Below are 121,896 nucleotides of genomic sequence, written 5' to 3'. Positions count from 1 at the left end.
AGCCTGGAACACGGAGAGAGGGGGTCAGCGAGGCACCTCCTTGCCTAGCACTGCTTTTCTCCTGGGCCCCAAGTTTGAAAAAACACGCTGCCTGAGGCGACCAATCCAGTGCAGGCATCTTCCCACCGTCTCGGGCCCCGCCTCCTGCCGCCCCTCCCCCTCCAGGCCGCACGTGCCTGGGGGGCCGGGAGGCGTTGCCTGGATACCTAACAGTTGAGCGGAAAGATTCTCAACTGCCTACTTTGCCACTTGGCTCTGAGCGAGACGGTGGTGCTAACCTAGAGCGCTTGCCTGTGTTGGGCTCAGGACGCGGGGAAAAGCCAAGGGGGAGGTGTGGTGTGCCTGAAGCCCATTGGCTGGAAGATGAAGAAGCTTTTTGGCTTCGGCAGTAAGACGACTGTGCTGTCCGCCGGCTCCTCCGGGGAGGGCAGTAGTGGAGTCAACCAGCTGCCCGGGTACCATGTCCGAGACAAGGATCTCGGGAAGATACACAGGGCAGCCTGTGAGGGCGATGTGGCCAGAGTGCAGCAGATCCTGCTGCTCAGGAGAAATGGCCCCAATGATAAAGACAAGAGGAACAGGTAACCAGGTGGCCAGGAGGGGGACGAGGGTGGGGGCAGACCTGGGAGGAGCCCTCCTGTCAGTTTTTCCTCAGAGGCTCCACGGACATCTACAGGGCGTCTAGTGCCCAGTAGGTTTATAGGCACCAAAAGCAGAAGCTTTAGCTGGTTTCAAAACTGCCCATAATTCCCCTTAAAGATCACTTCACTGACGGTTTTAAAGTGATTTTACTGAATGAATACCTGCAGTTATAGGAACAGAGTTCAACATAAACGGTATTTCATTTTTATTTTTTATTCTTGTCTTTTGTTTTTTATTCTTATTTTTTTTTTTAGAGCTTCACCTGCAGTATATGAAGGTTCCGAGGGTAGGGGTTGAATCAGAGCTATAGCAGCTGGCCTACACCACAGCCACAGCAATGGTGGATCCAGCCCTATCTGTGACTTAGGGCAATGCTGGATCCTTAACCCACTGAGTGAGGCCAGGGATCAAACCCGCATCCTCATGGATACTAGTTGGGTTTGTTAAACCCTGAGCCATGACAGGAACTCCAACAGTATTTTGGTTTTAATGTGCACAATTTTATATTTGTAGTTTTATTTTTATTTTATTTTGGTTTCATCCATGGCATGTGGCATTTCTTGGGGCCAGGGATTGAATCCCAGTGGCAGCTGGACCAGGGATGCCTGAATGCTGCAGGCATGGCCTGAGGACACATAAAGAAGAAGTCCCCTCAAATAGAGGAGTTTCCCTGGTGGCCTAGAGGGCTAAGGATCTGGCATTGTCACTGCTGTGGCTCAGATCGGTGTTGTGGCATGCGTTCACTCCCTGGCCCTGGAACTTCTGCATCGTAGAGGAGCAGAGAAATAAAAATATTTCAATATGGAAAGTGAGGACAGTATCAGAAGAAGACACAAATGCCTATTCATACCTTTTTTTATGCTGACAAAGACCTTCCTAAGAATGACTCCAAATGCAAGAATTTTAGAGGTTGATTTAATAACATAAAAAATTTAAAACCCGCTCTATCAGAAAATAAGATTAACAAAAGAAAACACAAAGGCCTTTACAAAATTTACAACAGAGTTGTATCAGACAGATAATGTATACATACACACACACACACACACACACACACACACACACTATCATCATCATTTATAGAGACGTCATTGAAATCAACAAGGGAAAAAAAACCTCTAATTTGCAATTTGGGCAAAGTGGCTTTTTGTACATCTGTAAGTGACCCTTGGAGGTAGGAAAAAAAATATATAGTGTTGCTGGTAAGAAAAGGAATTTAAAAGAGGAATGAAATACCATTTTCTTTTATGTGAAGATAAAGAACTGTGGTACTTGTACTTACCGGTGCTTCAAGTTTAAGTCACTTTTTGACTTTTCTTTTTCTTTTTCTTTTTTTCTTTTTGAGTGTGCCAGCAGCATGAGGAAGTTTCCAGGCCAGAAATCAAAACCTTGCTACAGCAGCCATCCAAGCCACTGCAGGGACAACACCAGATCCTTGACCTGTTGCTCCACAAGAGAACTCCACTTTTGACTTTTCAAAGAAGCACTTTGGTGATAAGTACCCCATCATAAAATGTATAGTCCCCTTACACATCAATTCTATTTATACACATTAGACATAAATCCTTAGAGATAAATAACATGGAGTGTGCTTTTCTCAACACTGTGTAGAACAGCAATGTATTAGGAGGAACTCGAAAAAAGGACTCTAAGTAAAATGCAGTGCATCTGGTGTGGAGCAACATGTGACCTTGGAAGGTGGCTCAGATAATAGCTGTATGTTGACCTGCAAAGGTGTACTTTGGTAAATCATTGAGAAAATCAATTGGATTACGTATAAACACAAGAAAACTGTGGTCTTATCTAAATCAAAAATATGTACCAGAATGGAACAAAATTTACTTCTGAGCATTTGTATTACACATGAAATTTTCATTTCCTTTTTAAAAATTAGGTGATTTCTTCAATCACCCTGTAAAAAAATTCTAGTAACTTCTTGTGATGAATGAAATAATTCTGGGAAAGAGCAATGATATGAATCTTGCATATAGAAACATAATTCCTCCCTTGCCATTTTTTCATTTGTTTGTTTTTTTCTGAACTTTTTGGGGGATTGCTATCTTCTGACCAGACTTAGTCTCTTCAGAAGTAAAGGCAGGAGTTCCCTTGTAGTGCCTGCTGCAGCTTAAGGATCAGGTTCAATCCCTGCCTGGGAACTTCCACCCGCCATGGGTATGGCCAACAAAAAAGGAAAGGGAATCTTTTTGTAGATTTTACTTGGTATATATTTAATTATATACATGTATTTTCAATCACCTTTGGCTTATTTACATATGATATGTAAGTGATTATAGATTAGTCATTTTACTTTGCATTTTTTGGAAAAGAAAAAGTAGTATAAATGATGCATATCACTATTGCAAGCGTTTATAAGGTACTGGTCATGTGCTTATAAAACAAAAAGTAAACAATAAGCATGTGTAAATGGTTATTAATATGGCAAAAGTATTGCCTTACTTTTCTAGATGTTTTGCTTAGAAATACTGAACACTCCAACTATATTTATTTATTCTTTTAGTCTGTTTGTTAATCCAGTATGACTTGAATACCTATTTTGTGGCAGACATATTCTACTCAGGGCCCTTCATCTATCTCCTAGAACCCTGTCATCCTTAAAGAATTCATATTGCCTCCTATGAGCAAGGAGAGAAATTTAAAGTTAAAGCATTGACTTAATCTCAGTTGAAGCTTATCTGCCCTTCTTACACACAAAAGCTTTTCTGACGGAAGGAAGTTGTAAAAGATAACCTCTACCTGTCCTTTTGAAAGCTGATAATACTAATAATGATCTTTGGAAATGATGGATTTCATAAATCTATAATTCCAAATGATGAATAAAATGAGCCATGCCTATTCACTGGAATCCTGAATTTTCTGGAGCTTAAAGTTCCCTGAAAAGCAGAATAAGAAGTACTTTTTTAAAAAAGTTCTTGGCTTATTTAGTTATTTAATTCTCCTTCCCCATAATGCTTTTGTTTATCATCATCATCATCATAATTATTATTATCATTATCATTATTGTCTTTTTAGGGCCACACCTGTGGCATACGGAGGTTCCCAAACTAGGGGTCAAACTGGAGCTGTAGCTGCTTGCCTACAGCATAGCCACAGCAATGTGGGATCTGAACTGCATCTGCAACCTACACCACAGCTCACAGCAACGCTGGATCCTTAACCAAGGCAGGAATCGAACCTGGGTCCTCATGGATGCTAGTCATATTCGTTTCCGCTAAGCCACAGTGGGAACTTCCTGTTTTATTACTTTTTAAATTGAAGAATATTTGATGTACAGTGTTGCCCATAATGCTTTTAGGAAGTAAAATGTATTTCAGTGCCAGCCATGGGACTAGAATGGCAGTAGATCTGTTGTATAGACCATTATTTCACTTAATCCATAAGGCACCATGGACTGTATGATGCCCTACTCTTTTATGTACCAGTAAGAAATTTTAGGAGTTCTCTTGTGACAGAGCAGGTTAAGAATCTGGCGTAGTCACTGCAGTGGCTTGGCTCGCAGCTGTGGCAGGTGTTTGATCACTGGCCCTGGAAATTCCACCTGCTACAGGTGCAGCCAAAAACAAAACAAGACAAAACAAAAAAGCCTAAAGAAATTAAGAAATGTTGCCAACTCACAGATCTAGAGAACAAGCTGGTGGGTACCACAGGGTAAGGGAAGGGGAGGGGCCAATATGGGGTAAGAGGACTAACAGGTACAAACTATTAGGTTTAAAATAAGTAATAAGGATATGTTGTACAACAGGAATATGGCCAATATTTTATAATAAATATTAATGGAGTATAGACTTTATAATCTGCGCATCTGTATATTGTATCAGTATACACATATAACATCTGTTTTTATTGACGATTTCAATTTCAATTTAAAACACAGAAACTGGAGTTCCTGTCATGGCGCAGTGGTTAATGAATCTGATTAGGAACGATGAGGTTATGGGTTCGATCCCTGACCTAAACTCAGTGGGTTGAGGATCTGGCATTGCTGTGAGCTGTGGTGTAGGTTGCAAAAGGGGCTCGGATCCCACGTTGCTGTGGCTGTGGCATAAGCGGGCAGCCACAGCTCCCATTCAACCCCTAGCCTAGGAACCTCTATATGCCACAAGTGTGACCCTAAAAAAAGACAAAAAAGATCAAACAACAACAACAAAACTAACAAACAGGCAGAAACTTCAGACAAAAGATATCAAGATAATTAACAGAATAGAAAAATTGAGAAATGATAAAAAAAATTAGTGCTGCCGATTATAGTTCTAAGACATTGTGAATTATCAATTGCATTCCAAAGTCAGAGATGCTTTACTCAGATTCTGTTGATGGGGAAATGGAGGCACAGAAAGGCTGAGTGACAGCTGAGAAGTGACAGAGTTCAAGTAGAATTCAACCCCAAGTGGAGCTGAATCTCTAGGTGATGTTTTTTTCTTTGGAGATGCTATTCTTTCATTGATGTGCTTGCTGAGTGATAAGAGCTAAGAAGTATTGCTCTTTCTTTAGAAGCAAAGTAAGTACTTCTCTTAAAGGGAAAGGAACAGCATATTTCTGAATGTTTACTTCATTGTATGTTTTGAAATAGGACAGTGCAATGTCCTAAAAAGCCCACTCATTTTGATAGGACTGCTCTGCATCTGGCCTGTGCCGGTGGCCGTCCAGCAGTGGTGACTCTACTGGCAAAGTGGAAATGCCAGCTTAACATCTGTGACAGTGAGAACAGGACAGCACTGATAAAGGTATGTAGTGGCCCACCATGTTACCAGGAAATGCATTTGATTCATGACTTAGAGTGAAAATGTGTTTATCTCATTTCAGTCTAAGGCTTTGGTGAAACTTGTGGAATGTTTCCTTTGAATTCTCAGAACTTACCACCTGTTTCTTGGCATAATTACTGACAGGCTGTCCAATGTCAGCAAGAAGAATGTACCAGTATTCTGCTGGAACATGGTGCCGACCCAAATCTTGTGGATGTCAAGGGCTACACGGCCCTCCACTATGCTGCCTTTGGTCCGAATATCTCCATCGCAGCAAAGCTGCTTTCGTACAATGCTAACATAGAAGCAAGAGACAAGGTATGGCTCAACTAACTTCCTTTTTAAATACAAGCGGTTGTGGGTTTTGACGTACATGTATTTTATTTATAATACTATGTATACTGAGTACTATGCATCAGGCCCTGTTACCTGGGAAAACACATCAGAGGCTAGAAAAGGTGGTGCCCACAGAAAGGGCAGAGCTTGGTCTCCCAGCCACTCTTGACCCCAGAAGGAAAAACTTCCCCTTAGGAGGGAAGGCTCAGCCTCCACCCATTCACTGGGTCAGCACTGAACATTTAGGAGACGGATGAAGAAATCTGCATTTCAGGCTGCTCTTAAAGAATCAGTCTGGTCCCCCTAGAGCCCTTAGGATTGTTTGGTCTGCAGTCAGAGGCCAGCCCTTCTAGGTGGGGCCTGGGTTCCCTGTGTGCTGTCCTCCCCTGAGTTCTTCACGTACCCAGGTCACCGACTTTGCCTCCTGAAGCATTTAGGAGTTAACAGTTCCTCTTGGACAGTTTCTTCTGATAGAAATTTGAAGATTGTAATGCCTGACTGTATTAATTTATAGTCTAGTTCATATTTTACAATAATCTCTCAAGAATGGGACGTTAAAACTTATACCTTGCTGTTTGTTTTTTTGTTTGTTTGCTTGCTTGCTTGTTTGCGGGCATATGGAAGTTCCTGGGCCAGGGATGGAATCTGAGCTGCAGCTGTGACCTAGGTCATAGCTGCGGCAAAGCTGGCTCCCTAACTCACTCCACTAGGCTGGGGGTCAAACCCTCCCAGTCTCAGAGAAATCACCAGATCCTTAACCCTCTGGGCCACAGCAGGAGCTCCATCAACTGCTTTGAAGAACTCTCTTTCTTTACCTATACATGTAAAGAATCAATTCCAATTGGAATATCTAGCAACCTTAGGAGGTTAATCATGGCAGTCGTTGGATAGGTTAGGCATACTGCAGACAGCATTAGATCATTCTCCTCAGCATTGTTCCTTAAAAATGCAATTGTCTTAAGGGCTATATTATTATCTTGGAGTATTGTTTAGAGTCCTGATAGAGCAAGAAAATAACTACACTTATGGTCTACCTGAAAAATACTGTGAGAGAAGCAAAACGCTCAGAACCAGTAACTATTGGAAGTGAGTTTTGGAGACTGAGACTTTGCAGTTAACCTTTCAAGGAGGTAGAGGAGGAGCGTTTTAAAGAGAAGGAGCACCGAGAAGGAAGGGGGTCCTTTTTATGGACTTTCTGTAGTATCCACTTAAGTTCAGAGACTCTTTTCTATGTTTTAAATTCCATTTATAAAAGTGTCCTTTTGTACACTATAAATTGTTTTTGCTGTTTTACAGGATGACCTGACTCCGCTTTTACTTGCTGTCAGTGAAAACCAACAGCAAATGGTGGAATTTTTATTACAGAAAGAAGCCAACATACATGCAGTTGACAAGATGAAAAGGTATAGTAGTTCATTCTGAAGGAAGAAAGTGTGGTGCTGTTCTAGAGTGGTAACGGAAAGATGAAATCAATAGGTATAACTTATCCTCAACACGTCATCAGTTAGGGAAACAAAGCAATTATTCTGACTGGGTAGCATGAAAATCACTAGATCGCAGGATATTTGTTTTCCTGTATCATATCTACTACGGTCACTTTTGACCTGATTTTTTGGGGTCATATGATCTTACAAGAGCTGAGGGATTTCATATTAGTCTTATAAAGTTTGGACTCTAAGTTTTAATTTACACAGTATTAAATTTCTGATTGCATTTTTAATACTATTTTAACCTCTACTTTGTATATATTTTTCCTTAAAAGATGCATATGAAACATAAAGGAGTTGGTTTTGACTTTTTCAACTTTTTTGGCCACACCTGCGGCATGCAGAAGTTCTGATCCAGGCATCAGATCCTCACCACAGCTATAACCAGAGCCATAGCAGTGACAGTGCCCGATTCTTAAGCTGCCAAGACGCAAGGGAACTCCTGAATTTGTCATTGGAATGAATCTTTGCTTTACGTTGCTTTCTTTGAAGAATAGTGGTGATATTACGTTATACTATCTGCCCGTTAATCCCTACTACCAGATATTATGGACTCATCACTTTTATCCTTTTTTAGTTCTAGTATAATTTGGTGTTTTTATTTTTTTATTTTTAATTGATAAGGTTAAAGGAGGAATGATAGCTTTGATTGAAAAGCATTTCCTTTAAGGAAAACAAGTCATAGGTGGGTGATTCAGGGGGAAGAGATGGGCTTTAGATTCAGACTGGGTTTAAGTCCTAACCTTCCTACTTGTTAGGTGTATGACCTTGGGAGCTGTACTTCCTGTCAAGGAACATGTTTCCTGATAAGCAAAGAGAGGATAGTAATATATCCTTCAGGCACGGATGTTGATAAGAAAAATTCTATGTCCTGTTTTTAATTTAGTGCCCAACACATTCTTAGCAGCATCATTAACAGTGACCACGATTGCTTTCATTGGCATTATTATTATCGTTACTATTGTTATTATTACTCTTACTCTTACTATGGTTTTAAGCCTGCAAATAGCTTTTCCTTAGCCTGACCTCTAGCTGACTTTGAAGCAAAATGTTTGAGTAAGGAAGAAATGGGAAATTCTTCCTTTAAATACTCACTCACTTCAGATAAGTGACCTCAGCATAATTTATTGTCCATCAGTGACTTTAAAGTAGCCACTTCTCTCACATGCTATTCCAGCAGGGCAGAAGACTTCTTTTTTGGCCCTTCATTCTAGCTTTGGATGTAATTTACAAAGGTGAACCCTTGGGCATGTAAATGGTCAATTCTACATGGATGGGCAAGATATTAACTTGATAAAACATATCAAAAGAGCTGCTTAGGAGTTCCCGTCGTGGCACAATGGTTAACGAATCCGACTAGGAACCATGAGGTTGCGGGTTCGGTCCCTGCCCTTGCTCAGTGGGTTAACGATCCAGCGTTGCCGTGAGCTGTGGTGTAGGTTGCAGACGTGGCTCGGATCCCGCATTGCTGTGGCTCTGGCGTAGGCCGGTGGCTATAGCTCCGATTCAACCCCTAGCCCGGGAACCTCCATATGCCGAGGGAGCGGCCCAAGAAATAGCAACAACAACAACAACAACAACAACAACAACAACAACAACAACAATAAAGACAAAAGACAAAAAAAAAAAAAAAAGCTGCTTAATTCAGTTAACTAGAGTTCTGAAGCTTGAAGCTCTCTCTCTGTATTTTAGAACAGCCCTCATACTTGCTGTAAATTTTGCATCATCAAGTGTAGTCAGGCTGCTTCTTGAGCAAGGCGTTGATATCTCTCCTCAAGATCGCTATGGACGGAATGCAGAAGACTATGCTGTTATCAAGGGTCATCAAATGTAAGTGTTTGCATTAAAGTACCATTTATATCCCTGAACTGAGGTGACAAATCACTTACCAGTTCCCTGTTATGTGACAGGTGAGAATTCATAGTTTGATGCAGGTGGCTTGGGAATGCCTTGGAGATACTCCACGTCATCAGCTGGACACCAGGCCAAAGGCCAGCCTAGTTTGATGTGGCCTGGGCACAGGATTCTTGATTCCAGCGCTCTTAAGGCCTTGATCTTTAGGATGCTGACATTGTCTATTTCATTCCAAGTGTAACCCCTATGCGTGGAGCACAAAGAGTGTCCCATCTCTGATTTTTTGAACTGGCTTTTTGGGTCTGAAGTGTTTAGTTTAAGCAGAAAATCCTATTTTTTGTTGTTGTTCCCTCAGGACTTCCTTCTCTACTCTCCCACTTGACTTTTCCAAGAACCTAAGTGAGGTCAAAGAGACAGTCCTCCTCCACAGTCATTAGGAGGGAAAAAGTGATGTTCCGATCATTCCATTGTTTCCACTGATTCCATTACTGCAGCATTGCTACGAAAACTGGCCTTCACAGGGTCTCCTTGGCAGCTGAATCTCTGGAGTCTAGGTGTTGTTCTGTAAAGACCTGACTTAAAATCATTTTAAAGGAAAAGAAAAAAGAAACCAGTCCTGCAGTCAGGTCATGATGGATCTCTTCTCCCAGGATGCCCTTGTTGATCCAGGTTCCTCTAGCTTCATGGTGCCCCACCCTTAGGCTGAAAAGCGACACCGTTTTCAGTTCTCCCACAGAGGCTTGTGGCTCAGTCTCTGTTCCACAGCATCGGCACCCAGTCTGGCAGCTGGGCCTCCTAGCTTTAACCAAGCACACCCTGCACCCCACTGCCCAAGCCTTATGTGGAGTGCACATCGTAGCCCAGATCTTCACAAGAAGTTATCCGTGGAGGCTTTTGGTTGTCTTTTCTCCCAGCAGATGTTAGTGGGGACCATTTTAGGCTGTCAGATTCCAGTGATGCTGCAGGGAGAGATCAGACTTTCCTTTCTCCTGTGGTACCAGACCTGAACCTTAAGGCTGCATTCTATCCTGTGGAGCAGTCTTCTTAGGTTGTGGAAGGTCCCATGTCATCCTTCCCAGACTAGTAGGTGCCAGCTGGCCTGAGAGTCCATAGGTAAGCTCGGCCCCTCCAGTCATGTTTCCCACTGTCCTCAAAATCTTCCAGATGCTTTCCATAGGTGTCAGCCTTCAGCATACTTTCATATTCTCATTCCTAAGGACGCCATTCACCAGAAATCCCTGAGTCTCTAGTAGGTTAGTTGGCATTAGCAGAGGGAAGCCCTGGCCATGACTCATCAGTGCCCAGCCTACAAGTAGGGTTATGTCTTCTATGTAAATTGGAGATGACCATGGAGCTGAAGCATCATTCTAGTGCAGACCTGCTGGTTCAGAGTTTGAGTAGATAGAGAAGGAAACCGTAGTGGTCCAAGCCAGGTCCTGACTTCTGTTAGGTTTCTGCTCTTGGTGCGATTAGCTGCAATAATGGGGGACCACGATGTTCTCTAATTTAATGAGGCCATATATTTATAGATAAATTCACTTACAAATGATCTCATAGCTGAGATTCCCTAAATGGCAAACCACAAAGAGAGAACAGCTAATCACCATAATTAGAAACATTTTTTTCCCCTGAAACCTGCAATGTTGGACTATTATACCTATGAAAAAACACACATTGGGTTTTCTTTGGGGTTCCAATATACCTCTAGTGATAAAGTTCAAGAAGGAATGATTCTATTCTTTCGGTCTCTCTATGACGTTTTTGGGGATCTATTATCTCCTCAAATCCTCCCAATGCCCTTGTGAATCGAGGCAGTGAGACTCCAGTGTCATAGAAGAAGACGTTGAGCTGAAGAGATGCAACTTTTCCAGGAAAAAATAACAGTTACAGAGCTAGGATTTCTCAGCTGCAGATACTTTCCATGTATCAAGCTTTCCCTAGTTAATTTATTGCACTTTCCTGCCCTCAATTCAATGACTACTTCACCGTGCTTTATTTTACTCTGTAATTAGATGCTAAGTAAAATACTTGTAAAACATACAAATTTGAAGTATATGGGACAGCTGAAGTTTTCACATTAGCTCTGATATTGTCAGACATCGAAGAATTTAATACATATGGTAACTGCTTTTTACATGAATATTACATAGTAATATTATTTACCATATTCTTTTATACATAGAATGCACAACCTGATTTTGAAATATAAAGGAGAAAAGGGACTTAAAACACCTTCTCGAGACAGTATACTAGGTAAGACAGCTGATAGTGAATTACTTTTAGTGATCTTACCATAGAGAAATTAAGAGTGAGGATATTTTGATAATGAAAGAGCAGTGAAAAGAACCTTGTGTAAATTGCTTCCGTTTTGTTTTTTTTTTTTTTTAGTTAATTAAATTTTTAAACTTTAGCATTCAGAATTCTTTAAAAAATCAATTTATGTAATGTAATATCAGAGACAGTGTTGAAAAGAAACGAATGCATTGAATGCATTTAGCTATGGACCTTAAATCCTGTAAATAAGAAAAAATTTTTTTTCTTTGATGGTTCCTTTAAGGCCAACCCTGAAGCATATGGAAGTTCCCAGGCTAGGGGTCTAATGAGAGCTGGAGCTTCTGGCCCACACCACAGCCACAACAATACCGGATCTGAGCAGCATCTGTGACCTATGCTGCAGCTTGGGGCAACCTCTGATCCATAACCCGCTGAGCGAGTCTAGGGAGGGAACTCCCATCCTCACAGAGACAACCCTGGGTGCTTAGCCTGCTGAGTCACAGGGGAAACTCTTTTTTTTTTTTTTTTTTTTTTTTTTTAATGGCTATATCTGGCCCAGGGATTGAAACAAAGCTGGAGCTGCTGAAATGCCAGACTCTTTAACCCAGTGTGCCAGGCCTCGAGTTGAGTCTGCACCTCTGCAGTGACGCGAGCTGCTGCTAGATCAAAAAGAATTCTACGTTAGTGTGTTGCATTTGCTGTATAATCACATCATAACAAGTCGGTCTTGTTATAAAAATGGCCCTTTACTTTTTACAACACACGGATTGCGTTTCATAGATGAGTACTAGTCATCGCATGGTGATTCGTCTCCGCACAAAAGTTACCTTCTTGGACTTCCCGTGCGGCTCACAGCAAAAAAAAAGTTACCTTCTTTAAAGCTGGGAACTTAGCAGTTGATTCCTGGTGCTATAAACAAATGACAAAAAGACAAGAACTGCAGAACTGAGCTGGTGCTCAGCATACCAATGAGAGATTATTTTTGAAAGCTACCTGCCAATAGTACAGAAGTCGGAAAAGCAATGCCTGGCCAAGAAGCGCTGGTTTTCTTCATGGGAAAATTCATACTCTAGAATGTGTTATTCATCATCAGGATTCTCTCTCTTTTTAAAAAATTCTGGTTAAAATATGGTTGTTGTTTGAGTCACATTATGTTCTGACATCACTGTTTCATCAACCCCTTTATAACTTTATTCAAATAGATCGCACAGCAGAGGGACCTCCAAGGCAGACATCAGGAGAAACGGAGTCAAAGCAAGGTATTCGGTGAAAGGACCTGACTGTAATTCGGTATAACACATTCATCCAAATCATACCAATTTCATGTAAATAATGGAATTGTTTCAGCGGTTCTCCAAACCGCACCAGGGTCAGTCATTCACTACAACTCCCAGGTTTCAGACATAGCGAAAGGAAGGAGGGAGGAAAGAAACACATGAAGTGGGTGATTGTGGAAGTAACGAGGAAATTGGGGAGAATGCCTTGCAAGGGGCTTCAGTGTATTTGCACTGAAACCCAATCAGATCATTGCTGCTTATCCCAGGTGATCAATTCCACACACTCTCTCTGATGAGAAATGAATTGTACGTTCAACTGAAGTGCCATCCCTAATGGGTACTTCCTAAATTCGAGAGCAAATTGAAGATGATGATAAACACTTGCAGTATAATGGGGTCCATGCTGCCGCGGTATTGCATGAAAGAGAGGCTGTTGCATTTTCCCATCAGCTCTCACTTTATCCCCTTGGGATCATGATCCGTTCCTCTGATTGGAAACGACTTTTCTCCTTATCAGCCAGCATGTTCACATTGCTGTGTGTGCACTTTGCTAGTGCAAAATCATTGGAAACATAACATTCCTTCCTTTTGAAATCTTAACTGCATGTTTTGTTAAACCTACATGCCTCTTGCTTATTCCAGGTCTATAATGAATGCACACTTCTCTCGGGTTCCTGTCCTAACTCCCCGCACCCAAGAGAGAACACCAAAACCTAACACACTCATTGCCAGAGCCAAGCAGCCGAACTCCACTTGGTACTGACTCTGCATAAATGAATACCTAGCTTTCGTATTTACAGCTAATTGATACACGTTCGTTTTGCCTTTTAGCTTCTCCTGAAAAACATCCTCACTCGAAGGTAACGCTTTTAGACTTTTAGCTTGAAATAAGAACTACAGATTTTATCGTGTGTATGTTATGTTTTAATCAACTCTAATCCAAACCCATTCAGCCTCCAGTTGGAGTGACCAATGTTCGTAAAATAAAAGTTGGAACAAAGGATTTGCCAACGTCCAGATCAGGTAAATTTTGCGATACAAATGTAACTCTGAAAAGTAGGACACTAAAATAGTTGAAATGTTCACAGTCTTCTTACTCATGATTCTGTTACTGTTTTTTTTTTTTTTTTTTTTTTTTGAATTTAATGGGAGGATTTGAGGTAAATAAGGTAGATGTTACTGTTGGTGTCTAAGCTTTGAAAGGTATTTCCAAGCATAAGAAACATAGATTTCGTTGTCCTTTTATTTATGAAGTGTTTGGTTCCTGTTATTAAATAGAGACAAACAGCAGCATGCCATTATGTGGAATGCTGGTCGAAGTGGATTCTCTCTCTCTCTCTCTCTCTTTTTTTTTTTTTAAATGTTTTTATTGTAGTTGACTTACAGTGTTCTGTCAAGTACAGCAAAAGGACCCAGCCATGCACACATAGGCATTCTCCTTCACATACCATCGTCTGTCATGTTCTGTGACACATGATTGCATGTAGTTCCCTGTGCTGTCCAGGCGGACCCCATGGCCTATCCATTCTAAAGGCAGTTATGTGCATGTACGAACCCAAACTCCCAGTCCCTCCCACTCCCTCACCCTCAACACGGGAAGATGTGTAACAGGAAAACTGCAAAATAAATAGGAATAACTTCAAGCCATTCCTGTAGATAATTCCCCTTCTCAGTTGCTACCATTCGTAAAATATTAAGCAGAGCCTTGTTCTCCAAGGACCCAGGATTTATGCATTTATTCATTAACAGTGATTGATTCTGTGCATGGCCCTGATCATTTCAGTCTTTTGTTTTTGGTTTTTTTTTCTTTGGTTTTTTTGGGTTTTTTTGTTTGTTGTTGCATTTTTTTGTTTCTTTTGTTTTGTTTTGTTTTATTTTTGAGGGCCGTACCCAGGGCATATGGAGGTTCCCAGGCTAGGGGTCTAATGAGAGCTGGAGCTTCTGGCCCACACCACAGCCACAACAATACCGGATCTGAGCAGCATCTGTGACCTATGCTGCAGCTTGGGGCAACCTCTGATCCATAACCCGCTGAGCGAGTCTAGGGAGGGAACTCCCATCCTCACAGAGACAACCCTGGGTGCTTAGCCTGCTGAGTCACAGGGGAAACTCTTTTTTTTTTTTTTTTTTTTTTTTTTTTAATGGCTATATCTGGCCCAGGGATTGAAACAAAGCTGGAGCTGCTGAAATGCCAGACTCTTTAACCCAGTGTGCCAGGCCTCGAGTTGAGTCTGCACCTCTGCAGTGACGCGAGCTGCTGCTAGATCAAAAAGAATTCTACGTTAGTGTGTTGCATTTGCTGTATAATCACATCATAACAAGTCGGTCTTGTTATAAAAATGGCCCTTTACTTTTTACAACACACGGATTGCGTTTCATAGATGAGTACTAGTCATCGCATGGTGATTCGTCTCCGCACAAAAGTTACCTTCTTGGACTTCCCGTGCGGCTCACAGCAAAAAAAAAGTTACCTACTTTAAAGCTGGGAACTTAGCAGTTGATTCCTGGTGCTATAAACAAATGACAAAAAGACAAGAACTGCAGAACTGAGCTGGTGCTCAGCATACCAATGAGAGATTATTTTTGAAAGCTACCTGCCAATAGTACAGAAGTCGGAAAAGCAATGCCTGGCCAAGAAGCGCTGGTTTTCTTCATGGGAAAATTCATACTCTAGAATGTGTTATTCATCATCAGGATTCTCTCTCTTTTTAAAAAATTCTGGTTAAAATATGGTTGTTGTTTGAGTCACATTATGTTCTGACATCACTGTTTCATCAACCCCTTTATAACTTTATTCAAATAGATCGCACAGCAGAGGGACCTCCAAGGCAGACATCAGGAGAAACGGAGTCAAAGCAAGGTATTCGGTGAAAGGACCTGACTGTAATTCGGTATAACACATTCATCCAAATCATACCAATTTCATGTAAATAATGGAATTGTTTCAGCGGTTCTCCAAACCGCACCAGGGTCAGTCATTCACTACAACTCCCAGGTTTCAGACATAGCGAAAGGAAGGAGGGAGGAAAGAAACACATGAAGTGGGTGATTGTGGAAGTAACGAGGAAATTGGGGAGAACGCCTTGCAAGGGGCTTCAGTGTATTTGCACTGAAACCCAATCAGATCATTGCTGCTCCATAGAATCCTGGAAGCAGGAGGGGTGCTAGCCCTGGGGTCAACCACAGCCACCCCTCATCCCTATCAGGCATCAAAGGTACAGGTGGTATTGGCATTTGTTATGCATGTGAGGTTAAGTTGAATATGGAGGCATTGGTCGTTGTTGTTGTTTTTAAGGTAGCCGATATTTTGTTAAGATCCTTTTCAACACTGACATGAGATACCAAACCCAACAGATTGTGGAAACAGAAGAAATGAATCGGATTCATTCCCTAAATGATAAATTGGTATTATATCAGTAAATACTACGCTGATTTTAAAATACAAAACATCATTGGTATCTAATACGGCTGTTGCATTTGAATTTATTGTGTCCTTTTTGATAATCATATTTCAATATTGAATATTGTCTCTACATTGTTCCTCAGATGTGCCCCAGAGACCTCCTTGGGCGAGTGGATTAGGCAACTCTAAGATGGCTAAACAAGAGGATCCAAGAAATAGAGGCATAGAAGAGGCCCACACGGGTATGGAAAATTGAATATTTCTATGCAGTATTACTCTGCAAGTATATATCCCAGATGGTCAATTCCACACACTCTCTCTGATGAGAAATGAATTGTACATTCAACTGAAGTGCCATCCCTAATGGGTACTTCCTAAATTCGAGAGCAAATTGAAGATGATGGTAAACGCTTGCAGTACAATGGGGTCCATGCTGCCGCGGTATTGCATGAAAGAGAGGCTGTTGCATTTTCCCATCAGCTCTCACTTTATCCCCTTGGGATCATGATCCGTTCCTCTGATTGGAAACGACTTTTCTCCTTATCAGCCAGCATGTTCACATTGCTGTGTGTGCACTTTGCTAGTGCAAAATCATTGGAAACATAACATTCCTTCCTTTTGAAATCTTAACTGCATGTTTTGTTAAACCTACATGCCTCTTGCTTATTCCGGGTCTATAATGAATGCACACTTCTCTCGGGTTCCTGTCCTAACTCCCCGCACCCAAGAGAGAACACCAAAACCTAACACACTCATTGCCAGAGCCAAGCAGCCGAACTCCACTTGGTACTGACTCTGCATAAATGAATACCTAGCTTTCGTATTTACAGCTAATTGATACACGTTCGTTTTGCCTTTTAGCTTCTCCTGAAAAACATCCTCACTCGAAGGTAACGCTTTTAGACTTTTAGCTTGAAATAAGAACTACAGATTTTATCGTGTGTATGTTATGTTTTAATCAACTCTAATCCAAACCCATTCAGCCTCCAGTTGGAGTGACCAATGTTCGTAAAATAAAAGTTGGAACAAAGGATTTGCCAACGTCCAGATCAGGTAAATTTTGCGATACAAATGTAACTCTGAAAAGTAGGACACTAAAATAGTTGAAATGTTCACAGTCTTCTTACTCATGATTCTGTTACTGTTTTTTTTTTTTTTTTTTTTTTTGAATTTAATGGGAGGATTTGAGGTAAATAAGGTAGATGTTACTGTTGGTGTCTAAGCTTTGAAAGGTATTTCCAAGCATAAGAAACATAGATTTCGTTGTCCTTTTATTTATGAAGTGTTTGGTTCCTGTTATTAAATAGAGACAAACAGCAGCATGCCATTATGTGGAATGCTGGTCGAAGTGGATTCTCTCTCTCTCTCTTTTTTTTTTTTTAAATGTTTTTATTGTAGTTGACTTACAGTGTTCTGTCAAGTACAGCAAAAGGACCCAGCCATGCACACATAGGCATTCTCCTTCACATACCATCGTCTGTCATGTTCTGTGACACATGATTGCATGTAGTTCCCTGTGCTGTCCAGGCGGACCCCATGGCCTATCCATTCTAAAGGCAGTTATGTGCATGTACGAACCCAAACTCCCAGTCCCTCCCACTCCCTCACCCTCAACACGGGAAGATGTGTAACAGGAAAACTGCAAAATAAATAGGAATAACTTCAAGCCATTCCTGTAGATAATTCCCCTTCTCAGTTGCTACCATTCGTAAAATATTAAGCAGAGCCTTGTTCTCCAAGGACCCAGGATTTTTGCATTTATTCATTAACAGTGATTGATTCTGTGCATGGCCCTGATCATTTCAGTCTTTTGTTTTTGGTTTTTTTTTCTTTGGTTTTTTTGGGTTTTTTTGTTTGTTGTTGCATTTTTTTGTTTCTTTTGTTTTGTTTTGTTTTATTTTTGAGGGCCGTACCCAGGGCATATGGAGGTTCCCAGGCTAGGGGTCTAATGAGAGCTGGAGCTTCTGGCCCACACCACAGCCACAACAATACCGGATCTGAGCAGCATCTGTGACCTATGCTGCAGCTTGGGGCAACCTCTGATCCATAACCCGCTGAGCGAGTCTAGGGAGGGAACTCCCATCCTCACAGAGACAACCCTGGGTGCTTAGCCTGCTGAGTCACAGGGGAAACTCTTTTTTTTTTTTTTTTTTTTTTTTTTTAATGGCTATATCTGGCCCAGGGATTGAAACAAAGCTGGAGCTGCTGAAATGCCAGACTCTTTAACCCAGTGTGCCAGGCCTCGAGTTGAGTCTGCACCTCTGCAGTGACGCGAGCTGCTGCTAGATCAAAAAGAATTCTACGTTAGTGTGTTGCATTTGCTGTATAATCACATCATAACAAGTCGGTCTTGTTATAAAAATGGCCCTTTACTTTTTACAACACACGGATTGCGTTTCATAGATGAGTACTAGTCATCGCATGGTGATTCGTCTCTGCACAAAAGTTACCTTCTTGGACTTCCCGTGCGGCTCACAGCAAAAAAAAAGTTACCTTCTTTAAAGCTGGGAACTTAGCAGTTGATTCCTGGTGCTATAAACAAATGACAAAAAGACAAGAACTGCAGAACTGAGCTGGTGCTCAGCATACCAATGAGAGATTATTTTTGAAAGCTACCTGCCAATAGTACAGAAGTCGGAAAAGCAATGCCTGGCCAAGAAGCGCTGGTTTTCTTCATGGGAAAATTCATACTCTAGAATGTGTTATTCATCATCAGGATTCTCTCTCTTTTTAAAAAATTCTGGTTAAAATATGGTTGTTGTTTGAGTCACATTATGTTCTGACATCACTGTTTCATCAACCCCTTTATAACTTTATTCAAATAGATTGCACAGCAGAGGGACCTCCAAGGCAGACATCAGGAGAAACGGAGTCAAAGCAAGGTATTCGGTGAAAGGACCTGACTGTAATTCGGTATAACACATTCATCCAAATCATACCAATTTCATGTAAATAATGGAATTGTTTCAGCGGTTCTCCAAACCGCACCAGGGTCAGTCATTCACTACAACTCCCAGGTTTCAGACATAGCGAAAGGAAGGAGGGAGGAAAGAAACACATGAAGTGGGTGATTGTGGAAGTAACGAGGAAATTGGGGAGAACGCCTTGCAAGGGGCTTCAGTGTATTTGCACTGAAACCCAATCAGATCATTGCTGCTCCATAGAATCCTGGAAGCAGGAGGGGTGCTAGCCCTGGGGTCAACCACAGCCACCCCTCATCCCTATCAGGCATCAAAGGTACAGGTGGTATTGGCATTTGTTATGCATGTGAGGTTAAGTTGAATATGGAGGCATTGGTCGTTGTTGTTGTTTTTAAGGTAGCCGATATTTTGTTAAGATCCTTTTCAACACTGACATGAGATACCAAACCCAACAGATTGTGGAAACAGAAGAAATGAATCGGATTCATTCCCTAAATGATAAATTGGTATTATATCAGTAAATACTACGCTGATTTTAAAATACAAAACATCATTGATATCTAATACGGCTGTTGCATTTGAATTTATTGTGTCCTTTTTGATAATCATATTTCAATATTGAATATTGTCTCTACATTATTCCTCAGATGTGCCCCAGAGACCTCCTTGGGCGAGTGGATTAGGCAACTCTAAGATGGCTAAACAAGAGGATCCAAGAAATAGAGGCATAGAAGAGGCCCACACGGGTATGGAAAATTGAATATTTCTATGCAGTATTACTCTGCAAGTATATATCCCAGATGGTCAATTCCACACACTCTCTCTGATGAGAAATGAATTGTACATTCAACTGAAGTGCCATCCCTAATGGGTACTTCCTAAATTCGAGAGCAAATTGAAGATGATGGTAAACGCTTGCAGTACAATGGGGTCCATGCTGCCGCGGTATTGCATGAAAGAGAGGCTGTTGCATTTTCCCATCAGCTCTCACTTTATCCCCTTGGGATCATGATCCGTTCCTCTGATTGGAAACGACTTTTCTCCTTATCAGCCAGCATGTTCACATTGCTGTGTGTGCACTTTGCTAGTGCAAAATCATTGGAAACATAACATTCCTTCCTTTTGAAATCTTAACTGCATGTTTTGTTAAACCTACATGCCTCTTGCTTATTCCGGGTCTATAATGAATGCACACTTCTCTCGGGTTCCTGTCCCTGTCCTAACTCCCCGCACCCAAGAGAGAACACCAAAACCTAACACACTCATTGCCAGAGCCAAGCAGCCGAACTCCACTTGGTACTGACTCTGCATAAATGAATACCTAGCTTTCGTATTTACAGCTAATTGATACACGTTCGTTTTGCCTTTTAGCTTCTCCTGAAAAACATCCTCACTCGAAGGTAACGCTTTTAGACTTTTAGCTTGAAATAAGAACTACAGATTTTATCGTGTGTATGTTATGTTTTAATCAACTCTAATCCAAACCCATTCAGCCTCCAGTTGGAGTGACCAATGTTCGTAAAATAAAAGTTGGAACAAAGGATTTGCCAACGTCCAGATCAGGTAAATTTTGCGATACAAATGTAACTCTGAAAAGTAGGACACTAAAATAGTTGAAATGTTCACAGTCTTCTTACTCATGATTCTGTTACTGTTTTTTTTTTTTGAATTTAATGGGAGGATTTGAGGTAAATAAGGTAGATGTTACTGTTGGTGTCTAAGCTTTGAAAGGTATTTCCAAGCATAAGAAACATAGATTTCGTTGTCCTTTTATTTATGAAGTGTTTGGTTCCTGTTATTAAATAGAGACAAACAGCAGCATGCCATTATGTGGAATGCTGGTCGAAGTGGATTCTCTCTCTCTCTCTCTCTCTTTTTTTTTTTTTTAATGTTTTTATTGTAGTTGACTTACAGTGTTCTGTCAAGTACAGCAAAAGGACCCAGCCATGCACACATAGGCATTCTCCTTCACATACCATCGTCTGTCATGTTCTGTGACACATGATTGCATGTAGTTCCCTGTGCTGTCCAGGCGGACCCCATGGCCTATCCATTCTAAAGGCAGTCATGTGCATGTACGAACCCAAACTCCCAGTCCCTCCCACTCCCTCACCCTCAACACGGGAAGATGTGTAACAGGAAAACTGCAAAATAAATAGGAATAACTTCAAGCCATTCCTGTAGATAATTCCCCTTCTCAGTTGCTACCATTCGTAAAATATTAAGCAGAGCCTTGTTCTCCAAGGACCCAGGATTTATGCATTTATTCATTAACAGTGATTGATTCTGTGCATGGCCCTGATCATTTCAGTCTTTTGTTTTTGGTTTTTTTTTCTTTGGTTTTTTTGGGTTTTTTTGTTTGTTGTTGCATTTTTTTGTTTCTTTTGTTTTGTTTTGTTTTATTTTTGAGGGCCGTACCCAGGGCATATGGAGGTTCCCAGGCTAGGGGTCTAATGAGAGCTGGAGCTTCTGGCCCACACCACAGCCACAACAATACCGGATCTGAGCAGCATCTGTGACCTATGCTGCAGCTTGGGGCAACCTCTGATCCATAACCCGCTGAGCGAGTCTAGGGAGGGAACTCCCATCCTCACAGAGACAACCCTGGGTGCTTAGCCTGCTGAGTCACAGGGGAAACTCTTTTTTTTTTTTTTTTTTTTTTTTTTTTTTTTTTTTTTAATGGCTATATCTGGCCCAGGGATTGAAACAAAGCTGGAGCTGCTGAAATGCCAGACTCTTTAACCCAGTGTGCCAGGCCTCGAGTTGAGTCTGCACCTCTGCAGTGACGCGAGCTGCTGCTAGATCAAAAAGAATTCTACGTTAGTGTGTTGCATTTGCTGTATAATCACATCATAACAAGTCGGTCTTGTTATAAAAATGGCCCTTTACTTTTTACAACACACGGATTGCGTTTCATAGATGAGTACTAGTCATCGCATGGTGATTCGTCTCCGCACAAAAGTTACCTTCTTGGACTTCCCGTGCGGCTCACAGCAAAAAAAAAGTTACCTTCTTTAAAGCTGGGAACTTAGCAGTTGATTCCTGGTGCTATAAACAAATGACAAAAAGACAAGAACTGCAGAACTGAGCTGGTGCTCAGCATACCAATGAGAGATTATTTTTGAAAGCTACCTGCCAATAGTACAGAAGTCGGAAAAGCAATGCCTGGCCAAGAAGCGCTGGTTTTCTTCATGGGAAAATTCATACTCTAGAATGTGTTATTCATCATCAGGATTCTCTCTCTTTTTAAAAAATTCTGGTTAAAATATGGTTGTTGTTTGAGTCACATTATGTTCTGACATCACTGTTTCATCAACCCCTTTATAACTTTATTCAAATAGATCGCACAGCAGAGGGACCTCCAAGGCAGACATCAGGAGAAACGGAGTCAAAGCAAGGTATTCGGTGAAAGGACCTGACTGTAATTCGGTATAACACATTCATCCAAATCATACCAATTTCATGTAAATAATGGAATTGTTTCAGCGGTTCTCCAAACCGCACCAGGGTCAGTCATTCACTACAACTCCCAGGTTTCAGACATAGCGAAAGGAAGGAGGGAGGAAAGAAACACATGAAGTGGGTGATTGTGGAAGTAACGAGGAAATTGGGGAGAACGCCTTGCAAGGGGCTTCAGTGTATTTGCACTGAAACCCAATCAGATCATTGCTGCTCCATAGAATCCTGGAAGCAGGAGGGGTGCTAGCCCTGGGGTCAACCACAGCCACCCCTCATCCCTATCAGGCATCAAAGGTACAGGTGGTATTGGCATTTGTTATGCATGTGAGGTTAAGTTGAATATGGAGGCATTGGTCGTTGTTGTTGTTTTTAAGGTAGCCGATATTTTGTTAAGATCCTTTTCAACACTGACATGAGATACCAAACCCAACAGATTGTGGAAACAGAAGAAATGAATCGGATTCATTCCCTAAATGATAAATTGGTATTATATCAGTAAATACTACGCTGATTTTAAAATACAAAACATCATTGATATCTAATACGGCTGTTGCATTTGAATTTATTGTGTCCTTTTTGATAATCATATTTCAATATTGAATATTGTCTCTACATTATTCCTCAGATGTGCCCCAGAGACCTCCTTGGGCGAGTGGATTAGGCAACTCTAAGATGGCTAAACAAGAGGATCCAAGAAATAGAGGCATAGAAGAGGCCCACACGGGTATGGAAAATTGAATATTTCTATGCAGTATTACTCTGCAAGTATATATCCCAGATGGTCAATTCCACACACTCTCTCTGATGAGAAATGAATTGTACATTCAACTGAAGTGCCATCCCTAATGGGTACTTCCTAAATTCGAGAGCAAATTGAAGATGATGGTAAACGCTTGCAGTACAATGGGGTCCATGCTGCCGCGGTATTGCATGAAAGAGAGGCTGTTGCATTTTCCCATCAGCTCTCACTTTATCCCCTTGGGATCATGATCCGTTCCTCTGATTGGAAACGACTTTTCTCCTTATCAGCCAGCATGTTCACATTGCTGTGTGTGCACTTTGCTAGTGCAAAATCATTGGAAACATAACATTCCTTCCTTTTGAAATCTTAACTGCATGTTTTGTTAAACCTACATGCCTCTTGCTTATTCCGGGTCTATAATGAATGCACACTTCTCTCGGGTTCCTGTCCCTGTCCTAACTCCCCGCACCCAAGAGAGAACACCAAAACCTAACACACTCATTGCCAGAGCCAAGCAGCCGAACTCCACTTGGTACTGACTCTGCATAAATGAATACCTAGCTTTCGTATTTACAGCTAATTGATACACGTTCGTTTTGCCTTTTAGCTTCTCCTGAAAAACATCCTCACTCGAAGGTAACGCTTTTAGACTTTTAGCTTGAAATAAGAACTACAGATTTTATCGTGTGTATGTTATGTTTTAATCAACTCTAATCCAAACCCATTCAGCCTCCAGTTGGAGTGACCAATGTTCGTAAAATAAAAGTTGGAACAAAGGATTTGCCAACGTCCAGATCAGGTAAATTTTGCGATACAAATGTAACTCTGAAAAGTAGGACACTAAAATAGTTGAAATGTTCACAGTCTTCTTACTCATGATTCTGTTACTGTTTTTTTTTTTTGAATTTAATGGGAGGATTTGAGGTAAATAAGGTAGATGTTACTGTTGGTGTCTAAGCTTTGAAAGGTATTTCCAAGCATAAGAAACATAGATTTCGTTGTCCTTTTATTTATGAAGTGTTTGGTTCCTGTTATTAAATAGAGACAAACAGCAGCATGCCATTATGTGGAATGCTGGTCGAAGTGGATTCTCTCTCTCTCTCTCTCTCTTTTTTTTTTTTTTAATGTTTTTATTGTAGTTGACTTACAGTGTTCTGTCAAGTACAGCAAAAGGACCCAGCCATGCACACATAGGCATTCTCCTTCACATACCATCGTCTGTCATGTTCTGTGACACATGATTGCATGTAGTTCCCTGTGCTGTCCAGGCGGACCCCATGGCCTATCCATTCTAAAGGCAGTCATGTGCATGTACGAACCCAAACTCCCAGTCCCTCCCACTCCCTCACCCTCAACACGGGAAGATGTGTAACAGGAAAACTGCAAAATAAATAGGAATAACTTCAAGCCATTCCTGTAGATAATTCCCCTTCTCAGTTGCTACCATTCGTAAAATATTAAGCAGAGCCTTGTTCTCCAAGGACCCAGGATTTTTGCATTTATTCATTAACAGTGATTGATTCTGTGCATGGCCCTGATCATTTCAGTCTTTTGTTTTTGGTTTTTTTTTCTTTGGTTTTTTTGGGTTTTTTTGTTTGTTGTTGCATTTTTTTGTTTCTTTTGTTTTGTTTTGTTTTATTTTTGAGGGCCGTACCCAGGGCATATGGAGGTTCCCAGGCTAGGGGTCTAATGAGAGCTGGAGCTTCTGGCCCACACCACAGCCACAACAATACCGGATCTGAGCAGCATCTGTGACCTATGCTGCAGCTTGGGGCAACCTCTGATCCATAACCCGCTGAGCGAGTCTAGGGAGGGAACTCCCATCCTCACAGAGACAACCCTGGGTGCTTAGCCTGCTGAGTCACAGGGGAAACTCTTTTTTTTTTTTTTTTTTTTTTTTTTTTTTTTTTTTTTTTAATGGCTATATCTGGCCCAGGGATTGAAACAAAGCTGGAGCTGCTGAAATGCCAGACTCTTTAACCCAGTGTGCCAGGCCTCGAGTTGAGTCTGCACCTCTGCAGTGACGCGAGCTGCTGCTAGATCAAAAAGAATTCTACGTTAGTGTGTTGCATTTGCTGTATAATCACATCATAACAAGTCGGTCTTGTTATAAAAATGGCCCTTTACTTTTTACAACACACGGATTGCGTTTCATAGATGAGTACTAGTCATCGCATGGTGATTCGTCTCCGCACAAAAGTTACCTTCTTGGACTTCCCGTGCGGCTCACAGCAAAAAAAAAGTTACCTTCTTTAAAGCTGGGAACTTAGCAGTTGATTCCTGGTGCTATAAACAAATGACAAAAAGACAAGAACTGCAGAACTGAGCTGGTGCTCAGCATACCAATGAGAGATTATTTTTGAAAGCTACCTGCCAATAGTACAGAAGTCGGAAAAGCAATGCCTGGCCAAGAAGCGCTGGTTTTCTTCATGGGAAAATTCATACTCTAGAATGTGTTATTCATCATCAGGATTCTCTCTCTTTTTAAAAAATTCTGGTTAAAATATGGTTGTTGTTTGAGTCACATTATGTTCTGACATCACTGTTTCATCAACCCCTTTATAACTTTATTCAAATAGATCGCACAGCAGAGGGACCTCCAAGGCAGACATCAGGAGAAACGGAGTCAAAGCAAGGTATTCGGTGAAAGGACCTGACTGTAATTCGGTATAACACATTCATCCAAATCATACCAATTTCATGTAAATAATGGAATTGTTTCAGCGGTTCTCCAAACCGCACCAGGGTCAGTCATTCACTACAACTCCCAGGTTTCAGACATAGCGAAAGGAAGGAGGGAGGAAAGAAACACATGAAGTGGGTGATTGTGGAAGTAACGAGGAAATTGGGGAGAACGCCTTGCAAGGGGCTTCAGTGTATTTGCACTGAAACCCAATCAGATCATTGCTGCTCCATAGAATCCTGGAAGCAGGAGGGGTGCTAGCCCTGGGGTCAACCACAGCCACCCCTCATCCCTATCAGGCATCAAAGGTACAGGTGGTATTGGCATTTGTTATGCATGTGAGGTTAAGTTGAATATGGAGGCATTGGTCGTTGTTGTTGTTTTTAAGGTAGCCGATATTTTGTTAAGATCCTTTTCAACACTGACATGAGATACCAAACCCAACAGATTGTGGAAACAGAAGAAATGAATCGGATTCATTCCCTAAATGATAAATTGGTATTATATCAGTAAATACTACGCTGATTTTAAAATACAAAACATCATTGATATCTAATACGGCTGTTGCATTTGAATTTATTGTGTCCTTTTTGATAATCATATTTCAATATTGAATATTGTCTCTACATTATTCCTCAGATGTGCCCCAGAGACCTCCTTGGGCGAGTGGATTAGGCAACTCTAAGATGGCTAAACAAGAGGATCCAAGAAATAGAGGCATAGAAGAGGCCCACACGGGTATGGAAAATTGAATATTTCTATGCAGTATTACTCTGCAAGTATATATCCCAGATGGTCAATTCCACACACTCTCTCTGATGAGAAATGAATTGTACATTCAACTGAAGTGCCATCCCTAATGGGTACTTCCTAAATTCGAGAGCAAATTGAAGATGATGGTAAACGCTTGCAGTACAATGGGGTCCATGCTGCCGCGGTATTGCATGAAAGAGAGGCTGTTGCATTTTCCCATCAGCTCTCACTTTATCCCCTTGGGATCATGATCCGTTCCTCTGATTGGAAACGACTTTTCTCCTTATCAGCCAGCATGTTCACATTGCTGTGTGTGCACTTTGCTAGTGCAAAATCATTGGAAACATAACATTCCTTCCTTTTGAAATCTTAACTGCATGTTTTGTTAAACCTACATGCCTCTTGCTTATTCCGGGTCTATAATGAATGCACACTTCTCTCGGGTTCCTGTCCCTGTCCTAACTCCCCGCACCCAAGAGAGAACACCAAAACCTAACACACTCATTGCCAGAGCCAAGCAGCCGAACTCCACTTGGTACTGACTCTGCATAAATGAATACCTAGCTTTCGTATTTACAGCTAATTGATACACGTTCGTTTTGCCTTTTAGCTTCTCCTGAAAAACATCCTCACTCGAAGGTAACGCTTTTAGACTTTTAGCTTGAAATAAGAACTACAGATTTTATCGTGTGTATGTTATGTTTTAATCAACTCTAATCCAAACCCATTCAGCCTCCAGTTGGAGTGACCAATGTTCGTAAAATAAAAGTTGGAACAAAGGATTTGCCAACGTCCAGATCAGGTAAATTTTGCGATACAAATGTAACTCTGAAAAGTAGGACACTAAAATAGTTGAAATGTTCACAGTCTTCTTACTCATGATTCTGTTACTGTTTTTTTTTTTTGAATTTAATGGGAGGATTTGAGGTAAATAAGGTAGATGTTACTGTTGGTGTCTAAGCTTTGAAAGGTATTTCCAAGCATAAGAAACATAGATTTCGTTGTCCTTTTATTTATGAAGTGTTTGGTTCCTGTTATTAAATAGAGACAAACAGCAGCATGCCATTATGTGGAATGCTGGTCGAAGTGGATTCTCTCTCTCTCTCTCTCTCTTTTTTTTTTTTTTAATGTTTTTATTGTAGTTGACTTACAGTGTTCTGTCAAGTACAGCAAAAGGACCCAGCCATGCACACATAGGCATTCTCCTTCACATACCATCGTCTGTCATGTTCTGTGACACATGATTGCATGTAGTTCCCTGTGCTGTCCAGGCGGACCCCATGGCCTATCCATTCTAAAGGCAGTCATGTGCATGTACGAACCCAAACTCCCAGTCCCTCCCACTCCCTCACCCTCAACACGGGAAGATGTGTAACAGGAAAACTGCAAAATAAATAGGAATAACTTCAAGCCATTCCTGTAGATAATTCCCCTTCTCAGTTGCTACCATTCGTAAAATATTAAGCAGAGCCTTGTTCTCCAAGGACCCAGGATTTATGCATTTATTCATTAACAGTGATTGATTCTGTGCATGGCCCTGATCATTTCAGTCTTTTGTTTTTGGTTTTTTTTTCTTTGGTTTTTTTGGGTTTTTTTGTTTGTTGTTGCATTTTTTTGTTTCTTTTGTTTTGTTTTGTTTTATTTTTGAGGGCCGTACCCAGGGCATATGGAGGTTCCCAGGCTAGGGGTCTAATGAGAGCTGGAGCTTCTGGCCCACACCACAGCCACAACAATACCGGATCTGAGCAGCATCTGTGACCTATGCTGCAGCTTGGGGCAACCTCTGATCCATAACCCGCTGAGCGAGTCTAGGGAGGGAACTCCCATCCTCACAGAGACAACCCTGGGTGCTTAGCCTGCTGAGTCACAGGGGAAACTCTTTTTTTTTTTTTTTTTTTTTTTTAATGGCTATATCTGGCCCAGGGATTGAAACAAAGCTGGAGCTGCTGAAATGCCAGACTCTTTAACCCAGTGTGCCAGGCCTCGAGTTGAGTCTGCACCTCTGCAGTGACGCGAGCTGCTGCTAGATCAAAAAGAATTCTACGTTAGTGTGTTGCATTTGCTGTATAATCACATCATAACAAGTCGGTCTTGTTATAAAAATGGCCCTTTACTTTTTACAACACACGGATTGCGTTTCATAGATGAGTACTAGTCATCGCATGGTGATTCGTCTCCGCACAAAAGTTACCTTCTTGGACTTCCCGTGCGGCTCACAGCAAAAAAAAAGTTACCTTCTTTAAAGCTGGGAACTTAGCAGTTGATTCCTGGTGCTATAAACAAATGACAAAAAGACAAGAACTGCAGAACTGAGCTGGTGCTCAGCATACCAATGAGAGATTATTTTTGAAAGCTACCTGCCAATAGTACAGAAGTCGGAAAAGCAATGCCTGGCCAAGAAGCGCTGGTTTTCTTCATGGGAAAATTCATACTCTAGAATGTGTTATTCATCATCAGGATTCTCTCTCTTTTTAAAAAATTCTGGTTAAAATATGGTTGTTGTTTGAGTCACATTATGTTCTGACATCACTGTTTCATCAACCCCTTTATAACTTTATTCAAATAGATCGCACAGCAGAGGGACCTCCAAGGCAGACATCAGGAGAAACGGAGTCAAAGCAAGGTATTCGGTGAAAGGACCTGACTGTAATTCGGTATAACACATTCATCCAAATCATACCAATTTCATGTAAATAATGGAATTGTTTCAGCGGTTCTCCAAACCGCACCAGGGTCAGTCATTCACTACAACTCCCAGGTTTCAGACATAGCGAAAGGAAGGAGGGAGGAAAGAAACACATGAAGTGGGTGATTGTGGAAGTAACGAGGAAATTGGGGAGAACGCCTTGCAAGGGGCTTCAGTGTATTTGCACTGAAACCCAATCAGATCATTGCTGCTCCATAGAATCCTGGAAGCAGGAGGGGTGCTAGCCCTGGGGTCAACCACAGCCACCCCTCATCCCTATCAGGCATCAAAGGTACAGGTGGTATTGGCATTTGTTATGCATGTGAGGTTAAGTTGAATATGGAGGCATTGGTCGTTGTTGTTGTTTTTAAGGTAGCCGATATTTTGTTAAGATCCTTTTCAACACTGACATGAGATACCAAACCCAACAGATTGTGGAAACAGAAGAAATGAATCGGATTCATTCCCTAAATGATAAATTGGTATTATATCAGTAAATACTACGCTGATTTTAAAATACAAAACATCATTGATATCTAATACGGCTGTTGCATTTGAATTTATTGTGTCCTTTTTGATAATCATATTTCAATATTGAATATTGTCTCTACATTATTCCTCAGATGTGCCCCAGAGACCTCCTTGGGCGAGTGGATTAGGCAACTCTAAGATGGCTAAACAAGAGGATCCAAGAAATAGAGGCATAGAAGAGGCCCACACGGGTATGGAAAATTGAATATTTCTATGCAGTATTACTCTGCAAGTATATATCCCAGATGGTCAATTCCACACACTCTCTCTGATGAGAAATGAATTGTACATTCAACTGAAGTGCCATCCCTAATGGGTACTTCCTAAATTCGAGAGCAAATTGAAGATGATGGTAAACGCTTGCAGTACAATGGGGTCCATGCTGCCGCGGTATTGCATGAAAGAGAGGCTGTTGCATTTTCCCATCAGCTCTCACTTTATCCCCTTGGGATCATGATCCGTTCCTCTGATTGGAAACGACTTTTCTCCTTATCAGCCAGCATGTTCACATTGCTGTGTGTGCACTTTGCTAGTGCAAAATCATTGGAAACATAACATTCCTTCCTTTTGAAATCTTAACTGCATGTTTTGTTAAACCTACATGCCTCTTGCTTATTCCGGGTCTATAATGAATGCACACTTCTCTCGGGTTCCTGTCCCTGTCCTAACTCCCCGCACCCAAGAGAGAACACCAAAACCTAACACACTCATTGCCAGAGCCAAGCAGCCGAACTCCACTTGGTACTGACTCTGCATAAATGAATACCTAGCTTTCGTATTTACAGCTAATTGATACACGTTCGTTTTGCCTTTTAGCTTCTCCTGAAAAACATCCTCACTCGAAGGTAACGCTTTTAGACTTTTAGCTTGAAATAAGAACTACAGATTTTATCGTGTGTATGTTATGTTTTAATCAACTCTAATCCAAACCCATTCAGCCTCCAGTTGGAGTGACCAATGTTCGTAAAATAAAAGTTGGAACAAAGGATTTGCCAACGTCCAGATCAGGTAAATTTTGCGATACAAATGTAACTCTGAAAAGTAGGACACTAAAATAGTTGAAATGTTCACAGTCTTCTTACTCATGATTCTGTTACTGTTTTTTTTTTTTGAATTTAATGGGAGGATTTGAGGTAAATAAGGTAGATGTTACTGTTGGTGTCTAAGCTTTGAAAGGTATTTCCAAGCATAAGAAACATAGATTTCGTTGTCCTTTTATTTATGAAGTGTTTGGTTCCTGTTATTAAATAGAGACAAACAGCAGCATGCCATTATGTGGAATGCTGGTCGAAGTGGATTCTCTCTCTCTCTCTCTCTCTTTTTTTTTTTTTAATGTTTTTATTGTAGTTGACTTACAGTGTTCTGTCAAGTACAGCAAAAGGACCCAGCCATGCACACATAGGCATTCTCCTTCACATACCATCGTCTGTCATGTTCTGTGACACATGATTGCATGTAGTTCCCTGTGCTGTCCAGGCGGACCCCATGGCCTATCCATTCTAAAGGCAGTCATGTGCATGTACGAACCCAAACTCCCAGTCCCTCCCACTCCCTCACCCTCAACACGGGAAGATGTGTAACAGGAAAACTGCAAAATAAATAGGAATAACTTCAAGCCATTCCTGTAGATAATTCCCCTTCTCAGTTGCTACCATTCGTAAAATATTAAGCAGAGCCTTGTTCTCCAAGGACCCAGGATTTATGCATTTATTCATTAACAGTGATTGATTCTGTGCATGGCCCTGATCATTTCAGTCTTTTGTTTTTGGTTTTTTTTTCTTTGGTTTTTTTGGGTTTTTTTGTTTGTTGTTGCATTTTTTTGTTTCTTTTGTTTTGTTTTGTTTTATTTTTGAGGGCCGTACCCAGGGCATATGGAGGTTCCCAGGCTAGGGGTCTAATGAGAGCTGGAGCTTCTGGCCCACACCACAGCCACAACAATACCGGATCTGAGCAGCATCTGTGACCTATGCTGCAGCTTGGGGCAACCTCTGATCCATAACCCGCTGAGCGAGTCTAGGGAGGGAACTCCCATCCTCACAGAGACAACCCTGGGTGCTTAGCCTGCTGAGTCACAGGGGAAACTCTTTTTTTTTTTTTTTTTTTTTTTAATGGCTATATCTGGCCCAGGGATTGAAACAAAGCTGGAGCTGCTGAAATGCCAGACTCTTTAACCCAGTGTGCCAGGCCTCGAGTTGAGTCTGCACCTCTGCAGTGACGCGAGCTGCTGCTAGATCAAAAAGAATTCTACGTTAGTGTGTTGCATTTGCTGTATAATCACATCATAACAAGTCGGTCTTGTTATAAAAATGGCCCTTTACTTTTTACAACACACGGATTGCGTTTCATAGATGAGTACTAGTCATCGCATGGTGATTCGTCTCCGCACAAAAGTTACCTTCTTGGACTTCCCGTGCGGCTCACAGCAAAAAAAAAGTTACCTTCTTTAAAGCTGGGAACTTAGCAGTTGATTCCTGGTGCTATAAACAAATGACAAAAAGACAAGAACTGCAGAACTGAGCTGGTGCTCAGCATACCAATGAGAGATTATTTTTGAAAGCTACCTGCCAATAGTACAGAAGTCGGAAAAGCAATGCCTGGCCAAGAAGCGCTGGTTTTCTTCATGGGAAAATTCATACTCTAGAATGTGTTATTCATCATCAGGATTCTCTCTCTTTTTAAAAAATTCTGGTTAAAATATGGTTGTTGTTTGAGTCACATTATGTTCTGACATCACTGTTTCATCAACCCCTTTATAACTTTATTCAAATAGATCGCACAGCAGAGGGACCTCCAAGGCAGACATCAGGAGAAACGGAGTCAAAGCAAGGTATTCGGTGAAAGGACCTGACTGTAATTCGGTATAACACATTCATCCAAATCATACCAATTTCATGTAAATAATGGAATTGTTTCAGCGGTTCTCCAAACCGCACCAGGGTCAGTCATTCACTACAACTCCCAGGTTTCAGACATAGCGAAAGGAAGGAGGGAGGAAAGAAACACATGAAGTGGGTGATTGTGGAAGTAACGAGGAAATTGGGGAGAACGCCTTGCAAGGGGCTTCAGTGTATTTGCACTGAAACCCAATCAGATCATTGCTGCTCCATAGAATCCTGGAAGCAGGAGGGGTGCTAGCCCTGGGGTCAACCACAGCCACCCCTCATCCCTATCAGGCATCAAAGGTACAGGTGGTATTGGCATTTGTTATGCATGTGAGGTTAAGTTGAATATGGAGGCATTGGTCGTTGTTGTTGTTTTTAAGGTAGCCGATATTTTGTTAAGATCCTTTTCAACACTGACATGAGATACCAAACCCAACAGATTGTGGAAACAGAAGAAATGAATCGGATTCATTCCCTAAATGATAAATTGGTATTATATCAGTAAATACTACGCTGATTTTAAAATACAAAACATCATTGATATCTAATACGGCTGTTGCATTTGAATTTATTGTGTCCTTTTTGATAATCATATTTCAATATTGAATATTGTCTCTACATTATTCCTCAGATGTGCCTCATAGACCTCCTTGGGCGAGTGGATCAGGCAACTCTAAGATGGCTAAACAAGAGGATCCAAGAAATAGAGGCATAGAAGAGGCCCACACGGGTATGGAAAATTGAATATTTCTATGCAGTATTACTCTGCAAGTATATATCCCAGATGGTCAATTCCACACACTCTCTCTGATGAGAAATGAATTGTACATTCAACTGAAGTGCCATCCCTAATGGGTGCCTCCTAAATCAGAGAGCAAATTGAAGATGATGGTAAACGCTTGCAGTATAATGGGGTCCATGCTGCCGCGGTATTGCATGAAAGAGAGGCTGTTGCATTTTCCCATCAGCTCTCACTTTATCCCCTTGGGATCATGATCCGTTCTTCTGATTGGAAACGACTTTTCTCCTTATCAGCCAGCATGTTCACATTGCTGTGTGTGCACTTTGCTAGTGCAAAATCATTGGAAACATAACATTCCTTCCTTTTGAAATCTTAACTGCATGTTTTGTTAAACCTACATGCCTCTTTCTTATTCGGGGTCTATAATGAATGCACACTTATCTCGGGCTCCTGTCCTAACTCCCCCCACCCAAGAGAGAACACCAAAACCTAACACACTCATTGCCAGAGCCAAGCAGCCGAACTCCACCTGGTACTAACTCTGCATAAATGAATACCTAGCTTTCGTGTTTATAGCTAATTGATACACGTTCGTTTTGCCTTTTAGCGTCTCCAGAAAAACATCCTCACTCGAAGGTAACGCTTTTAGACTTTTAGCTTGAAGTAAGAACTACAGATTTTATCATGTGTATGTTATGTTTTAATCAACTCTAATCCAAACCCATTCAGCCTCCAGTTGGAGTGAAAAATGTTTTTCGTAAAAAAGCAGTTGGAACAAAGGATTTGCAAGCGTCCAAATCAGGTAAATTTCGCAATACAAATGTAACTCTGAAAAGTAGGACACTAAAATAGTTGAAATGCTCACAGTCTTCTTACTCATGATTCTGCTACTGTTTTTTTTTTTTGAATTTAATGGGAGGATTTGAGGTAAATAAGGTAGATGTTACTGTTGGTGTCTAAGCTTTGAAAGGTATTTCCAAGCATAAGAAACATAGATTTCGTTGTCTATTTATGCAGTTTTTGGTTCCTGTTTTTAAAATAGAGACAAACAGCAGCATGCCATTATGTGGAATGCTGGTTGAAGTGGATTCTCTCTCTCTCTTTTTTTTTTTTTAACGTTTTTATTGTAGTTGACTTACAGTGTTCTGTCAAGTACAGCAAAATGACCCAGCCATACACACGCTCTCCCCCGATCATTTTGGATGCGAAGTATTTCTGGAAACATGTCAGTTTGAGCCTGAACCCGCCTTTTTGCTTATTAAAGCCTTCAGACTCATATCCCTCCATTTATTTGTGTGCCCTTCAAATGCATCCTTCCCATGACACTTAGAGTGATCTGTCTCAGGTGCATGTAGGACCGTGAACCACTCTAGAAAGCAAATGAATGTTCAGACATCTTAGAATGACGTAAAAGGTATTCATATCCGGACTTTTGCCTGACTCTCTATCTCCAGCCTTTTCTGGCTGTCCTTTGCTCCTGTCATCTGAACAGCTGTTGAGACCCTCCTCACCTCTTCCTGTAGTGTAGACAAATGTTCACCTGACTGCATTCTTCTCTTCCTGCCTCAGAATAGCCTTGCCTGCCCTCTCCATTTCCTGCCCTCTGTTCCTTTGAATCTGACTGACCTCACTGTGGACTGACTTCAGGCATTATTGCTAGAAAGCCATCTCTGACACCTTTTATCTATATTCTTCTTCTTTTTATGCCCACTATTGAGCAGGGACTCAATAGACAGTTATTGAGTAAAAGAAATAGAGACTGTTTATACAAAGGTGATGTTTAAAAGCAGGTCCTGGATTTCCCACTACAGCACAGTGGGTTAACAATCTGACTGCAGCTGCTCAGGTTTTGGGCAGTGTGTGTTCAGCCGTTGGCTGTCAGTCAGTTAATGGATCTGGGCTTGCGGGATAGGTAGAGCTGCGCAATGGCTCAAATTTGATCCCTGGCTCAGAAACTTCCAAATACTGTGGGTGCAGCCAAAAAACCAAACCAAACAAAAACAACCACCACCAAAAAGAACTTGTCCTCCACAGTCTGAAAGATAAGAGACATGTAAAAAATGATTTCCAGTTCAGGTGGAGAAATTGACTACAAAAAATCGATAAAACGCTAAGGTAGCTCCAGGGGAAGAGATACCTATTTATCTGGGGAAAGATAGCCATAATCAAGGAGGCCTTCTCAAAGCAACCTGAGTCTGAAAACATGAAAAGAAATTTGTCAGAGCAATAGAGGAACACATTTCAGCATAAGAAACTGAGAAAAGCGTAGACATAACAATTTTTGGAAACCAAGAATAATTTTGCTGTTGACATTTCATGTGCTATTAAAAAGGTGCACTTATCTTTGCTGTACAGCAGAAATTGACAGCAATTTAAATCAACTGTACTAGAAAAAAATAATCTTTAAACCATGATTTCAGTTGAAACATAAAACAGTGCAATTATGATGCAAACAGAGGATGTTGTGACTTTGTCTGCTTGTCCTGGTTTTTTGTTTGGTTGATTGGTTTTTGCTTCTTAGGGCCAACCTGCAGCACAAGGATGTCCCCATGCTAGGGGTCAAATCAGAACTACTACAGCCGCCTATGCCACAGCCACAGCTATGTGGGTTCTGAGCCATGTCTGCGACCTACAGCATAGCTCACAGCAACGCCTGATCCCCAACCCACTGAGCGAAGACAGGAATCGAACCCGCATCTTCAGGGATACTAGGTGGATGCGTTTCCGCTGAAACTAGTATTGAATCGTGTCCTGTATTTTTGCTTTTCATTTTGTTCCTCGATATTTGGTGGATGAATTTGTGAATGAATGTTTGGGGTGTTTGTCTAGTACTGCATGGATATGTTACTGTGCTGTTCAAGTGTGAGACAAAGGATTTCTATGAAAGTATAATGAGTTATTATATGCTCTCAGCCAAAGGGCAGTGATAATTCCCACTCACTGTGTTTTTCTGTTGACTTGGCTTCTCGCCTGTGCCTTCACCCAAGGTCAGTTGATCACTGGCCTCCGAGAATGCTGACGTAACCTCAGGACTTGCTGCCCTGCATTTCCCCCTCCTGGAACCTTGGTGTTCACGGTAACCACCATTATTAGGTACTTTTTTTTAGAAAATTAGGTCTTGTCATGTTGGCCCCTCGCTTACAGTCCAGCTGCTGCTTCTCTTTGCTGTGTGGTTAAAGGCCACAGTCAATCCTCTGGCTTCCTCTTGTACCCATTTTAGACCCTTCTTTCCAGGGGAACTTTAGAATCAGCTTGTCTCTTTCTTTAAGAAAAATCTGCTAGTCTTCTGCAAATGAGTTCTGGATCATGTTGCATGTACCGATTTCTTTGGGGGAGAACTGACTTCTTAACAATAGTGAGTTTTCAAGCCTTGGAGAAAGACCATTTCTCCATTCCTGCAGATCTTCCTTGAATTTCTCCGTAATATTTTGGAGTTTTCAGTGTATCGATGTCTCCGTCTTTTATGTGGTTACCTGTATTTCTTCTTTTTCAGGGCAGTTGTAACTAGTATATTTTAAATGTTAATTTCTGAGGGTTTATTCTGATGATAGAAATATGGTTGGATTTGGTATATTGATTCTGTGTCTTCCAACCTTACCAAGCTCATTTAGTAGGTCTTGTGGATTTCTGGTAGATTCTCTCAGATTTTCGGTGTGACCAAAGGTTGGGAAGTTTCTTCATTCCTAAACTACTCTCTTACTGAAGACAGTTCATCTTCAAGACTTGCAGCCAGCCAGCATCTTCTCTGTCCAGCTAACCAGCCCATGAAGTTGTGCTGAGAGTGTAGTAGCACAGACAGCACAGACATTTATGGAAGTGTCTGTGTTTTGGGAGAACTTCACCAAAGCAAGCAGCCTGACCCACAAGGTGGAGTTTGCTAACTCCTATTAGGAAACCATGCTGCCTGCTGATTCGCAGCCAGTTTCACTTCTTCATTGCCCCTCCGATGCCTTCTGTTGCTTGACTTTGACCATGGCACTGGCTGGAACCTCTGGTATTGTGCTGAAGAGGAGCAGAAGAAGCTGTTCCTGTCTTAGTCCCTGTATTCTGGGAGGAGCATTCCGTCTCTCCTCATTAGATACAGTGTTGGCTGTGGGTTTAATCATAGGTCTCCATCATCTCGAAGAAGTTCCCTTGTATTCCTGGTGTGCTGGCAGGTTTTCTCAGGACGATGTGGAGTTTTGTCAAGTGCATCTTTTTATCTACCGACAGGATCGTATGGTGTTTCTTTTTAGTTTGTTAATATGGGGATTGACCTAAGTTGATTTTGAAAGAGCGAAACAGCCCTGCGTTCTGCATTCTTGGGATAGACCCCATTTGGACAGATTATCCCTTGAAGGTATTTTTGGCTTTAATTGGCTGATGTCCTATTTAGAATTTTTACCCCCGTTTTCATGACATAGCTTTCTTGGAATACCGTTTACTGGTTCTGGTTTGAGGATAATGCTAATTTCACAGAATGAGTGGAGCACTGTGAGGCATCTTCCTTGTTTGAGGAGAATTTATGTGGAGTTGGTATTATTTCTCCCAAAAGCATTTGGTAGATTTCACCAGCGTAGCCATCTGGGCCTAGAATTTTCCTTTGTGGGAAGGTCTTTCCCTGGGGCTCTCGTTCCTTTTTCAGATAGAGGGCTATTTGGCTTACTTGTTCTTTCTGCATTGCGCTTTGGTAATTTTTCTCTTTCAAGGAACTTACCCATCTCATCTGAGTTGTCCAATTTGTTGCCCTAAGGTTTATGATATTACTCTGTCATCCTGTTCATATGGGTAGACACTGTAGCAAGATCACATTACTCCTTTTGGAAAGTGGTAATTTGTCCTTTCTCTCGTTGTTTCCTTACCGGCCTGGCTAGAGGTCTATCCCTCGTAGGGATCCCCTGGAAACATTTGTTTTCACTGAGTTTTCCACATTGTGTTATTTGTCCTCTTTCTCATTGAGTTTTGCCTTTGATGTTTCTTTTTTCCTTTCTTGTGATTTCTTGGAGTTTAATGTGCTCTTTTGCTGGTTTCTTATGGAGCAAGCCAAGGTCACTGATTTGAGACCTTTCTTCTTTTCTGAACCAGACATCCAATGCTATAAATTTCCCTGGATGTAAGCAGCATCCCATCGATCGTGGGATAACGTGTTTTCACTTTCAGTTCCACTCAAAATGCGTTCTAATTCCTCTTCTCATTGCTCCTTTGACTCAAGGGTTATTTAGATTCCAAATATTTGAGTGTTTTCCAGAGGTATTGTCATTCTTCATTTCCAGTTTCATTGCTTTGTCATCAGGGAACACACTCGGTATGACTTAGATCTTTTTGGCTTGCTCCTTTTATTAAGCTGTATTTTATGACCCAGAATATAGTCTCTTCTGGTAAGTGTTCTCTGGCTACTCGAGAAGAATATTGGTGTTCAGGTCTATCATATCCCTGCTGCTTTGCAGCCTGTCAACTTTATTGAGGGAGGGCTAGTGCCATCTCAGAATATAATTGCGTATTTGTTTCTCTGTGCAGTTCTCTCAATTTTTGCTTCATGAGTTTTATGAAAATTCAGTTATTTATTTTTTTAATTCATTTGTTTTTGGCCCTGCTGGTGGCATATGGGAGTTCCCAGGCCAGGGATCAAACCCACACATCCACAGCAACCAAAGTCACTACAGTGAGAACAGGGGATCCTTAACCCACTGCACCACTGGGGAACTCCCTCTTCTCATGTTCTGACCTGTGCTGTCTGCTTTGGTTCCACCAGACTCTCAGTGTCATCACGTCAACTCAGGGAGCCTGGTGGCCTCCAGGTCAGCTCCTTCTGCCTGTGTTGGGGCCTGGACATTCTCTCAAGGCAGTGAGCTGGGGTGTTGCTTCAGGCTAACCTCGTGTGTTTTCAGGGAACATTGTCCTTCCTTGCCTGAAGCCCCTGGTCTGGAAAAGCATTTGTTATGTATTCTGTTTGTGTTCCTTTTGCTTGTTTCAGGTAGGAAGGGAATCTTGCACATGTTCCTCTGTCTTGGTGAGGAGCAGATGGCAGGAGGACGTGGGCACAGGCTGTGCACTGTCTACAGTGTTCTTCTTCCTTCTTTGCTCCGTGCTTCCGGCTCAGCCTTCATTTCTCAGTGTGGTCATCTCCTCCTTGGGGAATCTTCCCTGGACCCAGTCTACATCCAGTTACGTTATTGATCATGGACCTCTCTTGTCTTAGAGTACCTCTCTGAGTTTTTCTTTGTTTGTCTCTCTCTTCTACTAGACTTGAAGCTGAACAAGAGCCAGGGGTCTTGTGTGTTTTATCTGCAGAGCTTATTCGCATGCTTCCACATTATAGATATCCAATATGTATTGTCTCATGTTATGGATGAGTGACTGTACAAAGCACCCCACCCTTTATCCACAAGAATTGCTCATGTGTTTTGTTTCTGTTTTTCTTTTCTCCCAAATGCAGGTTCTCTTAGCTTAGGTGCAGTTCTTTCATACAGAAGATCACTAGAACTTGAAAAGAGCCAATGTGAACTCCTTAAAGCAAAAGTTAAAAACATGGAAAGTACGATCAGTGGCCTACAAAAGGAGCTATCAGAAACAAAAGAAGTGAAGTCCCAGTTAGAGCATCAAATGGCAGAGTGGCAAGGAGAGCTCTGCAGCTTGAGGTACTGAGCATCTTGGTTTTACTATTTAAAGACATTTGAACTGTTTTCATGATGCAGTTATAGAAGAGATGTTTTATAAGTGCTATCTTACCTTCTAGGATTTTAGAGGGGAAAATCGTCATTAGTATTGTGGACCGTGAGTTCCTAAAGATAAATTAGCAAGTTCTTAACAGTGAAAACCTCTAATAATTTAATGTATATCATTCCATATAGTCATTTTCATGACCGTACCTACCTCCACTTTATGAAAACCTTGTTGCTTGTTTATCAGATTGAATTTTGGTTGCTTTTCATTTTTCTGTATTGTATTTAATGATACAAGCAACACCTTTTCTATGAATTTATGTCATTTTTAATTATTTAATTTGAAAAAATTCTTTTTTTCTTTTGTCTTTTGACCTTTTATGGCCACACCCGTGGCATATGGAGGGTCCCAGGCTAGGGGTCTACTGGGATCTGTTGCTGCCGGCCTGCTCCAGAGCCAGAACCATGCCAGATCCCAGCTGCATCTGCGACCTACACCAGAGCTCATGGCAATGCCGGATCCTTAACCCACTGAGCGAGGCCAGTGATCAAACCCACAAGCACATGATTCCCAGTGGGATTCATTTCCACTGCACCATGACAGGATCTCCGGAAAAAATTCTTTAATCTCGTATTATTTGGATAAAGTAAAAGAACTTTTAAAAAAATTCTTGAATCCATAGTTCTGTTGTCATTTTTTTGTTTGTTTTTTCTTTTTCTGGTTGCACTCTTGGCATATGGATGTTCTGGAGCCAGACATCAAACTGGCAATGACATGGAGACAAGCCAGGTCCTTAACCCCTCTGCCACAGTGGGAACTCCTCGATCCATATTTCTGAATTGTTCTCAGAGAAGATTATATTACGTTAGGTTTCCACCCATAGGCATATGAAATGACCATTCTTCTCAAGACAGAAGCTTTTAAAATACTTTGCAGTTTTCTTCTTAACATCTGTGTGGATGTGGATAGATGAAAAGTAAAATGGAAAGTGAGTATTAGTCGACATATTTCTCACACAAAGATGAAATTACTTCTGTGGTCTATGCTGAAAGCACATATTTTTCTTTATTGTTTAATTAATATGGATCGTGTCTTGTTCGGAAGAGGGTTTAAAATGATTCAGTAAATAGATTATTTTTAACATGGTAAGTTGAAAGTGTCTCAAAAGAAAAAAATCATAAAAAGCACAGGGCAGGGAGTTCCTGCTGTGGCACAGCAGGATCACGATCTGGCATTGTTTCTGTGGCAGTGAGATTTTGATCCCTGGCCTGGTCTGGTGAGGTAAAGACCTGGCATTGCCCCAGCTGTGATGTATGGTATGGGGCTAGGAACTTCCACATGCTACAAGTGTGGGCCCAAAAGAAAAACAAACAATACGGCCATAGATATTAGACTCCTTAGCTTAGTTTGATTGTAGTAATCCCCAGATAGATGTTCTCTATAAGATGTCTACAGATGATATCGTGCACTATAGATGTGGGGACTTGTAGATGCAAAAGACATCTACAGATGTTATCTTGCGCTATAAATCATTTGGGGGTACACGGAATAGTTCAGGAAGCTGCACGGTCATTTCTAGTGAACTTATAAACTTGTTTCTAAACAACAGCTTCTTTTAGTTAGTAACTGCATTCTCTCTTCTAATGGAGAGTCATTATGACTGAGTGGGAACAAAGGGTAGTTTTCACCTCTAATTTTCCTGAATAATGTTAAATTTCAACTTCTGGCACTATTCACTGGTTACTACTGATTAAAACTTACTAAGTAGCAAAGTGTTTTTCTTTGATTGCTTTTTTGTTTCTTCTTAGTGTCTACCCATGGCATAAGGAGGTTCCCAAGGCTGGGGGTCAAAATAGATTGGTAGCCCCTGGCCGTCACCACAGCCACAGCAATGCCAGATCCGAGCTGCATGTTTGACCTACTCCAGAGCTCATGGCAATGTGGGATCCTTAACCCACCAAGCAAGGCCAGCTACCGAACCTGCATCCTCATGGATACTAGTCAGATTCATTTCTGCAGAGCCATGACAGAAACTCACTCATTGCTATCTTTTAAGTATTACTATCTCTGTGAAGAAACCAAAGTGACAAATTAACACTAGAAGACCCACCTGCTGTGTATGTAGCACATGGAACTGTATCCACTCACTTGTGATAGAACGTTTTGAAAGAGAATAGGAGAAAAAGAATGTATATACATGTATGTCTGGGTCACTTTGCTGTAAGGAGAAATAGAACATTCTCAATTAACTATAATAAAAAATTTAAAAATTAAAACCATGAGACCTAGAAGTGAAAAATAATTGGAGAACAGAGACAGACATATCATTAGGATATTACACTGTGTGAAGAGCCAGATCATTGAATGAACTTTTTCTCTAACAAGACACATTTTAAGGTAAGCATATTTATCCACAGATTATCCTTAAAACAAGAAGAAGAGCAAAGAAAAAAGGCAGATATGTTATCTGAAGAAATTAGAGAGCAGTTAAGAAGAGAAGAAGAGCAATGTAGTAAAGAAACTGAATTGAAACAGCAACTTGAACTCACTGTCGAAGGACTACAAGGGGAATTGAAGGCTGTGAGAGACAGGCTGAACCAGGTAAATTAATCCTTGGTGAAATGTTCATTCTGACACCATTTCACCAGTATTATTTCTCATATCCCTTTGATTTAATATGTATCATGTAGGTCTGAAACAAATAAAATGTCATCTCCTCCTAAATATGAACCCTGCCATTTACAGCTAAATTATTCACTTGCACTTCTTGGCTTCTAAGAGCCCTGTATATATTTTATGAATGGAGGAATGCTAGGTAAATTGAGCTTCCTCATGAAAGTAATGATTGGCATTTTGGGTCCATTCAACAAAGTAATATTCTAAGCTGGTACAACCACTATGGAGAACAGTATGTAGGGACCTTAGAAAACTGTACATAGAACAATCATATGACCCAGCAATCCCACTCATGGGCATAGATCTACTTTTTCCTTTGCTTTTCTTTTTTTTTCTTTCTTGGCCGCCCAGCAGCACATGGAATTCCCAGGCAACTCCAAGCCGCATTTGCCGGAGACCAAACCAGACCAGACCAAAGCCATGCAGTGATGCCGCTGATCCCATTGAGTCACAGTGGGAACTCCACCAAATCATGTTCTTACTTCAAATCCAGGGCTTCATTTTGGCTTTTTGTTTGTTTGTTTAGCTCTGTTTGGCCCAGAGCATGCAGAAGTTTCTGGGTCAGGGATTGAACCCACACAGCAGCAGTGACCCGAGCCACAACAGTGACAACCCTGGATCTTTAACTGGCTCAGCCACCAGGGAATTCCAATTTTGAGTTTTTTATGTGAAAATACAGGCTAAATTAAAATACGGTGCCTTTAGTCTATGATGGAGTGAACGGTGTGTAAAGGAATTTTCTTTCACAACAACTTACCTGCCTGTATTTTTGCTCTGATTAATTCAGCTATCATTTAATTTAAAATTTGAATGGTTCATGTGGGATAACTATCTTTGTGCTTAAAGAAGGCCACTTCCTTTCAACATTTTCTTCCTTCAGTTTCTGCCCTTAAGCTTTTGACTCCTTTTAAAAGGTATGAGACCAAAAACCTAAAGAAATGTGTCGCCAGGTTGTAGAAGCCAAAATGTGTGCGTATGTACTTCTGTATGTATATTTTAAAAACCAGCACTGTGTATCCCAGAAGCTGTACAGCATTTTTAGAGCTTATATAAGTATATTTGTGGGGGCAGGTGGCATTTCTGGCCCTTTGGGTAAAGTAACATTTTTTGGTAACTTTTATGGCTGCACCCAAGGCACATGGAAGTTTCTGGGCCAGGGATTGAGTGCACTGCAACTGCGGCAGCACCAAATCCTTGAACTCACCGCCCCTGTCTGGGGATCAAACCCGTACCTCCATGGTGACTTGAGCTGCTACTTGAGTCTGATTCGTAACCCACTGAGACATAGCGGGAACTCCTAAAGTAACCCTTTTAGTTCCGATCCCCATTGTCTGCAGCAGTCATGTCGTGACATTCACAATGGCCTCATCCAAGGAGAGGCCTTTAATGTTTTCCATAGGAATTGATGAACTCTCCATAATTGCAAAGCTACTAGTAGTCATAATAGATATTCTTGGTTTCGCCAGTGATTTTACTTCCTCGATAGATTAACCGGGACATCATCCCTTCCACCGATGGCAGGGAGGAAGCGGAGGGCCAGTTCAGAGACCCTGTGTTGGATGTCATCCTTCTCCTTGTGAGAAACTTACCACTTTGCTCCATGTGGTATCCTGTTTCAGTGCAAGGAACTTTTGAGAATAGTGATAGATATGCCACAGTATATGCTTAGTTACAATGTATTTATGGAGAAGTATCTTATTTTTAGTAAAAGAGTTCAATCGAATGTCCCACCTATTTCCCACTGATTAATATTCTAACATTAATAAGAGGAAATAAAAGTTATTGCAGCAGCAAATACTCTCATGATTTTCTAAGAAGAGCTCTATGCATTTGACCTGATTTACCATTAGTGTATTCACCAAGAGTGAAACCTCAAGCTTATTTTGGGTTTCTATGTATCATACTCCAGAAGTACTTGTGGTTTCGTGTAAGCCGATTCATAGTAGAAACAGAAGACCTTGCTTATGTTTTTAATCTCTTCATCCTAGAAATGTCCTAGAGAGGGAATCGATGTTTGTAGAAGTGCTTAGTACAGTGGCTAGCTTTGTCAGTTATCAGTAGGTGTAATTCTTGTAACTGACTGTAAAACATGTTAGGAAGTTTAAATATTTATGAACTATTATTCTCTGGAGAGAAGAAAACATTTTAGGAAATTCGGTCTGTTCAATGCATGTACAGAGAAAAGGCTCTTCCTGTGGGGTGGCTGGACACATTAGACAGCAGAAGCCATGCGTAAGTGGAGTTAGATTCATTCCTTTTTTATTAGATGCCTTCTGGGCTTCTTGTAATTCGGAGAAAAGTCCTTTCTAATCCTGAGCATTTTAAAAATTCTCTTGTGGTTTGGTTTCCTTTTTCCTTTTCATGGATTCCTTATCTTCCATTCAGTTTTTGAACTTCAAGGGATTCCTGCTTGTGGAAAGTCTGAGAGATGTATCCAAGCTTTATTTCTGTCCAGTTGGGTTTCCACTCACTGCAGTCTTCTCATTGTATAAACACATAGACTAGTGTTTCATTTCAGAGGAAAGCATGGGTCAGTTTATTGCGTACAGGCTAAAAATCTCCTTTGCTTTTACTTAGGTTTCTGATAGTCACGAAAAAGCAACAAATCTGTTACATGAAAATCTCATGATACAGGATGAGATTGCCACGTTAAAACGAGAAATAGACACAATAAAAAATGAGAACCTGGAAAAGGAAAGGAAATATTTAGAGGACATTGAAATTGTAAAACAAAAGAATGATGAACTTCAAAAGGCAATAAAACTTAGTGAGGAAAAATTGACACAGACATACAGTGGACAGCTTCATGATCTGACAGCTGAGAATACAAGGCTGAAGTCTAAACTGAAGAAGGAAGAACAAAAGACAGAAAGCCTGGAAACAGATGTTGCGTTATATTGTTCCAAGCTGACTACTGCCATGAGTGATCATGAGCAAAGTCAGACAGCAAAAAGAGACCTGGAACTCACCTTTCAGAGAGCAAGAGGTGAGTGGCTATGCTTACAGGACAAAATGAATTTGGAGATGTCTAACCTGAAAGATCACAACAAGCTACTTTTGCAGCAATTGTCTGAAACCCAGCGTAAATTCAGTAGCCTAGACATTGAGATGCATCACACGAGAGATGCTCTCAGAGAAAACTCTTTGCTGTTAGAGCAGGTAGAGAGAGAACTGAGCCAAGCACAGTGTCAGAAGAAGGAAAGTGAAGACCTGTGTCGACGTGAACAAGGCAAAGTGAAGGAATACATGGGCAAGCAGGAGCGCTTGGAGGAGAGATTAGCCCAACTAGAGAGTGTAAACCTGTTGCTGCAAGAACAGCTGGATGATGCAAAAAACAAAATCGAGAGCAAAGAGAAGATGGTAATGGGTAGCCAAGAACGGTTTCAGGATATCCTGAAGACCTTTCAAGACCAAAGGGAAAAGGAAAGTCTGATGCTGGAGGAAAGCCTTAAGAAGTTAACCAATGAGCTTCATCTTCTCAAGGAGAAGCTGTCTCGGGCTAAAAATGTGAAAACACAGAGAGCAGTAAGTATCCAGAAAGAGAAGGGATTCTCAGACTTGCTGAAGGGAAGTTCAGAGTAACATTTACGGTGACCACAACGGAATCTAGTTGAATGTCAAAACTGATATCTATATGTCTGTATATCTATATGTATATGTATATGCTATCAGTCAGCCTGAAAGCCTCCTTTGTAATCAGCAAACAAAAATTAGACCTGAGAGGTGCTTGGCTTTGGGTCAAGACATTGTGTCACCTATGCAGTTGTAAGAGATGATGTTATAAATTGTTCGTAGATATAGATGTTTGTTAACGATGTACTGTTACGGTGCCAAGACGATAATTTCTGTCTCTGTGTCACCACATTGTGAGAGCATGATGGAGAAGATAAGTGAAATGCTCATACCTCAGATGAGTACTTTGATATTAAGATTCGGTTGTGTGGATGACCTTGCCAGCCCATCAAGATTTCCCAGAGGGACTCATGTATGAGTGCTGTGTCTCATAGTTCTTTTCCTTCAGTAGCTTTTCAGACCTTTCTCATTGGTACAGTGTTATTTTTATTCATGTCCATTTGATGTAAGTTTGGAAATATTTCAATCTCAAATCATGTATTCTTATGGCGTCTCAACTCTTTAAAGGCATCTCCTTTTCATCAAACCATAATCTGGCACCCATGGGGTGAGTTTTGGCAGACCTGCATTTGACTTAATCTTCCCACTGCTACTTATAATTTACTTTGGCCATTTTTACGAGTGACTGGTTCCTCATTCTCATTTCACGCCTGAGCTGCTCTTATTTGATATGAGTTTGTCCAACCCAGATTGAACTGTAGCTCTCTGATTGATTAGTTTGGCATTGGAGTCCCATTTTCAGCCTAATGCGAGGTGGCAGGATTCATGAGGAGCCTTCGTGGAGTGGGTGGGGGGGAGGGCAGCAGGGGCTGCGGTCAGGGAGGCAGGTGGAGGCCAGGTTATCAAGGGCCCTGGAGGCCATGGGCATGGCCTCATTTTTATTCTGAGTGAGGAATCCGCTGGAAGGACTTGAGCATGGGATTGAATGTGTGAGGAACTCTGGGTTTGGTTTCATTTTTAATTATAGTGAGGTAGAGTTGATTTACAGTGGGAAATCGGAAGATAATTGGAGCCTCTAAGAAAAAGGAAGGAAGATGTTACACAGAGTGGAATTTACCGTTACTCATTCGACCTATACACCTATTTTTTCCTATTTCTTTCTTTCTTTTTTGGGAGGTCGGGGTGGTGGGCTGTGCCTAGGGCATGTGGAAGTTCCAGGGCCAGGAATGGAACCCACACCACAGCCCCAAACCATTGCCGTGACAACACTGGATGCTTAACCTGCTGGGCAGCAAGAGGATGCCCTTATTCTATTTCTTTTTCACATCCATTTCTTTATGAGATTTCAGGAGGTGGTAAGCTCTGCCAATTCATTGGCGAGGGTGGAGGAGTGGGTGGCAAGGCTGAATCTGTCCTCTAAGTAACTTAATGTTGATAAGGCAAGAGGGTAACACCTTCTGAATCTTTCACCAAATTCCATGAGCTGGAAGGTGCACATGCAAAGGGAAGAAGGTGAGTTGATGTCTGTGGGGATAGTTTTTGAATTACCTATGTTGGAGTTATCTTTTATTAATATAAATAATAATAGGGTGATTTATAAAATCAGTGGTAGTGTATCTTATTAGGCAGTTATGGGACAACATCAACAAGAACTGGCTGGGAGTTCCCGTCATGGCACAGCACAAGCGAATCTGACTAGGAACTGTGAGGTTGCAGGTTCGATCCCTGGCCTTGCTTAGTAGATTAAGGATCCCACGTTCCTGTGGCTGTGTTGTAGGCTGGCAGCTGTAGCTGTAATTGGACCCCTAGCCTGGGAACGTCCATATGCCATGAGTGCAACCCTAAAACAAACAAACAAAAAAAAGAATTTAAAAAATGATTACTGGCTGATACCCTAAAAAAGCTGTCCAGGTCAGAGGCTTCACTGGAAGTCAAGTCACATTATTGTGCTAATTTAGAAGATGAGGCATAAGATTTAAAAAAGAAATTACAAATCACAAGTCAAGTATGTTTGAGATTGTTAAATGTGAGTGTCCACGGTTAATGTATAACACAAAGTGTTTCAGGAGACTAATTTTCAAGGATAGCTTTCTTTTTTTATTTTCGTTACCATTATTTCATTACCATTTTATTGTTTTATAATGTGCTTATTTCTTAAACTCTGACTTTTATTCTGATGTTTTGTATTATATAATTTTTCTTAGGCTATTTCCCCTTGGGAAAGTAGAGAATGATGCATCATTCCTCACAGAACTTGAGAGTCTGTTTTTTTCTATTAAACAGTAAGTTTTGGTGATGTCTCTATCACCATGATGAGGCAAGCCAGATAAAAGTCAGAGGATACTGTTTAATGGAATGTTCCAGAAAACTGTCATTTCTCATCTTCACTTTTGTGAAAGAGTATAGAATGTGTGTATATTTCTTTCTTGGATTTCACGTTATCTCGTGCAGTGAGGTCATTCTACAAACCGGTTGAAGTTAGGCGTTGCTTTTATTTTCTTTTCAAATTAACTATTGTAAATGCATGGAGATATTTAGATCTTGTCTAGTTTGCGTAGCCAAAATAAGGAATTAAGAAATTATCTAGGTGCTACCATTGGATTAAAAAAAACCCGTATTGAGATTTGTATGCTTCATAGGTCATATAATCCACTCCTTTAAGATGTGTAGTTCAGTATCTACTAGTTTATTCAGAGTTGTGCAACTTTCACCACAATCAATTTTGGCCCATCACCCCAAAAAGAAACTCTGTATCTCTTTGGGGTCGCTCACAGCCCCCATCTCCCTCAGCCCCAGGCAACCACCAGGCTAATTCCTGTCTCCATAGCTGTGCCTGTTCTGGGGGTTTCATACAAATGGACTCACATGGACTTTTGGACCTTGTGGTTAGCTTTTTTCATTTGACATAAAGTTCTCAAGGTTCCTCCATGGTAGAGCCCATTATCAGCACTTCCATGTCTGTTCATTGTGGAACAGTACAGTGTTACATGGTCAAAACATTGACCCACTCATCAGCTGATGGGCCTTTGGGTTGTTTCCACATTGGGGCTATAAATAATGCTGCTGTGAACATTCCTTTTCAAGTCACTGTGTTGACTCGTTTTATTCCCTGCTGTTGGATTTTCTCCTGTGAGTTAACTGGCTAATGTCACCTTTTCTTTGCCTTTCCTCATGCTGTCCTTTCTGTCTTTTCCCTTTCTTTTCCTGTCACCTAGTCCTCCATTTATTCAGACAGGGCTTCCAGTCTCTCCTTCCTTTCGCACGAAGCTTTCTCTGACTGTTCCTCCTGTCATTGACCCTATTCTCATTGTCCCCTGTCATTGGTCTGTGCAGAACAGTTTATCCCATCATTTTTACTCTGTTTAATTTTTTTTCATAAGAGACAATCTTGTCTAAGTATAAATTTGTCTAACAGGGACTATGAAACTATATGCATGGCACCAGTCCTTGCATAAACTGAAAATATTTTAGCTTAAGTGTTATTACTAGGATAAGTTTAAGCACTTTTATCATAGGCATAATTTCATTGTGGAGATATTAGTATGAAAAAGCCTTTATTAAATGGTATTTTAATCAATTAAATACAAAATGGAAAGTACTTGAACTCATAGAGAAGAATTGTTCAATTAAATGTTCATTTTTGCCCTCACTATGAAAAAAAATCTAATTTTCTTTAGTATGCAGCTGAAAGTGGAATTTACAGATTGATAGCATTTCACTAACTGTAAAGTTCTGAGAATAGCTTTTCTTTTCCTTTTTTGTGTTTTGCTTTTTTTAGGGCTGTACCCATAGTGTATGGAAGTTCCCAGGCTACGGGTCGAATCAGAACTGCAGCTACTGGCCTAAACCACAAGCAGAGCAACTCAGTATCAGAGTCACGTCTTGGACCTGCCTCACAGCTCAAGGTCAATGGTGGATCCCTAACCCATGGAGTGAAGCCAGGGATCAAACCCACGTGCGCATGGATGCCAGTCGGATTTGTTTCCATGGCACCACAATGGGAACTTCCAAGAATAGCTTTTCTGATATCCATTCTCCATAAGCTGAATTTTCTCATCTGAGTCCTTGGTAGAATAGGTTGACATAAACAGTCCCTGGGAATAAACCAATTCAGAACTTTGACCTAATAGCCATGCCAGTGGATTGATTCCTCTAACGGTCATGGAAGTCTTGTATCACTCAATCCAGGAGGTGCTCTCTGCATTGTAGTCTGTGACCACTGCCCACTGAGTGGTGCAGAGAGGAAGTAAGTTCCAAATGACTATATAAGTGGAAAAAAGTACTAGTTGGTTGGTGGAATTAATGGAAGGTTTTGAAGTACTGGGCATATATTCTGGGCCTCAAGCTCCCCACCGACAGCCACTTTCACTAAAATGAAGACTGATTTGAGGGTGACTTGTATATGAGACCATGTCCGTAGGCATGCTAGGTGCCTAAATATTAAATTGTTGAGAACATACAGTATAGCAAGAGTAATAATGCTGATGGCAAACCCTTAGCACTTGCTAGGTGCCACCCAGTCTTCTAAGTACATTATGTGTATTCCCCATTGTAATCTTCCCAATATCCCAGTGAGGTAGATGCTATTATTATCTCCATTTTACAGACAGAGAAACTGAGACAGAAAATTTAAGTAATTTGCTCCAGGACATGGGGCTAATAATGGATGGGATTGGAACTGAGAGTCATGCATGTTGGCTCCTGAGTAGATACTGTCTCTCTAACTAGTCCATGAGATCTCTGGTTGTCACCAAAAGCAGTGTTAGCTGTCATCATCACTAGAAGTGCCACAGTGACTCGCTGGTGTGGATATTTAATGTTGTAGTTGAGTGTAGCTTAGAAGACAATAATGTACATGCGGAGTTCCCACTGTGGCACATTGGAAGCGAACCCAACCAGGAACCATGAGGTTGCAGATTCAATCCCTGGCCTCACTCGGTGGGTTAAGGATGCGGCGTTGTTGCCGTGAGCTGCGGTATTGGTCGCAGACCTGGCTTGGATCCTGCATTGCTGTGGCTGTGTCTTAGGCAGCAGCTATAGCTCTAATGAGACCCCTAGGCTGGGAACCACCACATGCCACAAGTGTGGCCCTAAACAATAAGAAAATACATACACACATACATATGTGTGTGTACATATATGTGTGTGTATATATTCACATATACATACATATGTACATATATGTGATATAGTACATGTGTGTATGCACATATACATGTGTGTATGTACACATGTATTATACATTTACCCATGTGTGTATGTGTACACATGTGTATCTATACATGTACTGTGTGAATGTGTATACATGTATGTACACATATGTGTTGTGTGGATATGTGTGTGCATGTGTGTGTGTGTGTGTTTATACATAAATGTTTCCTGTAAGGAAATTCTCTTTCCCCAATCTGCCAACGTATAAATGTGTATATTTACTTGATAAAATGGAATTTAATGCATTAATAATATTACGTTTAATACTAGGGGAGAAGTTGATAACTTGTAAAGGACCAGATAGCCAATATTTCAAGTTTGTGGGCTATAAGGTCTCTGTTACAACAACTCCTGTCTATTCTAGTGGCACAAAAAGTAGCCATAAACAATATGCAGATGAACAAGACAAGAAAACAGATATATCTGTACTAGATTATCAGTAGGTAAAAACATTGTTTTCCTTTGTTTTAGCTGCAAGAAGCACAAGATCGATATATGGAGGCCGTGAAATGTACTGAGAAGATGCAGGATCAAATGCAAAAGTAAGATTTAAAGCAGCACAGAGAATAAGTAGGGATTAAGTATGAAGCACATAAGCAGTACAGTGTAAGAATTATATCAGGAAAGATGACAAATAAGACATCATTGGGGAGCCGGGTAAAAATTTCAGTTTTGGGGTGTTGTGAAATGTTTTTTCCCCATTATTTCTAAATTTCTCTCATTATCCGCAAAACCCTACTAGAAAAACAACAAAATGGCCAAAACATCTACCTTTCAAAAATTTCAGAATTTATGTAATGGAACCTGTGGATGTTCGTGTACAATTGGTGTGGTTGTCTTAACAATCTATGTGTGAGAATAATTATTTTGAAATACACATTTTAGGCTTGAAAAGGAAAATGCCGAGTTAAAAGGTACAAACAAAATGCAAGCGGGCACAATTGAAGAGCTTCAGAAAAACCTGCTGAGTCTAAGTTCGGTAAGTCAGTTTTTTTCTGTCGTACTGAAAAGGAATTTTAATTGTGTTACCAATATTATATGAGAATATTTTAGAAAAGAGGAAAAGTCTCATTGATAAAAAGCAGTTACGGCATTTATAGTGATACTCTTTGCTACGAATAGCATACTTCCTCTTTATAGAAGACATTAACTGAATTCATAAAATGAGTGATTTTTGTAGGAAGATTTTAATTAGAAAGACTGTGGAAGCACTCCCATTGTGGCTCAGTGGCTTATGAACCCTACTAGTATCCATGAGGATGTGGCCTCGCTCATCGTGGATTAAGGGTCCAGTGTTGCCAAGGCTCTGGTATAGGTCTCAGCAGCAGCTCTGATTCAACCCCTAGCCTGGGAACTTCTGTATGCCACAGGAGTGGCTTTAAAAAAAAAAAAAAAAAAAAAGACAAGAGAGAAAGAAAGAGAAGAATAGAAAAGTTGGGGACTGAACATCCAGGGTTAGTGTCATTTAGAAACGAAGTAGGCTTAGAGGAGGGCCTCTTCAGGTCACATTGTGTAAGTTCAGTTGAGTTCTCTGGAGGAAGAGTGTCATAAATACCAAGGGAATAGATCAGCACTATGTGATAAATAAGGAAAAGGTTATAGTATATTTCTCAGTACCCACCAATTGGGAGCTTAGAATCTGAGATGAAAACTCTTAATCTTCTTTTTAGCGCCATCACATGTTCCATTAAGTATATCTTTGAAGCCTTACATTCTCCTTAGACTTCTGGTTACCAGTTCTTTCTCCAGGTGGAAAGTAGCTGTGTTAAGAACACTTCTCTCTCGATCTCTCTCGCGCTCTAGTAATAATTTACGGCATTCAGGGAGTTATAGATGATCATGTTTGAATACCTGAGTGAATTCTTTTATAAAGTCAAAGTCCTTACTACAGTAGTATTTTTTCTTAAAAAAAAAAACCAATCTTTTATTATTATTTTTTTCCTTTTAGGGCCATGCCTACAGCATAGGGACATTACCAGGCTAGGGGTCGAATCGGAGCTGCATCTGCAGGCTTACGCCAGAGCCACCGCAGTGCCAGATCTGACCTGCATCTGTGATCTAGAGCACGGCTTGTGGTCACGTGGGCTCCTTAACCCACCGAGCAGGGCCAGGGGTAGAACAACCCGCATCCTCATGGATACCATGCCCGGTTCTGAACCCACTGAGCCACAGGAGGCATTCGCACAGGAGTATTTGTAAACACATAGTTGTAGAGAAATATAACTCAGCATTATTAGGAACATACTATGAACACCAACCTTTGTCTTGTATTTAATATATTTTGATTTTTTATAAAGTTTGCTAGACCATAATACATTTATATATTATATATATCTTTTAATGTATAAAGAAAACCTATAAAGCAGAGGCTTTTGATTCTAGTATATCCCTAATAATAGTATTGATACATGACTGATCTAGTATATCTAAATGCTGAAATATATTGTATAGATTGAGAGAGAGTCAAGACGAGAGATGTAACAGAGAGAGTGGAGTTAAGTGAGAACAGGGAACTCTCTGTTTGAAAATATGGAAGTTATTTCAAATTCACATTAGGAAAAGAAAGCTAAGTCCTGGACAAGGTGCTCCGACGCTTCTGAATGCCATGTCGCTGATGTTGAAGAAGAACTGAAAGAAACTTTCATCTTCACCTTTTTTTGGTTATGCATGTTAGTTTTGATTTGATGTTGTTTCTTGACAAAGAAATCCTCACTTTGAAATGAATAAAATGATGTCTTATATTTAGTCTAGCAAAACCTGTATTCATCGATAATCACGTTCAGCTCAGTTTTATGCCATACTGTGTTTATTCAGACGGAGACACTTGGGCCCTTCTGTTTCTTATCGTTTCTAAGTTACTGTTTGGTGCATACTTAACAGGCCTAACTAATTCTATCTGACTGTTTGGTATCGTCTTCGTAGGTGTTTTTAATCTTTTGAGAAGAAAGGGAGAGGACATAAATAAGCATTTCACCCAGGCTTTCCACTAAGAGTATAATGTCTAATTATGTAAATTAGGTTCTTCATCTCTATTCATTACATGAGAACATTTGAACCTGCAACACTCTTAAAGAAAAAAGGTGTAGAAGTTATTTGTGGGGGAGAGTTCTGATTTCTCTCTTCCTAATAGGATCTGCACATTATGGACACATATGAACACATCGAACAAATGAAGCCACCATTTATGATTTTTTCCTAAAATCACCTCCTTGTTGCAAACTCACTAGAAGGAAAAATGACTAGCAAAAAATACAGAATCATCTCTGGAAGAGCATTTGTTCCTTTTAAAGTATCTCTAGCAATAGGTACATTTCACATGATTCTTGAGAAATTTTACAAATGTCAGTATCTCTAGCCATTAAACTAACAGGTAAGGTTTTTGTATATGCATGTGAAACTAACATGCAAATTCTTCCATATCAAAAATTCAGAAATCCTTGCGACTTGATTTTTCAGTCCCTTTGTTCGCTCCTCATGTCAGTACTAGGTCCTCTTTGATACTCTTAATTGTATTTTAAAATCTTTCAAATCTCCAACTTGGACAATCATAGTTTTATTAATTTTTGTACTAGATCATTTTAGCAACCATTAACTACCATTGTATAAAACACTAGATAGGCAACTGGAGTTATTAGAGTGCTATTCACAGGAGAATTAAAAACAGAGTGTGATTTTATTTTATTTTATTTTACCTTAATTTATTTTATTGTTTTGTCTTTCTAGGGCTGCACCCATGGCATATGAAGGTTCTCAGGCTAGGGGTCGAATCAGAGCTGAAGCTGCTGTCCTACACAACAGCCACTGCAACGTGGGATCCCAGCTGCCTCTGGGACCTACAGCACAGCTCATGGCAATGCCAGAATCCTTAACCCACTGAGCAAGGCCAGGGATCAAACCTGCATCCTCATGAATGGTGGTCACATCCATTTTTGCTAAGCCATGACAGGAACTCCAAAACTATAGAGTGTGACATTTTAAACAGGGTTTTTAATTTTTTTCTTACATTATATGACTACTTAAAAACACTGCATAATTCAACAATCATGTAAGCACTTGCAAGTGAAAACTTTTTTAGGATTCATTTTTTAAAAAGACATTCTGGTAGCATCTAGAATTGGTATTTTACAGTTAAATGATTTTGTTAAACATGTATTGCTGTAATATCCCAAAATTATCTGTAATATATGTGTATTGCTGTAATATCCCAAAATGCTGTAATATCCCAGCATTGTCTCTGCTGTAGCATGAGTTTGATGTCTGGCCCAGGAATCTTCATAGGCCTTGGGTGCTGCTGTACAAGAAACTAAAAAAAGATCACAGTGGCAGTAAGTGGCTTACTAAATGATGAAGGTATTTTCTGTTTGTTTGAGTATTTTTTTGGCATGTGGAAGTTCCTGGGCCAGGTACCAAACCTGTGGCACAGCAGCAACCCGAGCTGCCACATTAACAAAGCTGATTTTGAACCTGCTGAACCACAAGGGAACTCTGAGGATACCTTTTTAAAACCTGAAGGACCATAAGATGATAGCAGTTAAGGAAGTGACAGCTAGAACAGGCGTGTGGATTTCTGACTTGGGGTGCGTTAAGTTTCAGTAGACTGTGATCAGTTACCTCCTACAGGTATATTAGTGCTCTGGCACTTGAGGCCCTCTCGAGATTTTATTTTATTTTTTTATTTTTTTTTTTTTTTGCCTTTTTGTCTTTTGTTGTTGTTGTTGTTGTTGCTATTTCTTGGGCCGCTCCCACGGCATATGGAGGTTCCCAGGCTAGGGGTCTAATCGGAGCTGTAGCCACCGGCCTACGCCAGAGCCACGGCAACGCAGGATCCGAGCCGCATCTGCAACCTACACCACAGCTCACGGCAACGCCGGATTGTTAACCCACTGAGCAAGGGCAGGGACCGAACCTGCAACCTCGTGGTTCCTAGTCGGATTCGTTAACCACTGCGCCACGACGGGAACTCCCCCTCTCGAGATTTTAAATATTTTGACCTTAAATAAATTCCTATTGTTGAATACCAACTATGGGCCTGGCACTTGGACACAGAATGTACCAGCTGAGGGGTTAGGCTGTCGTGGTAGAAGCAGAAAAACAAATCTTTCCGATATCACTGTAAGACCTTCATGGGAATAACCTGACATGGAGACGGTTAGGTTAGACAACACTGGGGGAGTTTGGCAGAGGATGGGCGTGAGGGTGGAATGGAGGTTGTTAGAAGAGAGCTGAGGGTGACAAGAGCTGCCAAGGGATGGAGCCAGTCATGTGAAGGTTTGGAGAAGGGACCATCTGGACAGAGAGAAGACTGGGTCCCTTCTGTTCATCATTTCACTCTCATATCCTGGAATGACCAGGATCATTTTTTCCAGCCACACCGGGGGACAACTGCCAGGGTCCCAAGCCCTAGGCACAGGCCCAGGGCGAGCACCAGGTACCCCAGTCTGTTCCCTTCCTTATGATCATTTTGATTATTATTTTTGCACGTAGAAAAGAAAATGTGCATAATAAGGGCCTGGCACATTTGGGGGCTTAATAAATACATGTTCTCATTCCTCTCTTATGAACGCTTGCTCTCCTTTTTTGAGAAATTACATAATTATATTGAAATTTCCTTGCTATTAATCTTGAAGGTTTTTCTTACTATTTTGTTATTACCTTTTCTGTTCAACTGTTTCTCCCATCAATAAATATTTTATCAAATAATTGATCCTTTTAAGCCCTGGTATAGGTAAATGAAGCAGTTTGTACAATATTCTATTTATACTCAACAGGGTTTATATGCCAAGGTTTCTTTTCATGCCAAGTATGTTATTTTAATACTAAAATATTTGTCTTTAGAAATAGTTTAAATTTATAGCAGGTATACTTCTTTAAGAACTTGTTGAAATATGTGTATATATATATATATAATTATGCAGTTAAAATATCCTCTTCTTTCGGTCGAGAATGCAAAGTCAAGTTATGTGTTTTGAAGTTAATCCTTGGATGAAATGTGTTATGTAATTCAGTATTTTGTGGGTGAAAAAACTGACTCAGGATTTCCATGCTCTGTTTACAGAGTCAATCGCCAAAAGAGGGGATGAAAGAATAGAATTGTTCTGGCGAGCATGTGTGAAGTTTTCAATTTAAATATTTGAATTTTCAATCCATGTTCTGTCATTTTTAAGTCTACATGTTTCTAAAGTAGGACATTAAAAATAAAGTAGGGAAATCCAGGTATTTTCTTAGAGAGGGATGAGAAAAACTTTATGCAACTCAGTTATTAAACTAAATTTTAACAGTGTCCTTCTGAGAGTCTTTCACAGAAGTACGTTGATCATTTTTCTGGAGCTTCAGGTCAAAGAGGTAAAAGTAGAGTAAATGGAGAAGTAGAAGGTAAGAATGTTATTTTTTTAAAAAGTCAATGTACATATATGATGATAAAACAGGAATTCTGACATATTCCTTTTTTTTTCCAAACATTATTCTGTGTTGGTCATTTATGACTTCCTTGCTTTAGTAATTAATTAATTTTTATTTATTTGGATTTTTTAATTTCCCCAGTACCTTATTTTTTTTCTACTGTACATCATGGTGACCTAGTTACACATATATGTGTACATGCTTTTTTCTCACATTATCATGCCCCATCATGGGTGACTAGACGTAGTTCCCAGTGCTACACAGCAGCATCTCATTGCTAATCCATTCCAAGGCAATAGTCGGTATCTATTAACCCCAAGCTCCCAATCCATCCCACTCCCTCCCCCTCCCACTTGGCAAATACACACACACATACAAGTCTATTCTCCAAGTCCATGATTTTCTTTTCTATGGAAAAGTTCATTCGTGCCATATGTTAGATTCCAAATATAAGTGATATCATATGGTATTTGTCTTTCTTTTTCTGAGTAACTTCACTCAGTTTGAGAGTCTCTAGTTCCATCCATGTTGCTGCAAATGGCATTATTTTGGTCTTTCTTATGGCTGAGTAGTATTCCATTGTATATATACACCATATCCAACCCCCCCAAAAATGCTAAAATGTATTTATTTGTTTTTTGACTGCACCTGCAACATGAGGAAGTTCCTGGGCCAGGGATTGGACCTGAGACGCTGCAGTGACAAAGCCAAATCCTCAACCTCTAGGCCACCAGGGAACTCCCGGATATATTCTCCTAGCCAGTGGAAAGCACCTGTTGAATGCATAGTGAGGAAACAGATGAGAAAGGAAGGAACTTGTGGGGCATGTCAAGTGTCAGCAACAGTTTAAACTGAGAGTCCCCTTTAAGTAGCTAAATGATTCATTAGTTCCATTCAAGATCATTTACAACCTTAGGAAAGTCAGGAGACAGGGAAGCGGAGAAGAAGAATGAAGGATGAGAGAGGCAGAGACTACAGGGTGTGAATGAAGGAAAAGGAAGCAGGGTGCTATGGTGGAAGGTGGCAAAGTACAGTGGTTCCTTAGAAAAAGGAGGGGAGGAGGGTCTGAACTGTGAGATGGATATCCAGCAGCAGAACTTGTCGGCGAAGTACAGCCTAATAATCGCAGTCTTACTGTTCTCATTGTGAGGAAGGCATTCAGGACGGAGTTCCCTGGTTGAGCAGCACTGTGTGTTCCCCTCCGTGAGTGGTCATGGGCATATGTGGTCAACTGCAATTGAATATACATGCATGTCATAGAAAGGTTGCTGTTTTAGGGGATGGTGTCATATGGGCCAGAAGGGGAGGACTGGAAAGAAGAAGAGAGCAGGGCACGGTATGGGGGGGATCAAGGAAGCTGTAGGCTGATAGAGTCCATTAGAAATTTACAGGACCTTGAAGCTAGATGTCAGAAGGATTAATTAAGTTGAAGTAATGGAGAAGCAGATTCAATAAAGACCAGACTTTCTCAGATTTAATGAGTGACCAGAGATCTTGTGGCTCTCTGGTGCATCTTCTGAGCCACAGGTGTGGGATTCTGCATTTCTCGCAAGCCCTCAAGGGATGCCCAGGTCGCTGGTCTTCAGGCCAGTGTGCAGACTTGTGTTAGAGAAATCTGAGGGACAAGTCATTGGCTAGTTCAAGATATAACATGATTAAGGAAAAGCATTCTTTCCGGTTCTTTTTTGGTCTCCTTCTTGCTTTTTCTGGCCTCACCCAAAGCATTTGGATGTTGCCGGGCCAGGGATGGAACCCACACCACAGCAGCGACCTGAGCCACTGCAGTAGCAGTATCCAGTCGGGAACCTGCCAGGCTGCAGAGCACTCCTGTTTTTCTTTCTGACCATGTTTATAGCTAGAAGGCAGGAAAGAGGTGAAGGAGGGATTATCCATGTGAGATGCTACAGCCAAGCAGGAGGGAAAAAGGAAGTGGTGGGGATGATCCTTCAAAACACGTAAAAGGGGCAGAATTGAGACCACAGATCTAGAGATTGCCTTTGAAGAGGGGAGGACATGGTGAAAGGAAGGAGGAAAGAAAGAAAGACGTTAAGTGGATGATTGTGGTGTTAGTGAGGAAATTGGAGAGAATGCCTTACAAGTGGCTTCAGTGTATTTGTATTTGGCTCTTGTTTTTATTAAGAGGGCTAATTTTTTGTTAAGATCCTTTTGAACATTGGCATGAGATACCAAACCCAACAGATTGTGGAAACAGAAGAAATGAATAGATTCACTCCCTGAATGATAAATTGGTATTATCAGTAAATGCTACACTGATTTTTAAATACAAAATATCACTGATATCTAATATGGCTGTTGCATTTGAATTTATTTTGTCCTTTTTGACAACAGTATTTCAATATTGAATATTTTCTATACATTATTCCTCAGATGTGCCTCATAGACCTCCTTGGGCGAGTGGATCAGGCAACTCTAAGAGGGCTAAACGAGAGGATCCAAGAAATAGAGGCATAGAAGAGGCCCACACGGGTATGGAAAATTGAATATTTCTATGCAGTATTACTCTGCAAGTATATATCCCAGATGGTCAATTCCACACACTCTCTCTGATGAGAAATGAATTGTACATTCAACTGAAGTGCCATCCCAAATGTGTGCCTCCTAAATCAGAGAGCAAATTGAAGATGATGATAAACGCTTGCAATATAATGGGGGTCCATGCTGCCACGGTATTGCACGAAAGAGAGGCTGTTGCGTTTTCCCATCAGCTCTCACTTTATCCCCTTGGGATCATGATCTATTCCTCTGATTAGAAACGACTTTTCTCTTTATCAGCCAGCATGTTCACATTGCTGTGTGTGCACTTTGCTAGTGCAAAATCATTGGAAACATAGCATTCCTTCCTTTTGAAATCTTAACTGCATGTTTTGTTAAACCTACATGCCTCTTGCTTATTCCAGGTCTATAATGAATGCACACTTCTCTCGGGTTCCTGTCCCTGTCCTAACTCCCCGCACCCAAGAGAGAACACCAAAACCTAACACACTCATTGTCAGAGCCAAGCAGCCGAACTCTACTTGGTACTGACTCTGCATAAATGAATACCTAGCTTTCGTGTTTATAGCTAATTGATACACGTTCGTTTTGCCTTTTAGCTTCTCCGGAAAAACATCCTCACTCGAAGGTAACGCTTTTAGACTTTTAGCTTGAAGTAAGAACTACAGATTTTATCGTGTGTATGTTATTTTTAATCAACTCTATTCCAAACCCATTCAGCCTCCAATTGGAGTCAACAGTGCTGTTCGTAAAAAAACAGTTGGAACAAAGAATTTGCAAGCGTCCAGATCAGGTAAATTTCGCAATACAAATGTAACTCTGAAAAGTAGGACACTAAAATAGTTGAAATGCTCACAGTCTTCTTACTCATGATTCTGCTACTATTTTTTTTTTAATTTAATGGGAGGATTTGAGGTAAATAAGGTAGATGTTACTGTTGGTATCTAAGCTTTGAAAGGTATTTCCAAGCATAAGAAACATAGATTTCGTTGTCTATTTATGCAGTTTTTGGTTCCTGTTTTTAAAATAGAGACAAACAGCAGCATGCCATTATGTGGAATGCTAGTTGAAATGGATTCTCTCTCTCTCTCTTTTTTTTTTAATGTTTTTATTGTAGTTGACTTACAGTGTTCTGTCAAGTACAGCAAAAGGACCCAGCCATGCACACATAGGCATTCTCCTTCACATACCATCGTCTGTCATGTTCTGTGACACATGATTGCATGTAGTTCCCTGTGCTGTCCAGGCGGACCCCATGGCCTATCCATTCTAAAGGCAGTTATGTGCATGTACGAACCCAAACTCCCAGTCCCTCCCACTCACTCACCCTCAACATGGGAAGATGTGAAACAGGAAAACTGCAAAATAAATAGGAATAACTTCAAGCCACTCCTGTAGATAATTCCCCTTCTCAGTTGCTACCATTCGTAAAATATTAAGCAGAGCCTTGTTCTCCAAGGACCCAGGATTTATGCCTTTGTTCATTAATAATGATTGCTCCTATGCAGGGCCCCGATCATATTAGATCCTAAGTATTTCTGGAAACATCTCCTCAGTTGAAGCCTGGACCGGCTTTTTTGCTTATTAAAGCCTTCAGACTCATGTCCCTCCATTTATTTGTATGCCTTTCAAATGCATCCCTCCCACCACACTTAGAGTGATCTGTCTCAAGGGCATGTAGGACCGTGAACCACTCTAGAAAGCAAATGAATGTCCAGGCATCTTACAATGACGTAAAAAGTATTCATAATCGGACTTTTGCCTGACTCTCTATCTCCAGCCTTTTCTGGCTGTCCTTTGCTCCAGTCATCTGAACAGCTGTTGAGACCCTCCTCACCTCTTCCTGTAGTGTAGACAAATGTTTACCTGACTGCATTCTTCTCTTCCTGCCTCAGAACAGCCTTGCCTGCCCTCTCTCTTTCCTGCCCTCTGTTCCTTTGAATCTGACTGACTTCACTGCTGACTCACTTCAGGCATTAACTCTAGAAAGCCATCCCTGACACCTTTTATCTATATTCTTCTTCTTCTTTTTATGCCCACACTCATGAAATGTGAAAGTTCTGGGGCTGCAGATCAAACGTGCACCACAGCAGTGACTGTGTTGTGTCCTTAACCACTAGGCCACCAGGAAACTCCTTTAAATGCTTCTGAAACATCAGTGCCTAGTACTGAGCAGGAACTCAGTAGACAATTATTGAGTAAAAGAAATAAAGACTGTTTATACAAAGATTATTTAAAAAAACTTGTCCTGGAGTTCCCACTATGGTCCAATGGGTTAACCATCCAACTGCAGCGGTTTGGATGTCTTTGGAGCTGTGTGTTCAATCCTTGGCCCTCAGTGGGTTAAAGGATCTGGGCTTGCTGGATAGGCAGGTCTCAGCTGTGGCTCAGATTTGATCCCTGGCCCAGGAATTTCCACACGCTGTGGGAATAGCCAAAAAACGAAACAAAGCAAAAACAACAATGACAACCAAGAAGAGCTTGCCCTCTGCAGTCTAGAAGAAAAGATAATAGATATCTAAAGAAATGATTTGCACTTGAGGAGGAAAAATTGACTGCAGAAATCAATAAAATACTATGGCAGCTCCAGGGGAAGAGATACTTATTTATCTGGGAGAAAATAGCCATAATCAAGGAGGCCTTCCCAAAGCAGGCTGAGTCTGAAAAACATGAAATTTGTCAGAGCAGTAGAGGAATGCATTTCAGAATAAGGAACTGATAACAGCGTAGAAGTAACACCAGTTTGGGAAACCATGGATAATTTTGCAGTTGAGGTTTCATGTGTTGTTAAAAAGGTGCGCTTATCTTTGCTGTACAGCAGAAATTGGCACAGCATTGTAAATCAACTGTAATAGAAAAAATAAAAATCTTTAAAAAATGATTTCATGGAGTTCCCGGCTTGGCACAGCACAAATGAACCCGACTAGGAACCATGAGGTTGCGGGTTCAATCCCAGGCCTCGCTCAGTGGGTTAAGGATCCAGCATTTTTGTGAGCTGTGGTGTAGGTCATAGATGCGGCTCCAATCTGATGTTGCTGTGGCCGTGGCGTAGGCAGCAACAGCTCTGATTAGACCTCTAGCCTGGGAATCTCTATATGCTGCGGGTGTGGCCCTAAAGGGACAAAAGACCAAAAAAAAAAAAAAAAAAAAAAGATTTCACTTGAAACATTAAAAAGGTACAATTATGAGGCAAACAAGAGTATATTGTAACTTAGTTTGCTCTCTGTTTTTTCGTTTGGTTGTTTGTTTTTTGCTTTTTAGGGCCATGCCCACCCACGGTATATGGAAGTTCCCAGACTAGAGTCAAATTGGAGCTACTGCTGCTTCCACAGCCACATAGGATCAGAGCCATGTGTGCAACCTACACCACAGGTCATGGCAACACTGGATCCCCAACCCACTGAGCAAAGCCAGGAATTGAACACGCATCCTCATGGATCCTAATTGGATTTGTTTCTGATGGGCCATGACAGGAACTCCTGTCCTGATTTATATGTTTCTATTTGTTCACCGATGCTTGGTGGATGAATTTGCAAGTGAATCTTTGGGGTGTTTGTCTTTGACCTGGTGCCATCTGTATTTCCCAAATGGCTTGTTGAAGTTGTAGATAGTTAGAAGTATTTCTTAAAGAAGAAATATGTGGCTAAGTTTTAAGCTTAATTTAAACTGTCAGTTGATAAACTGTTGGTTTTCTTAATCTATTGTGATAAAGATTCATTTATCTAACTGTTCTAAGTAGTTAATTTTAACTAAACATTTAGATTTGTCAACAGAACAAGACTTAGAAATGAAGTCAGAGGAAGAGCAAGAAAGGCCTGCTGGAAATGAAAATAACCACCCACAGGTGTGTAAGACTGTACATTTAAATATCTGGTTTAATTCTGTTTTCAGTGCTTTAATAACATAGTTCAGGTGAAATTACCTTTCCAACCAGCCGTTTAGAGTCAATAGACAAAAATTTAGTATTTGGTTTTTATAGCATTTCTCCAGCCATAAACCTTAAAAAAATATTGTTAGAGTCTAGGAGTTCCCGTCATGGCCAGGTGGTTAATGACTCCAACTAGGAACCATGAGGTTGCAGGTTTGATCCCTGGCCTTGCTCGGTGGGTTGAGGATCCGGTGTTGCCGTGAGCTGTGGTGTAGGTTGCAGATGCAGCTCGGATCCCATGTTGCTGTGGCTGTGGCATAGGCCGGCAGCTATGGCTCTGATTCGACCCCTAGCCTGGGAACCTCCATATGCCATGGGAGCGGCCCAAGAAATGGCAAAAAGACCAAAAAAAAAAAAAAAAAATATATATATATATATATATATATATATATATATATAGTTACAGACTATAATAATCTGTAATGAAACTCTATCCTTGGTATTGAGGCAACAAAATCTGCTCAATATTGTTTGCTTCTTTTTTTTTTTCCCCCTCTTTTTGCCATTTCTTGGGCCACTCCCACGGCATATGGGAAGTTCCCAGGCTAGGGGTCTAATCAGGGCCAGAGTCACAGCAACGAGGGATCTGAGCCGTGTCAGCGACCTACACCACAGCTCATGGCAACGCCGGATTGTTAACCCACTGAGCAAGGGCAGGGATCGAACCCTCAACCTCGTGGTTCCTAGTCGGATTCGTTAACCACTGCACCACGACAGGAACTCCCCTCCTTCTTCCCTTTTTATAACATCCTCCCATGATAAAGAAAGTGATACCTGGAGTTCCCATCGTGGCGCAGTGGTTAACGAATCCGACTAGGAACTGTGAGGTTGCGGGTTTGATCCCTGGCCTTGCTCAGTGGGTTAAGGATTGGCATTGCCGTGAGCTGTGGTGTAGGTTGCAGACGCGGCTTGGATCCTGCATTGCTGTGGCTGTGGCATAGCTCATCGGCTACAGCTCCGGTTTGACCCCTAACCTGGGAACCTCCATATGCTGCAGGAGCAGCCCAAGAAAAATGGCAAAAAGCCAAAAAAAAAAAAAAAAAGAAGTTGATACCCAATATCGAATCATATGATGAAGCTGTTGAAATTATGACCAATATAATAATGATGGCTACTGAGTTAGAATCCTTAAGGAGTCATCAGTCTAGTGGTTCAGAATTGACAGTTTTCAACTGCCAGTCGCAAATGCCCTGATTAAAGATTCATGTTGTCTTGTGAGCTCTCTGTGATTGACTTCAGAATCTACTTCATTCAGAGAATGGGGTCATACAGTCAACCTGATTGCCTATTAAGAGAATCAAACCTTCCAGGGTTGGATTTTTTTACCAGGGCATAAACAGTAGGTTTCTAATGAATGTCATTTTAGGATGGAAAAATCAGTAACTACTATCCAAGTTATTTTAGCCACTCTCGCTAGTGAATATTAGAAGGTAATATAACTGGCTGCAACTTGATATATATATATCAACGTATAGCAATTTGTAGTATAAGATTTGCATTAACATTTAGGAATTTGTTCCTCTTTCTGATTAAGGTTCATTGATTTTGGCTACTACTAATTTGAAGTTAGCCTATTCTCCAGTTATTAGTCCTTAATAAAAAAATGCTCACATGCACTGTGAGTGTTTTTTAAAGTGTAATTTTAAAATGTGGCTTTATAACATTAAAAATTCTCTCCTAATTCATTTTTGTGAGATTTAACACATAAGATTTGTTCAATTCAAACAGACAATGATAAAATAGGTTTGTGAGTTCAGGTTTTTCTCCTATTGCAGGCTAAGGCAAGTTACTTTTCTCTTCTTAGTTGTATGCTCTAGTGATTTGATAGTAACTAAACCTAGAGTAAGAAATTTATGTTTCAAATATTTTCTAATTTTTCTTTATCCATACCTGATTATTTATGGGTAAAGTTATTTTCAAACATGTACCCTGACAGAAAAGATATCTGAAAATCAAATCAAGCCAAGTACCTTCCATGTTTGCATCTGCAAAAAAGCCCTCAAGAACCAGAAGTGAATAAGGAATGTGATAGAGGGGCCCTCTCTGTATATTCAGGACTTACTTGTATACAAAACTATGAGGAAATGTGGTTCAGGCAAGGCAAATTAGAGTAGAAGGGTCATTTCAAACCCATCACAGATGAGTTCAAGCAGAAGTTTGGTGCAATTTGTGAAAAATACAAAATTCCTCTTGGTCCTGAGTTAGAACCACCCGATGCTAACTCTAAAGTAGGAGCAGACTTACAGGAAATACCTTCTGGTCTGACAAACAGGACACTGGATGATGAGGGGGAAAAATACTGGAGTATCTATCTCTGTAGTATTCTAGGCCTTTTCATAACAGAAATAGCCCATTCTCAAAAATGTTTTCCATCATATTCACAGGCATGGCTTGCTTGTCATCTTCAAAGCTTTACTGGAATGAAAATAAATTAGACAGTGAAAGGGATAAGCCAGGCACTGCACAAGTTTTTAACAGAAATGAGGAGAGTTCGTGTAAAATTTAAAAAAGGAAGGAACCCCGTAGTTATATTTGAAGTCAAAGAAGACCAAAAATTTGATGTACACATGTTACCAAATAGGAACCAAACTACCACTTGCTGGAAACCAGACATCAGACACCTGCCTCCGTCTAGTGATGGCAAAAGCCCTTTGGATTTGTAGCTTGCTCCCTCCACTGAGATGAAACGCATGATTCAAATAAAAAGTCACACTATTTCAGTTGTTGTAGATAGTCCTAAGAAAATCCAACCTATACAAGCCTGGTTCCAGGAGTCCTTGCATGCAGATCATTGCAGTGCTAATCACTATAAAAGCGTGGAAGCTGCATTAGAAAATGGGTGTTCTTCGCCAAATAGTACCAGAACATCCAAGGTATATCTAAATGAAGAATTACAGCAAGATATGCAAAGGTTTAAGCATGAGATAGGCATGTTGCCCGTAGGGATCCCAGCTCTGGAACAAGAGAAAATTCATCTTCAGAAAGATGTAGAGCTTCATTTGTTATGGCTTTGGTTCTTGCCTTAATCAGTTATCTGATCCATTCTGATTTTCCACTTATGAAGATTTCCATATAAACTGGGGTCATCTAAATATGTAATTGGGTGGAAATAGGAATTTCTTCCATCTAAATAACAGGAGTTCATGAAAATATTTTCTTGGGTTTTATTGCTCAATCAACCCAAGTGTCTCTCTGTCAGTCTTTCAAGTGGGCTGGGAAACTAATTTAGCTACCTTGTGGCCTTGTGAGCCAGAATAGGCACAAAGGGAGTTACTTAAGAAATATATTAAGCTGGAGGGTTGTTTTCTATTTAAAATCTATTGGCTTAAAACTAAATTGCATTCCCACAGAATGAGAAGGAAGCCGTGATTAAGAGAAGGGGCTGAAACCCATGTTTCCACTAATCTGTTTATTGAGCCTTCCTGTGTGCAATCTTACCTGCTTTACTCAGTCCCTAGCCTAGGCACTTCGAATCCCAACATGGCCTTTTCAAGATATTTTTAATAACAAACGCATGGACTCATACATATTCTTTAATTACCACTTCCAGCTGTTTCTGTTGAGTCAGGCCTTTACATTATGTTGTTTCATGAAATATGGAAAGTTTGACATGTATGATTTTATCATATAGGTAGTATGAGCCCTCAGCAAAAAAAAAAAAAAAAAAAAAAAAAAAAAATCAGTATTTTATCTCCAAAGGAGACAACTGAGTTTTGAGGTGTGTTATTTTTTTTTTCTTCCAGTAATAGATTATTTGTTTATTTGCTTTATTTGTATAAGAGGTGCTTTCAGTTTCAAAGGTAGGCAAAATCTGGAGATATTCTGCTTTAAAGGGAAAAGGAGATAAGCCCCACCCCCCAATTGAGGAAGGCATTGAATTTCTTGACCAAAAATCACACTTTTAACACACCTGGTTAATATGATGTTTATTTGGTAATTTATCAGATTCAGTGTTGTAGAATTGTATCATCTCTTTGTGTGTGTGTGTGTGTGTGTGTTTTGGTTTTTGTTTTTTCTTGGGCTGCTCGTGAGGCATATGGAGGTTCCCAGGCTAGGGGTCTAATCGGAGCTGTAAGCCACCGGCCTACGCCAGAGCCACAGCAATGTGGGATCTGAGCCCATGCCTGTGAACTACACCACAGCTCATGGCAATGCTGGATCCTTGACCCACTGAGCAAGGCCAGGGATCGAACCTGCAACTTCATGGTTCCTAGTCAGATTTGTTAACCACTGCACCACGATGGGAACTCCTGTATCATCTCTTTTGATGCCATAAAATGCTAGGGAATGCTCCATTAGGGCTCTTGGACAAATCATTTAACTTTCTTGGTTTTATTCCCATTATTGGTAAATAGTGAGGCTAGAGTAGATAATGATCTCTATACCATCCAGCTATAGGATTTTATGGTTATCGAATATGAAATTGGAAAGTATTACTCATTTTCCAGCATTCCATACAAACTAACAGCTTCTCAGTTTCACTCTTCCCTTGGTGTCTGGGTAAACATGGGTTCCTCAATTTTAGTGAACATCATTATGTTTTTGAACCCCCCCCCAAAAAAAAACATTGTAAAAGGCCAGAAGAATATCTCCACAGGGAGAATATCTTTAGTGTGGAAAGAAGAAAGTTTCCTTTTTGTTATCAAAGAGTCGCAGCCTCTAAATCTGGCTGGTGAAGAGAAAATCCAGGTTGTAAAGACAGAAGAGGACAAATACTGTGTCCTGGCCTTTTTATTGCTCTGTCTCTGCCAGACAGATGGGGAAACCTGGATGTGCATATGAAACATAACCAACATTAAGAAAGCTCTGTTTGAAATTTTGGGAATTCTGTTTCTTTTCCTCAAAGAGGAAGAAGCATAATTTACAAAAAAATCAATGACTTGTAATGATAAAATCAGTATAAATATATTTTTAGCCATTAAAACCAGAGCAAACTCTGAGTCAAATGACAAGATTAATGCAAACCGAGAAGGTCTTTATAGTGAATAAAGTAAGAACAGTCATCTTCAGTGTCAAACTTTCACAAAAGGTTGAAGCAGAAAAGAAGGAGCACAGAAGCAGTGTGATGGAAGCGTCAGAGAGCAGACGTGATGCTGATGAGAGTGGGTTACTTCAACAGAGGCAGAAGGGAAAGACTCATACCCAGCAGTTTCCTACTATGGAGAATGAAGATTCTGATAGGTAACCTATATCAATATGTAACAGTAGACAATTGTTATTTTCCTATCAAACCAATTCACATTTGAGCTGATGTTCATAATTAATGAACTGTATATTTCCCTAAGACTATAGTTATTTTAAATACTCTTGTCCTTTAGCCTTAATACTAGAGTTAATTGGTTCCCACTCCACCTTATCACAGGGTTAGAGTTTCCTGGATTTGCCTGGATGCTGGTCTGTACCATAGATGGTGTCATCTATTTCAGTATGTTTTATGTTTCAAGTTAGCGTCCGTCCACTTCAGCTTCACGACTCCTTTCAGCATTTCTTGGGAGGCAAGTCTAGTGGTGGTGAACTCCCTCCACTTTGGTTTGTCTGGGAAAGTCAATCTCTCCTTTATTTGTGAAAGACAACTTTTCTGGAATAGAGTGTTCTTGCTTGGCAGTTTCTTTCTCTTAGCGCTTTGGGTATGTCATCCTCGTCCCTCAAAATTCTTTGAGAGAATTATTGGGGGGTTCCCTTAAAATTTACAAGCCTCTTTCTTCTTCCTGCTTTTAAGATTCTTCATCTTTGAATTTTAACACTTTTATTATAATATCTCTTGGTGAAGATTTCTTTGTTTGGTGATGTATGAGCTTTAGCCCTTTGGCTGCCCAAATCTCTCCCAGGTTTAGGAAGTCCTCAGGCATTTTTTTTTTTTCCTTTAAATAAGCTTTCTGCCACCTTCTCCCTATCTTTTCATCTCCCTAGCTTCACCTTTCTCCCTATCTTAACTGCAGTAATTCATGCATTGCTTCTTCTGATGATACCTGGTCATTCACATGGGCTTCCTTGACACTTTTTCATGCTTTTGTTCCTTCTTCTCCTACAGATGATTTAAAAGTCCTATCTCTTAACTCATAGGCTCTTTCTTCTGCTTGGTCCATTTTGCTATCAGTGCTTAGTGTATTTTTCCTTTCATTCATTGTATTCTTTAGCTCCAGAATTTCCATTTGGGTTTTTAAAAAATACAACTTTATATGTATATGTAGTTATTGTTCCTATCTCTTCTTAAATGTCTCCTTTTGTTTGTGTATTATTTTCCTGATTTGGTTGGACTGTGATTAGTGGAAGATTATTGTGATCCTTTGATGTTATCATGTTTTCTTGATGTCATGTTCCTTAATGTTTTGCATTGCTGTCTTTGCCTTTGAATTCACAGTTTCCTCTTCCAGTCTTTAATGACTGCCCTCTCCAGTGTGTCTAAGCTTGTACACTTCATTGGTGTGCTAGAAGTTCTCTGCTGGAAACCTGGATTTCCACAAAGGCTCTCTATAAACTATGAGTGATTAGCTACAACAATGTTTCCAGGGGTTCTGTGGATATGGCTAAGTGTGGCTGGAGCCAATTCATGGGGCAGGCAGTGTCCACTGCTGGGATGGGGTCTGTTTGTCTGTTACTCAGGATGTGAGTATGCAGGACTCTTTGCAGGCCCCTTGGTGTCTGGAGCTGGATCCTATAACCCCCACAAACCGCTTTGGTCCATGGATTGATTCCACACTGGGGTGGGGGGAGGCACATGATGAGGCACCTCTTTTTCAGCCATGATGCTGCCTTCATCCCAGCATGTGGGTGTTTTAAAAGTAAATATTTCTTCCTCAAGGTATTTCCTTGATTGCTTCTTTCCTGGCTCATGTGCCCTGCGATATATTTCTAAAAAATCATTTGAAGTAAGCATTGTTATATTTAAAACAAAGAACATATAGTACAAGTCTAAATATAGTCCCATGTCTAAGTGCCATTTCTTTGAGACACCGAACTCTAGCTTTTTTTTTTTTTTTTTTTTTTTTTTTTTTTGCCATTTCTTGGGCTGCTCCAGCAGCATATGGAGGTTCCCAGGCTAGGGGTCTAATGGGAGCTGTAGCCACCGGCCTACGCCAGAGCCATAGCAACACAGGATCCAAGCCACGTCTGTGACCTGCACCACAGCTCACAGCAATGCCGGATCCTTAACCCACTGAGCAAGGCCAGGGATCAAACCCGCAACCTCATAGTTCCTAGTCGGATTCGTTAACCACTGAGCCACGACGGGAACTCCTGAACTCCAGCTTTTTAGCGTAACATTTGTGGTTCTTCAGATGTCCTTGTCAGACTCATCTCTCTGCTTGCTTTCATGTAGTTTGTACTTTTCTTTCCAATTCCTTAGAAACACCTCCATGTCATGTGCCTCATCGTCATGCTCCCATTCGCCACTCTATGTAGAATGACTTTCTCCCATTTCTTTTCCCCATGACTTCCTGTTTTATTTTACCTCTTCTGTAAAAATTTCCTCATATTTACTTACAACTGTCATATGAGAACTACATATCACATTGTATCATCACTGTAAACTGTCTTTGAACCAAGAATTTGTATTTCCTTGTATACGGGTGGTACTTCACAACTGCTTTGTGAAGCAATCAGTGACTTAGAAGGATAAGAATTGGAATTTCATGACAACTGTTTTTAACTATGAGTAGAATTTTTAGAAAACATTGGCTTTTTAATGGATCTCTTTTTCAAAGTAACTGTCCTGGCATGCCCATGAAAGAAGTATGGAAAAAGAAAATTGAAAAAAAGACGTCAAAAGAAGTTGTGATTCCATCAATATTGGAGAAGGCTGATTCACTTACTACTGGTTTACTACACATGAAAAAGGACAGCAGCTTAAGTGAAAGAGATCAGGATGATGGCAGGTAAAATCTACAAATTCTTTATTTCTAGGTGAAAAGATAGTAGCAGTGAATACTTCTGGAAATAGATCAGCATAATATAGTATACAAGCCAAGCCAAGCCAAGAGAATGCTCAGCTCTATCAGGTGAATGCTGCTGAAGAGCTGAGATGGGGATGAGTGCCTTTGATTGGAAGTAGTTTCAAGAAATAGGCCCCATAGCAGGTGCCCTGGAGTGAATAAGGGTAAACTCCTTAGAGAATATTTACTGGCTGACAACTGAAGAGGAATGTGGAGTTCAAGGGAGTTTTCTTTCCTTTCCTATGTGAAGATGAGTGTTTTAGGGGTTTTCTTTGTTTGTTTCATGTTGGAAATGACCCAGGAGAGGACCTGTTTCTTCAGTTTAGTCGTGTTTGCCTTTCTGGCGTTGGAAAGCTTATTGATTGTACTCCATTATCTTTACAATAGTGTAGTAACCTAATTGTCCACAATATCTCTATTCGTGAGGAGTTTATGTTAAGGGCTTGTTCACTGGATGTGAAGGGGAATCATCTTAAATAACTGAATATGCAGATGGTTACTGAGAAGTTATCATGCATGGATATTAAAAAGATGTAATCACAACTATACAAACACATAGGACATAGTGAATAAGACTGAATCATTCTTGATAATTCTTGATATTACAGGGTCTTTAACAGGATGAACTCATGAATAGCTGTGGTTTTGTGAGGTACTTGACTCGGACTATATTAATTTTACTGTTTAGACTCCATGGAAAAGGGGAAGCCTTCTTTACGTACAATAGGAAAATAAACTATTGAACAGCCTCTTACAGATTATTACTTATGAATTATAAAGCTCTAAATGACCAAAGCCATGCTTCCTGTGCCAAACTGTCATTAACATGCACTGTGTGCTCAAGGAATGTATATGAAATGCATGAGTAAACAGCTGAATGGGTGACTAAATGCCTGTTGATGAATGTCTTTAGAAAAAGCAAGTCTTTGCTGAAAGTTGATTTCTCATATTGGCTAGGTCTGAAGTCTATTTTTTAAAAGGCATGCAAGATTCAGAAATTCTTGACAATTATAGCTGGACATGGAACAATAATATGGATATATTTGCTATCATATTATTGAAATGTCTTAAAAATAAAGAGGACGGGGAGTTCCCGTCGTGGCGCAGTGGTTAACGAATCCGACTAGGAACCATGAGGTTGCGGGTTCGGTCCCTGCGCTTGCTCAGTGGGTTAACGATCCGGCGTTGCCGTGAGCTGTGGTGTAGGTTGCAGACGCGGCTCGGATCCCGCGTTGCTGTGGCTCTGGCGTAGGCCGGTGTCTACAGCTCCGATTCAACCCCTAGCCTGGGAACCTCCATATGCCTCGGGAGCGGCCCAAGAAATAGCAACAACAACAACAAGAACAAAAAAGACAAAAGACAAAAGACAAAAAAAAAAAAAAAAAAAAAAAAAAAAAAAAAAAAAAAATAAAGAGGACGTTCTCAGCATATTGTGACACACAAGTGTTGAAGATTCCCTGGGTTTGAATTCTGGGTCTGGTACTGAACAGCTGTCTGGGTTTGAGCCAGCTGCTTAGCCTTTCTGTGCCTCATTTTCTCTCTGTGTAAAGCACCTAATGCATTGCCTACCTTCCAGAATTGTTGTGAGGATTAAATGCCATTTAGACATGTAAAGTGCTCAGAATAATACCCAACAGTTGTGTAGTAAGTCCTTAAAAAGCCAATACCATGCTATTTTGAAAAGGGTTTCTTTCATGTAAGGACTTAAGTGATACTTTCCGAATAGTTGTAGTGCCATGAAAGCTCTTTTTTACTGCAAATGACAACAAAAACCCCTGATAGATTTCTTCCTGTCAAATAACGCAAGTAACCTTGCTAATGCTTTTCCTTTTCCTTCGCTCGTTTGCTCTAACTTTAATGCTTTTGTTATTATTATTGGTGGGTTTTCTTGATCCTTTAATATGATTCTATGTATTGAAGCATCCCTTTCATAGAATCTCAATTGCCAATGCAAAGAATTTATATAAAAACAAGGAATTTAGTTATTTTTGTATGTTAAGTATTTGATGTTTGCTGAAACGAATGGTTTGTTTTTTCAGGCATGCAAAGAAAATATCTAATGAAAAGAACAAGGTATTGTAAAAACTTCATTATAAAAAATATTATCCTGTAGTAAAAAATACTTTAAAATAGGTATAGTGGAGGGGGTTCCTCTGTGGTACGGTGGCGTAAGAATCTGTCACTGATGCAGCTGTGATATAGGTCACAACTCTGGCTCAGATTTGATCCCTGGCCTGGGAACTTCCAGGTGTTTGTGCAGCTAGAGAGAGAAGGAAGGAAGGAAGGAAGGAAAGAAAGAAAGAAAAAGAGAGAGAGAAAGAAAGAAAGATCAAACAAATGAACAAGAAAGAAAGAAAAGGGGGAAAAGGTATAGTGGAAAAGTAGAGGAGTTCCTTTTGTTGCAGCAGGTTAAGGGCCCAGGTTTGTCACAACTGCACCTTGGGTTGCTGCTGTGGCATGGGTTTGATCCCTGGCCCAGGAACTTCCCCATGCTGTGGGCAAGATTAAAAAAAAAAAGAAAAGTAAAGGAGAAATAGAAAATCTAGTTTTGTTGTAGTGACATTTGCGTTAAAAAAATAGTTTAGGAGTTCCCTTTGCAGCTCACTGGGTTTAGGCCCCAGTGTTGTCTCTGTGGGGATGCAGGTTCAATCCCTGGCCTCGCACAGAGGGTTCACATTCTGATGTTTCCACAAGCTCAGGATAGGTTACGGATGTGCCTGGGAACACACGTTGCCATGGCCATGGCATAGGCCTGCCAGCTGCAGCTCCCATTTGACCCCTAGCCAAGGATCTTCCACATACCCTGCTGTGGCTATGAAAAAAAAAAGTTATAGAAACACTATTAATAAATTTATCCTTTTCATAGCAATCATTTCTTTGAAGAAGTATCTATGTTTTTGTTTCATAAAAGATGGATATTTATCAACTCTGTACACTTAGTACGTTCTCATAAGTATTTGTTGGGCATTGTGAAAAAATGATTATTTGTTTGTAGGTCCCAGGGCAAGTTAATTCTGTGGATGACCTTGGTGACTTAACTCTGATACCTGAAACAGCTTCTGAGGATCGTGAGTTGCTTTGCTCCGAGTCTAAGACTTCTGTGTTGCTAATTGAACAACCTGGCCTGGAGTGTAAAGGTAGGACCGTTGTACAAACTGACAGCCTTTTTGTGTCAAACGTTCTAATATACACAGAGCTGTACACGGAGCAGTACTGTCCAGTACTGCACACGGAGCATGGATATGTTACTGTGCTGTTCAAGTGTGAGACAAAAGATTTCTATGAAAGTATAATGAGTTATTATATGCTCTCAGCCAAAGGGCAGTGATAATTCCCACTCACTGTGTTTTTCTGTTGACTTGGCTTCTCGCCTGTGCCTTCACCCAAGGTCAGTTGATCACTGGCCTCCGAGAATGCTGACGTAACCTCAGGACTTGCTGCCCTGCATTTCCCCCTCCTGGAACCTTGGTGTTCACGGTAACCACCATTATTAGGTACGTTTTTTTTTAGAAAATTAGGTCTTGTCATGTTGGCCCCTTGCTTACAGTCCAGCTGCTGCTTCTCTTTGCTGTGTGGTTAAAGGCCACAGTCAATCCTCTGGCTTCCTCTTGTACCCATTTTAGACCCTTCTTTCCAGGGGAACTTTAGAATCAGCTTGTCTCTTTCTTTAAGAAAAATCTGCTAGTCTTCTGCAAATGAGTTCTGGATCATGTTGCATGTACCGATTTCTTTGGGGGAGAACTGACTTCTTAACAATAGTGAGTTTTCAAGCCTTGGAGAAAGACCATTTCTCCATTCCTGCAGATCTTCCTTGAATTTCTCCGTAATATTTTGGAGTTTTCAGTGTATCGATGTCTCCGTCTTTTATGTGGTTACCTGTATTTCTTCTTTTTCAGGGCAGTTGTAACTAGTATATTTTAAATGTTAATTTCTGAGGGTTTATTCTGATGATAGAAATATGGTTGGATTTGGTATATTGATTCTGTGTCTTCCAACCTTACCAAGCTCATTTAGTAGGTCTTGTGGATTTCTGGTAGATTCTCTCAGATTTTCGGTGTGACCAAAGGTTGGGAAGTTTCTTCATTCCTAAACTACTCTCTTACTGAAGACAGTTCATCTTCAAGACTTGCAGCCAGCCAGCATCTTCTCTGTCCAGCTAACCAGCCCATGAAGTTGTGCTGAGAGTGTAGTAGCACAGACAGCACAGACATTTATGGAAGTGTCTGTGTTTTGGGAGAACTTCACCAAAGCAAGCAGCCTGACCCACAAGGTGGAGTTTGCTAACTCCTATTAGGAAACCATGCTGCCTGCTGATTCGCAGCCAGTTTCACTTCTTCATTGCCCCTCCGATGCCTTCTGTTGCTTGACTTTGACCATGGCACTGGCTGGAACCTCTGGTATTGTGCTGAAGAGGAGCAGAAGAAGCTGTTCCTGTCTTAGTCCCTGTATTCTGGGAGGAGCATTCCGTTTCTCCTCATTAGATACAGTGTTGGCTGCGGGTTTAATCATAGGTCTCCATCATCTCGGAGAAGTTCCCTTGTATTCCTGGTGTGCTGGCAGGTTTTCTCAGGACGATGTGGAGTTTTGTCAAGTGCATCTTTTTATCTACCGACAGGATCGTATGGTGTTTCTTTTTAGTTTGTTAATATGGGGATTGACCTAAGTTGATTTTGAAAGAGCGAAACAGCCCTGCGTTCTGCATTCTTGGGATAGACCCCATTTGGACAGATTATCCCTTGAAGGTATTTTTGGCTTTAATTGGCTGATGTCCTATTTAGAATTTTTACCCCCGTTTTCATGACATAGCTTTCTTGGAATACCGTTTACTGGTTCTGGTTTGAGGATAATGCTAATTTCACAGAATGAGTGGAGCACTGTGAGGCATCTTCCTTGTTTGAGGAGAATTTATGTGGAGTTGGTATTATTTCTCCCAAAAGCATTTGGTAGATTTCACCAGCGTAGCCATCTGGGCCTAGAATTTTCCTTTGTGGGAAGGTCTTTCCCTGGGGCTCTCGTTCCTTTTTCAGATAGAGGGCTATTTGGCTTACTTGTTCTTTCTGCATTGCGCTTTGGTAATTTTTCTCTTTCAAGGAACTTACCCATCTCATCTGAGTTGTCCAATTTGTTGCCCTAAGGTTTATGATATTACTCTGTCATCCTGTTCATATGGGTAGACACTGTAGCAAGATCACATTACTCCTTTTGGAAAGTGGTAATTTGTCCTTTCTCTCGTTGTTTCCTTACCGGCCTGGCTAGAGGTCTATCCCTCGTAGGGATCCCCTGGAAACATTTGTTTTCACTGAGTTTTCCACATTGTGTTATTTGTCCTCTTTCTCATTGAGTTTTGCCTTTGATGTTTCTTTTTTCCTTTCTTGTGATTTCTTGGAGTTTAATGTGCTCTTTTGCTGGTTTCTTATGGAGCAAGCCAAGGTCACTGATTTGAGACCTTTCTTCTTTTCTGAACCAGACATCCAATGCTATAAATTTCCCTGGATGTAAGCAGCATCCCATCGATCGTGGGATAACGTGTTTTCACTTTCAGTTCCACTCAAAATGCGTTCTAATTCCTCTTCTCATTGCTCCTTTGACTCAAGGGTTATTTAGATTCCAAATATTTGAGTGTTTTCCAGAGGTATTGTCATTCTTCATTTCCAGTTTCATTGCTTTGTCATCAGGGAACACACTCGGTATGACTTAGATCTTTTTGGCTTGCTCCTTTTATTAAGCTGTATTTTATGACCCAGAATATAGTCTCTTCTGGTAAGTGTTCTCTGGCTACTCGAGAAGAATATTGGTGTTCAGGTCTATCATATCCCTGCTGCTTTGCAGCCTGTCAACTTTATTGAGGGAGGGCTAGTGCCATCTCAGAATATAATTGCGTATTTGTTTCTCTGTGCAGTTCTCTCAATTTTTGCTTCATGAGTTTTATGAAAATTCAGTTATTTATTTTTTTAATTCATTTGTTTTTGGCCCTGCTGGTGGCATATGGGAGTTCCCAGGCCAGGGATCAAACCCACACATCCACAGCAACCAAAGTCACTACAGTGAGAACAGGGGATCCTTAACCCACTGCACCACTGGGGAACTCCCTCTTCTCATGTTCTGACCTGTGCTGTCTGCTTTGGTTCCACCAGACTCTCAGTGTCATCACGTCAACTCAGGGAGCCTGGTGGCCTCCAGGTCAGCTCCTTCTGCCTGTGTTGGGGCCTGGACATTCTCTCAAGGCAGTGAGCTGGGGTGTTGCTTCAGGCTAACCTCGTGTGTTTTCAGGGAACATTGTCCTTCCTTGCCTGAAGCCCCTGGTCTGGAAAAGCATTTGTTATGTATTCTGTTTGTGTTCCTTTTGCTTGTTTCAGGTAGGAAGGGAATCTTGCACATGTTCCTCTGTCTTGGTGAGGAGCAGATGGCAGGAGGACGTGGGCACAGGCTGTGCACTGTCTACAGTGTTCTTCTTCCTTCTTTGCTCCGTGCTTCTGGCTCAGCCTTCATTTCTCAGTGTGGTCATCTCCTCCTTGGGGAATCTTCCCTGGACCCAGTCTACATCCAGTTACGTTATTGATCATGGACCTCTCTTGTCTTATAGTACCTCTCTGAGTTTTTCTTTGTTTGTCTCTCTCTTCTACTAGACTTGAAGCTGAACAAGAGCCAGGGGTCTTGTGTGTTTTATCTGCAGAGCTTATTCGCATGCTTCCACATTATAGATATCCAATATGTATTGTCTCATGTTATGGATGAGTGACTGTACAAAGCACCCCACCCTTTATCCACAAGAATTGCTCATGTGTTTTGTTTCTGTTTTTCTTTTCTCCCAAATGTAGGTTCTCTTAGCTTAGGTGCAGTTTTTGCATACAAAAGATTGCTAGAATTGAAAAACAACCGATGTGAACTCCTTAAAGCAAAAGTTAAAAACATGGAAAGTACGATCAGTGGCCTACAAAAGGAGCTATCAGAAACAAAAGAAGTGAAGTCCCAGTTAGAGCATCAAATGGCAGAGTGGCAAGGAGAGCTCTGCAGCTTGAGGTACTGAGCATCTTGGTTTTACCATTTAACTGTTTTCATGATGCAGTTATAGAAGAGATGTTTTATAAGTGCTATCTTACCTTCTAGGATTTTAGAGGGGAAAATCGTCATTAGTATTGTGGACCGTGAGTTCCTGAAGATAAATTAGCAAGTTCTTAAGATTGAAAACATCTGATAATTTAATGCATATAATTGCACATAATCATTGTCATGACCATACCAACGTCCACCTTATAGATACCACATTCCTTAGTTGCCAGACTGAATTTTGGTCATTTTTCATTTTCTGTATTAGTATTAATGATACAAGGAACATCTTTTCTATAAATTCTTTAATATTTTATGACTTGGATAAAGTATAAGAACTTGAAAAAAACGTCTACAATCCAGAATTCTGTTTTTTGTTTGCTTGTTTTTTCCTTTTCTGGTTGTACTCTTGGCATGTGGATGTTCTGGGGCCAGGGATCAAAGTGGCAGTGACATGGAATCAAGCCAGGTCCTCCACCCCATGTGCCACAGTGGGGACTCCTCAATCCATTTTTCTGAATTGTTCTCAGAGAAGATTCTATTACTTTACATTCCCACTCACAGACGTATGAAGTGGCCCTTTTTCTCAAGGCAGAAATTTTTTTAAGTATTTTTCAGTTGTCTTCTTAGCACGTGTGGATAGAATAAAATGTAAAATGGAAAGTGATTATTGATTAGCTTATTCAACATCTTTCTCATATGTAGATAAAATTGCTTCTGTGGTCTATGCTGAAAGGGCATATTTTTCTTTAGGGTTTAATTAAAATGTATCCTGTCTTGTTGGGGGGAGGGCTGATTTTAAAATGATTTACTAAATAGTGTTTAACAAGATAAGTTGAAAGTGTTGCAAAAGAAAAAAATACAAAGTGCAGGGGAGGTAGTTCCTGCTGTGGCACAGCAGGATTATGATCTGGCATTGTCTCTGTGGTGGTGAGAGTGGTGATGTATGTCAGAGCTGCGGCTTAAATTTGATCCCTGGTCCAGCAACTTCCGTATGCTACAAGTGTGGCCAAAAACAGAAAAACAAAATTGTAGGACAATAGATATTAGACTCCTTCGCCTGGTTTGATTCTAATAATTTCCGGATAGATGTTCTGTAAAAGACATCTACAGACGATATTACGCACTGTAGATGTAGAGACTTGCAGATGCAAAAATAGCCACAGAGGTTATCTTGCACTCTAAATCATTTGGGGGTACACATAAGCGTTCAGGAAGCTGCACTACCATTTCTAGTGAACTTGTAAACTTGTTTCTAAACAACAGCTTCCCCTTTTAATTAGTAACAAAATCATCCATTCTAATGGAGCGTCGTTATGACTGTGTGGGACATAAGTTTAGTTTTCACCTCTAATTTTCCTGAATAATTTCAAAATTTCTTTCCTACACAATTCACTAGTTACACTGGATTAAAACTTACTAAGTAGCAGAATGTTTTTCTTTCATTGGTATCTTTCGCGCCCGCGCGTGTGTGTGTGTGTGCGCGCGTGACTTTTTAGGGCCACACTCAGCATATGGAGGTTCCCAGGCTAGGGGTGGAATCAGAGCTGTAGCTGCCAGCCTACACCATAGCCACAGCAATGCCAGATCTGACTCGTGTCTGCAACCTACACCACAGCTCACAGTAGCGCTGGGTCCTTAACCCACTGACTGAGCCCAGGGATCAAACCGGCATCCTCATGGATACCAGTCAGATTCATTTCCGCTGAGCCACCAAGGAACTCCCTCATTGCTTTCTTTTAAGTGTTTATATCTCTGTGAAGAGACTGATGTGACAAATTACAAATAGGAGACCTACCTGCTGTGTAGCACAGGGAATATATCCAATCGCTTGTGATAGAACATGATGGAAGATAATACGAGAACAGACTGTACATATTTGTATGACTGGGTCACTTTGCTGTAAGGAGAAATAGAACATTGTAAATCAACTACAATAAATTCAGGGAGTTCCCATTGTGGCTCAGTGGAAACGAATCTGACTAGCATACATGAGGATGCAATTTAAATCTGATCCCTGGCCTTGCTCAGTGGGTTAAGGATCCAGCGTGGCCATGAGCTGTGGTGTAGGTCGCAGACATGGCTCAGATCAGGTGTGGCTGTGGCTGTGGCTGTGGTGTAGACTCGTGGCTACAGCTCCGATTCCACCCCTAGCCTGGCAATCTCCATATGCTGCAGGTACAGCCCTAAAAACAAAAAATAACAATACTAAAAAATAAATAATTTAAAAATCGAGGAAATGAGACTTAGAAATGCAAGAAAAGTTGGAGAACAGAGACATTTCCTTATAATAGTAAATCAACTACTGAAGAACAAGATCATAAAATGGACTTTTTTTTAAAAGAGGAAATTCTTTTTTTTTTTTTTTTCTTTTTAAAGTGGAAAGAAGTTTTTTTTTTTCCCACTGTACAGCAAGGGGGTCAGATTATCCTTACATGTATACATTGCAATTACAGTTTTTCCCCCACCCTTTCTTCTGTTGCAACATGAGTATCTAGACATAGTTCTCAATGCTATTCAGCAGGAAAAAAAGAGGAAATTCTAAGGTAAGCATGTTTACCTACAGATCGTCCTTACAAAAAGAAGAAGAGGAAAGAAAAGAAACAGATATGTTATATGAAGACATTACAGAGCGATTAAGAGAAGAAGAAGAGGAACACAGGAAAGATGTTGAATTGAGAGACCAACTTGAACTCACTCTCAGAATACTAGAACTGGAAGTGCAGACTGTGAGAAGTAAACCGACCCAGGTAAGTTAATCTTTGGTGAAACTTCCATATTTCGAACACTATTTCACCCATGTCATTTATCCTATCCCTTTGATTTAATATGTGTCATTTAGGTTTAAACCAATAAAAGGTTTTCTCCTCTGAAATATGAACTATGATATTTACAGATTAAATTATTAACTTCGTGCAATTCTTGGCTTCTAATAGATGCTCTGTATGTATTTTATGAATGGAGGAATGCTAGGTAAATGGAGCTAAATCATGAATGTAATGATTGGCATTTTTGGTCCATTCAGCAAAGTGATATTCTCTGTTGTTGTTTTTTGTCTTTTGGGGTTTTTTTTTTTGGTTTTGTTTTGTTTTTTGGCCACCCAGCAGCAAATGGAATTCCCATGCAAACCCAAGCTGCACTTGCCAGGGACCAAACTTGTGTCCTGGCCCTGCAGAGATGCCACGGATCCCACTGAGTCACAGTGGGAACTCCAATAAAGTAATACTCTTATTTCAAATCCATGGACTCATTTTGGCTTTTTGTTCATTCATTTGGCTCTGTTTGGGCTCTGCCTACAGCATTGTGGGTCAGGGATTGAACCTGCACAGCAGCTGCGACTTGAGTCACAGCAGTGGCAACCCTGGATCTTTAACCTGATGAGCCAACAGGGAATTCCAATTTTGAGGGTGTTTTATGTGAAAATACAGGCTAAATTAAAATACAGTGCCTTTAGACTGTGATGGAACAAGTTATATGTTTTTAGAGGAATTTACTTTCCCCATACCTTACCTGCCTGTATTTTTTGCTCTGTGATTAATTTAGCTATCATTTAATTTAAAAGTTGAACTGTTCGTGTGGAATAAATATCTTTGTGCTTAAAGGAAGGCCACTTCCTTTCAACATATTCTTCCTTCAATTTCTGCCCTTAAGCTTATGACTTCTTTTAGAAGGTGTGAGACCAAAAACCTAATGAAATGTGTCCACAGGTTGTAGAAGATTGTGTGTGTGTGTGTTTGTATATGTATATATTCTGAGGACCAACACTATGTATTCCAGATGCTAGAGAGGATTTTTAGAGCCTATGTAAGTATATTTGTGGAGGCAGGTGGCATTTCTGGCCCTTTGGGTAAAGTAACATTTTTTGGTAACTTTTATGGCTGCACCCAAGGCACATGGAAGTTTCTGGGCCAGGGATTGAGTGCACTGCAACTGCGGCAGCACCAAATCCTTGAACTCACCGCCCCTGTCTGGGGATCAAACCCGTACCTCCATGGTGACTTGAGCTGCTACTTGAGTCTGATTCGTAACCCACTGAGACATAGCGGGAACTCCTAAAGTAACCCTTTTAGTTCCGATCCCCATTGTCTGCAGCAGTCATGTCGTGACATTCACAATGGCCTCATCCAAGGAGAGGCCTTTAATGTTTTCCATAGGAATTGATGAACTCTCCATAATTGCAAAGCTACTAGTAGTCATAATAGATATTCTTGGTTTCGCCAGTGATTTTACTTCCTCGATAGATTAACCGGGACATCATCCCTTCCACCGATGGCAGGGAGGAAGCGGAGGGCCAGTTCAGAGACCCTGTGTTGGATGTCATCCTTCTCCTTGTGAGAAACTTACCACTTTGCTCCATGTGGTATCCTGTTTCAGTGCAAGGAACTTTTGAGAATAGTGATAGATATGCCACAGTATATGCTTAGTTACAATGTATTTATGGAGAAGTATCTTATTTTTAGTAAAAGAGTTCAATCGAATGTCCCACCTATTTCCCACTGATTAATATTCTAACATTAATAAGAGGAAATAAAAGTTATTGCAGCAGCAAATACTCTCATGATTTTCTAAGAAGAGCTCTATGCATTTGACCTGATTTACCATTAGTGTATTCACCAAGAGTGAAACCTCAAGCTTATTTTGGGTTTCTATGTATCATACTCCAGAAGTACTTGTGGTTTCGTGTAAGCCGATTCATAGTAGAAACAGAAGACCTTGCTTATGTTTTTAATCTCTTCATCCTAGAAATGTCCTAGAGAGGGAATCGATGTTTGTAGAAGTGCTTAGTACAGTGGCTAGCTTTGTCAGTTATCAGTAGGTGTAATTCTTGTAACTGACTGTAAAACATGTTAGGAAGTTTAAATATTTATGAACTATTATTCTCTGGAGAGAAGAAAACATTTTAGGAAATTCGGTCTGTTCAATGCATGTACAGAGAAAAGGCTCTTCCTGTGGGGTGGCTGGACACATTAGACAGCAGAAGCCATGCGTAAGTGGAGTTAGATTCATTCCTTTTTTATTAGATGCCTTCTGGGCTTCTTGTAATTCGGAGAAAAGTCCTTTCTAATCCTGAGCATTTTAAAAATTCTCTTGTGGTTTGGTTTCCTTTTTCCTTTTCATGGATTCCTTATCTTCCATTCAGTTTTTGAACTTCAAGGGATTCCTGCTTGTGGAAAGTCTGAGAGATGTATCCAAGCTTTATTTCTGTCCAGTTGGGTTTCCACTCACTGCAGTCTTCTCATTGTATAAACACATAGACTAGTGTTTCATTTCAGAGGAAAGCATGGGTCAGTTTATTGCGTACAGGCTAAAAATCTCCTTTGCTTTTACTTAGGTTTCTGATAGTCACGAAAAAGCAACAAATCTGTTACATGAAAATCTCATGATACAGGATGAGATTGCCACGTTAAAACGAGAAATAGACACAATAAAAAATGAGAACCTGGAAAAGGAAAGGAAATATTTAGAGGACATTGAAATTGTAAAACAAAAGAATGATGAACTTCAAAAGGCAATAAAACTTAGTGAGGAAAAATTGACACAGACATACAGTGGACAGCTTCATGATCTGACAGCTGAGAATACAAGGCTGAAGTCTAAACTGAAGAAGGAAGAACAAAAGACAGAAAGCCTGGAAACAGATGTTGCGTTATATTGTTCCAAGCTGACTACTGCCATGAGTGATCATGAGCAAAGTCAGACAGCAAAAAGAGACCTGGAACTCACCTTTCAGAGAGCAAGAGGTGAGTGGCTATGCTTACAGGACAAAATGAATTTGGAGATGTCTAACCTGAAAGATCACAACAAGCTACTTTTGCAGCAATTGTCTGAAACCCAGCGTAAATTCAGTAGCCTAGACATTGAGATGCATCACACGAGAGATGCTCTCAGAGAAAACTCTTTGCTGTTAGAGCAGGTACAGAGAGAACTGAGCCAAGCACAGTGTCAGAAGAAGGAAAGTGAAGACCCATGTCTATGTGAACACGGCAAAGTGAAGGAATACATGGGCAAGCAGGAGCGCTTGGAGGAGAGATTAGCCCAACTAGAGAGTGTAAACCTGTTGCTGCAAGAACAGCTGGATGATGCAAAAAACAAAATCGAGAGCAAAGAGAAGATGGTAATGGGTAGCCAAGAACGGTTTCAGGATATCCTGAAGACCCTTCAAGACCAAAGGGAAAAGGAAAGTCTGATGCTGGAGGAAAGCCTTAAGAAGTTAACCAATGAGCTTCATCTTCTCAAGGAGAGGCTGTCTCAGGCTGAAAATGTGAAAACACAGAGAGCAGTAAGTATCCAGAAAGAGAAGGGATTCTCAGACTTGCTGAAGGGAAGTTCAGAGTAACATTTACGGTGACCACAACGGAATCTAGTTGAATGTCAAAACTGATATCTATATGTCTGTATATCTATATGTATATGTATATGCTATCAATCAGCTTAAAAGCCTACCTTGTAATCAGCAAACAAAAATTAGACCTGAGAGGTGCTTGGCTTTGGGTCAAGACATTGTGTCACCTATGCAGTTGTAAGAGATGATGTTATAAATTGTTCGTAGATATAGACGTTTGTTAACGATGTACTGTTACGGTGCCAAGACGATAATTTCTGTCTCTGTGTCACCACATTGTGAGAGCATGATGGAGAAGATAAGTGAAATGCTCATACCTCAGATGAGTACTTTGATATTAAGATTCGGTTGTGTGGATGACCTTGCCAGCCCATCAAGATTTCCCAGAGGGACTCATGTATGAGTGCTGTGTCTCATAGTTCTTTTCCTTCAGTAGCTTTTCAGACCTTTCTCATTGGTACAGTGTTATTTTTATTCATGTCCATTTGATGTAAGTTTGGAAATATTTCAATCTCAAATCATGTATTCTTATGGCGTCTCAACTCTTTAAAGGCATCTCCTTTTCATCAAACCATAATCTGGCACCCATGGGGTGAGTTTTGGCAGACCTGCATTTGACTTAATCTTCCCACTGCTACTTATAATTTACTTTGGCCATTTTTACGAGTGACTGGTTCCTCATTCTCATTTCACGCCTGAGCTGCTCTTATTTGATATGAGTTTGTCCAACCCAGATTGAACTGTAGCTCTCTGATTGATTAGTTTGGCATTGGAGTCCCATTTTCAGCCTAATGCGAGGTGGCAGGATTCATGAGGAGCCTTCGTGGAGTGGGTGGGGGGGAGGGCAGCAGGGGCTGCGGTCAGGGAGGCAGGTGGAGGCCAGGTTATCAAGGGCCCTGGAGGCCATGGGCATGGCCTCATTTTTATTCTGAGTGAGGAATCCGCTGGAAGGACTTGAGCATGGGATTGAATGTGTGAGGAACTCTGGGTTTGGTTTCATTTTTAATTATAGTGAGGTAGAGTTGATTTACAGTGGGAAATCGGAAGATAATTGGAGCCTCTAAGAAAAAGGAAGGAAGATGTTACACAGAGTGGAATTTACCGTTACTCATTCGACCTATACACCTATTTTTTCCTATTTCTTTGGGTTTCTTGGGGCGGGGGCGGGGGCAGTAGACCCAAAAAAATCACTTAATTTGGGGAAATATAAATCCCTCAATGTGTTGAGTCCTGAAACACAGCTTTTCCTATTAATTGTTAAATTGAGTACAAGTAGAAAAGGTCGCTTTTTCCTATTCCAGAGGGCAGACTGTTGACTCTCTTATGTCTTGATCCCTGGCCTGTGACCTGAAGTTGAACAGCACACCATTACTGACCCCAAAACATCAGCTGTTTTTTAGTGACAGCTTTATTGAAATAGAAGCCATTCATTTAAGTTGTACAATCCAGGTACATTCAGTATATTCCAAGGGTTATTCAGTTATCACCACAGCCAATTTTAGAACATGTTCATCAGCCTCAAAAGAAACCCTCTACCTCTTTGCCATCCTGACGTTTCCCATTCCCCTCTCTTCCCAGGCCTGGGGAAGCACAAGTCTTCTCCTGGTCTCTACACAGGGATTTGCCTTTTCTGGACATTTCACATGAATAGAATCACAATGTGGGGTCTTTTGTGGCTGCCTTCTTTCATTTAGCATGTTTCCGAGGTACATCTGTTTTGTAGCATGCACTTCATTTCTTTTCATTGCTGCATGTTATTCCATGGTATGGACATACCACTTTTTATCCATCCAATCATCAGCTGATGGACCTTTGGGTTGTTATTACTTTTTGACTATTGTTGATAATACTGCTGTGAACATTTACATCCAGGTTCTGGTGTAAATATATGTGTTCATTTCTTTGGGGAATATGCTTAGGACCGGAATTGCTATATCACATGATAACTCCCTTTCACCTTTTGATAAACAGCCATAATGTTTTTCCAGAGTGGCTTCACCATTTTACATTTTTATCCAAAGTGTGTCAGCATTTCAATTCAATACATGCCTGTCAATACTTAGCATTCCCCATCTTTTTTATTCCAGCCATCGTAGTCGGTGTGAAGTGGCATCTCATTGTGGTTTTGATTTGCATTTTTCTGATGACTCATAAGGTTGAGGGGCTAGTCACAAGCTTATGACCCATTTGTGTATCTTCTTTGAAGAACTGTCTGTGCACATTTTTTGCCGGTTTTTTAACGAAGTGTAAAAGTTCTTTTTGTTTCCTAAATACAGCTGTGTTTCCCAGATTCAGGACTGTCAGATGTTTTCTCCCCTGTTCCTCACCTGTTCACTTTTTTCACGGTATCTTTTGAAGCCCAGAAGCTTTTAATATTTATGACTTGAAAATAATCTCTTTTTTGTTTATTGGTGTCATATCTAAGGAACAATTCTCAAATCCAGTCATGCAAATAACACACCTATGTTTTCCCCTGAAGAATTCTGCAGATGCAGCTCTTCATTTTGAGTTAATTTTTACATATGGGATGAGGTAGAGGTTTCATTGTCTTCTTTTGTGTGTCAGCATACATTTGTCCCACTATCATTTGTTAAAATCAAATTCTTTTGTCACTCTTACTGATAGTCAATTGACACTAAACATGACGGTTCCTTTTTTCTTTTGTTTTTTTTTTTTGTCTTTTTGCTATTTCTTGGGCCGCTCCCGCGGCATATGGAGGTTCCCAGGCTAGGGGTCCAATCGGAGCTGTAGCCACCGGCCTACGCCAGAGCCACAGCAACGCGGGATCTGAGCCGCGTCTGCGACCTACACCACAGCTCACGGCAACGCCAGATCTGTAACCCACTGAGCAGGAGCAGGGGCAGGGACCGAACCCGCAACCTCATGGTTCCTAGTCAGATTCGTTAACCACTGCGCCACGACAGGAATTCCATGACGGTTCCTTTTTAGAGCCTCAGTGGTAATGCATTAATCAGTATGTGCCAGTGCTAACTCACATTTTATGAGAACTCTTTTGGTCATCCTTCAGGTTCCCAGTTGTTTTCTGTAGCAATAAAAAGAGTAGTGGAATGCCTTTAAACACATCTGTGGAGATTTTCTGCTTTGAAAGGAACTATGACCAGCTTCTATGCTGCTCACACTGTGACGTGATGGGAAGTAGGCTTACAAAGATAAATTCCATTTCTTTTTGCCCCTCCATTCAAACATTTATTCTCTCACCCAGAGCCTCCCACTTTACCCCAGTTTTTATCAAATCCTAGTCACAGGATCTGCTGCCTCAGTCTACTATATACTTCATTATGTATACCTATTAGAATTCACAGACTCATCCATAAACTTCACCAGTTAAGAGGAGAAGATTAACTTTGGGCTGTCAGCTTTCCCCTTGGGAAATCTCTTTAATCCAGCATCTTGCAATTCACAATGAAATCATCTCTTGATTTGGTTCTTGTGTAAAACACTGTTCTGACCTTGTTCTTGGCATAGATCCTGCTCTCAGAATCCACAGCCCCTTGAATCTACCTCCTTTTACCTAAAGAGAAAGAGATGCAGAGCTATTCTTTATAGCGTAATATGTAATTAATGGAATAAATATTTCATGCCATCCAAAGAAAAATTATCAAGGGTGCAGCTGTTGAAAGTCAGGTAATATTCAGAATTCCATTGTGGTGCAGCAGTTCAAGCACCCGAGGTTGCTGCTCTGTCACAGGCTGAATCCCAGGCCCAGAAAATTCCCCATGTCACAGGGGAGGCCCAAACACCACCACCACCACCACAACAGGTAATATTCAACCAGTTTATCAGAGACAGACAATAAATGAGCAGTTTGTACTTCACAGTTTCACAGCCTATCTGTGTGATATGGAGAAGCACTGTGGTACCACCTAAGATGAGAGCATTTTACCTCCCCGTACGGACGAGCCTTGAGGAAAGTAAAGGGAAGACTGTACTGCCCTTAGAGACGGCCAGAGGACTCTCCATTTGTTTTACTACTGAGAAAATTAAAAATGCTTCCACAGGGTTCTATTTCCTCTCTGAGGAAAGGGAACTGAGGATTGAGTGCTAGATTATTAAATACTCAAAGCTGCCTATCTCTAGAATTTCAGTTAATTGAAATGGGTTTGCAAGTCTGATTCTGGCTATTCAATGGACTATTTCTACTTGTTTCTCAGTTGCTGTACTTCAAATCATGTGTCTCCTTGCATACCAGTCTTCCTTATCCTCAACCATGAGGGGGAATTTTAAGGTGGCATCCCTGCCTGTTTGTAAGAAATTTAATTGAAGGGAACGCTAAACACACTTCTTCCTCAGTAGTTCTTAGGTGTTTCTTCTAGTTATCTTCTTCTCTTCAGCAGAGTTTGTCATTAAGAAATCAGTTGCAGCACTTCTTAGATTCCAGGTTACAGGAGACCAGTCTCTACTGTATTTATGTTACATATCTTCTGATCTTTTTTTTTTAATCCACGTTCCTGTTTATCTGTATTTCCCTGAGAAACTCTCCAAAGTGCAGTGGTTTAAAGGAACAATGTGTATTTTGTTCACAATCTACATTTGGGAAGAATGTGGCCAGGACAGCAGGTCTGTGTTCCCCTCAGCTTCATCTGGGGGCTAGAATCACTCGAAGGTCTGTTCCCTCACATGCTGATTGTTGGTTCTGGTGGCTGTCTGGACCTTTGGTTGGGCAGGCAGGTGGAACAACTGCCCTGAACGCCTGGCCTCTCTCTGTGGCCTAAGCTTCCTCACAACAGGGATCTGGGATCCAAAGTTTAAGGTCCAGGCGGAAGCTGTACTGTCTTTTCTTTTTTTTTTTTTTTTTTGTCTTTTGTTGTTGTTGTTGTTGCTATTTCTTGGGCCGCTCCCGCGGCATATGGAGGTTCCCAGGCTAGGGGTTGAATTGGAGCTGTAGCCACCGGCCTACGCCAGAGCTACAGCAACGCGGGATCCGAGCCGCGTCTGCAACCTACACCACAGCTCACGGCAACGCCGGATCGTTAACCCACAAGCAAGGCCAGGGACCGAACCCGCAACCTCATGGTTCCTAGTCGGATTCGTTAACCACTGCGCCATGACGGGAACTCCTGTACTGTCTTTTCTAACGTAGCCTTGCAGTTCACAAAACATCACTTCCACCGTATTGTGTTCATTAGGAGCAAGTGACTAAGGTTACCCCGTGTCCCACCATTTTTAGGAGATGAATTTTCTAAAACTTATGTTTACATTCAGAAACCAGCGTTATCTACTCGCTGGTCACAATGTTTCATATTCCATCCACGTGAAAATACACTGAACCTTACCAGTTCTCCCATGAGTCTCAACCGTTAGTGTGTCAGGCTCAGGCTCAAGTCCCAGATTTTACCATCTTCATCAGGTACAGAGAGGGACGAGTCAACTTGGTGTGGTTTCTAGAGTTTATCCCCTTGAGTGCAGTCCTCTCACCATGAAGACTTGGGAACTAAAGGGTCACGTTATCTACCACCCCCACACCCAACATTCTGGTAAGCTGCTCAAGGCTCTCCCATTACGAAATGGAAACGGAGAGGCACAGTGGACTACAGCAGTTCTGAAATACAGCCTGGTACCTGCTCTTTGATTAGGACTTGGGAGCGATTCTCCTTTGCTCTACCCTCTGGGCTCTTAGTTCTGTCCTTTTCATGAGCAGTGACCTGGGTTTGTAGCTAAGTAGTTTTCGCAGGCAACTTCCTCCGCGTAGAATTGCTAAGGAAAACCTTTTGAAGTCCTCTTCACATTTTGTAAGGTCTTGGTCTCTTTTAGTCCAACTGTGGTAGCAGTGTTTTTGTTTCCACAGCTCTCTTTATAACTTTGAGTTTCCTGTGAATTTTATTGGGGTTCATTCCTTCAAAAAAGCTACCGTCACAAGAATCTTTTTGAGATAACTCTTCACCTTGGGCTTCCTGTGAAGTTGTCACGAGAAGATACCTTTCAAATGCTTATGCTTTTAAGATCCTAAAAGAAGGAATTTGAGGTAGACCTTCAATCTTCCAAGGTCTTAATAAAGTGTTTTACAGACTTGGCTTCATCTTTAGGTCATGTGTTCCTGGGAGCACCCTAGATGTGCTCTTAGCCCAGAAGCCATTTCTCTATTTTAGTTTTGCTTGACAGGTGGACATGTGGAGGTGCTATCAATGGGATACAGATATTTGAACCCAGTGAACCTAGTTTCTTTATACTTAATAATCTTTTTTTGTTGAATTATCCTTCTCATCAATTTTGCTTTCATCTGTTGCATAGCACACGTCCTGTGTGTGTGTGTGTATATATATATAATATGTGTATTTATATACATTTTATGTGTGTGTGTATATATATATATGTACACACGCACACACACACACATACATTTTCTCACATTATTCTGGCTGCATAGCAGAAGGAATTCTATCCAGCCTTTTGTGATGGAAAGTGAGGGAGGACAATGCCAAATTGTATTTTTCAATTTTTTAAAATGAAAATTGATCCTATGATTCTTTATATTTTCAGATTACATGAGTACTAATATAAGAATGATTCAATTTTGATTAATTCAGTTGACATTGATGATAAATATTTTAAGGTTCAGCTTTTTTTGGCCATATTTACAGTTGCTGTCTGAAACACTGACTCCAAATTAAAGGGAGCAAATATACCAGAATTACTAGCTTACAGTTGTTTTTACAATGTATTATTTTCATTTGCTTTAGAAACAATCAACATCTCAAGAAACCTTAGTGAAGTTATGGGAAAACAAATCTGTTCCAATGAAAAGTGAAATGGAACTCAGACCTAGAGATCTTGAATCTGAACTCTCCACAGTGAAAACTTGTACAGACTATGCTAAGGAAACAGAATTGAAAATGTATAAGCAAATCTACCTAGAAGAAGTAAAAGTTAGAATGTCATTGGACAATAAACTAAACAAGTAAGTTAAAACCTAGAGTCAGAAGTTAAGGGGTTTTGAAGCTTTGCAATTTATTTATTTATTTTTTTAATTTTTAAATTTTTTTGCCTTTTCTAGGGCTGCTCCCGTGGCATATGGAGGTTCCCAGGCTAGGGGTCTAATTGGAGCTATGGCCGCCGGCCTACGCCAGAGCCACAGCAACGTGGGATCCGAGCCGCATCTGCAACCTACACCACAGCTCACAGCAATGCCAGACCCTTAACCCACTGAGCAAGGCCAGGGACCGAACCCGCAACCTCATGGTTCCTAGTCTGAGTCACTCTGGTTCCTAGTTGGATTCGCTAACCACTGTGCCACAACGGAAACTCCAGCTTTGCAATTTAGACAGCAATATTATTATAAATTTTCCTTTTGGAATTACTCTAAATAGCGACATCAACACGTTGAACTATTTTTTGGAAGATGACCCCTTCAACCGAAAAGGTCACATTCTAGCTTTTGGTAAATTTAGCTTCTTGATTCTGATGTTCAGTACCATCACTGGATAGCACCCTGAGGCAAACTCTGATGTATGCTGTTAAGTTTTCTGCTCTATATAAAGGTAGGCTTGTGAAATAGGGGAACGTTAATGTAGGGGTGAAGGGCAGCATACTTCACTTGGTGGCTGAACATAAAACAGCGTCCTGCCTGGGGGCATGTGCGGAACACGGAAAGGGCAGATCTCACCTGCAGGTCTTTGGTAAATACTGTTAGAAGCTACAGGATTCCCCACATCCAAAAGCAGTGGGTGCCTGTGTTTGTTTTTGTTTGTTTGTTTTTGTTTGTTTGCTTTTCAGGGCTGTTATTTACAGTATAGGGAAGTTCCTGGGCTTGGGGTCAAATCAGAACTGGAGCTGCCAGCCTACACCACAACCAGAGCAATGCAGGAGCCGATCCACATCTGGGATATACACCAGAGCCCACGGCAATGCCAGAAACTGAACCCACTGAACAAGGCCAGGGATGGAACCCCCATCCTCATGGGTACTAGTCAGGTTCATTCCCACTGAGCCACTATGGGAATTCCCCCATGAAATCTCTTGTAAAACCCAAATGACATAACGCAAAGAAGCAGTGAACGGAGGACATATCTTGCTAGTGGGTGCCTAAAATAAATAAGCATCAAGAAAGCACAGGTGCTCCCAGGACAGTTCAAAGCCTCAGGGGCTTGATGCTGAGATGCTGAATGTACTTCCTGGGGGAAGAGCTTGGTGGGTGGGCCTGTTCTCCCTGCTTGGGGTGTGGTGCCTCTGAGATGACTCTGTAAAATGCACACTGACTGCTGCTTTGGCTTTTGGCCTTTGTTCCATAACATTAGAAATCCTGTTCAGATTGTTTTTCAGTTATCAAAAACATACTGATGTAACCCTTTCATAAAAGCGAAGTAAGATATACTTTCAAGAAGCAGGGGGTATGCTTAGCTTCCTCTGCAGCTGTTTCAGGTCTTTGGGATCAACCGACTCCACTAGGGCATCCTCCCCTTGAGGTTTGTTGCTCTAAATCCTTCCTCTGGGCCACGTGCTTCATTTCTCCAAAGTCATGAATGAAATGTGTACACAGTGGTGGTGAACACAGACGTTGACCATGTCTTTGAGGGATGGTTTATTTTTTCTCCCTATATTTGTTTACTTAAGAGAAGTTTGTCTAAGTGCAGGCATTCCAGAAGGCAGCACGTGTCACCCATTAAGCCACCTCCATCACTGACATCCTTTCTCTCCTCTCCTGACTTTGAATTACTTGTCGGTTAAGAATCCCTTAGGGGCAGGGGATCTCTTGATGTCACGGTGGCTTAAGGATTCTGCATTGTCAATGCAGTGTCTGGGTCCTGACTGTGGCGCTGGTTCAGTTCCTGGCCAGGGTGCCCCCCCCCTCAAAAAAAATGTCTTAGGCACATATGTACTTCTGCTCTGATACACTTTTCAGTGCTAAGACACAGTTCAGTGAATATCATTTAGGAATCATTTAGAAAAAATGAAATGAATGAAATACGCATTTTACAATCTTCACAGGACCGAAGAGAGGCTGGCTGAGACCGCCGCTCAACTTCAGGTGGTGAGAGAGCTAAATAGACCTCAAGCTTTGACTACAAGACCAGTCCTGGAGCCACCTCGTGCTGGAAATCTTCATACCATTTCAGTGTTTAGTGGAAATCTTACTCCAAGAGAAAACTCAGTGGCTTCTACCGCACGTTCACATCCTCCAAATAACAGCATCGATGCTTTCTTGACCAAGGTTAGTTACATTATCCTTTCTTTCTCGGGTTTCATATTTCTGATGTAATTCTTGTTTTTAAGTGGTGGAATGGTGAGTTGTTTATTTGACTTTTGCACACTAAGGAAAAGCCATGTTATTGGTGCTAATCAAGAAAGGAGACATGTTTTGTAATTTTTTTAAGTCCCTGGATTTCTCATTTTGAAGAGATACACCTATCATTAACTTTATTTCATTGAATGTAACTGACAAATTTTAAATGTCTTGAGAACTTGCATTAAAATAACTTTTTTTTTTCTTTTTAGGGCAGCATGTGCAGCATCTGGAAGTTCCCAGGCTAGGGGTCCATTTAGAGCTACAACCGATGGCTTTTGTCACAGCCACAACAATGCAGGATCCAAGGTGCATCTGTGACCTGTCACAACGCCCTGCAAGACTGGATCCCTGAGGCACTGAGGGAGGCCAGGGCTCAAAAGCCCTTCCTCATAGCTGCTAGTCAGGATCATTACCACTGGGCCACAGCAGGAACTCCTTAATTTCCATTTTAGAAATTAAATATTGTTGCCTAATAACCAAAGAAATACTTTTCTTTTAGATGTTTGGGATATTTTCTAATTGATTTCAGTTTGGCCATAGTTCATCATTTTCGAGTTTGTTGCACTCGTTTTTCTACCCCTAAACGTTAGTGAATGATTGGCATCCAAACACTTAAGCACATACGGATGTGTTTTACTTAAAGGAAGCTAAGATAAACCCTTTTAAGAATCAAAAAAACTTGTAACACTGAATAACAAGACTTAGTTCCCATTGTGTCTCAGTGGGTTGTGAACCTGCCACGGTGTCTGTGAGGACGCAGTTTCCACCCCTGGCCTTGCTCATTAAGGATTAAGTATCGCCCCCAGTTGTGGCATAGGTCACAGAGGTGACTTGGATCAGGTATTACCCTGATTGCAGTGTAGGCCTCAGCTTTGGCTCTGATTCAACCCTTAGCCTTGAAATATCCATGTGCCTCTGGCGCAGCCATAAAAGTACAATAAAATAAAAGGTTCACATCTGTATTTTCTTTTCTTTTGTGGCTACCCTGCAGCATATAGAGTTTCTGGGCCAGGGTTCAGGTCTGAGCCGCACCATAGCTACACCACAGCTACGGCAGTGCGGATCCTATAAATCTCTGTGGGGTCTGGGGATTGAACCTGCATCCTGATGTTGCAGAGATGCCACCCATCCCAATGCACCAAAGCGGGAACTCCTTCATTTCTGTTTAAGTTAAAGCTTTTGTCATTTTCTTACATGAGGGATACACTCTTACTTGCTATTTTACTTATATCATCTTTATTGCAACTTCTATAAAATGTCTTCCTGAACAATTGTAGAACATTTCTAAATATGTAGCCAAGCAAAGCACATTTTTATTATTTTCTTTTTATTTTTGTCCATTCTAGCTGCTTTACAGTGTTCTGTCCATTTTCTACTGTACAGCAAGGTGACCCAATCACCCATATATGTATACATTCTTTTTACTCCCATGATCACGCTCCATCATAGGTGACCAGGCATAGTTCCCAGTGCTATATAGTGGGATCTCATTGCTGATCCATTCCAAAGGCAAGAGTTTCCATCTATTAACCCAGACTCCCAGACGTTCCCACTCCCTCCCCCTCGGCAACCACAAGCCGTTCTCCATGTCCATGATTTTCTCTTCTGTGGCAAGGTTCATTTGTGCCAAGTATTAGATTCCAGATATAAGTGACATCATGTGGTATCTGTCTGTCTCTTTCTGACTTACTTCATTTAGTATGAGAGTCTCTAGTCCCATCCGTGGTGCTGCAAATGGCATTATTTTGTTCTTTCTTATGGCTGAGTAGTTTTCCATTGTGCATATATACCACAGCTTCTTAATCCACTCATATGCTGATGGAGAGTTAGGTTATTTCCACGTCTTGGCTATTGTGAATAGTGCTGCAGTGAACACATGGGTGCATGTATCTTTTTCAAGGAAAGTTTTGCCCAAGAGTGGGATTGCTGGGTCATATGGTAGTTCTATGTCTAGTTTTCTAAGGTAGCTCCACACTGTTTTTCATAATGGTGGCAACAACTGACATTCCCACCAACAGTGCAGGAGGGTTCCCTTTTCTCCACACCCCCTCCAGCATTTGTCATTTGTGGACTTGTTAATGATGACCATTCTGACTGGCGCAAGGTGGTACCTCGTAGCAGTTTTGATTTGCATTTCTCTAATAAACTGTGACGTGGAGCATTTTTTCATGGGCTTGTTGACCCTGTATATCTTCTTTGGAGAAATGTCTAGTCAAGTCTTTTGCCCATTTGTCCATTGGGTTGTTGGCTCCCTTGCTGTTGAATTGTATAAGTTGTTTCTATATTTGAGAGATTAAGCCCTTGTCAGTTGCATCGTTTGAAACTATTTTCTCCCATTCTATAAGTTTTATCTTATTTTTTTTTTTTATGCTTTCTTTGGCTGGTCAAAAGCTTGTCAGTTTGCTTAGGTCCCATTGGTTTATTTTTGCTTTTATTTCTGTTGCCTTGGGAGACTGACCTGAGAAATCATTTGTAAGGTTGATGTCAGAGAATGTTTTGCCTATGTTCTCTTCCAGGAGTTTGATGGTGTCTTGTCTTACATTTAAGCCTTTAAGCCATTTTGAGTTTATTTTGGTGCATGGTGTGAGGGTGTGTTCTCGTTTCATTGATTTACATGCGGCTGTCCAGTTTCCCCAGCACCTCTTGCTGAAAAGACTGTCTTTTTCCCATTTTATATTCTTGCCTCCTTTGTTGAAGATTAATTGACCGTAGGAGTCTGGGTTTATTTCTAGGTTCTCTATTCTGCTCCCTTGGTCTGTATGTCTGTTTTGGTACCAGTACCACACTGTCTTCATTAGCGTGGCTTTTTAGTATTGCCTCAAGTCTCGGAAAGTTAGGCCTCCTGCTTGGTTTTTGTTCCTTGGTATTGTAAACAAAGCAAAACTTGTCTACATAACCATTATGGGCAGGATGCATTGAAAAGGTTCTTATAAAGGTATTGTTGACAGAATTCTTAGTAAGAGTTACAGAAAGTATGTGCCTTCTAGAATTGCTGGGGATGTAATTATTTCTAGTAGGAAAAGACTAATCCTCTGAGAGGTGTTAATATACTGTCTAGAATGATAGAAAGGGGTAGGTTTTGATCAAGGAGCTGAAAAATTAAGTACAGCAGGACCTCATTGCTTATCCACTCCAGGTGCAATAGTTGGCATCAACTAACCCCAAACTCCCCATCCATCCCACTCCCGTTCCCTCCTCCTTGGCAACCACAGGTGTGTTCTCCATGTCCAAGAGTTTCTTTCTTTTCCATAGATAGATTCATTTCTCCCATATATTAGATTCCAGATAGATTCCAGTGCTATCGTATGGTACTTATCTTTCTCTTTCTAACCTAAAGACGAACTTATAACATGACACAAAACTGTGTCTCAACAGAAGATTGAGTCCCATTTCCTTTATAAACAAAATAAGCCTCCTGTTGAAATCACCCAGGCAGTGCCTTCCACTCTGAATTTTAAGTCTGGTCAAATGATAACAGCATGAAACTAGTTTCTCAGACGGCAGAAGCAGAGTTCAGTAAACCAGGTTATTGTTTCATTTCTGTGACTCACACACTCTCTCATGTCCTCAATTCATTTTGTCCACATAGACCAGGGAGGAGGCATTTTATCTTTGAAAGATGAGGGTAATTACGCAAATTCTTCCAGTTATTGTTCACTTATTTTTTTTTCCCCTCTGTACTTCATTTTTCAGTGCCTTGATCAACAAAGTCTTCCCCAGTACGTTTCTGTGCAGCAAAATACACGTATTTATGTTAACACACTGACACGTGTCATTTCCTTCACACAGTACCCTATTTACACTTGGGTAATGAATTGAAGTGGCTGAAATGGCTTAATTTTTACTACATTTTCCTAGGTGCATTTACTTTTATAACATTCAAAATAGAATGATACCAAAGTTTAACTTAAAAGTATCAATAATTACTGAAAGTATATGAACTCTGGGAATGAGTGTGTGTGTGGGTGTGTGGTGTGTATGTATTTATCAAATTGGTCTCTAAAAGAAGACAACATTATTTTCCAGCCTGTCATCTCAAGTACCACTTAATGGTAATACAATATGGTTGAATGAATGAACACCCATTTGTACTTTCTGCCCTTTGTATTGTGACTGGATCCAATATATATCTCTCTAAAATAGTCCTTTCAACTTCTCCCTGCTTTAAAATAGGGGTGGTGGAGTTCCCCTTGTGGAGCAGCAGCAACAAACCCGACTAGGAACCATGAGGTTTTGGGTTTGATCCCTGGCCTTGCTCAGTGGGTTAAGGATCTGCCATTGCCATTAGCCAAAGTGTAGGTTGCAGATGCAGCTCAGATCATGCATTTTGGTGGCTGTGGTGTAGGCTGGCAGCTGTAGTTCTAATTCGATCCCTAGCCTGGGAACCTCCGTATGCTTGCTGCAGGTGCAGCCCTAAAAAGCAAAATAAAATAAATTAAAATAAAATAAAATAGGGATTGGGATTTCTATGGATCCCATAAGCTCTAGGATAGGTTGCAGATGCGGCTCAAATTTGACCCATAACCCAGGAACTTCCTTATGTCCCAGGTGCAGCTAAAAAACAAAGGGGGTTGGGAGAGTATGGGTTGTTTGGAACACTGTACATTAATTATAAAGTCAGGGAAGAAGAAGACATTTCTATGAGTGTTGTCTGGTCATCGTCCTTGTGGGAGCTGTAGTGGGGTAGGTGGCAAATGACACTTGTCTTCTCTTTGTGAGGACAGAATGTGGGAAGGAGTCAGGCAGGTGGAGATCAGCTAAGGAGCTTCATCGCCTACACGTACAGATGAATTGGAGGATGCAGTTTCGATGCGCAGCCACAGTGGCCATCCGAATACTTCATCCCCACTTGGGCCCTTCCCCTTGGAGGCCTAAGCGGAGGAAGCAAACCTTGACACCTGTCCTGGGGGCAGGCTGCTTACTGCAGATGTGAGACCCAAGTTCACAGTGCTCTGGGCAGACACATGTTTTCAAAGAAGAGATTCGGATCCACACAAGGATTCCTTAGTTCCTTCTTGCAGCTTCAGACTTTGGGTAAATCTCCTCTCCTCTCCCAAAGAGGGTTGAGGGGGTGTGAGTCCTCATGTGGAAACCAGAGGCCAAGGAAAAGAAGTCCACCTGTAATTTCTGACTGACTTCAATTACAGTTGGGCTTAAGCTTCTATCTTGTATACACAGCAGGTAGAGATGAGCGATTGAAGCGAAGGATGCTAGGTGGCCAAGAGACATCTGTTTTGTGCTCTCAATCTTGCCATAAATAAGCCCCAAGGTGGATAATTCCTTTGCTGACTCACTCTGGGGAGACAAATTTGACTTGGAGGAAACAAGTATTCTTTTAAGGAAGAATCTCAGTTTTGGTGAGCTTGATTCAGCTAAAGCTTTTCTCCTTCTAGTCCTCTATCCTGTGCTTCAGAAGCTCGGTGATTCGTAAATTGAGCATGTTCACTGCATATAATAGGGGTTATGGTTAATAACTTATTCTTGTTCGGGCCTTCAAAACATAGAATTTAGTCAGAAAGGTACCATTTCATGTCTCGTGCCTCAAATATTATTGAGCTACATGACAGTCTTCCATATTTATTTTCTCTAAATTATTGTTTAAAATCTGTGTGTTTTGCCCTAATCTGATGAAGTTGCTGGCATACAACTCCAGACAGAGCAAGAAGGCCTTTGGCTTTGTGAGCCCAGGCAAGCTGCATTCTCGCTGGGCCTTTGTTACTTTTTGTCAAATTACGGGCTGAGTAAATTGGTGACTTTTTTATGTTCAACTTTGTTTTTTCAAAGAAAAAAATCTTCCTTTTTAAAAAAGAATATACTTTTTTGCATGAAACTGTATTATACAGAACAAAGACAAGCATGGAGCTGTTTAGCCAAAGGAGGGAAGGAGCCTCTGAAGATGAGACTTCTTTGCCCCTCAATGCTGCAGTGCCCCCATGCCTTTTCTGTGGGACACTGTTTGGAAACTACAGGTTAGGAAGGAATCCTTCTAGTTAAAAATCTTTAGAATTATAACTTGCAGATACAGTCTCTTCCTATCTAATGTTCTCAGCTTTCTTTGTTTTTGTTAAATGGAAACATTTAAAGAACATTGTGGGTGTGTTCTCTTTGCTAACATTGGATTTCAAACATCTTCCTTCACCTGAACACCATCCTGCCCTAGATATCAACCTCAAGGTCTCCAAAGTACATATTTAGGAAGAGCTCTGGGTGGAAAAGATCATAGTCTTACATTGGTCTGTCCCTAATTCAACTCCTGTATAAATGTGATCTACATTTTTGCATAATGTCTATTAATGTAATATAAAATTATTTCTATAAAGTGTTCTCCCTTTATCTGTTAGAAGCTATGGCTTTCACAAGATCTATCTAGGTAAGTTGTCACATTATTCATTTTATTCGGCCTCTCTGTAATGCTGTTGTAAGAAAAATGTTATGGAAAACATTCTAAAAATATTGGAACCTATGTTAGCTAAACCAAGGGTGTTGCCTGTCATGTTGTCACTATCAGCACAGTGTTAGGTTCAGGATACTATTTTAGACACTGTTTAGTGAGAGAGTGCCTTTCATAAGAAAAACCTTAAAAAGGACACTCCAGGTAGAGACACTTGTAATATAGTTTGAAATATTCCCACACATTACAAAATGAAGTAGAGAGCTATCATTTGATGTTGCCGAAAACTGGCCCTAATTTCTAGAATGAAACAAAATTACAGGTAAAGAATCAAAGAATCCTGTATTGTTTTCCTTGTTTCTAATTCTAGAAAGCCATGAGTCCGAAACCCAGTTTGAAAACTGGTTTTAGCTCCTCTTCTTCCTTTCTTCAAGCAGATTTTTATTTTCATGTTTATTTATTTTTTTGCCAGTAGAGTTTTCACATGCCATTGCAACAGAAATGGCACTTCATTTTATGGATTTAAGATTCTGTGTTGACAAGTTCTTAATTGACATAGGGCATGCCTTAAAATCTTAGTTCCATAAAAGTAGAGGGACAGAGAGCTCATTTTAAGGAAAACTCCTTTGATTAAACTTTTATAAAGGCCAGTTTTCCTAAAAATTGCAAAGTAAAGCATTTGTTGAAATGCCCTGATACCAGAAAGATCAAACAGCATCCTCTGAAATTATGTATATTCGGTTGACCAATATATATATTACTTTTTATCAGATTAATCTTAATAGCATTACGTATGTATGTTCTCTACTATCTACAATCCAAATAAGTGGGAATTTATTTTATTTTATTCATGTGACTAATTTTCTATTTGAGCAATCTCTAAGTTAGATCAACTCTCTAAAAGTATTATTTATAGGCCACATTTCATAAGCTATATGTCTTTTATATGATACTGTCTCTTAACCTAAACATTTTAAATACTATTTGACTTATTTCACATTTACCAGGAGTGGGAAGAAAATTGAACCAGAGGACTAGCAGAAGGTATGTTTTCAACATTTATGAATTAAATTTAGATAAGGATTTCTGAAATCAACTGTAAACAGTAAATGGCACCTCAGTTGTTTGCAGAACAGATACTGCATTAAATATTTTCTTATTACCTCACGAAAAACGTGAACGTAAATATTCATCATGAAAAATATTCTTATTACTCCTTTATTCACTATGTTCCATAGCTTCCAAAAAAGTCTAGATATTTCTTTTCCTTCCTGGCTATATCCTTCTTCTACTTCTGCCGTCCCCATCGACCTGTCGCCTGCACTCTGACACTGTCCTCAGAAAGCATGGGGTTCACCAACTTCTCAAGTTTCTGGTAGTGATTAAGGCAAAAAAAAAAAAAAAAAAAAAAAAAAGAGAGAGAGAGAGAGAGGCTCAGGCAGAGTTCATGCATCAAAAAAAGAGAGAGAGAGGCTCAGGCAATCAGAGTTCATTTGGGTGACATTTGCATTTCCTGTCATTGACTTTGTCTTTGGTTTAGTTTTTGCCCTCAGGAAAAATTCCAAATTCCTTAGCATGGAATAAAACACCCAAGTCAGATTGCCCTCCTCCCCTCCTCTGCCCCTTTCCTCTGGCTGGCATCCAGTCAGATAGACAGCTTACAATTCCAAACAGCTCTACCCATTTTTCCTTATCCTTCAGGTATCTACTTCCATATCACCTCCACCAAAAAGCTGTCAATATTAACACCAAGCTGGATGTCCCTTCTGAGTGTTCCAACTGTGCCCCTTTTTGCACCCCTCATAGGACTTATGACTCTATGTGGAAATTTCCTGTTGGTCTATTTTCCCAGATTATAGTGTGGGATTCTTCAGGGTGGCCCTGTGTCTCCTTCCCCTTGTAATTCCAATGCTTGTCACAGTACCTTAGCCCATGGCTGTTAAGTAAATGAGTGAGAAATGAGAAAACCAGAAGCTCTGATACCCAGCCTGGAGAGCAGTTAGCTCAGCAAGGAAACCAGGGGCAGGGGTGGGGGAATGATGAAATAATCATGGTGTATTTTGTGTTATAGTTGAATATAGATATTTTTTCATTTTTCTTAACACGTTTAAAGGTCTCAGCTCTTCTTACCTAATTTATATTTAGTTAAACAGGAAGTATTTTAGATAAGGGATGTCATTCTTTTTCTCAACAGATGCTAAGTATGAATCTGAACCTTACAGAACTCCCCTCCAAGGTCTCTGTCATGAAGATGGACTTGAAAGAGCAGGCAAAGAATATGTAGAGATACTGAAGAGAAACTACATGCTCTGAATAGCAGTGACATTTTTCTGGTTTTACTCCAAGTGTCAGTTATAATGTACGGACTCCTGAGTTTTCTCTTGGAACATGACTATATGTGAAATTCTTCATGATCATTTCTCTTTGCACATACCGGCACAGTCAAGAGACGTCTCCAGAGTTGAAAATAAATACTTTTATGGTTCATGATGCCCTAGTTTGAGACTTGGAAATATCTAGCAGTTTTGTAGTTGACCCTAATTCAGATAGGTGCTAGAGTTGTGGTTGTGTCTGAGATGAGAAAAAGACAGCAGCAGGTGGATTTCCCTCTTCGTGAGGTAATAATCGCACATTTCGTGGTTTAGGCTTCATTCCAACTGAGATTACTGAGAGTGATGCAACCAGTTTTACCGCTACACAACGGAGGTTTATTTCAAGGGGCAAGATTCACTAAAAGTTTAACTGCTTTTAGAGTGTAACTCCCAGCACACCTGAAAAACAAGATCAACCACCACCACTTTTCTAGAGCAGGGGTTGGCAACTTCTGGCAAATAGAGCCAGAGAGAGAGTCAGTGTTTTAGATTTGACAATTTCACCTCTGTTGTATCTAATCATCCCAGTCATTGTGGCCACAAAGCAGCCACAGACGGAGGGTAAATACAGGAGTATAATTGTGTTTCCAGAAAACATTATTTATAGACAATGAAATGTGAATGTCACATAATTTTCATGTGTTGCAAAGTAATATTTTTAAATTACTTTCAACCACTTAAAAACATAAACCATTCTTAGCTTGTAGATCCTACCAGCACAAGCCAGGGATGGAATTTGGCCCCTGGGATGTAGAAAGCCATGGCCTGTCTAGAGAATAACCCTGGGACCGCTCCTCCTTAGACACCAGCTTTCCAAAACCAGTTGACTGTACTAGCCCTGTGCCAGAAAATATGACAATTAAATCAAAATGTCAACAAATCACCAAAAGCTGACCAAGGTGAGGAAGGCTCAAGTCTTCCCCTGGAGGGCCCTCCCCCCCCCCCAACTGCTCAGCATCTTGGCTCCTCCCTAGAGGAGACTAGAGGGTAAGAGGGTGGGTACTGCACAAATAACTGAGGTGAACAGTCTTAGCCTCTCAGCAAAATCCACAGCCACAGCCACATCCTGCCCACCCAGCCCATCTATCCTAATGTCTGGGGCTCCTCCTGTCTCATCCCTGTGGCAGGACAGCTGTCCACTGGATTCCGTGACTGCTCAACAGGGTCCTCTCCTGGCTCACACCTGGTTGTGTGGACCCCACCTGCCCTTCCCCACCTCCTCCTCCATGAAACTGCCCTGACAGGGTGTTACCTACATGGAGTCCTCTCCTTGTTTCTTGCTGCTGAACATTTAAGACAGCATTGTTCTGGGCCCATCTATTATGACCCATACTAGTACTCTCATCAGTTTATTATTAGGCACTGGTGTTTTAGGGGTTGGTTCTCTTATGAACTTGTTAAGAAGCTTCCTTTTGGGGAGGTGTACCTGCGGCATATGGAAATTCCTGGGCCAGGGATACAGAGCCTTGGCTACTGACCTAGCCCATAGCCACAGCAACATTGGATCCAAGCTCCATCTGCAACCTATGCCACAGCCCATGGAAACACCAGATCCTTAATCCCCTGAAAAAGATTTTGGTCTCAGAGTTCCAGCTATGGGGCACTGGGTTAAGGATGTGACTGAAAAACCGAGCACAAGGCAGGGATGCCCACTCTCACCACAGTTATTCAACATTGTATTGGATGTCCTAGCCACAGCAGTCAGACACACAGAAGAAATAAAGGGCACCCAAATTGGAAGAGAAGAGGTAGAACTGTCGCTGCATGCAGATGACATGATAGAATGTATACAAAACCCTAAGGACTCCATACAAAAACTACTTGACCTGAGCAACGAATTCAGCAATGTAGCAGGATACAAGATGAACATTCAGAAATCAGTTGCATTTCTGTATACTAACGGTGAAATATGAGAAAAAAATATGAAAATACAATAACTTTAAAAATCGCACCCCCCAAAAAATAACTGTCTATGAGTAAACCTGAACTGACCAAGGAGATGAAAGACTTATATACTGAGAACTATCAAACAGTAATCAATGAAATTAAAGAATATTCAAAGAAAGGGAAAGATATTCGATGCTCCTGGAATGGAAGAACTAATATTGTAAAAATGGCCACACTGCTCAAAGTAATCTGCCAGATGCAATTCCTATCAAATGACCCATAACATTTTTCACAGAACTAGAACAAGCAATTCAAACATTTATATGGAACCATAAAAGACCCAGAATTGCCAAAGCAATCCTGAGGAACCAAAACCAAGCAGGGGGCATAACTCTCCCAGACTTCAGGCAATATGACAAAGCCACAGTCACCAAGACAGTGTGGTACTGGTACCAAAACAGACAGACGGACCAATGGAACAGAATAGAGAACCCAGAAATAAACCCAGACACCTACTGTCAATTAATCTCTGACAAAGGAGGCAAGAATATAAAATGGGAAAAAGACAGTCTTTTCGGCAAGGGATGCTGGGAAAACAGGACAGCCGCATGTAAATCAATGAAACGAGAACACACCCTCACACCATGCACATGAATAAACTCAAATGGCTTAAATACTTAAACATAAAACAAGACACAACTGAACAGCAAAAAAGCAGACAACCCAGTGGAAAAATGGGCAAAAGCCCTGCATAGACACTTGTACAACGAAAATATACAGATGCCAACAAGTGCAGGAAAAAATGCTCAACATCCCTGATTATTAGAGAAATGCAAATCAAAACTATTATGAGGTACCACCTCACATCAGTCAGAATGGCCATCATTACTAAGTCCACAAATAACAAATGCTGCAGGAGGTATGGAGAAAAGGAAACCCTCCTGCACTGTTGGTGCAAATGGAAGCTGGTACAACCACTAGGGAGAACAGTATGGAAGTGCCTTAGATAATTATACATAGAACCTCCATATGATGCAGCACTCCCACTCTTGGGCATCTATCTGGACAAAACTTTCCTTAAAAAAGCGCATGCCCCCCCATGTTCATTGCAGCACTATTAACAATAGCCAAGACATGGAAACAACCCAAATGGCCATCAACAGTCAAATGGATTAGGAAAACATGGTATATATCCACAATGGAAGACTACTGTGCCATAAAAAGGAACAAAATAATGCCATTTTCAGCAACATGGATGGAACTAGAAATGCTCATCCTCAGTGAAGTAAGTCAGAAAGAGAAAGACAAATACCATATCTGGAATCTATTATATGGCACAAATGAACATCTCCTCAGAAAAGAAAATCATGGACTTGGAGAACAGACCAGTGGTGGCCAGGGGGGTGGGGGAGGGATTTGGATGATCTGGGATTCTGGGGTTAATAGATGTAGACTATTGCCTTTGGAATGGATAGGCAATGAGATACTGCTGCAGAGCACTAGGAACTATGTCTAATCGCTTGTGACGAATCTATACATATATGTGTAACTGGGTCAGTAGAAAACTGACAAAACACTGTACACCAGCTATAGTGGAAAAAATAAAAATCATTATAATAAAAAAGAAAACAGAAGAAAATCTTAAAGGTCTAAGGTTAGACAAAGAGTTCCTAGATGATACCAAAGGGAAAAAATTATAAATTAGAACTTAGCAAAATTTAAAACTTTTGCTCTATAAAAGCCCATGTGATAAAGGTGAAAAGACAGTTATAGTCCAGGAGAAAACATTTACAAACCACTCACCTGCCAAAGAACTAGTCTCCATATAAACGACTCAAAACTCAACAGTAAAACAAAACAAAACAAAAAAAACCCAATTCCTATTAGAAAATGGTCAAAAGGGAGTTCCTGTTGTGGCTCAGCAGAAAGGAATCTGACTAGTATCCATGGGGAAGCGGGTATGATCCCTGTCCTCATTGCCATGAGCTGTGATGTAGCTTGCAAATGTGGCTCAGATCTGGCATTGCTGTAGCTGTGGTGTACGCCAACGGCTACAGCTCTGATTCGACCCCTAGCCTGGGAACCTCCATATGCCGCGAGTGAGGCCCTAAAAAGACAAAAATTAAAAATAAAAAAATAAAAGAAAATGGACCAAAGACAGGTCAATGAAAACGATATAGAGATGGCAAATAAGTACATGAAAAGATGTCCAGCATCATTAGCCAGTAGGAACGCCTTAAAACCACAATGAGATAATCACTATACCCGGGCAAGAATGGCTAAAATAAAAACTAGAAACACTGCCATGTTCTGGCAAGGATGTAGAGACTCTGGATCACTCAACAGACTGTTGAGAATGTAAAATGATAAGGCACTCTCAAAAGTTTGGCACATTCTTAGAAAACTGAAACATGACGACCACACAGCCCAGTGACTGCACTCCTGGGTATCTGTCCCAGAGAAATAAAAAATTGCATTCACCAAAAATCCTGTACACCCATGTTTATGGCAGCCTTATTCATAACAGCCAAAACAACCCAGATACCCTTCAACAGGTGAATGATTAAACAAACTGTGGTACATCCATACCATGGGTTAACTACCAAGAAATACAAAGCAATGAATTTTGATACAATGACAACCATGAAGCTCCAGAGAATTACATGAGTGAAAGAAAACCATTCGCAAAGGTTACATATTCTGTTATTCCATTTATATAACATTCTTGAAGTGACAAAGTTACAGAAATGAAGAACCCATTTGTGGCTGTCAAGGGTTATAAAAAAGGCATGGTGATGAATGAGTGTGGCTACGGCTACGAAAAGGCATCCTTGTAGTGAGGGAAATTCCATGTTCTGCATCAATGACAATATCATGGCTCTGGTGTATCACAGTTTTGTAGAATGTTATCATTGAGGGAGAATGGGTAAGAGGGACATGGAATCTCTGTATTATTCCTTACTACTACAAAGAAATCTAAGAAACATCTCAAAATAAAAATTTTAATTCAAGATCATTTGCTTAAGGAACAAAAAAAAAATGAACTACTTAGAACAGTTATATAAAAGAATCTTTCTAACAATAGATTTCAAGACAACAGTTTATCAACTGACAGTTTAAACTTAATCTTTAGCTGAATATTCCTTAAGAAATACAAACCATTTGAGAAATACCAGATGTCACCAGGTTAAAGGCATACACACATCTCAGAAATTCATTCATAAATTCATCCACCAAAATCAGTGAACAAAATAAAATATAAAAATGTAGCACAAATATATAAAATCACATTATACTCTATTCTCTACCTCATAAAAATACCTTTTTAACAACACACCAAGCTTCACCTGCAACATTATACATGACTTCCAAAAGAGTTTTACTTCTATGCTTTTATCCGTTCCTTAATCTGAAATGTTTTCCTCTACTTCTTTGACAAATTTCTTTTCATCTTTTAAGACTGGGCCTGCTTTGAGAAGACTTCCTTGATTATGGCTGTCTTTTCCCAGATAAATAAGTCTCTCTTTCTCTGAAGCTAACTTAGTACCTTACAGACTTTTCCAGTGAATCTTAACATCTGAACTGGAAATTGTTTCTTTACATGTCTATTATCTTTGCTTCTGGACTGTAGAGGACAAGCTCTTTTTGGTGGCTGCTGTTTTTGTTTTGTTTTTTTGCCCAAACCCACAGCATATGGAAGTTCCTGAGCCAAGGGTCAAGTCTGAGCCATAGCTGTGACCTACCCCACAGCTGCGGCAACACTGGGTCCTATAACCCACTGTGCCACTGGGCCGAGGATTGAACTTGCAGCTCCAAAGAGACCCATGCCTCTGCAGTCTGATTGTTCACCCACTGTGCCATAGGGGGAACTCCAGGACAAGCTCTTAAAATCATCTTTGTATACACAGTTTTTATTTATTTTACTCGATAATTATTTATTGAGTTCCTTAGAGTCAGTAACCAAAAGCCCTCAAACAAAGAAAAATCCCCCAAAGAAAAATCCCCCAATAAAGAGAAGCCTAGGACCAGATGATTTTACTGGTGAACTCTACCAAAGATTTAGAGAACAAATAATACCAGACTTTCTTCATGTTTCTAAAACATAAAGGAAGAAATGTTTTACAAAGCTAGTCTTCTCCTAATACCTATGCCAGACATGAATGTTATGATAATGAAAAGTAGAAGCCAATATCCCTGATGAATACAGATGCAAAAATTCCCAACAAAATACTAGCCAATGGAATTCAATAGCACATTTAACAGTCAGTGATTGAACTATTCCTGCTAAGATCAGGAACAAAACAAAGGTAGCTATGCTCACAATTCCTACTGAACATAATATAGGAAGTTCTAGCAAGAGCAGTTAGGAAAGAAAAATATATAAAAGGCATCCAAATTAGAAAGGAAGAAGTAAAATTGTTGCTGTTTTCAGATGACATGACTGTGTAATATAGAGAACTCTGAAGACTTCACCATAAAAACTGTTAGAACTAATAAATGGATTCAATAAAGTTGCAGAACACAAAATCAATATAAAAAGTCAGTTCTGCTTCTATATACTAACAAAGAACTATCTGAAAAAGAAACAAAGAAAACAATCCCATTTACAACAGCATCAAAAAAAAAACCTAAAAAAAATACTTAGAATTGTATTTAACTAAGGTGGTGAAGATATGCAGAAGACACTGATGAAAGTAATTAAAGACACAAATAAATGGAAAGATATCCCATGTTCATGGATCAGAAAAATTAATAATTTAAAATATCCACACTACCAAAACTCTCTATAGATTCAGTACTATTGCTATCAAAATTCTAATGACATTCTACAGAAAAATATCAAGAACATTAATGAACTTAATACAGATCCACAAAAGACCACAAAGAGACTAAACAATACAGAGAAAGAAGAACCAGGCTGGAGGCATCATGAGTCTTGATTTCAAAATATATTACAATGCTATAGTAATAAAAAAAAAATGGGAGTTCCCGTCGTGGTGCAGTGGTTAACGAATCCGACTAGGAACCATGAGGTTGCGGGTTCTATCCCTGCCCTTGCTCAGTGGGTTAACAATCCGGCTATACTGTGAGCTGTGGTGTAGGTCACAGACATGGCTCGGATCCAGCGTTGTTGTGGCTCTGGCGTAGGCTGGCAGCTACAGCTCCGATTAGACCCCTAGCCTGGGAACCTCCATATGCCATGGGAGCGGCTCAAGAAATGGCAAAAAGACACACACAAAAAATGTGGTATTATTTGAAGCTCGTTGAAAAAGGGAGTCCCAACAGTTTTTATCACAAGTAATGAAAACCAATTTTAATCCCTCTTTCTTTCTTTCTTCCTTTCGGTATCTAAATGAAATGATGGCTATTGACTAAACTTATTGTGGTAATCATTTCACAATGCATATAAATCAAGTCATTATGTTGTATACCTTAAAATTATGCAGTGTTGTATGTCATTTACATATCAATGGAGGTGGGGAGGAGATCTTAAATTTTAACAAATAAAACGACATATGAACACATTAAATAGGTACTGGCACACAAACAACACAGAGACCAAGGAACAGTAATGAGATAACAGAGGTAAACACTCACCGAGAGTCAAATAATACATGACTTCCTAGGAGTCAAGAAGATGATGCATTGGGAGAAATATAGCCTTATCAACAAATGGTGTTTGCAAATGGGAAGCTATATGCAGAAGAATAAATGTAGACCCCTATCTTACATCCCTCACTAAATTAAGTAAAAACAGATTAAAGACTTACCTGTACCCCATAAACTGTAATGGTCCTACAAATTATATAGGGGAAAACTCCTTGATATTGGTCTTGGCATAGGGGAGGGGTATTTTGTTTTATTTTGTTTTGTTTTTGTTTTTATAGATATAACACCAAAAGCTCAAGTATAAAGAATATAAATCAATAAATGAGACTAAATTAAACTAAGATGTATCTGCAAAGCAAAAAATAAATAAATAAATAAAATAATTAAATTAAAAGCCAACCAATGAAGGGGAAAAATATTTGCAAATCATGTATATGATAATCAGTTAATATCCCACCTATATGAAAAACTCACAAAAATCAACAAAAAAAGAGAGAATATTGCAATTAAGAAATTGGGCAGTGGGCTTGAATAGACACTTTTATTAAGAAGACATATAAATAACCAAAGAAATGGTACAGAAAGAGATGCTTGATGTCATAAATCTCAGGGAAATGTAAATCAAAACCACAACGAGAGGAGAATTCCCATTGTGGCACAGTGGAAATGAATCCGACTAATAACCATGAGGTTGTATATTCAATCCCTGGCCTTGCTCAGTGAGTTAAGGATCTGGTATTGCCATGAGCTGTGGGTAGGTCGCAGACATGGCTTGGATCCTGAATTGCATTGGCTGTGCTGTAAGCCAGCAGCTGTAGCTCCAATTTGACCCCTCTCCTGGGAAGCTCCATATGCCATGAGTGTAGCTCTATAAAGCAAAAACAAAAACACAAAAACCACAATGAAATATCACCACAAACCTTCTAGAATGAATACCAGCAACAAAAGACAAGAAATAGCAAATGTTGGTGAGGCTGTATGGAGTAAAAGGAAACCCTGTTGCACTGTTGGTGAGAGTTTAAATTGGCGCACCCATTACAGAAAAGAAAATGGAGTTTCCTCAAACTTTGAAAAGCAGTATGATCCAGCAATCCAACTCTGGATATACAGCAAAGAAAGAAAATACTATCTCAAGGAGATATCTGTACCATCATGTTCATGCAGCATTATTTACAGTGGCCCAGACATTAGACAACCTAAGTGTCATCACTGGATAGATGCTTAGGAATCTTTTTTTCTCTTATTCAGCCATATGAAAGAAAGAAATACTGTTCCCGCTCCCCCCACCACCCCCGACCCCACCAGAGCATAGATGGGCATTGACGGCAATGTGCTAAGCAAAATAAGCCACACAGAGACAGACAAATACTTGATGTTTTCATTTATTTACAGAATCTTTATTTGACCATCCCCTGGAATGTGGAAGTTCAGGGGTCAGCCATCAAACTGCAACCTGAGCAACAGCAGTGACAATGTTGGATCCTTAACCCACTGTGCCAGCAGGGAACTCCCAGAATCATTTTTTAAGTGGCCAAAATAGTATAAATAAAAAGTATAGTGGTGGTTGCCAGAGACTGGTATGTGGGTGGGAGGAGGAGATGATCAAAGGGTACAAACTCCCAGGTATAAGATATATAAATCTGAGTTTCTAAAGCACAGCATTTTTATTACAATTAACAATGCATTATTGTATTGAAAGAGAAAGGAAAAAAAGGTAGTAAGAGAGTACATCTTTTTTTATCACTTAGTGACTTCAATATTTTCATTTGTTTAAATTTTAATGATGGATAGTTGATATACAATGTTGTGATAATTTCTGCTGTACAACAAATTGATTCAGTAATACGTATACACACATCCATTATTTTTCAGATTCTTTTCTCCTACATATTATCACAGAACGTTGGGTAGAGTTCCCTGGGCTATACAACAGGTCCCTGTGAGCCAAACATTCCATGTACCATAGTGTGCATTTGCCAATCCCAAACCCTTAATCCATGCCTCCCTCCTACCTATCGCACTTGTGTCTTTTCTAAAGATTCTAGATATAAATGATATCCTATGATATTTTTTCTTTCACTGTATAACTTCACTTAGTTTGGTAATCTCTAGGTCCATCTATGTTGCTGCAAATGATATTGTTTCATACTTTTTTTTATGGCCATCATACGTACGTATCATATCCTCTTTATCCACTTCTCTGTCAAAGGATATTTAGATTGCTTCTGTGTCTTGGCTATTGCGAATAGTGCTGCAATGGGCACTGGGGTGCATGTAGTTTTTCAAACTATGATTCTTTCTGGATAGATACAGAAGAATGGGATTGTTGGATTATGTGGTAGTACTATTTTTAGTTTTTTGAGGAACTCCATACTCTTCTCCACAGTGGTTATACCAGTTTATATTCCCACCAATAGTGTAAGAGTGTTCACTTTTCTCTGCACCCTCTCTAGCATGTATTGTTTGTAGACTTATTTTATTTTAATTTTTGGGTAAATAAACAGGGAACAGATCCAAACTAGAATTGCGACTTACACTGCAGCTGTGACAGTGCCAGATTCTTAGCCCACAGTGCCCTGCTTGGGATTGAACCTCCATCCCAGTGCCCCAGATATGCCCCTGATCCTGTTGTGTAAAAGTGGGAGCTCTTGTAGATAGTTTGATGATGGCCACTCAGGCTGGTGTAAGGTGGTACTTCATAGTTGTTTTGATTTGAATTTCTCTAATAATTACAGATGTTGACCATCTTTTCTTTTTCATTTTTCTTTTTTTTTTTTTTTTGCCTTTTGTATGTCGTCTTTGGAGAAGTGTCTATTTAGATTTTCTGTCCATTTTTTGATTGGGTTGTTTGCTTTTTTGATATTGAGCTGCACATATTGTTTGTATATTTTGGAGATTAATCCCTTTTTAGTAATTTCATTGCCAATATTTTCTCCCATACTATGGGTTGTCTTTTCATTTTGTTTATGGTTTCCTCTTACACACAAAAAAATTTAAGTTTAATTGTGTCCAATTTTTTTTATTTTTTGTTTTTATTTTCATTACTCTAGAAGGTGGTCAAAAAGATATGTGCTGTGATTTATGTCAGAGAATATTCTGCCTATGTTTTCCTCTAGAAGTTTTATATTATTCAGTCCTATATTTAGATCTTTATTGCATTTTGAGTTTATTTTTGTGTATGGTGTTAGAGAGTGTTCTAACTTCATTCTCTTACATGTAGCTGTCCAGTTTTCCTAGCACCACTTATTAAAGAGACTTGTTTTCTCCATTGTATATCCCCCCTTTATCATAGGTTAATTGACCATAGGTGTGTCTATTTTTTCTGGGTTTTCTGTCCTGTTCCTTTGATGTACATGTCTGTTTTTGTGCCAGTACTATACTGTTTTGATGTCTGTGACTTTGTAGCATAGTCATAAGTCAGGGAGCCTGATTTTTCCCACTCCATTTTTCTTTCTCAGGGTTGTTTAGCTATTTGGGGTCATATGTATTTTCACACAAATTTTAAAATGTTTTGTTCCAGTACTGTGAAAAATGCCATTAGTGATTTGATAGGGATTGTGTTGAATCTGTAGGTTACCTTGGGTTGTATAGTCATTTTTGTCAATATTGATTCTTCCAATCCAAGAGTATGGTATATCTTTCCATCAGTTTGTGTCATCTTAGATTTCTTTCATCAGTGTCTCATAGTTCTCAGAATACAGGTCTTGTTGATGTAATAGTCAACGGGGTTGTTTTCACTTTCTAATTCTTCATTGTTAATATGTAGAAATGCTATAGGATTCTGTGGATGAATTTTTTGTCCTGAAACTTTACTGAAATCATCCATGAGCTCTAACCCTTTTTTGTTTTGTTTTGTTTTGTTTTGTTTTGTTTTAGAGATATACCCAAGGCATATGCAGGTTCTCAGGCTAGGGGTTGAATTATAACTGTAGCCACCAACATACTCCACAGCTACAGCAATGCAGGATTTGAGCTGTGTCTGTGACCTACACCACAGTTCACTGCAACACCAAATCCCGAACCCACTGAGCGAGGCCAGGGATCAAACCTGTGTCCTCATGGATGCTGTTCAGATTTATTTCCACTGAGCCACAATGGGAACTCCCTCTAACAATTTTCTGACAGCATCTTTAGGATTTTCTATGCAATGAATCATGCCATCAGCAAATAGTAAAAGTGTACATCTTTTTCAAATTGAGTTCCTTTTATTTATTTTTCTACTCTGATTGCCATGGCTAGGACTTACATGTTAAATAAATGTGAGAGTGGACATCCTTGTTTTATTCCTGATTTTAATGGAAATTCTATTAACTTTTCATCATTGTGAATGATGTTAGCTGTGCATTTGTCATATATGGCCTTTCTTATATTGAGGTAGTTTGCTACTATGTCCACTTTTTGGAGGGTTTTAAATCATAAATGAGTTTGGGATTTTATCAAAGGATTTTTCCACATATATTGAGATGATCATATGGATTTTATTCTTCAATTTGTTAATGTAGTGTATCACAGTGATGGATTTGTGGATATTGAAAAATCCTTCTCTCTCTAGGATAAATACCACTTGATCATTATATATGATCCTTTTAATGTATTGTTGGATTAGCTTACTAGTATTATGTTGAAGATAATTGCATATATGTTCATCAGTGATCGTGGCCTATAATTTTCTCATTTTTTGTGGTATTTTTGTCTGGTTTTGGTGTTGGGGTTATGTCAGCCTCATAGAATGAGTTTGGGAGTGTTATTTCCTCTGTAATTTTTGGAATAGTTTCAGGGATAGGTGTTACTTCTTTTCTAAAAGCTTGATAGAATTCTCATGTGAGACGACCTAGTCCTGGATATTTATCTCTAGGTATTTTTTAATTTTGTCTTTGACTTATGCAGTGACCATTGGTGGTTTTGTAGCATATTTATTCTCCATGTGTTTGTGTTTTTTGCAGTTTTCTTTTTTAATTGCAGTTGATTTCTAGCCTTATTGCATTGTGGATTAAAAAACTACTTGATAGGATTTCTATTGTAAATCATGATAAAGATCAAATATCTTCTGCATTTTCCCTTTATTAATTGTCCCTTAACTATTTACCTCCTCGCTTCTTGCTACTCTCAGTGTGAAATTTCTCAGTTTGCAAAAATAATAATGATTAATTTAATAATGTGGGCATCACTGGTGGCCTTAATAAAAGTGTACTCGGTGGATAAATGAGAATGAAAGTCTGATGAAAATGAGCTGACTAGAACATACAGATGAAGAATTAGAAACACTACGTATGGTTCAATGAAATTTAGGCTTCGTAGAATATGATCCTACTGGTACAAAACGGGAAAATGAAGACATAATGTTCTAGGTATGAAATAAGAAAAACACACATACAGGAAGGCATCCCATTGCTGACATGGCAAACTGACAGTGGGTTGTTGTTCAAAGGAAACCTGAGCTTTCTGTGGAATCCTCGGGTTTTTTCCCCTGCATTTTTCTCTCCTTTCCCTTTTTTTTCCCCCTAGGAAGAGAGTGCCCTGTGGCTGTTTGCTTATGTCCTTATGCTCCTCCTCTTGGTGGTCACATGGTTAGGTCACATTTCCAACCCTCCTTAGTAGTTCAGTATAACCACCTGACTGCCATCCAGTGACTGGAATGTGAGCAAAACTGATGTGCCGGTATTCCAGGCTAAAGCATGAAGGCATCCCGCTTGGGTGTTCATTACTTTCTTTTCTCACTGGCGGACTGGAAGAGATGCAGAGGATGTAGAGAAGATGAGGCCAGAAAAGCCAAGAGCCAGGGCCCTGGACAACTGAGCAGCACCACAGGACATGTGATAATTCGCTTTTACCAATGTGACTTGGGTGTATTAAAATCAAATCTGTCATATCGACCTGGGAAGGAATGAGAGTGCCAGACAGTGACCTGGATTGCTTCTATGTAAATATCTATCATAGTCATCAATTTATTGCTCAAAGCATGACACTTCTGAGAGTGAAAGGGGACTCTGAAACCAAGCAGGTGCGTGTGGAGCCTTCCCAGGTACCAAAGCCCCTGCATGTCCTCCATTTCTTGTTTGTAGAAAAAAGCCTTTGGTCTTTGAAGCCATCCCTGTGTTCCAAAGAGCAGGCTCCCAGCAGATAATGATTAGGACAATAGGTTCCTCCTGAAGGGGTGTAGGTAATATGCAGGTGCACATCTTGAGTTGTTCTGTAGAAATTAAGAACCTCACCTAGGTGGAGTTTGGTGACTACACACAGACCAAGATGTTGACATTCACGAAATTCACTCTGGTACCTCCCTACCAACGAATCAGAAGAATGTCCCTGAGCTAATCGTGGATCATATATCTTTTGACCCTGTCCCCCAGCACCACCTTAGAAACCCTTGGTTGAAGTCCTTTGGGGAGTCTTAGCTTTTGATTATGTGCTGCCCATTGTCCTATATTGGCATCCTGCAAATAAACCCTTATTTTCCTCTAACAGCTGCTGTTCAAGTTTGGCTTTCTGCACCATTGGCATGTAAGTCCTTTCTCAGTAAGAAGACTACTAGTTTTTATTCCAAGACCACAGGTGTAAACTGGGATTGCCCCAGGCATCCAGGGACATTCCTCTTGGTCAAAAACCTATCACGAGTCTACTTGGGGAATGTGTTTTCCACAAAAACGCTTTCACAATTCTATTTAGAAATGTTTTCCATAAGGGCTCCTTTAATGTCAGAAGGGTAGAGGTCAATGGACTAGGCCCATATCATACAGGGAGCCTTAAACTAAAAAACTACACAGTTCTCACTCACCCCAAAGAGTTAGCTGAGAGCAAAGATTTGGACACGTTTGTTCTTGTTCAATGTCTTCAGTCAGCAGAAGAGTCTGACGATTTCGGAAAAACTTGAAACCTGCCAGCTCTAGAGGCAGCGCACTTGCAGTGGTTAAGAACATGGGCTGAAAAATCCACCTGTGTGCAGTAAGTTGTCACTTCTACCATTTGGCCAGGATGTGCTCATGAGCAAGTTACTAACCTTTCTGGCCTCAATTTGCCTGTAGCCCAGGAAGAAAAAGAAGAATTTCCACATGGGACTGTTACTGGGGATTATATGAGATAGTGAAGGTGACACTTGAACAGTGCCTGGCACATAGAAAATACTCTGTATGTTATGGTAATTACTGTTATTGTGATGGCCAATCTAAATGTGTATGTTGTCTTATAGGACACTAGATTTATGAGTGTCCAGTGACTATAAGATAAGGACTTCTAAAGAGGGACAAGAGAGTTTGAGAGATATATAATCATAACTTAAACCAGTTATTTAAACACTAGTAGATACAAAGAAAAGGTCTCAAAGAGAGCATTTTGTCTTTTGCCCATTTTTTTTATGGCTGCTTCTGTGGCGTATGGAAGTTCCCAGGCTAGGGGTCAAATCAGAGCTGTAGCTGCAGGTCTACACCACAACCATGGCAACACAGGATCTGAGCTGCAACTGTGACCTACATCACAGGTCATGGCAATGCTGGATCCTTAACCCACTGAATGAGGCCAGGGATTGAACCTGCATCCTCATGGATGCTAGTCAGATTCATTTCCACTGAGCCACAGTGGGAACTCCACAAAGAGAGCATTTTTGAAGAGACATTCCTCAACTGACCCTGCCCTCTCTTTCTAGCAATGTCTGCTCTGCTATCCATTCTTCATCTCTGCTGCACCCTGGCTTCTAGGGCAGAAGATGCTTCCTCAACACCCTGTCATTTAATTCACAAACATAAACTTGATGGGTCAATAGGAATATGAAGTGCTGCTCGAACTCACTAGGCATCAGAGACATGCAATTGAGAACTACACAGAGTTTCACCTTTTATACAGGAGATTGGCAGACACATGAAGGCTGCTACTCCAAAGGATCAAGCAGTAGATGAGAAAAGCAGGAACCTTTCTATATAAGAGCACACCAATGCTCAGTGAAATTACATGCACTTCTGTTCTGTCCTCCAGTACATTCCACTCCTGATGTTTATCCAAGAAAATTCCTCATGTCCATCTCCAGGGCACATGTAGAAAAAGTCTCATTACACTGGTGTTTGTAGTCCCAGGAGTGGGCAGCATTCTAAGTGTCTTTCACCAGTGGTACTGGTAGGTTAAACGGCCCCAGCATTGTTTCCTCTAAAAGCAGGCCCTGAAATGAGCATTGTCTGTCAAGTGTCTTAATTGGGAGGTGATTTGAGGAAGCCCCTGAGGAGTAGGAAAGTGAGGCAGGGGCTCTTTCAAAGTCAGTGAAGGATACATGATTGACAGGTAACCTCTGTGGACATTGGAATCTTCCTTTCCATGGAAACAGTGGGAGAGCATGCTGTCCATGCCCCTAGAGGGATCCCACCTGAAAAGGGGCATTTATGCTCCCACTCAATTCTTACTGGCCTGAATTCTATTCCAGGGCAATATGTGCAGGTCCATCTGGCCTGCTCAGGCACAGGCCAAGAGAAATCCTTCAATTATAGAGTCCCAAGTTTATGCAGCATAACATCAGAAGCATGGACTAGAAACGTAGTGCCAAGAGAGCACATGAGGCAACACTTGTGTCATGAAGTCAGTTTTTAAAAATAAAGTGTAGAGGGAAATGCATTAGAAACAGCAAGCGTGACAGACCAATACCACTAATGTAAATTAAAAATCACTCAAAAGCAAAACTGTATTACATGTGTTACATTCATACCTTGTGCTTGAATACAGTTTGGACACATTAACCAGTGCCTCTGGGTGGAGTGGTGAAAAAGCCTGAAAATCGGGAAGAAAAATAGAAACTTGTGGGCCTTATAGAAATTCATGTGGAAACAGTGTCATAAGCTGGAGAAGTGATTGCAAACATCTACCTTCTTATGCTCCTCTAGCTTAATGGATCTTCTTTTCCTGGCCAACCCCCAAAACTGTCATCTGCCACATTACCTGTAGGATATCTGTCTTTAGACTCCCTAGAGCATAAACAGTGTCAAACAGGAGGTCACTCCTCTTCACCTGAGGCTATGGCTCATCATATAATTATCTCTTCACTCTCTTCTACTGAGTACATTTGAATAAGAAGTGCCCAAGGACAACCTAAGTCCCCACAACTACACTTCCCAGAGCTTCTTGGTGATAATAACTAGACTTGGGAAGTGGGGCAGTCTGCAAAGTCAGTGAGGGCTCTTCCTGGACTGGCCCTGGGTGTGGAGAATGGCAGTCAGCCTTGTTCCTGATTGTGGACCCCAGTGGCATTCAGTAAGTGACTTGTTTATTCTTTGAATTTGGGGGGTTATCCTGTCTAAGATTATTGTTGAACCTAAACTTGTGTATCCAGTACACAGTGAAACAAAAAAACTTAATGTCAGAGTAGAGCAAGGTTAACTGCTAGGGTTAAGGATGTAAAAAAGGTGGCTCTGGTCAAAAGAGCCAAACCCCAGTAGTTTTCAGGGATGAGTTTTTCAAGGTAATATTTGAGGTGATCTCTCCAGTGAATGAATGATTCTTTTCATTGGTGGATGGCGTGGTAACAGTGTGAGGTTCCAGGAATCTTGTGCTGTGTATGAATTCACCCTCCTCTATCTGCATGGGAACTGGGGACTTCTTAGTTCCTGCACAACAATTCAAACACATGTTGTATGTATCTCCTGAGGAGGGAATAGGACTCTGTTTGATTCTTACTTGTGCTATCCTTTCTTGGCTGCTTTTTTTTTTCTACATTCCCTCATTGCCCTCATTTGTAATTTCTTGACCCTGCTTTGTGGAACTCAGAGAAGGTCCTGGAGAGACCGAATCCTTTCTTCCTTAAAAGAAGTGGATGACATGAAAAGGCTTTTGTACCTGTGGAAGGCCCCACAAGATCTGCTCAGATTCAATCTACCCTTTTCCTTAATATTCTTCCATCTTGAACAGATCAAGGCAAGATGAGAAAGGGATGAAAGTTTTGGGCAGAGAGGTTAATAATAAACACTGCAGAGTAACTCAGTTTTAAGGAGACTCATTTTCAGCCCTCACTCCTGTTTTATATATTTTTATTTGCCTTAAATTATAGTTGATTTACAATGCTGTGTTAGTTTCTAGGGTACAGCAAAATGATTCAGATAGATAGATAGATAGATAGATAGATAGATACAGAATAATATATAATACTCCATTCCATATTGCTTAGTATAAGATATTGAAGAGTTCTTTATGCTGTACAGGACCTGTTGTTTATCTATTTATATATAGTACTTTCAATCTTTTAATCCCATACTCCTAATTTATCTCTCCGCACACTTTCCCATGTGTTAATTATAAACTTGCTTTCTATGTCTGTGAGTCTGTTTCTGTTTTATAATTAAGTTCATTCGTATCCTATTTTAGATTCCACATGTAAGTAATATGATATATATGTGTTTCTTTGACTTCGCTTAGTATGAAAATCACTAGGTCCATCCATGTAGCTGCAAATGGCATTAATTCATTCTTTTTATGTCTGAATAGCTTTCCATTGTGTGAGTACAAGCATCACACCTTCTTCATTCATCTGTTGATGGACGTTTGTTATTTCCATATTGGCTTTGAAAGAGTTCTCTGAGAACACTGGGGTACAGGTATTTTTGAGATGAGAGATTTCCCAATATATGCTCAGGAGCAGGATTTCTGGATCACATGGTAATTCTATTTTTAATTTTTTGAGGAACTTCTATAGTGGTTTCCATAGAGGCTGTACCAATTCACATTGCCACCA

General features: G+C 40.5%; 2 protein-coding genes across 3 annotated transcripts in view; both read left to right on the top strand.

Annotated features, from left to right (window-relative positions):
* Window positions 1-239: 239 nt before the first annotated feature.
* On the top strand, window positions 240-100,294 carry LOC146395161 (uncharacterized). 2 transcript variants are annotated; one of them, XM_085004278.1, is made up of 54 exons: window positions 240-581; window positions 5,270-5,384; window positions 5,547-5,720; window positions 7,035-7,141; window positions 8,918-9,055; window positions 11,262-11,332; window positions 12,556-12,612; window positions 13,462-13,490; window positions 13,584-13,653; window positions 15,434-15,490; window positions 16,177-16,275; window positions 16,895-16,923; window positions 17,017-17,086; window positions 18,859-18,915; window positions 19,602-19,700; window positions 20,326-20,354; window positions 20,448-20,517; window positions 22,296-22,352; window positions 23,039-23,137; window positions 23,763-23,791; window positions 23,885-23,954; window positions 25,735-25,791; window positions 26,478-26,576; window positions 27,202-27,230; window positions 27,324-27,393; window positions 29,158-29,214; window positions 29,901-29,999; window positions 30,625-30,653; window positions 30,747-30,816; window positions 32,579-32,635; window positions 33,322-33,420; window positions 34,040-34,068; window positions 34,162-34,234; window positions 39,848-40,049; window positions 42,492-42,675; window positions 45,328-46,275; window positions 52,006-52,076; window positions 52,420-52,513; window positions 57,813-57,906; window positions 60,322-60,420; window positions 61,047-61,075; window positions 61,168-61,240; window positions 64,209-64,291; window positions 69,405-69,556; window positions 72,079-72,249; window positions 74,346-74,379; window positions 75,302-75,443; window positions 79,125-79,326; window positions 81,920-82,103; window positions 84,686-85,633; window positions 92,395-92,612; window positions 94,640-94,862; window positions 99,662-99,971; window positions 100,116-100,294. In XM_085004278.1, the coding sequence occupies exons 1-53, from the start codon at window positions 364-366 to the stop codon at window positions 99,725-99,727; spliced, it is 6,729 nt and encodes a 2,242-aa protein (XP_084860404.1). In that variant the 5' UTR covers window positions 240-363; the 3' UTR covers window positions 99,728-99,971; window positions 100,116-100,294. The 2 variants fall into 2 exon arrangements, with proteins under 2 accessions (XP_084860404.1, XP_084860405.1); XM_085004279.1 differs by lacking the exons at window positions 42,492-42,675; window positions 45,328-46,275; window positions 52,006-52,076; ... (15 more) ...; window positions 99,662-99,971; window positions 100,116-100,294 and adding an exon at window positions 36,420-36,525 and having other exon boundaries at window positions 39,848-39,987.
* Window positions 100,295-120,138: 19,844 nt separating this feature from the next.
* The window catches only part of LOC100511540 (arylamine N-acetyltransferase 1), a 23,725-nt gene continuing 21,967 nt past the window's right edge, over window positions 120,139-121,896 (top strand). Inside the window, exon 1 of the mRNA XM_085004426.1 lies at window positions 120,139-120,422. Within this exon, the coding sequence (XP_084860552.1) occupies window positions 120,378-120,422 (45 nt within the window). The 5' untranslated portion in view covers window positions 120,139-120,377. The remainder of the gene's footprint in view (window positions 120,423-121,896) is intronic.

The sequence above is a fragment of the Sus scrofa genome, chromosome 17 (genome assembly GCF_054392235.1).
Source record: "Sus scrofa isolate SSC_HxYL_T2T_F1_AM1 chromosome 17, Sscrofa_HxYL_maternal_Yorkshire_Landrace_v2.0, whole genome shotgun sequence".
Lineage (NCBI taxonomy): Eukaryota > Metazoa > Chordata > Mammalia > Artiodactyla > Suidae > Sus > Sus scrofa.
The sequence above is the reverse complement of the archived record's forward strand: the minus strand, read 5'-3'. Positions and strand labels throughout refer to the sequence as shown.

Bases quoted from the DNA above. Each gene is read 5' to 3' on its own strand.
- LOC146395161 (XM_085004278.1), top strand. From the start codon at position 364: ATGAAGAAGCTTTTTGGCTTCGGCAGTAAGACGACTGTGCTGTCCGCC. The intron at 30,654-30,746 runs GTAACGCTTTTA...AAACCCATTCAG, and splicing joins AAAAACATCCTCACTCGAAG to CCTCCAGTTGGAGTGACCAA. The intron at 69,557-72,078 runs GTAACCTATATC...TCTTTTTCAAAG, and splicing joins GAGAATGAAGATTCTGATAG to TAACTGTCCTGGCATGCCCA.